The following is a 108,121-nucleotide window of genomic DNA, read 5'->3' as shown; positions in this document are numbered from 1 at the left end:
TTAATTTTTTATTATTTTCCCTTATTTGTGTAATACTAATTAACAGAAAAGTATTAATTAACAAATGAAAATATGTTACAAATCCCAAACAACTGTGCCAATCAGAATTTATTTTTTTATTATTTTCCATTATTTGTCTAATACTAAGTAACAAAAAAGTATTAATTAACAAATGAAAATATTTTTTTACAAATCCAAAACAACTGTGCCAATCAGAATTTATTTTTTTATTATTTTTCATTATTTGTCTAATACTAATTTACAAAAAAGTATTAATTAACAAATGAAAATATTATGAATGCACATTTCGAATTGATATTTTATTGACTGATTTGCGGAGACAATGAAATTGGGATTTAAAATTTAAAAAAAAAATTATATATTGATTTTTAATCACCTGGAAATTAATTTTGATAGACTTTTGCATTAAATAGGGCCCTCTAGTTGCAATACACTTCTTCTAGCACCCTATTGTAATGAAACTCTTTTGTGATCAAATGACGTATATACTGGGTAATCAAAATGGAATCTCTATGAACAGCTTTTGTTTCAATTATGTTACCACTAGAGGGCACTACTCATTGGGAAAGCATATTGAGTGGTTAATAGTCTTTACTCGCCAACAAATCACAATGAAATTGATCACATTGATATATTTTTGACTTCACTATACACTTGAGTAAATATCCAAAATACGAAAAGGGAACACCATAATTCTGTCAACAACATTACTGATGATGCCAGTGCTTTATAATTTTCGGAGACGTGGTAATGATTGAGTTCTCAGGCTGAAATTGAGTTGAGCAGGGACCAACTGTGAACCCTGAGAGGCCCTAGATTTGAAAAGAAAAGATACATGAGAATTAGCAAAGTTACATATAAAAATAAATAAGTCAAAAAGAAGCAGGAATAGATATACAAGAAGATATCCTATGATTGGCCAAGAAATATACAATAGTGACTTCCGACATATGCGCTAGGCATGTATGTGAAAGGTAATATGAGAGGTATGTGGTAAAGACCCCCCCCCCCTCCATTTTTTCTAGAAATTATAGAACTGGGAGTACAATTGTATTATGACTATGTAGACTACAGGGCTTTCTTTAGGTTCATATAGGAAGTACAATTAAATTTAGTGCCCTTTGTTTGTTTTTTGTTCCGTTCCTTTTTGACCGACTGGCAACCATTTTTATCCCATATCCCATTTTTATCAGCACCAAAACTGAGTTTTATACCTGTTTTTCACATACAAAATGTTTGACCTTTGATCGACTGAAATCACAGAATTTAATCATTAGGCCAAAAAAAAATTGTTTTGTTGCCCTCAGCGACCGACCGAAAAATATGAAATATCGGGTCACGTTTTTTTTTCCCATATACCTTGGCTATTTACGATACCCTTAGTTTTCACAAGTTTAAAAAAAAAAATCCGACCGACCAACCCAATTTTTCAATTTTCCGACTTGAGGGCAACATAAGTTTTTGTTTTTTTTTGGCCTTACACCAACATAGTTTGGTTTTTTTTTTTTATTCAAATTTGAAAACTTTTAGGTAATTACAGCCCTCAATTGGGTCATTAAAATAATTGTGTATATTGTGTATATGTATAATGCATAACTAAGTTATGTGATTCAATTTTGACTTTACCTTGGTTTATAGAACTCCTGTAGTGATTGGTTGTTAGATCCCTGGTGTACTTTGGAGTGATATTTGGATCCTACTTGTCTTGTACCTTCCATAGTAGTTGCTAAGAATCTTGCATTTCCACCATATCCTGTCGACATATAATTAGTGCAGTATGCTGCTTTAATTTTGAGGGAAACACATTGTCATAAGCAACTTTATATTACACAACTTTGTAACACTTGGTAGGACAGTGTCACATGACTTATTGAAGAGTCCAATTATTGAGTGTGTCACATGACTTGCTGTGACCCACATAAATTGCACATTCTCAAAAATTCACAATACAAAAGTTATTGATAAACTTATCTGACCTCCTAATGACATAACGCTTCTTGATAATTCCAGAAACGTAAAATTTCTTCTAGTTTGGAATACAGTAGACATATCACCTCCATAGCATGCATTATTTTTATATTGCACGCTCCGAGAGAAAAGTTGTCCAACCAAAGTTTCCAACCTGTATGGAACAAGGGAAATAAAAAAAGGATACATTTAAGATAATGTTGATGAAATTTCTATTTTATGTATTTTTGTTATCATAAGGCAATAAAACAATTCGCTACTGGTCTTTGCTCTGATCAAGAGTGGGCTCAAAATGCAGATCAACATTTCAACTGTACACATACAGTATATTTATCTAATCCTTTACCATAATCCTAAGACACATTAAATTAAATCTTACATCTCAAATTCTAAATCTGTACATTAATGAATAACAATGCCCAAATCTTTTTTAAAACTACTGTGTTTATTTGACTTCACTGGTGTGTTACATCATTTTCCTTAGGAAAAACGAAAACAAAATTAAGTGTACCGGTATAAACTAGGTGTCTTTTAACTTGAGAAAAGTTCACTATATGGTAAATTAAGGGACTTGATGCTAGTAAAACTGATTTGAATGGACCAGTACAGGAAAATGAAATTAAACAAGCCATCAGATTATTGAAAAACAACAAATCAACTGCAGAAGACCAAATCTGTAATGAGATGCTAAAATGCGGTGAATATTACCTCATCAAACCTATTAAAAAAATATTTAACTCTATTTACAATGCAAATATCTTCCCACATGCATGGAGTACAAGTTTAATAATACCCATACATAAAGCAGGATCTAAATTAAATCCCTCAAACTACAGGGGAATAGCAATCTCCAGTTGCCTTGGCAAACTATTTACAAGTATCCTTAACACAAGGCTAACCACTTCTATTGAGAAAAATAACATTTTGTCCCACCAACAGTTTGGTTTCAGAAAAGGTTGTCGTACAACTGACAACCTATTTATATTGAAAACAATTATTGAAAAACACATCAACAACAATCAGCATGAAAATACAGTGAATGAAAAAAAAAAAGAAGCTAAAGCAAACAAACAAAATTTATGCCTGTTTTGTAGACCTGAAAAAGGCTTTTGATAGTGTTTGGCATGATGGTCTATTCTGGAAACTATTAAACAGTGGGGTGACAGGTAAAATGTATCAAATTATAAAAAGTATGTACAGTAATATAAAATATAAATGAAAGATGGACTAACCAATCAATTTAATTCAACACTGGGTGTTAAGCAAGGGTGTAATCTGAGCCCTTCACTCTTTAACATTTTTATTAATGACATAACTAATACCCTGGACCATGAATCATGTGATCTACCAAATTTAAATAACACACCAATCAGCTGTCTAATGTATGCAGATGATATAGTTATTCTTTCTAAATCCAAAAGTGGCCTCCAGAATGCCCTTGATAATGTCTCAAAATACACATACCGGTAGAAATGGAAACTCGCTGTGAACACAGAAAAAACAAAAATTATGGTTTTTAATAAAAATAATAAACTCTATGACAGTGATTTATTCTTTTTTGAAGGGAATGAGATTAACATCATGAGAAATTATAATTATTTAGGTATTGTTCTCAGCCCTAATGGAAAATTTAAAGCTGCTGAAATACAAAGGAATGAAAGCATTATTCTCTTTGAAAGCCAAATTAGGTCATCATGAAAGTCTCAGTCCCTCATTATTGTTATCATTGTTTGATAAACTAATAAGACCAATTCTTATATATGGATGTGAAGTATGGGCTGAAGAAAGTTCATTCAACTCTACTATAGAAGATGTACACCTCAGCTTTTGTCGCTTCATCCTAGGCGTTTCAAAAAACACTCCGAAATTGGGAATTTATAGTGAGTTGGGTAGATATCCTATCGATTCATTCATTAAAAAAGCAGTTAATAAAATATACAAACCACCTAAACAAAATTTAAAACCCATTATTAAAGAAGCCTTCCTACTTAACAAGACTATAAAAAGTAAGTGGTACAATGAACTTAACTCAGTACTGAAATCTACAAATACAACACTATCAGATATTGACATAAATTAGCTAAAATCGTCACAAATGTCACGGATATATGATAAAATAAAAAATGTATTTATAAAGCATTAGATTAACTCAATTCCTGATTAATGATGATAACAGATAAAACACTAATACAAAAAACAAACTGAGGACTTACAATAAAATTTTAATCAAACTTCATTTTGGAAAACTACTTAATTAAGCTAAAAAATAAAGAACTGAAAAGTACCCTAACTAAATTCAGACTGAGCAATCACAGTTTAGAAATTGAAAAAGGAAGACACAACAGAATCAAAAATAGCGACAGAATCTGCAAATTGTGTAATAAAAATGATATTGAAGATGAACATCACTTCCTCATAATATGCCCAGTATATAGTAAAGAGAGGGTCATTTTATACAATGAAGCTGAAAAGATTATTCCTGACTTTACTAATCTCACACCTGAAAATAAATTCATAAAAATAATGTCAAATAATAACTTAGCAATTCCTCTGGCACAATATCTGAAATACAGCTTTGCTATTAGACAGCAGCACCTACTTAGTCATTGACTTTTTTTTTACACCTATTCATTGGGTTTTTGTTTTTATTTCAGTTTATAGTTTTTTGTTGGTGTTTCATTTTACTTTATTATATATTTTCGTTACTAACTTTAGTCTGTTTCTGGTTGTCTTTAAACTATTAGCCATTGTAATTTGATTAATTTTTATCTGTAATTTTTGTTGTTGTTGTAACCTTTAACCTCCTTCAGTAGGTTGTTATGAGTTAATAAATTGTTGTCGTGAAGCGGAAACGGCGATTGAGTTGCAGCTACGATTGAGTATATGCAGTTTTGTTTTATAACTTTTGTTTTCTAGCTCAACAGAAGTTAAGCTCTCTAAATAGTCCTCCGAATATTGGAATAGCTTCTTAACAACTGATCCTGTTCTTATAGTAATTGCTGCATTCTCACATTATACTTCGATGCTGCTACTTTTTCCCACTTGCGTTTTTTAACTTGTCCGTATCATCGTAGATATAGGTCAAGATATATGAAATGTCTGTCCTTGTTGTTGTTATTGTCATCGTCATCTTCGTCGTCATTGTTGACTACATCTTAAAACGGGAGGGTCGTCACCTGCGCACGCTCGGGAATCAAGCGACGATAACACACGCTAAAACGCAAAGGCTCATGGGTAGACGCTTGTTTGTAAACAATGACAGGCTATGGCCATCTGACGCATGCGCAGGTGACGACTTTAAAACTAGTTCTTATGGTTAGAAAGATTCAAACAGTTTTAATTCACGATTTCCAAATAATGCTATATAAGATAGATAACTCAACAACTAGAACTAGAGACTCAAACATCCAAAATCTATGTAACATGGCTAAAGTTTAGGATGCTCAAGAAGTGGTTAAAGCGGGGAAGTCGTCACCCGCGCATGCGTCAGATGGCCATAGCGTGTCGTTGTTTACAAACAAGTGTCTGCCCATGAGCCTTTGCGTTTTTAGCGTGTGTTGTTATCGCCGCTTGGGACTCAATTCCCGCGCGTGCACAGGAGACGATCCTCTCGCTTTAATATTGATTTAATCGTAAGCCAAAATGTGCAGATCTCCACCCCAAATGTACTTCATTGTAGATACCTAGCTCAATGAATCCCAAGTGCAAATCAATAGCAAAAATATACTCCCAGTGCAGATCCATAACCCAAATACATGTATAACCCTGGCCATGTGCAGATCTCTAGCCCAAATGTAACCCTCAGTGCAGATCCCTAGCCAAAATCTACTTCTATTTAAACCTCGCTTAAATTTACCCTGATGCAGATCCCTACCCCAATTTTATCCTTTGTAGATCTTTCACATGTAACCCAGGTGCAAATCGATACCATAAATAAATCCTATCCCTTGTACCTGTTTTCTTCTATCTCTGCACTGATTGGCTGCTCTCTGCCACTGCCTAATTCTTGCATTCTGTGAATAAACATTGCTTGCATTTCCTGATTTTTACTTCCAGAGACTGAATATGCACTGACGACTTCCGGCGTTCTTGATTCAAACTTGCAGTCAGATCACTGTTATTTTTTTCCAGGGTCCGTATCTAGGATTAGAAAACGTCATTTTGAATACAGGCATTATGAGAGAAAGCAGGTACCTGTGTATCTCGAATGTGATTCATAGAAATGAAACACATTAAGTATGTCATGGCGTTTCTAAAACTTAGAAAAATCTTGCCAATGCGTTGTTTACTTATTTATCCACATAGTCTCCAAAGCTTAAATAATGACTTATTTTTTTCCTCTTGTATTAACCTATTTTTTGTAATATCATTTAGCGCAGTTTGTTTTTCAGAATTGTTTTACCTAGTTTTGTATGCTGTTTTTAGTAAAACCAAACTAGTAGCCATGCTGTTTTAAGATGCTGACCGTAAGTGTGGTTGTCACATAAATGCAAATATTCAGTGCATTGTCATGAATATCACGTGACAACGAATGTATTCCTCAAACAATTTACATCTGTACAGCCATCCTAACATGGAGTAGGGGTTACAGATAAGGACCAAGTCATGGAAAGTCAACATTCGTGTCCAACATTTTCAATAGTTGAGAAAGAATTCTCAATTACCGAAAATTCCAAAACTTACGGCTAATCAAGCTCTATGTTCAGAAATGCCGGATAATATTAAGTGTGTGGATTACTTGATTTTCTTGTGTTATCAACTTTGGCGATCACTAATCTGGAGATTACAAAAATGTAGCTAATAACAAATCTACATAGAGACAAAAGCCCAGGTGTGGAGTACAGAATTGTCACGATCAGAACAGAAGAGGTGTATTATGTTTAAATATTCTATAATACAGTGATATCTGTAAAATTCAAACTCCAGAGGGTTGAGAACAGGATTATAAAATCTGCGGTGAAGAGAAGATCGTACAGATGCACAGGCATATTTCCATACCATACTTGGTACCTTTTATACACATCAACCTAGTATATTTGAAACTTTATTTTATTTTATACATGCTGTTACATGTTCATGTGTTACTAGTATGTTACTTTTACATACTACTAGTATGTTCATGTGTTATGTTACTTTTACATACTATATTATTTATCTGACAAATAAAAAAAAATGTTTAAAATGAAGCTAAGGTTAATTTCTGGTCCATTTTAAATCTATCATTTTTATTCACTCAATGTTGCCTGATCTCGTACTAGTATCCAACACTATGTTAATATATTGAAATTAAACTTATAACTTGAGGTGACTAAATAATTTATATTTTTGCAGCTTATAACTTATATATAATAATAAGGTACTGCGTTAAATGAGGTACATTTATTGGATAAAAATGTGCAGTAAATCAGAGAAGCCATGACTCCAATCTTATTAGTTCCCGGAGACTTATGTTTTGACCTCTGTGCGTCCGTGCGTGCGTCCGGACCTGTATCTTAGAAATGCCTGGACCAATCACAATCAAACTTCACACATACATCATATATGATATTATACATATGCACATCAATTTGTTTCACGATCTGATTCAAGATGGCCGAATCACCATATTTGTTCTAAAAATCATCAAAATCAAGCATTTCTGGGCTGTTTACAGATGGATTTTGTTCAAACTTGGTATATACATTGGATATTATAGGACATTGATGCACATCATTTTGTTTTTCAGATTATGTTCAAATTTTAAATACTCATTATACATCATGTCATAGATATACAGATATATTGGTTTGACGATCCTATTAAAAATGGCCGAATGGTGGTCATTTTTGTGCTAAAAAATCATCAAATATCAAGCATTTCTGGCATTTATGGCAGATTTTGTTTTAATTAATGCTGTTCCAGATACAAATGTCAATCATTTAAATGTTAAAAAAATCATATTCCTGACATGGTTATATTCCAGCTATATTACTATAAACAAAACTATATATCTTAAATTCGACAACTAACGGGGACTGTGCCATGCATGGCTTGTTTATAAGGGCGTGCAGTCAAAAAGATCCACGCTGTATATAGATGCTACTTAAGTCAACTAATTCAAACTTCATTATTGACAGCTTTCAAGGTTCAGATGAAGAAAAAAACATTACTTAGTATGCCAATTGGAAATGACGTCCAAACTAGTGAGAATGTCTGGACGAATAAGTATTATGATTACTGGAGAAAGTTAATAGCATACCAAACTCATTTATTCATAATATTGTCACGCAGACAAGAAGAACCGACAAATGTAATGTTCAATTGAGATACGAAATAAAGATGAAGTTAAGAAGAAAATTGAGTGTTTTGAAAAACGTGGAATGCCATGGTCATATATCATTGTTATTACTTTTAATTTGGCAGTTTGAACACATGATTAGAAAAAGTTAAAAATAACCCGATTTGTGGTATACTAATAAAATATGCGTCGATTTATATATTTAAATTTCGTTTAGAACTATGAAAGCAAAACAAAAAGAAACTCTTGGTTGGTTTGTTTATCGTGACGAGTCTGCGCTACTAGCAGTTCGCCTTTTTCAGTTTTGTAATGTGGATATTGATGATATTTCACAGATTTGTAAATGTCATGATGAAATCTTCAATTCTCCTTTCTTAATGAATGTTATTGTCATCCTTGTTAAACGATTCTAGTCTGACATTTCATCAAGACTACCTGTACGATTTCTCTGATACTTAACAAGGAGTTATCTATCACATTAGTTCATGTTGTGATAATAAATTCAATTATCTTTGTGATTTTTTAGAATGCTACACTCAAAATCTTGATTATTGGTATTCATGCCTGTGAGATATCCTACCTTACTCTGTAGTAATTGAATCTCTCTTGTGTAATCTTCAATTGCACCATTTAACGTTTTGTTCTCATTTACCATTCCTGCAATGTATCCAGTGTCTTGTTGCATCTGTATTTGTAACTCGTGTAACTTGATTAATAAAATTAAAAAAATAGGTCTCTTCTTTGGGATAGAGCACGGACAATTCCAATGACTGTAAGTCAAGGGGGTTAAGAAATGCATCGTGGGTAAATAATTTTTTTTTTAAATTATTAAACACTTACGTTTTTTGCGTATTGAGCCTCCGATTCCTTCTTATATTTCTTTAAGTCAGCATCGGCCGCCTCACGTACTCTAGCCAGTATTACTTGTAATGAGTTGTCACTATGACCCATCTGTTTTAATTTTCCTTCCAGCATCAGTATATGTTTAACTTTGTTGTCAAGGCGACTTTTCAATTCAGCAACTTCCTAAATCATCGAATACACAACACTGACATCAAATTATATACAAATAAATACACATTTATATTTTACAAGTAGACAAATGTTGCATACAATCGGGGATAATCCATGGTTTCCTTGCAGGAATTAGCCATGTGTGGTTGAAGCTGGAATATAGGACCTTGACATTTTTAGAGAAAGATATTCTATGATGGCTAACAATATAGTTATATTTCATCACCTCTGCATAGAGTCGCATCTGTAGTTCTATTTTTGTTTTTAGATTATTCAGAGCGTTCAGTGTTTCGTGTTTTGCTAGCGTCTCCTTCTCCAGTTTTCTGGTTACTTCCTCATACTTTATCAGAAGTCCATCATTCTCAAAACCGTTCATTTTGTTAGCGAGACTATCTCTCTTCCCAGTGAACTTCCCGATTTCAATCTCCATCTTCGCCACAAGTTGTTTCATACTACTCATTTCAGCAATGAATTCCCGATTTTGTTGCTGTTCATCAGATAGTCTGAAATAACCACAGAATTTGATATTGTGTTCATTAATATCCTCACTCAAACTGTTGGATCACAAGTGAAACGATAAACAAGGCTGTTGAAAGATTAAAATGGTACAAAATGGTTGCCTGAGTGGTAGTAGCTAAATATAAGTTCTCTGGAAATATGGTATAAATTTCTTGATATTTAGCTTCTCGACACTCTGGCAATATTACTATGTTATGCGAATAGATACAGAACATGGGGGTAGGTATTTTAATCAATTTGTGTCAATTGTAAATATGTGAAAAACATAATAGTTTTAGATTATGTAGCTATTGCAAACAGAATGAGGAAATGGCAAAGGTGCGTTGTGATCCAAATTTCAAAATAAGCATCAACAGCTTAGTCAAGCATTTTCTTCTATTTGTTCAAAAACATATCTTGGTCCACAATGGATCATGTTATTTTAGATGCAAATGGCCTATTAATATGTTTGAGTTTTGATCTTGGGGTCACATACTCCTACTAAACTAGAAGTCCAATGGACTCCCTCCCCTCTTCATGTCGCACGCATTGTTGCCTACAAGTAAGTGTACCTGACCCATATTGTGTTCAGATGAACAGTCATTTACCGTGCCCGTAGTTCCATTACCAGACTGGTTTGTTTCTTTTCCGACATTTCCGGTCGTTGTCCCTCACTCATGGCATGCTGCAGCTCTCCTCTCAAGCCATCAAGTTCACTTTCATAGAGCATTTTGATGGCAACGACCTCCCCTTCAAGGTTATGGATCGCAGTCAACAGAGCCAAGGAATCACTCTGTAGAGATGTACAGAATAAACCATTTTTTGAATTTTGGAATCAAGACATTTCATAAAACAATGAACAAGCGCAATAGTCACAATACAGAAGTTATTAAAACCATGTATTATAATTGTCGAACACGGTGCAGCACATCATTTGCAGGTTTGAAAGTAAAACGATTGTATTGGAGGCCTTTCTTATTTAGAAATCATCTATTCAAAATATAATTTCAAACAAAAATTATATAAATACACTTTGTGGCTCCAATTATTCAGAGAACATAAAAATGCTTAGCAAAACTGAGTAATATAGAGGGTTTGCTCAAGTTGACTACATTACTGATGTAACAATACTTTCATTCATTCATTGAAAACAATGTCCATAAAGAAATTACTTAATACAACTAAAATCGCACATTACAAACTATTGATAAAACAATATTATTAAAAATCCTGGTTTGAAATTATAACTTCACGCAACACGTGCGTTACTTTATAAGGTGTCTCGTTTGTATGATATAATCGCGTCTACAAGAATCACGTAAACTATTTCTGACGCGCATGTTAAATGTTCAGTGTTTCAAAAAGTTCAAACTAATCTAAAATGTTTTTAAAATAAACTTTTTGATGTTATTGATATGTAACTAAAACCTATATTTATATATCCATATTACTAGTAAACACTGTTACGGTGTTCAGATTGGCAACGTGTGAAAACAGGCCGTAGAGGGCAGCATTGGCACTGATTAGAGATACTAGTACATGTACATGCAATATAACCTTGACAACATTACAGTAAATAAACAACATGTTGTAATATAATCAACGGAACTTCATCTTTCAACGGTTGAATTAAAAATACCGTAAATTGTTTGTCCGACATCAAGTTTTGAAGTGCTCTTCTCGCTGTTTTTAGTTCTATGTAGTACATTTTGCAGTATGACATATAAAATAAAAACCGGACTGTATCGGTAATACTTGTATCCTGAAAACTGTTTTCATTCTTCAGTTGAACACTCCCATGAGGTCTCGTGATTAGAATTTGCAACTACAGGTAACCGATTTAATTTTGCAAAATACAAATGTTCGCCAGTTTCACGAGTCGATCATGAAATCACGAGATTTGTTACAGTGAATATTTTAACGTTTGTTCCACCAAGGAGGCTCTTTCATCTAGTATAATAGTCAGACAAACTTAGCTGCTTTGACACCCGATCGCATTTATGGCGGTAAATTTTACAATCACAGATAGCAAAACACTTCTATGTCGATGTGAGTCGTGTCGCGTCGTGCTCGATACGGAATTCATGGTAAGGTACACACAACACGTGTAAAATACATTGTTTTCAGAAAAAGCTGAAAGTAAAGCAATTTTAAATGTAGTAAAATATTCCAAAATATTAATATTTGAGGAGAAATGTTAGTTTGAAACGATTTTGCACATAGTAAATAAAAAAAATACCCTTCCTCGATACCTGGCGGGTCAGTTACAAAAACGGTAGCAGGTACAAAACATGCTTTTCTGTATATTTCGAAGTCAACATTTTCCAAGTGAAGTTGAATAGCCGACAAAGCGGTATGAGAATGATACCTATAGTGGGTGCTAGATGTTACAGTTTCGACCAAAAAGTAAATGTTCGTGTTGTGGACACTTCAATGTCGCTTTAGAGGTGATTATAAACATACCAATAAATAGAAGGTGTATATAGTTGCCATGGTTACAGTTCTCTGTACCTTCAATACAGCACGATGTCGCGCATGGTGTCTGTTTGACCATGAAGCTATTTTAGCTCCATGGTTAAATTCAATACTGATATGATATTGGTATTGCGCAATGCGCAAAACAATCATGCGGTCTCAAGTCGCTCATGTTGAACTTGAACTAATGAGAATTTAAATATGCCTACACGCTACTTTTACACCTGTTTTAAAACTTACTTTATTGCTTTATTTTTTAATAGACGTATAATAGTTTATGTGCCTGCAAATAAATTATGCGAGGTAATATAACTACATGTAGTCTACTCTTCCCAAGTCAAAGTGTGCGTAACGAAAGTTTAGGCGACCTCTATTGTGTATGAGATTCACGCCTGAATGGCCATGTATAGCCACAGTCAGCTGTCTCTTATTTAGTTTTATGCGTCATTCAAGATGGCGGCCCCATGTAGTAAATATTGTATTTATTTTATTATCACGTGTGCGCCAGCTGACTGTGTGTATAGCCACGATTCGAAGTCATTTCGTTCCAACTCACAATCGTCTCACAAGTCGATTCGTCCCAGTTCATATTTGGTTCCAATTCACATTCATCCCATTTCTTTTTTGGTCGGCATTACGATCTTGCGCAAGGTGATGTCGATTTCCATGTTTGTGTGCAAGGAGTTGATAACGATGTACAGTGTGTGCTATGTCTTGGGTCTTGTCGGTTTCTGTTGCGGGTTCGACTAACTGTAATTACATGTACTAGTAGTTACTGACACTCTTGCTATATAACACGAATTATGATTACCCAACACAATCATACTTACTTGTATAATGTAATGAAAGCGTATGTAGGTGCCCAGGTTGTCAAGTGTCCTTAATAAACGTACAGATAAATGAAATAATCTCAACCTACTGATCTACGGTTTTAATTGCGACTTGCTTATAAACATCGCCTTCATTTTTTAGGCATAGATTTTTTGTTTTGTTTAACAATGTATGTTTCCCGTAATTCGAAGTTCGGTTAAATGATAATTAAAATTCGAGTCACTAAATTTGAACGTTCAACAAAAATAAAATAATATGTTGTCCGTAACTCACGAAAGTTCGGTTAATTGTTAATTAAACGTCGAGTTATTAAATGTGGACGTTCAACACAAATGAAAATCGAGTTACAATTTGTGCGTGGTTTATTAAAAGTGGGCGTGGTTTCTGAAATATGGGCGTGGTCATTTTGTAGCTGGAGATGTTTTCGTAACTCGATGTATGTAACTCGAACAATTGAGCATCTCACTATTGTAGTGGGCTATCCTTACATTTCACGAATCCACTTGTGAGACGAATCGAGATTTGGATGAATCGTCTTGTGGGACGAATAATCTTGTGGGACGAATCGACTTGGGACAAATGTGATTTGAAACGAAAGGACCGCCCAGCCACCCATCCATGTCTGTGAAAACTTTGATTTAAAACAAATTTGATACACAGTTTATGACACAAATGTTTATATAAATTAGTTATAATCAATTAAATACGATTAATTCATGTCAAAGCTACAAACCTTAGACAGTGTATAACATAAAACGCACCCTAAAACGCGAAATGCTCGTTGGTAGACGCTTATTTTAAACAACGACATATCATTGCTGTCTACCGCTCGCACAATTACGACACTCCCGCTGTAATTGCATTTGGCGACAGTTGATGTCTTCAGGTCTCTGGTGATATTTTCACAGAAATTTACAGTATCCACTTACTATACAATAAATAGTATAAAAATAAACAACCTACAGTAACTGGGCACTAGCCCACCATTCTGTGAACTAGTCCGAAATAATTTCAACATTTCAAAGATAACTTAAAATTTGAATCAGATTTGTTTGGTTTTGTTTTTACAACAGAGGTTAACAAAAAAGTAGGCACAGCCGAATATTCAGAGTGTTGTCACGCTGCCACGAGCTAATCGCCATTTATTAATGATCATTATTTACAATACAATAATATAATGTATAAATAACTACACCAAGTGCCCTGTAACCGGCGCAAAAAACGGTGTAGAAAAAACCAAGGCTAAAAAACCCACGAAATGATGGGGAAAAATAAGCCTGGAAATCTACACCCGCCACATGCTGAATGCGCCTGAGGGAGGGTGGCGGGTTTCACCCTTATATATTCTAAGCGGAACAAAAGAAAAAATAATGCATGCTACCCAAGAGCTCTTGAAATGCTAGAAAATAATTAAAAAATAAATACACTTGACGAGCTGCTGGCTGTGACGTGGCAACGCCTAGACTGACCAACTCACACAATGCACTCCCACAAGCCAATGCGGTATGCCAAATGCGCCCTCTAACGGGTGCCACCAAAACATTTATTTCTGGCTTTACTTCGTACCGCAAGCGACGATAACAACAAAACGCAAAGGCTCATGGGTAGACGCTTGTTTATAAACAATGTAGCGCTATGGCCATCTGACGCATGCCCAGGTGACTACTCCTCCGCTTCAAGTTTCAAGTTTGTGGTTGTTTTGACGCATAGTAAAAATAACAGTAATGAGCGATCATTGTAAATACGCTGCATTGCATGCGTGGAATCGACGTAACCGTGACGATTTGTACGTGTCAAATGATTTATCTCCGCTTTTTTCAACAAATAATTCACTTTTTTTCTCTCGGAAAAACGTCGTCAATCTTATTTTATTAACTTGAACTTTGTCTTGACAGCGCAAATTACATCTAAATAAGCGCCTTTGGTTGATTTCTGGCACCCAAAATTGATTCTCGATTCAGTCCTATTTACGCGTTTAAGAACAGTGGCGGATCCAGAGGGGGGGCAGGGGGCCATGCCCCCCCCCCAAAACGCATGACGAATTATATTATCTGGATTACGCATACTCTGCGATTTACGCTCCGTATATCTTATGCGTAGCTTGGACCCCCCCCCCCCAATACATTTTGCTGATCCGCCACTGTTTAAGAATGACCTGGTCGATTCGAAATTGACCTTGCATGAAAATACTGCCTCCGACAGCGGGTCCCTGGATCGTTGCGTCTAGTCGCACTCAAAACTCTAGGTGGCGTAGTACAAACACTCTAAGTTTTAGTGACATGGAACATACTCAATGTGACAACCACTCTGGTATATGTGTAATAACGATTTTACTAGGGATGCGCGTTCCGTGTGCCCAACGCCAGATTTGGTAATCGTTTGGTAATTGTGTGACCCTCTTTTCGGATGCTTCTTTCTCACGTTGTAGAGTGCACACCGACACCGTCTTGCATTCTATCTTCGGTATAAGTACACGACAATCTGTACGCAAGTAAATCTGGGCAAATATGCATTGGCTTTTTACATAATTTTGGAAAATAATACTGCGGTGCTTGTTTCTAAAACGTTTTCATTTTCTTGATACATCATACTCCACAGTTCTTACCAAAACCAACTAAATTTATTCTAATATGGGTTAGACGTTAGCCGTTATTCCTTTAATAATAACCGCTCTCGCTCGGAACGGAAAGCAGCATCTCAACCGACTTCAGAGAGCATGACTGAGGTGGACGTACATTGACATAAACATATACTAATATACTGCGCTTAAAATTAGCAGCCGTTCATTGTATATAAACGTTGAAAATAAAGTCATAAAAGTGTCACACACACTGAAAATGGAAACTGGACGTGCTGAGAATAATTAACAATCACAAATTAGGGCAATTTTATAGGATCATATTGTGTGCTTGAAATGAAACATCGTCCATTGAATACGAGATTTATCTGGTCAGTTGTGAACGATATGGTCTATGTGACTCAACAACTTGTATTGTTCTATGTCACAGGTGTCGAAGGACTGTGTCTGTGTTATTACAACACAGACAACACACATGGCAACAGCAAACTTCGAACATGTAAAACGCAGTGCACAAAATGGTAAATATATATTGCGCTGTATTGAATACGGCGGGAAGATTAGGATATACGGCATTTTGTCAAATGTTCATTATTTATGTAAACGAACGAATCGGTTAAACTATTCGTATAAATTGCCTCTGAGATAAAAGAAATGTTTTCAGGCATCCAAAGACAGTACATGTACAATGCAAAAATCGAGAGCATGTTGTGTATATTTATTAACCGACAATACTGGGAATTGTCTGATTTACTACCAATGTATATTAATATGAAAAATAAATAATAATCTATTACCTTTACTATTTATATATATATACATACTATTTACTATGTTGTTGTCATAGTTTATGTTATTTACAACACAATGGTATATGCATGGACGATCAATTGGATCAATTAGGGCAATAGCTGCCCTCTATGGCCTGTTTTCACATGTAGTCAATGTAAACATCTTAGTATTGTTTACTAGCAACACGGCAATACAGATATGCTTTCTAGTTACATGTCATGGACATCAAAGAGTTTTGGGGATAACGTTTTCGAATAGTTTGAAATTGTTGAAATTATAAACTTTTAATTTGTGCAACAGAGACAGTTTTTTTTCGCATAATTTAGTGATCTGGGAGAAAAACTATTCGGTTTCAGAAATGTGTGAGTGTCATTTCTAATGACGAGAAACTATGAATAAAAAATGGTATGTCCATGCAGTGGGATATATAAGAAGTTTCTTGGAGTAGATAATCACAATTCTACAGTAACCAACTGAAGAATTTAACGTCTCCAAGTATCCATTATTATGAACCAGTAAGTAAAACCATTTCATTCATGTGTCCCAATCGTTTAGCTTGAATCAACAACTCTCACTTTTCTGTAATTGGTTTTCTTTTTGTTTCATCACTTCCAAGGCTAATAGCCAAGCAAACAAGTTCGTGGTCGTCAGGAACGATGACTCGACAGGAGGAGAAAAAGGAGCTTTCACAGCTGAATCTTAGATATGCTGAATATATTGAAAAAGTTCATAAACTTGTTTTACAAGCCAGTCAGGTAAGGAATTATTACTGAACTTACTTGACAAGACACTTAGCAATATTTTTCTGGAAACAAAACTGTGCTCCTTGCTGTGAAATCATGAATTGTTAAACACCGTAAACCGTTTTGCGAGAGACACATTTTCGCGAATCTCACTGTGACAGTCTAAGTGTTCATGGGTCCCTAAAGAGAGTCACATCAACATTCGTGTCGTTTACTGTCCCGTGTCGGTGTCCCAAAACTGTTTGTGCGCATTCTCTAATGTTAAATTGCGGATTTAACACATTTAATGTTGTATATATTTCTGGAAATCAACAAAAGGCGAGGTTAATGCATGAAAAAAGAAAAGAAACATTTTAAGGGAACAAAATGAATTTTAATAAGTTTTAATATTTTACTTCTAATAGGTATATCAGATTTTATAACTCAAAAACGCATGTAGAATGAGCTTGTGTTCACGCACTTGAAAGAAAGTGGCACATCCGAGACAATCATGTGCGCCTAGTGACTTTCTCAAAACTATCGTAACCATGGATATCGACTGTTTTTGTCAGAGTATGGATGGCTTTACGGGATCCCGAAACTTCAATGTAAAACTATAACACATTGCATGGAAGCCAAAAACCCGATGCTGTAACAACTTGGGCGCAATTACCGATGATTCGATTCGTCCAAAAATACGATACATTATTTCGTTAGCACTTGTCTGTTATGAAACTGGACCTGGTATCGCCGTGTATGATGCATTGGTAGGTGTTACGCATTGAAATTCAGGATGGCTGTAGCGGTATTACACTCGCCATTGTACTTTTATTACAATATATAAGTCACGAACCAAACGGGTATTTCAAAATATAATCCAATCAAATCAGACGTCTTATGTCCGCGTTAAGATTACGTAATTTACCTTATACAATAATTTGCACTTGAACACCAGACACACAACTTTAGTGCTTGGCTTCATTTGGATACTCACATTGTCGTGTTCTATGGACCAACGACTTTCAGTGTGAAAGTTTGTATTATATGCCATGTACTAGTATTCGTCTTATGAATCAGAGGAGGCTATATGCCATGTATTCGTCTTATGAATCAGAGGAGGCTATATGCCATGTATTCGTCTTATGAATCAGAGGCGGCTATATGCCATGTATTCGTCTTATGAATCAGAGGAGGTTATATGCCATGTATTCGTCTTATGAATCAGAGGCGGCTACATGCCATGTATTCGTCTTATGAATCAGAGGCGGCTATATGCCATGTATTCGTCTTATGAATCAGAGGCGGCTATATGCCATGTATTCGTCTTATGAATCAGAGGAGGCTATATGCCATGTATTCGTCTTATGAATCAGAGGCGGCTATATGCCATGTATTCGTCTTATGAATCAGAGGTGGCTATATGCCATGTATTCGTCTTATGAATCAGAGGAGGCTATATGCCATGTATTCGTCTTATGAATCAGAGGCGGCTATATGCCATGTATTCGCCTTATGAATCAGAGGCGGCTATATGCCATGTATTCGTCTTATGAATCAGAGGCGGCTATATGCCATGTATTCGTCTTATGAATCAGAGGCGGCTATATGCCATGTATTCGTCTTATGAATCAGAGGCGGCTATATGCCATGTATTTGTCTTATGAATCAGAGGCGGCTATATGCCATGTATTCGTCTTATGAATCAGAGGCGGTGCACATGGGCGAGATCTGGTCACCGAAGGCGCGACCTCACTAGGGAATCCGGGGCATGCTCCCCCTTAACAATGTTGAAATATAGACCCTCTGAAACGCTATTTCCTGCATTTTGAGGGGCACATTTTGCTGACACAAAGGTTTTCAGCTTTATTATGGAATGGCCCCCAACACTTTTTTTAGAGGGGGCGACCGCCCCCTCTGCCCTCTGCTGGCACAGCTTTGTAAAAGTTTCGCTAAACAGTTATTTACTGTTCTACGCAATGATGAGTTGAAGCACTGTATCACAGTCGTCTAGAGGGACTGTGACTGCATATGTACTTATATGGCGGTCAGAGAGACCAGTGCTATAGCAGCCATTGTGTCTAAATCATCAACACAATAATAAATAAACAATTATAGTATAGTAGTATAGTATATTTTATTTGGCACGAAATAATGCATTGAATTACATTATCTATGGTCAATAAACATACAACAACAACAACAACAACAACAACAACAACAACAACAACAAGTAACAAACATCAATAACAAATAAAACAATAAGTAAGCAAAGAAATATAAAATATTAGTAGTACATGTAATAAGAAACAAAAATAACATTTAGATATTGTTAGACATTATAATTTGATGAACAAATTTTCCGGGACTGTTAACAATGAAACTATCATTTGAGGTAAATAATTTATATAATCACAGTAAGTTGACAGTGGCACAGCGATCTACTTTGTTGCCAGAGCATAACATAAAAAGTTTCTGCTTAGTCATTATTACGATGGGTTCCTCGTGATTTATGCGAGCATATTTGTTGTTTGTTATTGATACCGGCAGCATTTTTGAACTATGATTTTTGTCAGTTTTTCCGTCATCCCCACCCCTCATAGGATAGACGCTTGTTTGTAAACAATGACACGCTATGGCCATCTGACGCATGCGCAGGTGACGACCCTCCCGCTGTAAGAAAAAAAAAACATTATTATATGGGATTTGAGCGCGGCAATTTGAGAACAGGGGAACAATGTTTTCTGTTTTGACTAGATAAAAACATTTGTATCAGAAAATTGTTTATTTTTTTTTCCTACAGAGTGATTCTTCGGCTCTGTTGACTGCGATTCATAACTTAGAGGGGGAAGTCGTTGCTATCAAGACTCTTTATGAAAGAGAACTTGAAAGCTTGAGATCAGAACTACAGCGTGCGATGAGTGAAGGACAACGACTGGAAATGTCCGAAAAGAAACAAACCAGTCTGCAAGGACGGTAAGAAAAGTTGCTAGGCGAGCTTGCGCATTACAGTGATATTCAACGTAACAGAAATGTAATTGTAATTAAAAGTTGGCAAAGAATACCGTGACTAGTAGTTTTAAATCACCATTGCTGACTGAAATATGACAGTAAATTTGCATAGATAATTTAATCTTTGGAATTCTTAGATTCAAATGTGGTCCGATGCAGTATACTGCCGATATTGTCATCAAGAAAGCCCTTCCCTTCATATTTATAAACATTTCATTGGTAGCTAAATCCAACTAGCCAATCAACGAGCACAGTGCACAATAACGTCATTTGATAAGGAAGTTATTCAATCGGCTAGACCTTTCGTTTCAATTTGACTTTGTTGTGTTGAGAGTAGCCCGCCACTAGAAAACAAAGTATCACAGACTGAATCGAGTCATTATTTACAATTAACCACGTCACGTCGGATAACTAGCAAGTCGATTTTCGCTCATTTTGTTGACGTGTCAATGGTGGGGTGCTGTCTGCCCGGTTTCTGCCATACAAAATGCATATTGTTAGCAACTTGTTGGGCGGGAAAGTTTAAACGGTGGTGGTCGTCGCGCCGCGTTCTGTTCGATATGGGACTCATAGCGACGTATACAACGCGTGTAAAATACATTGTTTATTTACATGAAATTCGAACACGCGCTGCGCGACGACCACCGCGCTTTAAAGCGTCAAAATGGTTTACTATACTTTACAGTCGACACAACAAAGCCCTTTTCTTGATTTTATAAATATTTATAAATTTTCCAATTCAACCTGAAAGAGAAGTTTCTATTAGGCCATGAATAACTTTATAATCTTTTCAAATGACGTTAACAATGTATAAATATTTATATAACTCAGGGAAATGAGTTCGTTGTGTCGAGCGTACTGTACAAATTATAATATCCAATATTAATAAAATTTCGTCATTTCAGACTCGCTTCTGAACAACAACAGAATCAGGCAATCGTTGCTGAAATGGGGAATATGAAACAACTCGTAACGAAGATGGAGCTGGAAATCAGGCTGATTACTGTAGAGAGAGATGGTCTTGCTAAAAAGATGAACGAATCACAGCGAGAAGGGCTTTCAAGTTTGCAAAAAATGGAATTGGTGAACAGAAAACTAGAGACAGAAACACTCGCAAAAAACGAAGCACTGAACGCTCTGAATAATCTACAGAAGAAAATAGAACTACAGATGCGACTCTATGCAGAGGTGATTACATTATTTACTTCTTTCCTTGATTGACAATTACTTCCTTTCATGGAGAGATTGATTTCAAATTAGCAAGGGAAATCGTGTGAGCAGACGATGAATTACTCAACTCACGTGACTTTCCGAGACCATATTTTGTAAACTTTATTTGTTTATTGAAAATGTTTCACCTTAAAACGCCCACGCCCACGTTCCAAGCGACGATAACAACACACGCTAAAAACGCAAAGGCTCATGGGCAAACGCTTGTTTGTAAACAATGCCACGCTATGGTCATCTGACGCATGCGCAGGTGACGAGTCCCTCGCTTTAACAGTGTCAATAATTTGGAGATAACGAAATGGTCCAAAGTACGTGACGTTTAAATGGCTAATACAACAAACAAACCATACGTGATCATCATATGCAATTATTGTAGATGTCAGTACGTGTTCTTTGAATAAATTTGCATGGCTAATAAAACAAATTGATTTAATGTCAGTACTTGATGATTTTATTTGATGATTTAGGAAGTTGCTGAATTGAAGAGTCGCCTTGATAACAAAGGTAAACAAATACTGATGCTGGAAGGAAAATTAAAACAGATGGGTCATAGTGACAACTCATTACAAGTAATACTGGCTAGAGTACGTGAGACGGCCGATGCTGACTTGCAGAAATATAAGAAGGAATCGGAGGCTCAATACGCAAAGAACGTAAGTGTTATATTTGAATGAATTCAATGAAGTAAACATTACTCTTCAAATTAATTGTTTTTAGATTTATTTTCTATTCCAAACGTGAGACGTTAATGTATTATTTTTTATGTGAATCTAGTTACAGGAGTTACAAATCCAGATGCGACAAGACACTGGATACACTTCGGGACTGGCCGATGAAAACAAAAAGTTAAATGGTGCCATTGAAGATTACAGAAGAGAGATTCAATTGTTACAAGGCAAGGTAGGATATTGTACAGGTGCAAAGGACAAATTAAAAAAAAATAGTCAAGGCAAGGCAGACATATGGCTCTGGAAAACGGTCGCATTTTTTTTTATCAAAAAACAAAACAAAATGATGTACTAGTATATCATGGATTTTGATTTTCAACATATGTACTGAATTCGAATTAAATCATTCCATGCACAGCTGTAATTTGCGTCCTTAGGATGGCCTTGATTTTGGGGATTTGTGGCCAACTTATGATAAGTTATGTGCATCAACGCACGTATCACTATGTAAATTAGTTTGACAGATTGTTCAGTCAACTAACTAGGTTCATTGTCAAAAATAGAAAATATTTAACCATGAGACAGGACAACGTGCAACAATAACAAGCAACGTATGATGCGCATACCAATCTTGCTAAAGTCTATTCGTGCATCTCTATCGATATATAGTTAAAGCGGGGGGGGTCGTCACCTGCGCACGCGCGGGAATTGAGTCCCAAGCAGCGATAACAACACACGCTAAAAACGCAAAGGCTCATGGGTAGACGCTTGTTTGTAAACAATGACACGCTATAGCCACCGTGACCCTCAGACTAGTAATTATTCTGAGGGCCACCTGACGCTTTAAAAGTTCTATTAAACTTCATTTAATTTATATGACTATCGGTTCAACACATAACAATTGGACACTGCATAAAGTAGCATCGGTTCACTGACTTCCCATTGATAAGTAACATTTTAAGACTTTGCATGAGAAACCAAAATTCTGTTCGTACTGCTCTATCCATTCTAAAACAGTTTCATGATTTTTCTGGTCTAGAAATCAATATGGGTAAAACAGAACTACTTGTGTTGGGTAAACTTAAACATAATTGGCAAAAGATGGATGTAATAGCCCCCACCCAAAAACCAATCCGTTACTTGGGAATTTATATAGGTCACGATGTTAAGAAAATTTAGAGCTTAACTTCCACCAAAAAATTGAAAAAATGAATATAAAACTTGGCATATGGAAGTCACGTGACTTGACTATTGGTGGCAGAGTTACACTTGCAAAGGTTTTTGGGGCTACTAATCTGCTCTTTGTAATGAACTCCATTTCTATTCCGCCAAAATATGTGTCCGAAGCCCGGGCTAGGTTATTTGATTTTCTGTGGAACGGGAAAAGACACCATATAAAAAACAACACTTTAATTGGGGATATTTATTATGGTGGTTTGCGCATGACTGATTTGGAGTTGTTAAACAAAGCATTCAAATTAGCTTGGGCTATAAGGATAATGGAAACAAATGCATCATGGGGAGTTATTCCAAGGAGCTATTTTAGTAGATATGGGGGCTTGAAATTTTTATTGAGCTGTAATTATGATCCTGACAAAATGCATTTTTCTTTACCAGCTTTTTATTCTGACATTTTAAGTTTTTGGTATGAACTATTCTGTCATGGCCCACCCATTAATTCAAATGAGGTCAAATCAGAAATACTGTGAAATAATAGATACATTTTAATTGGTGGAAAAACAGTGTGTTATTTACACTGGCTAAATAATGGGGTAAAGTGCATACAACATTTATTAAATACAGATGGTACTTTTATGTCATATGAACAATTTATAGAGAAAAACACAATTAAGACAGATTTTGTAACTTTTAATGGTATTCTGCACGCAATTCCAGTTTATTGGAAGTCCAAATTAGTTGCTGGAAATATCAATGCGAATTTAACTAAAAAAATAAATGATACAGTTGTTGGTGGTAAAACAAGAGATTTTTATAAGTTATTAGTTGAAAAACGTTTTGAAACGCCAACATCCATGTCTAAATATGAAGCAACTGTATATGTGAGTGATGCAATTGATTGGAGATGTATGAAATTGGCGTACGTTACCACAATGGAAGAAAAACTGCGCATTTTTCAGTTCAAAATATTGCATTGAATTTTGGCAACCAACAATTATCTTTTCGAAAATAAAATCCGAGTGGACAATTGTTGTAAATATTGTAAACAAAACGAAACAATTGAACATCTCTTCTGGGAATGTACAACCACAATTTCGTTTTGGAAATTATTTCAAAACTATTGGGGGGCTATACCAGGAAGTGATGATATTGTTCTAAGTTGTGAACGTATTCTCTTTGGATTTCCCCAAAAATGTATAGTATTAAACCATCTTATTTTAATAGGTAAATATGTTTTATATATCTGCCGGTTTACAAATGTAACGCCTTCTTTTGATTATTTTATAAAGATTGTCAAAGAAAAGAAATCTATTGAAAAAAATGTATTGAACAAAACAAATTACGTTTTAAAATGGGATGCGTTGGCATCGTTGTTGAAATGATCATCCCCTGTACTAAACTTTTTTGTAATGTTTTGTATGTCGTGTCTGTGACGTTTTTACTGTTATGTGAACATTATTAGAAAATAAAATTGTATTTGAAAAAAATATATATATATATTCTGAGGGCCACCTGACGCTTTAAAAGTTCTATTAAACTTCATTTAATTTATATGACCATCGGTTCAACACATAACAATTGGACACTGCATAAAGTAGCATCGGTTCACTGACTTCCCATTGATAAGTAACATTTTAAGACTTGGTTGCTGTATCTCATACAGCTCGCAGGTACATTGAGGGCTGCCGCCAAAATTCTTGGGACAGCGTAAAATGAGTGAAGACTTCATGTCAGCGTAAATATTTCGGATGTAGTGTACCTCCATGGTTCTAAATTTGTATTAAACTGGTAATATATATATATATATATCTTATTCGTTCATATTACAAATTAAAATACTTGTTACTGAACCTGTTTTATTCTTATAGATTTGATACGCTAAAACTGTACAGAAAATAGTTTACAGCGTCTTTTCTAATCTCAGATACACACTCTGGAACAAAACAACGGTGAATTGACTACGAGTCTTAATGGAGAACGTCAGAAGTCGTCTGTGCATATCCAGTCTTTGGAAGTTAAACTGCAGGAAATACAGGAGAAGTTTATCCACAAACTGCAAGAATTGGGAAGCGGCAAAGAACCGCCAATCAGAGCAGAGATAGAGGCACTGAAGGCAATGCTTGCACAAGAAGAAAAAAGGTAAGGTGGGGGAGGGGAACATCAGGTATCCTCCCTGGGGTTACAGTCATGGTAGGGACAGGGAATGCATTTGTGACAAGGATTACATCAGAGGTACATTGGGGTTGCACCAGGACAATACAGCATAACATTGACAAATGAGAGGAAACATGTTGAGCCATACATACAAATATTTCAAAATTTAATAAAAGTTGACAACAACACCATCACTGATGATTTTGAAAATAGTTGCGAAGATCGATTTTTTCTTTTACCTTCATTTCTTTCCTCCGGGATCGATCCTGGTGAGTGACCATAAAAACATAACTATTTTTGCCATACAATATTTTTGAGTTAATCAACATAAATTTTAATTGAACGTAAATATCTTCTCCTTGTTCAATGCAGGTTGGAGACTGTGATTGGACAGCAGACCTCTTGGAGCACACAGGGAAGGAGCAATGTAGGCTCAGTTGTAATCTATACAGGCAGCAAGTCTTCTACAGTGAATGATAGTGGAAATAACAATAACCCGTCAGTATTAACTAGGTACAATGTGTTTGCAGGTCAGTCACTATTATTTATATAAAATACTGTCAGCTATTAAAATATGGAATTAATGTTGAATAAATTTTCTGTAGATCGTTTTATTAAACCTCGAATTACAAACGTGGTTTTGCAAAAGTGGGCGTGGTTTCTAAAATATATGATTGATCATTTCTGTAACTCGTTCTTTTCGCAACTCAATGTTCGTAACTCGATTTCCGTAACTCGAACAATTCAGTATCTCAGCAAAATCACGATACAAGCGTACACATGGCGTTCGCGTGAAATTAACATAATATGCGCGCATTGATATATTGTATTGTTGTCAGAAACTCAAGATGGATTACAAAATTGTTTGAACAAATTATCAAATTACTGTAACCAATGGAATCTTGTTGTAAACATAAATAAAACAAAAGTAATGGCTTTTAAAACTGGTAAAAGAATGATAAAAAATCTTAAATTCACACTAGATGACAAAAACATAACAGCAGTAACAGAATTGTTCAACTTGGATATAATGATTACACCTAATGGGAAGTCTAAATTAGCACAATCAATGATAAAGAATAAAGCAATGAAGGCGTTATTTAGTGTCTGACATTCAATACTGAATCATAAAATGATATCAACTTCATTATGCTTGAAACTGTTTAACCAGTTAATAACACCAATCATAATGTATGGTGCTGAAATTTGGGCTGACGAGATATCTAATGACAACAATATGTTAGAGCAAGTGGGTAGTCAGTTTTATCGCTTTATACTTGGTGACAGTAAACTGAAACCAACTACTGGTGTAGAAGCAGAGTTAGGAAGATTTCCAATTAGAATAAAAATAACTCTAGCAAAAACTAAATATTGGTATAGACTTAGCATGTTTACTGACAATAATATTCTGAAATGTGCATTAAATGAAAACAAAGCAATTAAATCAAAGTGGATACAATATTATTGGTCACGAGGAACTGGAGGAAGCAAAGGAACAGCACAATGTAGATAATATTAGCCAATTATCAAACATCATGAAAGTGAAATTAAGAGACCAATACAAACAGTCTTGGAAGGAGCAGCTAAACTCGTTCACTAGTAGTAAAGATAAAAATGAAGGCAATAAACTTAGGACATATAAACAATTTAAAATAAACTATGAACTTGAAAGTTATCTGAATGAAATAAATAACTTTAGCTTACGTAGAATGTTCATGAATGAATCAAAATTCAGGCTTAGTGATCACATTTTGTAAATTGAACTGGGGAGAAGGGGAAAACCAAAACTACCAGCAACAGAAAGAGTCTGTAAAAATGTGATCAAGGCGATATTGAAGATGAAAAACATTTTGTTTTGAGCTGCTCACATTTTGAAAATGAAAGAAAAATCCTCCTGAAAACTTTGAAATTACCTCAAGTGAAAAGAACAAAGACATAATATCCTTAAAAATTATGAAAAATAACATTGCTCTGTCTCTATATCTTAAAAATACCATATACAAAGCACCGCCTGTGTAAACCCCTGGGTAGGGAGAACCTTTACTTTGTATTATTAGGGTTTCGAGCCCTATGGGTCGAAACCCTTTTGTAATTGCTATGTTTATTATTATTTTTCCGCCGTTTTTTGTAACCACTGTAACTTGAAAAATAATGCTGCGATTGACTTGCCATTTCGCATTCTGATAAAGGGCCATGAGTTGTGGTGCATATCCCAAAACCAGCCATGTAGGTCACATGACCTGGCAGCCATCTTAGGTAGAACACAAACCGGAAGTGCTCAATTGCACCACTTTCTGAGGGTCTAGGAACTTCGGGTTTTTTTGTGTGGCATCATTGGCTCATGTCTAACAAATATCAGCAATAAAATCTTTAGCGGTCATGTGACCTTGGCCGCCATATTGGATATCAAAAATGGCTCATTCATGTGATTATACATTTGCTTTGCAGCACCTATGGCCATAGCTCTACAAAGTGACTGAAGCAGATTTTTGAAAAATGGCTTCCTTTGGCAGCCATCTTGGATTTAATAAAAAGTGAAAGTACGCTATAACTCATGAACAATTTGCCAGATTTAAACCAAAGTTGGCATACTACATCCCTTCAATAAGATGATTATGTGGTCATAAAAATATTTCCCATGATTCAAGTGGTTTTGGCGGCCATGTTGAATTTATCACAAAAATGCCAAAAAACTCAAAAAATTATCTTCTTAAAAACTGCTTGCTTGTTTGAAAAACAATTCGGCATATAGTATCTCTGTTGATAGCTTCACAAAGTGACTGAAGCAGATTTTTGAAAAATGGCTTCCTTTGGCAGCCATCTTGGATTTAGTAAAAAGTGAAAGTACGCTATAACTCATGAACAATTTGCCAGATTTAAACCAAAGTTGGCATACAACATCCCTTCAATAAGATGATTATGTGTTCATAAAAATATTTCCCATGGTTCAAGTGGTTTTGGCGGCCATATTGAATTTATCACAAAAATGCCAAAAAACTCAAAAAATTATCTTCTTAAAAACTGCTTGCTTGTTTGAAAAACAATTCGGCATATAGTATCTCTGTTCATAGCTTCACAAAGTGACTGAAGCAGATTTTTGAAAAATGGCTTCCTTTGGCAGCCATCTTGGATTTAGTAAAAAGTGAAAGTACACTATAACTTATGAACGATTTGCCAGATTTAAACAAAACTTGGCATACAACATCCGCTCAATGAGATGATTATGTGTTCATAAAAATATTTCCCATGATTCAAGTGGTTTTGGCGGCCATGTTGAATTTATCACAAAAATTCAAAAAACCTCAAAAAATTATCTTGTTAAAAACTGCTTCCTTGTTTGAAAAGCATATTAGCATATAGTATCTCTGTCGATAGCTCTACAAAGTTACTAAAGCAGATTTTCGAAAAATGGCTTCCTTTGGCAGCCATCTTGGATTTAGTAAAAAGTGAAAGTACGCTATAACTTATGAACGATTTGCCAGATTTAAACAAAACTTGGCATACAACATCCGCTCAATGAGATGATTATGTGTTCATGGAAATATTTCCCATGATTCAAGTGGTTTTGGCGGCCATGTTGAATTTATCACAAAAATTCAAAAAACCTCAAAAAAATATCTTGTTAAAAACTGCTTGCTTGTTTGAAAAGCAATTTAGCATATAGTATCTCTGTTGATAGCTCTACAAAGTTACTGAAGTAGATTTTTAAAAATGGCTTCCTTTGGCAGCCATCTTGGATTTAGTAAAAGAGAAAAAGTTCTATAACTCATGAACTATTTGCCAGACTGATACAAAATTTGGTATGCGGAATCCTTGCATTAAGTTTATCATATTCCTGTGAAATCAAATCCATATATTGTGTAGTTTGTCTGCTATCTTGCATTCTAGACATGAAACGTTCGTCAAATAATCACATCGAGCAAGTGCAATTTGTCATGAGCCACGCAGGCTCGAAACCCGTCATCGCTGCTATGCAGCTATATTTATTATTATCATTATTATTTGGTGTTATTTCAGAAATAATCCCTGTTCAACACTCCTGATTTTTACATTACACGCTACATTTCACGTACTGGTCGGACTGATACAAAAGTTTGGCGATAATTTGCCGACTTCAACCTATACAAAGTAAAAAAATATTACGGGGTCATATAATTATCATGTAAATCCTTCAGTTCCTAACTCCCGCAAACATTTCCATCGTGCCCATCAACATTGACACTTACAAACGTGGAAATTTATATTAATAGTTCCCCTGAAAAAAATGTGTGCCTCAACCTATGGTCGGGTCGGCTCGTCTCGGATTTCACATTTATTTTAGAATTTCCTGGTCGTTTTCGCGTTGTAGGGTAGTGTGCTGCTGGGCTTTAGACAGACCGCTCGTTCCGTGTATGATAGTATGAGTTTATTACAATAATACAAATTATGCTCGCTTTCGCTTCTTGGTCACTACAAGACTCTGACATCTAAAAAGTCAACGGTAACACTTTAAGAATATATTTTTCACGTAAGAGTCTTCCCAATCATGTCACTCACTCTCATGACCGATGTTCTACCACCGTGACAGTCGTCTGCAAATATGTCACATGCTGGATGTTCTACAAGTAGTCGCTTCAGCTGACGAGGGAGGGTGTGTCATTATTGCTAGTTTTAGAATATGTAGTTCACAGCTAATTACTGATTAGCGAAAAAACGTGTAGTACGCGTCCCATAATCAGAATTATAACATTTATGGTTCATTTGGCTCAGCGATGAGAAGTGAGAAAAATTAACACAAAAATATTTATGCTTTCAATTTTGTGAGTACGCGATTTTTTGCTGTGGTTTCACAGCCAGCACAGCGTTCACAGCCGACTGCAATCCAACCGAGTGAAATCATTGATGGTACAGAATTTAATCATTTCAATTTCTCAGAAATCAAAAGCACTTTACTTTAATAATGTTATGCTTAATATATACAGGGTCCGGGGGAAGTACAGGATTTGGAGGAACTACGGGATCTCGGAGAAGTGCTACTTTTGGTGGAACTATTGGAGCTACAGTAACAGGACCACCAACAACAGCACAATCTATGAATTACACCTCCAGGTCTGTCTGTCTAACAATCAGCATATTATCATATACCCTGTCATTGTTAGCTACCCCTGCTATTGTTATATAACATATTATCATATACATTGTCATTGTTAGCTACCCCTGCTATTGTTACATAACATATTATCATATACCCTGTCATTGTTAGCTACCCCTGCTATTGTTATATAACATATTATCATATACATTGTCATTGTTAGCTACCCCTGCTATTGTTACATAACATATTATCATATACATTGTCATTGTTAGCTACCCCTGCTATTGTTATATAACATATTATGATATACATTGTAGCTACCCCTGCTATTGTTATATAACATTATTATATATCCTGTCATTGTTAGCTATCCCTGCTATTGTTATATAACATATTATGATAAACCCTGTCATTGTTAGCTACCCCTGCTATTGTTATATAACATTATTATATATTCTGTCATTGTTAGCTACCCCTGATATTGTTATATAACATTATTATATATCGTGTCATTGTTAGCTATCCCTTCTATTGTTATATAACATATTATGATATACCCTGTCATTGTTAGCTATCCCTGCTATTGTTATATAACATTATTATATATCCTGTCATTGTTAGCTACCCCTGCTATTGTTATATAACATTATTATATATCCTGTCATTGTTAGCTATCCCTCCTATTGTTATATAACATATTATGATATACCCTGTCATTATTAGCTATCCCTGCTATTGTCATATAACATTATTATATATCCTGTCATTGTTAGCTACCCCTGCTATTGTTATATAACATTATTATATATCCTGTCATTGTTAGCTATCCCTTCTATTGTTATATAACATATTATGATATACATTGTCATTGTTAGCTATCCCTGCTATTGTTATATAACATTATTATATATCCTGTCATTGTTAGCTACCCCTGCTATTGTTATATAACATTATTATATATCCTGTCATTGTTAGCTATCCCTTTTATTGTTATATAACATATTATGATATACCCTGTCATTGTTAACTACCCTCGCTATTGTTATATAACATTATTATATATCCTGTCATTGTTAGCTATCCCTGCTATTGTTATATAACATCTTATGATATACATTGTCATTGTTAGCTACCCCTGCTATTGTTATATAACATACTATGATATACATTGTCATTGTTAGCTACCCCTGCTATTGTTATATAACATATTATCATATACCCTGTCATTGTTAGCTATCCCTGCTATTGTTATATAACATATTATCATATACCCTGTCATTGTTAGCTATCCCTGCTATTGTTATATAACATATTATCATATATCCTGTCTTTGTTAGCTATCCCTGCTATTGTTATATAACATATTATCATATACCCTCTCATTGTTAGCTATCCCTGCTATTGTTATATAACATATTATCATATATCCTGTCATTGTTAGTTATCCCTGCTATTGTTATATAACATATTATCATATACCCTGTCATTGTTAGCTATCTCTGCTATTGTTATATAACATATTATCATATACCCTGTCATTGTTAGCTACCCCTTCTATTGTTATATAACATTATTATATATCCTGTCATTGTTAGCTATCCCTGCTATTGTTATATAACATATTATGATATACATTGTCATTGTTAGCTACCCCTGCTATTGTTATATAACATACTATGATAAACCATGTCATTGTTAGCTACCCCTACTATTGTTATATAACATAGTATGATATACCCTGTCATTGTTAGCTACCTCTGCTATTGTTATATAACATATTATGATATACATTGTCATTGTTAGCTACCCCTGCTATTGTTATATAACATATTATCATATACCCTGTCATTGTTAGCTATCCCTGCTATTGTTATATAACATATTATCATATACCCTGTCATTGTTAGCTACCCCTGCTATTGTTATATAACATATTATCATATACCCTGTCATTGTTAGCTACCCCTGCTATTGTTATATAACATATTATCATATACCCTGTCATTGTTAGCTACCCCTGTTGTTGTTATATAACATATTATCATATACCCTGTCATTGTTCGCTACCCCTGTTATTGTTATATAACATATTATCATATACCCTGTCATTGTTAGCTACCCCTGCTATTGTTATATAACATATTATGATATACATTGTCATTGTTAGCTACCCCTGCTATTGTTATATAACATAGTATGTTATGCATTGTCATTGTTAGCTACCCCTGCTATTGTTATATAACATATTATCATACACCCTGTCATTGTTAGCTACCCCTGCTATTGTTATATAACATATTATCATATACCCTGTCATTGTTAGCTACCCCTGCTATTGTTATATAACATAGTATGATAAACTCTGTCATTGTTAGCTACCCCTGCTATTGTTATATAACATATTATCATATACATTGTTAGCTACCCCTGCTATTGTCATATAACATATTATCATATACATTGTCATTGTTAGCTACTCCTGCTATTGTTATATAACATATTATCATATACCCTGTCATTGTTAGCTATCCCTGCTATTGTTATATAACATAGTATGATTAACTCTGTCATTGTTAGCTACCCCTGCTATTGTTATATAACATATTATGATAAACCCTGTTATTGTTAGCTATCCCTGCTATTGTTATATAACATATTATTATATACATTGTCATTGTTAGCAACCCCTGCTATTGTTATATAACATATTATGATAAACCCTGTCATTGTTAGCTACCCCTGGTATTGTTATATAACATATTATCATATACATTGTCATTGTTAGCTACCCCTGCTATTGTTATATAACATATTATGATAAACCCTGTCATTGTTAGCTACCCCTGCTATTGTTATATAACATATTATCATATACATTGTCATTGTTAGCTACCCCTGCTATTGTTATATAACATAGTATGTTATGCATTGTCATTGTTAGCTACCCCTGCTATTGTTATATAACATATTATCATACACCCTGTCATTGTTAGCTGCCCCTGCTATTGTTATATAACATATTATCATATACCCTGTCATTGTTAGCTACCCCTGCTATTGTTATATAACATAGTATGATAAACTCTGTCATTGTTAGCTACCCCTGCTATTGTTATATAACATATTATCATATACATTGTTAGCTACCCCTGCTATTGTCATATAACATATTATCATATACATTGTCATTGTTAGCTACTCCTGCTATTGTTATATAACATATTATCATATACACTGTCATTGTTAGCTATCCCTGCTATTGTTATATGACATAGTATGATTAACTCTGTCATTGTTAGCTACCCCTGCTATTGTTATATAACACATTATCGTATACATTGTCATTGTTAGCTACCCCTGCTATTGTTATATAACATATTATCATATACCCTGTCATTGTTAGCTACCCCTGCTATTGTTATATAACATATTATGATATGCATTGTCATTGTTAGCTACCCCTGCTATTGTTATATAACATATTATCATATACCCTGTCATTGTTAGCTACCCCTGCTATTGTTATATAACATATTATCATATACCCTGTCATTGTAAGCTACCCCTGCTATTGTTATATAACATATTATGATACACATTGTTATTGTTAGCTACCCCTGCTATTGTTATATAACATATTATGATATACCCCTGTTATTTAGATTAAAGATAATCATTTTAATAACACGTGCATGATAAATTGATAAAGAAATGGATAATAACTGTGCTATTACTTTTGTAACAAATCTAAAACATGTCACACAATCCATACTAGTAGTATTATTTCAATGCCATCGGTATAACAAACTGCTGCCAATCGCACGCCCTGTGCATCACCATTGTGTATTTAACAATTTTGTGATCAATCAATGCCACCGTATCATCTGTAGTTTACGTCATCAGATGTCTAACTCTATACAAATAGTGCAAGCAATTGGTTGTCACTGATAAAAAAAAATAGACTAGCTCTAGGAAACGGTCTTTATTTGTTATTTGCTAATTAGTATGCATATTTTCTTTCCAAACATAGGGCTACCCAGGGTTATCAAGAGTTCTCTCGATATGGTGCCAGTCAAGTACCACGTCTACGAAGGTTTTAAAGAATAAGATCGTCATCGTCATGTGTGATATATTTCAAACACATACATTCTGTTTTGTATTTATATATATTCAATTGAAATCTGTCGTGGATGCTTATCCACTTGTGTTTTTCCTCATTGATTCATATTTGTTCTTGTTTATTCAGTTTTATTCTTTCGTATTCGTAATTTAGTTATATTATTAGATCATGTTTTACTGTATCTTTTCGTCCTTATTTTATACAATTCCAGACTATATTAGCTGAGATACAACAATTGAAAGTTGTTACATGTCTGAAACTATACCGTAATGCATGTATCTCTATTGTAAAGAAACACAGATTCGGTTTACATAAGCCATTTAATAATAACAGACAGCACGAACGCAATAGGAATCAGTTGCAAGGTCGATTTTAAGCTGATGTGCCAATATTGAAATCCAATCACTGTGTCTCACTCCAATTTTAATCCATAGGTGTGAATCCTGCTCAACCCTATAAAAAGGGCATTCTATCGTGTATTTATCAGTTGCATCCTTGTTACATTGTAGTTCCTTTGTTGTAACACTGTACGAATAAATAGTGTATTGTTTAAATGTACATTACGCTTCCTTTATTGTAACTCTACGATCCAATGCATGCAGTTTGAACCTGATCGAATGTGAGCGAATATCACCCACAAAATCTATGTCTGTCAGCATCCTTTATTCTATGTTTTTGTCGTATTACCTCAAATCCTGTGAATGGGAGTGTGCATGGAATCATGGGAAGAAATGGTGTACATTGCCGTGTGGTAACTGTCATAAAGATGATTGACAGGTCATACTTGTTTTCAACGTCTTTGTCTCTCACTTTGCTTTGCATTGAATTAAACCATGATGATTTTAAACCCCACTTTACAAGTTTCTTCTTTTATGTGTACAAAACACATCAGTTGATATCAATTATTTAACCTTTTCCTTGATTCTCACTGTACATAATGTCATGGAAATTGTATCTTAAATTTGTCCCCATAATCTTGCAACCCAAGAGGATATCCATTTCAGTGAAGCTCTGTATTTCATAGCTTTATCATGGGGAATTTCCGTCTTGTCTCTATCACGTCTTTTTGAGGTACCGGACCGAGAAAGTCACTTAAACTTCACAGTCAAATAGACGCACACAACGAAATACGTTTCAATAGCTAGTCTTTAGCAACATCGAGAACGCCTCAAGGCAAACTGCCTCTTCGGAGACTCTGCCAAGGACTGACCAAGACTCTCTCGCCTCCTGGAGCTCTCTCTGGGACCAAGGACTTAGACCGTTTATTACGTATCAAAAGAAGTTTAAGGACATAAGGCGTCACCTTCACACATTCAACTTGCACATAGCCAATCACACTAAGTACTGAACACGTCATATCTACTGATTAATCGTTCACTATATTAATAACTACAAATACCAACTGTCAGAAATAGTAGTCCGGATGGCGACGGTTATATCGTAATTAGTTCCAAATCACTGAGTCAAGTTCCGTCCAGGACCTCGCATGAGCCTAAATGAAGACGGATCTAACACAGCCATTCACTAGTAACCAACTAATTAAGTCGGTCAACAGATACGTGAAAACTAATTATGACAGCTTTCCAAAAGTCACTCTCATTACTGTGTTGTCATTTCTATACCCAAACCATTTTCCAAAAACTATTATAAACTCGTCCAATTCTAAGTCGGTCATCAGCAGTTAAATTACTACATTTGTTCATATTACTATATTATATGAAATTTAATAAAGAAATAAACGTAACTACAAGTGTTTACATTATATAATGATGACAGGCTCGTCAGTTGTCACCACAACCAGTCTGATCCCCTACATGTTCAAAAAAATGTCACTGAGGTTAGTATACATATTAATGCCAGACTATATAGTACTGCATCTAGTTGAGAATAATTGATTATTACATAGTTATGATCACGTGACTGTATTCGTAATTTACCGTAATAATTCTAAAATTTGTGGAATAGTTTTTAGTTGAAATACCGAGGCTCGCAGCGCCGAGAATTTTTACCCAAAATACTTTTATTTCTGTTAATCTCCAAAAATTAGTATTTTTACTATGTTATACCTTGAATTTGGCGAGTTTCATCAGTTTTTTGCATAATTTTTTTTACAAACTCCATCATAGTTGCTGTATGTAAGGTAACTCCTTTTGTTTAGATATGAATAATGGGTATGTGATCAGATGAGTAAAATGACCCAGATGTATACGTCGCCGCTTATGCAATGCACGGGTAATCATGAGCCACTCTTTGAAACCCCCTATCAACCACCTGTCAGCACAGGTGAGTGGCTACTCCACATTTTAGCTGATCAGAATGAACTTGCTTCGAGTCGTCGATCTTACAACTAGCAAACAAATGTTTGTTTTAAAAAGTACAAAGTAAATTGCACCCTCGTTCACGTTCAACAACTTCTGTCGAACTGCCTGGATAACCAGTAAGCCAGACAATTTGCAACAAAGAAATTACATGTATCCAATTTACAAGTAAACCGTGTTCCACCGAAGGAACTTGTCAATTGTCGGTTACCAGAATGGCTTGCTTAGAACAATAATCGACGGTCAAAGGGTTCTATAATTGAAATAACCCACACTTTCGCGTGTGAGTTGCTTAATTATATAACGAAAATACGATAAAGTGATCACCTACAATCCTAGTGCACATCGCTATGTTAATTTACATAAATATTGGTAATATTGATGTACTACTGACAAACCACGTGACATGGATAATGATTGAAACCATGTAGTGTTAAATGAAATAATAATAGTAAACAAAAACCCAGTGTCTGCACAACACCTCACCATGTTTGAACTCCTAAATTGTCAGTAAAAAAGGTCTTTCATAGTTGCACTTCTATGGGATTGACGTACTAGCATGAATGGGTTCAATCATCAGTGACTGATCACGTCATTGACTGGCCCTCTAGAAGCAAAATAACGCCGTGTAAAGTGGGAGTTTGTAATCTATTTCACAGTCTGTTTTATACCTGATATTTAGGGCATTTCGTAGCATATAAAAATTGTTTTTGTCGCCAGAATTCATTCATAGATGTCAAATTTCAGACCAGACCTATGCTCCCCTTTAATTCGTTGGCGAGTAAAGACTATAAACCGCTCAATATGCCTTCCGAATGAGTGGCGCCCTCTAGTGGTTACATATTTGAAGCAAATTCCTCTTTGATCATATACATCATTTTTTTGTCACTCAAGTTTCATTATTAGACACATCTATACATCATTTTTACATCGTAGTGTAAATAGTTTAGTGTTTCACTACTAAAGGGTGCTATACATCAGTTATGTCTCAAACATTGTTTCAGAAGTGGGTCATTACTAGAGGGCGCTAAATATATATTTTTTATTAAATAGACTATTTGTTCCCTAGTCTGGTCCCCTGTCCCAATTTCAACGCTGAGGGCGGTTAAGAAAATAGTGGACCAGACTATTCCCAAGAAGGTCTAGGCACTAGAGAGCGCTACATATTCAAAATCAATTTCAGGTTAATTAATATATAACATTTTCTGTGTAAAATTAAAAATTGTATATGTAAGAATAAAGTAATTGTTGTTGAGAGTTCATGCAAATCACAGTCAATTTAATTGTGCGTGTATGTATATTTTCATTTGTTCATGAGTATTTAGTATTAAAACAAATATTGGAAAATAATAAAAAAATATAAAATTTGAATTCAACTTCTAATTTCTTATGTGTCAGCTGACATCATTTAAATGATAAATCTTGTCGTAGTATGGAGTACTTGATTTTGCTTTCACATACAACCATGAATATTTACAACATTTCAATGTTAGTTTACTAGCTAGGCAGGATTCAAAGCATTATAGTAAGAAAGAATGTTTCAAACCATTTGAAACCATGAAGGGTAGGCAGAAAATTCGTTTTGTAAGCTAGAAGATAAAAACCTTCATGTCAGGTGTTGCAGGAAAAAAATGTTGCCACATTTGCACAAAATAACAATGTTAAGACACCAAAAGGAAACAATTGCACTGGTAACAGTATTCCACCCCCTGACAAATGGCTTACCCTATGCAGTCATACTCATCTTCAAAATGGCTGTCAATCCAAAGTTTATTCAAATCAAGATGTTGATCTTAACAATACATCCTTTTATACCAGACAACGGTGTACATAAAATCAAAGCACAACAACTCAGATAAGTTTGCATATGTAAACTTCCCATAATGCACTGGTGCAATTCTGGGGATTGTGGAGCCACACTTTAATTACTAAATGTGACCAGTATTCAGAATTTATTGCAAACAAAGAAATCCACAAAATTATACTAAAGTAAACTAAGAAACATTTACATATTAGAATAACTTCATACATTTGTGATTCAATAAAACAACTTTAAGTTTTTTAGTACAAAATACTGTGGTTTCATTTTCCATGTCAGAAGAAGTTTTGAGTACCGATACATTCATTCAGATTACCCATGAATGTGGTTACAACTATTTTATCAATATTTAAAGCGAGGGAGTCATCACCTGTGCATGCGTCTGATGGCCATAGCATGTCATTGTTTACAAACAAGCGTCTACCCATGAGCCTTTGCATTTTCAGCATGTGTTGTTATCGTGCACAGGTGACAACCCTCCCGCTTTAACTAAAAAAACCACAAAAATTATAGTTGATCTCACTGGTACACTGTAGCAACCTAATGCATACAGCGATACAAAAAAATCCAAATATCAAATCATAATCTGATTTACATTTATGATTACCAATAATTTCATTTTTCTACTGCTGTCTTGAGACTGATGTGAATTACTTGATTAGCAGAAATGCAGTGAATCATGGGGAATATAATCTAAACATTTGAACTGCAATTATTTTCAGGATGTTTTAAAATGTTGTGATTATTTGTTTCTAATAAAACTTTTGAATAGTGTTGCAATTCACATGGACTCACATTTGCTGAATTGGGTCAATGGTGAATCTTTCAATGTATACCACAATTTGTGGACGTCCATATAATCAAATAACCCTTATAAAATAAAAACCCTCTGGAAAATTATGAATAACCACATACAATTAATAAATACCTATGCATAAAAATCAATTGTTTACCGATATATTTTATGCTACTGAAAAACTTTGATAAACTTTTTAATGAGTTATTTGATTTGTTTTTTTGACTTTGAAGCAGAGCACACAGAGCAATGAACTCAAAGCCCAACTTCAAAGGTTGATCATGATAGTGATCTTAATACAGCATATGACCCAATACATGTTTCTATGCAGAGTAAAATGCATGGGATTGTAACCAAAAACACCATCCTTTACAGGCACATCAAAGATGACATTGTTCTGTTAAAAAAATAAGTATTTTATATTTTTATTTTTTGAGACGTATATATGCTTCCTTTATACTTTACACAAACGATTGTTTCTCCTCAAACAATTGCAATTTCTGGAAATAAAATAGGTGATTTTCTGAACAATTGCGAGATCTCGCGAGATGCATGAAAGACGCGCGTCGAACATCTGCCGCAAAAATCGAACGATTTAATTTTGAACTAGAATTTCTTTATTTCGCAGCTTACATTGACCGGCCGATCTTTGACAGAGGAATATTGCTTCCGAATACCCTCACTTAATCGAAATTGCCTATCATCAAATGTGGACAGCACATTATTAAGCATGGAAATGTCCCCGAAATACTTTCGCGTTTGTCGAATCCCACGCGATGTTTGACGCGACTACAACACTATGACCTTTGTTTGTCCTGTTTTTACGTTTGATTTCACGCATAACGCGTGATTCTCGCAGTGAACGGAAAATGGTCTACTGGGCAGTGACACATAAGAGTGACATACAAACTTGAAATTATCGAGTGCTCAGTTGCCTAAGCAACCAGAGCACCAACAGTGATTATGATTGAAGGATCTACTCGTACTTACCAATATAGTATATACCGTATTTGTTCTATTGGAAGCTCATATCTAATAAAAGCTATTTTATGGTATACTGGATTATTCAAATATGACTTATTTTTTGACCAGAGAGTCTGCTATCATACATGTACAAAGTCACTGCGATAGAGCAATATAGTACATAGTACAACTATGGTATACAGAATTAATACCAACACACACAGAAAGTAAAATTGTACAATGAAACCACTCACTACAACTATATTTCATAAATTAAAATTTAATAAAGTAAAATTATTTTCATCATACCAAGCAGATTGGATTGCCTTTCATTCATAAGGCACTTCAATAAAAATAATGTTATTCACATTTAGATTGAGGCACTTTAAATATATATTAGGTCTTGAAATATTTCATTTCTGAAAAAATAATGAATTTTAACTTTTCTTTCAAGTATAAACTATATATATTCAAGAATAAATACATATTGCCAAAAAATACAAGAACAATTTTTTCTACATTAATTTTTATAATTGTGTGATAGCACACAATTGTCCAGACAAATGTAAGCAGTTATTTTATTAATTAGGAAACTTGAGCCTTTAACTACTGACATGAGCCTTTAACTACTTTAATAGCAACATTTTATGCCTTTAAACAGTATCTATCCAGTATGTTGTTAAATTAGACAATTTGATTTTATACTATCAAGTGTTGATGAATGGCATGGATAAGAAACTTATTACAACTTAATACACCCTATTTGTTGATTTTTTTTTACTGCTATTGTATATTTTTTTTGCATATTTATGGTTAAATTTTTGTGTAGAAAATCCAAAATTTGCGTAATTTTCACCATTCCAGGTGTATCAGACTTGCTAACACAAAACATAATTTGCAACTGTCTGGAAAACTGTGAATAACCAAACACAATTAATATACCCATGCATAAAATTAAATTGATTTATATTTTAAATATAAATGTTTTCAGTTCAACTTCCCTGGTTTTTTGAATTTGAATAATTTGCTATTATAAATAACAGAAGATACTACGAGAAGTAAAAAAATGCTCATGATCACATCGTTGATGTGTACTGATGATTGATTTAAGTCTAAACTGCATTGTGAATTTTACAGTCATTTTCAGTCGGCGATTTGTTTGATCAAACAGCTTTATAAAACTATGCATTATTACTGACAACATACAAACTTTAAGAATTAGCAGTATTTGCACAAAACTCAAAGACAGTGCCCTCTATGGCTGAACATTTATGCTACTAAAAAGCTTTGGAAAATCAAATATTTATTAAATTATGTGACTTGTTTTGTTTATCCATGACTTTAAAATGTAAATATATGAGATTGCTGTATTTTAAACTTAGTTTAAACTAAAATAATGCAACTGTTTGACAAATCAGTAATGCAACTGTTTGAAAAAATCAGTATGCCAGACACCCCCCCACCCCCACCCCACACACACACACTTGAATATTTCCAGGACATCTATTGGATTATCTTTTAATATAGTTGTGTTGAGTTTAGATTAAAAAACAAAACTATAAATTACAATTTATTTTGAGTTTAATTAAACTCAATTAAATCAGAACCCCATATAGGATTGTTTTTAATTGAAGTTTAATTAAATAAAATGTAACAAAGTAGAAACAAAATCATGTAAACTGCAATTTAACATAGAAAAGTTTGCGAAGTTTAGGGTTAGAGAGAAGGTATGGTACAGTTATATTAAATTTAATATTAAGTATACCATACCTTACCCCTTTACTAACCCTAAGCTATGCAATATAAAATATGTTCTCGGTAACTATGAAAAGAATCATTGGAAGTAGATATATATCTGTATTTCTGTCCTTGAAGCCTACTGGTAGTATAGTATTGCACACACACACACACACACACACACACACACACACACACCAATAAAATTTTCTCTTTTTTTGATAAAGTTTGTTTTTACAAAATGATTACGAAACTATAATGTTAACTGTTTCTATATTTAATTTGCATAAAGCTTAAAAAAAATCAAAAAATGAATATTGAATATAGTCAAATGCAAACAAAGAGTACAAGTTGAGGTTTTTGAAATAGTTAAATACAGTACTGCATGAAATTCTTGTTGTACAACAACTGTATCATGTTGTATTTGACCCGAGTGTTGGCATATTGGTGAGCATACTACATTAGTGTGGGTTCAATTCCAAGGTAGATTGTATGCTATATAAATCACAGTACAGTCTGCTCTGCCTGCCAAACATACAGTATTAGATATGGGAGACTAGGTTGTACATATCTGTAAAATCTGTATTGAAAGCCGCAGCTTCTAATAAAATAGTACAATGCAACAGAGGGGATGCAGCTTCTATTAGAGCATCTACACATATGAGAAATGGTGAATTTTTAGGTCTCAATTGTTCAAAAGAATGGATGCGGCTTCTATTAGGGATGTGGCTTCTAATACAGATTTTACGGTACTTGCAATTAGCACCCAAGACATACAAGAAATAAACATCAGTAGGTACAGCTGTGACTTCTATGTTTGGAAAGTTGCCAAATATTTAAAACAAAATCTTAAACTGAATAAATTTCTATGATAAGATATATTCATGATTTGATTATGATGAGACAATATAAATCATTTACAATTTCATTTTCAAAAAATTGAATTTCAAAACAGTCAAAGCACACAGCAATCCAATGAAGTACTCTGACATACATAAAAGGACACCCTCTAGAGGTAATAATTAACCATAGTAATACGCTTCATACCAAAGTTCTCCAGATTTTTTCAGAGATCTGAAATTAAAGGAAAAGAGAAATACTTAAATTCTTAACTAATGATCGTCTAAACATTAGACACAAACAAATCTGTCTTAACACAGTGCATTTTTCAGAAACTTGCCACAGATTTAATTGTTTCAAAAAAAACCACTGTTTTTGGTTGATATGATGTGATGTGGTGAGTACAGTGAGTAGGTTTTGATATGATGTACAGGTAGGTATAGGCTTGGGCTACTATGGGGTGTTGTAATGATCAATAACTAAATCATCCCAAGTCTGTTTGAATTGTCATCAACTTTTTGTTTCTCCTCCAGTTCAAATTATTTGTTTGGAGAAAAAAATGCCTTAAAAAATGCAAAAAATTGACATTATTTAAATGTTTGAAGAGCAATAATCAAAATTTATAATAACCAGCTATCACAAAAAATTGTCATCATACAAACTCAAATGATATTTTGAGATATGGTGGGAACTTTTTGGGTTTTGTGAACAACTAAAAATTAAACTATAAATCTAAAACATCAAGGAAATCTAATAATTAAAGATATAAATGTTTATTACACATAATGAGATTGATCACATACAAAAAATAGAAAGACAGCAAACAGGAATCATTCAACCTTTTAGTTTTTTTAAGGTGTTCATGGAGACAACATTTTACAAAAGCCAGTTTCTTGATTTTACAATTACTTGAAATTTCTCTTTTTAAACTAAAGCAACCATAGTAGATTCTATGTAAACTTACCTCACAATATCAACAAATGCTGTGCCCAAAGATTTGGATTCATACTTCAAGCCATGTTTCTGACATAATGATTTACATAGAGGTGCTATCTTGTGATAATTATGTCTCGGCATGGTTGGATAGAGACTGCAACAAATAAACAAATATTGTTTAATGTCATATAAATTATTAATTAAAAAGAAACTTAAATAAGTATATTTCATGAATACTGAAAATCAGTGTGTACATTTAATTTTACATATTGCTGATTTCAATATAATAATTTTACTTGCAAAATTTGTTTTAATTCCACACATAAAATTGAGTCACATCTAAACATATACAACTTTGTCACGAGATATCTTCTAATAAGTCAGCAAAGTTGCAAACCCCTGATATTATTTGCCTTTGATAACAAAGTTCAGTTATATGATTAACACTTACTGGTGTTCAATTTGAAAGTTTAAATGTCCAGTAAACCAGTCATTAAAAAAAGACTGATCAACATTACATGTGGCTTGGAGTTGTAAAGTTAACCAATCTTTGTGAGACTCTTTATCAATGTCCATTGGAATATGGTTCATCTGTGTCACCCATACAAACCAGTGACTTTCAATAAACCTACAGAAAATACAAGAAAAAAAATATACAACATTTCTTTTTTATATTTTACTAAACACAAAACATTACACAAAATGTCATATGCTTTGTCCGAGATGACCCAGGCAGGAATTTGCATTGGTTTTGTAAAAAAACATTTTAAAATTTACAGCAAATTTGACATTTGAATACTAGTAACTATGGAAACACCTCACATAAAACACTACACACCACAATACTTTAAAATTCTGGACATTCATCAACACAAATTCATACAACTCAATGGTTGCTTGGCAACTAAATTTTATAAGATTAACATCAGAGAAAATTGAGGTTTCAACAGAATGTTGTTTATATTTGCAGACAAGATTACCGTACTGAAAAATCAGGTGACATATCACATGACTACTAAACAGTCAGGTGACAGTTTATTGCTGGTTCTATTGTCTTTCTACCTACCTTACGAACATATAGAGTCCAAACGCTCCCCAACCACCAAGTAATGGAGTATACATCGCAAAGAATCGAATAAAGAAAAATACAGTCCATGCCAAATCCTAGGAAAAATAGATATTTTGAGAAAAAATGTTGGAAGTTGTTTATTTTATTTCATAATTATTGTAGAATATTTTATTTTCAGGTTGAAGTTATGTTTGTTGAAAAACAAATCAGTGAAAGTAGAATTCAGTGTAATTCATTTTTTTTTCTTTACTAGTTTGAATGTAATGGCATTTGAACATGCATTCTGACCAATAGTATGACAGCAGCAATCATTCTGACCAATAGCATGACAGCAGCAATCATTCTGACCAATAGCATGACAGCAGCAATCATTCTGACCAATAGCATGACAGCAGCAATCATTCTGACCAATAGCATGACAGCAGCAATCATTCTGACCAATAGTATGACAGCAGCAATCATTCTGACCAATAGTATGACAGCAGCAATCATTCTGACCAATAGTATGACAGCAGCAATCATTCTGACCAATAGTATGACAGCAGCAATCATTCTGACCAATAGTATGACAGCAGCAATCATTCTGACCAATAGTATGACAGCAGCAATCATTCTGACCAATAGTATGACAGCAGCAATCATTCTGACCAATAGTATGACAGCAGCAATCATTCTGACCAATAGTATGACAGCAGCAATCATTCTGACCAATAGTATGACAGCAGCAATCATTCTGACCAATAGTATGACAGCAGCAATCATTCTGACCAATAGCATGACAGCAGCAATCATTCTGACCAATAGTATGACAGCAGCAATCATTCTGACCAATAGTATGACAGCAGCAATCATTCTGACCAATAGTATGACAGCAGCAATCATTCTGACCAATAGTATGACAGCAGCAACCATTCTGACCAATAGTATGACAGCAGCAATCATTCTGACCAATAGTATGACAGCAGCAATCATTCTGACCAATAGTATGACAGCAGCAATCATTCTGACCAATAGTATGACAGCAGCAATCATTCTGACCAATAGTATGACAGCAGCAATCATTCTGACCAATAGTATGTTAGCAGCAATCATTCTGATAAATAGCATGACAGCAGCAATCATTCTGACCAATGGCATGACAGCAGCAATCATTCTGACCAATGGCATGACAGCAGCAATCATTCTGACCAATAGCATGACAGCAGCAATCATTCTGACCAATAGCATGACAGCAGCAATCATTCTGACCAATAGCATGACAGCATCCCTGACAAGCTGCATTTTGATATCATCAGCTACTAGCTGATATTAGGACAGGAATACCTGCTTTCTTTACCTTTTGAAATATACTGTGAGAAAGCTAGCCAGCCATGTTTTTATATCATTTGGCAATTAATGTATCAAATACAGAAAATAGCATGCAGATCAGTGCAAATTGTCTAACTTGCAATCTCATTCTAAATTAGAAAACATTTAATTGTCATAGTGTTTTCAGCAAAATTAATTCCAGGTAAAACAAGTCTCTGTTGTTCAATAGTAAACAAAACTGGACATTTTTAATCAGTACTTGACACATGGAAACATGGAAAATTTTACTTTATTTATGATGTGTTCTAAGTTAGTTTTGTAATTTCAGACATTGTTTGGATAAACACGAGTTGAACCCTGAGAGACTAGATCGGTTTCTGTAGCAACGCTATCTCAGAGCATTCACTACATTGTTTCCCATTGCGTTCTCATGATATTTTGTCTGCTTACCGCCAAAATTCCCACCAAAGTTCTGTCTCTTTTCAGTCATGTGACATTCCTAATATGGAACGACAGTGTTATGTTTCATTTGTATGCGCCAATCATTAGCGTTTTTTTTATTTTCGGAATGTTTTACCAACACGTGTTTGGCACTACTCTGATGAGTTGTCACCAAGACAAATGCCACTCTAACGTTAACAATTACATTAACCAGGCAAAGCCAGTCGTGAGAAGCCCGATTCAGGTCGTCGCTGTAATTGAACCTGATGCTCGTTATGCACACCCTCCTCTCTATGCTCTCTACGATGTCAGCTCCTCATGAAACTATTATTTAACAATCCATATTTTATATCAAGAAGTATTTACTGTACAACACAATATTAAATAAAGATACAAGTTTGAATTATACACAACGCTATCAATGTTCGATTCAATAACAATTCCGCATGTTTAGTCAGTTCGTTTATGTGACGAAAAGAACACCTCAATGCCTAGTTTTGCAATATAAACTTACCCACCACACTGACACAGAATTTGTAATACAAAATCTCTGAATTATATCAGAAAAAAAATACTATGGTCTCATTATGGCCAATGTATGTACCAATAGCTGTCCATGTAAGACTGAGTAATCCATTGCCTTTATTTTTATGTGATTTTTTAATTAAAAAAAAATATTGTGTGAGATGTTAATCCAATTAGATTGTGAAAACATTATTGTAGTTAGTTGACATGCCAGTTGGATTATGTTTTGTCTCTAGTTTTCTAGCATTCTATTCTATTTTTAATAAAAAGATAAGAAACATGAAACGGTTGAATATATGCATGTCTACACTTCATCCATCATGTTCACAGAGTGAAATAATAGTTGTAGCTCTTACAAGGACACCAAGTTACTTGCAATTGGATATTTTAAAAAGAAAAGACAGTAAAGCAAGTCTAATGGAGCACAAAACTGACGACGAAGACAGATGATTACTTGTACTGTTATTACGGTACTCACATTCCATAATCTCCATTTAAACACACATCGTAGGTTCTCTATGTGGAAATCAATTGGCAGCAGTAATGGTGGACCAACTGTAAACAGAAAATATACATAGAATGAAATAGCTTTCTTTGCATCTTAAAAAAACCTCAGAATACCAAGCTGTAAATAAGTTGAAGATTTATTGCAGGATCCAACATTACGCTCGAAATAACATGTAAAAACAGAACAAAGGTCATAGCATCTTAGTTACATCAAAACATTGTGTGGGATTCAAACAAGCAGCCTCTCAGCTAAGATAGTTCTGCTGTTAGCAATGTACAATTCAATTAAAGAATTGAACACCTAACAAGCAGCCTCTCAGCTAAGATAGTTCTGCTGTTAGCAATGTACAATTCAATTAAAGAATTGAACACCTAATTAAAAAATGAACAAAGAGAGAGGTCCACCTGTAGAACATTTATCTATGATATAAATTGCAGTTTTTAACAAGAAGTCGAAAATATCACTTTTTACCAAAAATTACAAAAATAATCATCACAATTAGAGAATTGAAGATATCATAAGGAAATGAATAAATCTTAGAGGTCTACCTGAGATACCTATATGTATTATATCAAAGCAATTGAACTTGCAGTTTTCAACAAGAAGTCGAAAATATCACTTTTCAGTACAATTAGAGAATTATCATCACAAAATGAACAAATCTAAGAGAGGTCTTCCCAAGTTACATATACACTAAGTATCGGTATATAGGCAATCATACTTGTAGTTTTCAAGAAAAAGTCAACAGTGGAGCTAAACACGGGAAATTATTTTAGGGATATTTTATTGCTTAATAATGTGCTACACAAATTTCATGACGGTAATTTTGATGAAGTTAAGGTATCTCAACATAATATTACCCTCTGAAAAATCAGCATTTCAACAATAAGCTATAAAAAAAGTTCAAAATTAAATTATACGATTTTGACGGCGACACTCAGCCCATGCAATTTGTACAATACATAGAATAGAATAGAATATACATTACTTCCACTGCAAAGAAGATAATACCCATGGACATTTCTTTTCAGGTTCAATATGCAAGGTGAATAAAAAATTCCATATTGCAAGCAACAACAAAAAAACACATTTCTAAATCCAACTGAGTGAGATTTCAAAGAAGTTGCTTTCTTCTAATGCCCTTATTTTAGTATTCCTTGTTTTGACTCAGGTGACAACCTTCCTCATTTTTTTATCAATATAATGTAACCTTTCTTTGTTTACACAGACAAGTGTTTACTGTGTTTTATGATGTTGAGAGACAGTGATGATGACAGTGAAATAAAAGCGTTTATTTGGATTCATGTCAATAAGCATTACTTGATGTAATTAATTATTTATGAAAACTTTTGATTTAAGCAATCAAACAAATGAGTATGCCAAATTTTTAAATCGAGAAAGACATGTATTAATAAGAATTGCGATATTGAACTAATTTTTCAAAGGCATGGGTAGGGCAATAAAGTTTATTATATATCCCCAAAAAATCACATCATTGTAACACAGTTTATTGTTAAAATTAAGATATATATGCATGTTGTCCTTATTTGATCTTCTTTAGACATCTTGCAGCATTCTATGATTAGATCTGTTATATAAACAAAAGCTTTCTTTGCCATTTTTTAGAGGGCGCTATTCTCCAAATTGGTAAAATATATTGTTAATTAAATAAAGGGATATTGAAAACAAGTAGCGCAAAAAAATACGCAAAATGTCGATAATATTTTAGCAGAAGGTGAAAAGCCTTTGAATCTCTGCATTTCAAAATTACTGTCTCAAATTCTACACCGAATAAACATTATTATACTTACGTAAAAAGAAGTAGTCTTGTTGCCAGTTATATGGCATGAACCCCTTTTTTCTCTTCCCCCATATTTGGGGCATTTTATCACCAAGTAGAAATAAATATGGTGCCTGAACATCGGGATCTTTGGTAACAATATTGGGCTTGGCGTGGTGTTGAAAATGTCGGAAATTCCACCAAGTTGCAGATGCGGCCTACGAAATGAATATTTAGATGAATGTAAAAATAGAAGAATACAAAGATTGAATAACATTTTAAGTAAAAAGTCAAAATTTTGAGTTTTGAGATTTCTAAGAAACATTTCTGATGCCAACAAATATATTACTGTAAATGACTTAATTATTCACTGGTTTAAATTTTGCTACTTTTACTTTAATAATTCACTAAATTTGAACATGTTGAATAACAATAGAACTCATTGCTTTCCTGCAAAGTTTGTGAACTCAAAACATGTTGAATATACTCGAAATATCCAAATAGTGAAATTAAATGTCAGTATAAAACATAAATGGTTTTGCAGTATAGGCACATAGCACATATAAACAAAAGTTTTATTTGCATCATTGTTAGAGGGCGCTATTCTTCAAATTACTCAGAATTTCTGATAGACCGAAATTGTGGAAGCAATGGCACATTATGTTGCCATCCAGCATGGGCAAGTCTGACAAAAAATGTAAAAAATTATGTTTTAATAACCTATGACACATTTGCTCTGTTCAATAGTAGCACAGAACTGACAACTGAGTTGCTATTAAAGTTGTTGGTTTTATTTACCTGATTGAAACATATTTGTCAAACCAACATCAAAAGGGAGCATAAAACTAATACCACATGACACATACTTAGTTAGTTCAAAACGTGTAACTCATTTAAATGTTTCACTGTAAGGGAAAATAAATTTATGATAAGCCTTATGCATGACCCCTAAAGGTCACACATCCTGGACATTCTGGAGGTATATTTTTATGACAACACCAATAACTTCCAATATTATAAATAATGTGCCATGTTACATTTTTGGTGAAACTAATCGACAAAAGTTGGTTAACTGGGAATCGGAGAGGGGGAGGAGGGTCATGGCTATTTATAGCACAGCTGTGGCATAAAACACAAAGGACATGTATTGAGGGATTTAGTTGGGGAGTATATAAGAGAATTATTGATGAAAATCATCTTAGACAACTCACTAACATGTGTGTCTGCCTACACAGTCTATGAATTGAACCAGTTCTCTGTAATCAGATGATATTATAAAGACAGATGCAATGTCTATTTGTAAAAGTGTTAAGGGGATTATTTTCAAAGCAATGTTTGTCTCAGATAAACAATCAGTGTTAACCAATAGCATAGTGATTGTAGCATTGCATTCATGATTGGTAGACCAGTGTTCAAATCATACATTAGGCTGAACATTAAAAGGCGGTAGTCACGTGTGCACAAGATATATGCGTCTCATATAAACAAAGATAGCGACTTTGACTGTTGCGTAGTACAAATTAAGACCTTACCAAGTTTTAATTAGGTGTTTTTTAGGTGATTGGAAGGTATCGAAGGAGTCACTGGCTGTAATTAGTGCAAGTCGCGCCCAGGTCAAACCGCATGTCAATGTTTATCAACACAAATGTTGCACATGCACAGCACGATGTCTGTCGTCCTTTAAATATATTCAACCTCCACCCCTGGAGAGTGTGTCACATTCTCAATAAAAAGCTTAACTCCAATGCACTATATGTCAGTGCTCATACATGTTAATTCATAATTGCACATTAAATACAAAATCAGGGAAGACAATAGTGACATTCAATGTTCAAATTGCATCCTGACACAAAAAATCTTAGAAAGAAACCCTGTGTGTGCGGAGTATTGGAGACATTCAAATTAGCCTTCCAAACAAAAAGCTTGACAACTAATAATTGTCTGGTATTTGAGATGTGCAACATAAAAACAATGTGATCCACATTATTGAAGTTTATAATACTTACAGAAAATACATTTGATTTTACATATGTAGTTTTCAGTCCAATTTATTCCAGAGCACCTCTATCACAAGTTCAATTTAAATCATATTTTTTGAGATACAAGAAATTGGCTAATGATAATAAAATAATCAGTATGCATGTTTTTCATTATTAAATTAATCACATCTGTGGATTACCAAAGAGCATCTATGAACCAGATTTCAATGTCATGTGATGATTATGCAATTAGTATGCTCGGATTTCAATAACTAATGCATTGTTCCCAGGCACTTATACACCAAGTCTTATTGAAATGCAATAATTGTTTTTTGAAAAAAATGGGGAATGATTATGCAAATTAAGTAATTATTATGCATAGTTTTCAATCCAAAACTAATTAGATCTGTGTATTGTTCCAGGGCACATATGTATCAAGTTTTATTATAATATGATGGTTAATTCTTAGGGAAATTAGGTAATCATTATGAATATATATAAACCCAAATGTAATTAGTTACATTGTCTTAGTGTATTTACGTACCAAGATTCATTAAAAAAAAGATGATAAGTATTTGAGATATTAATGAAAAAACTGAAAACTGACTAAATATTATGCAAATTGGGTAATTAAATATGCACAGACTTTAATGTAAAACTTATCAGGTCTTTGCATTGTCCTATGACATCTATGTACCAAGTTTCATTGTAATGTGATGATTACGTACTTGAGATATCAGTGGAAAAGCCAATAATTGACTAGTCATTATGCAAATTAGGTGATTAATATGCACAGATTTTTATTCAAAACTAATTAGGTATGTGCATAGTCCTAGAGCATCTATGTACCAAGTTACATTGAAATGTAATGATTAGCAAAGTGAAAAATTTGCTAATCATTATGCAAATTAATATGCATAGAGTTTTACACAAAACTAATTAGGTCTGCACATTATCCCAGAGAATCTATGTACCAAGTTTCATCAAAATCTAATGACTGATTCTTTAGATATCAGTGGAAGATAGAGTCATAGAACATCCAAAAATTAGCTAATTATTATGCAGATTAGGTAATTAATATGCAGATTTAACCCAAAACTCAATCAAATCTGCACATTAGCTCAGAGCATCTATGCATCAAATTTCATTAAAAACTATCATATGGTGCTTGAGATATCAGTGCACACGCACGCGCACACGCACACACGCACACACACACACACACACACACACATACACATACACATACACACACACACACACACACACACACACACATATTATATTAATATAAATTATTAAAATGTTACAGCCTTTGAAATGACAAAGTTGTATTAATAAATTTATAATGAGGGAATAAAATCATAAATAGAATGGGTCTTGTTGCCAATCTGATTTTTTATTTCTATCAGTTTCAGCCTCCATTGTTATCACACATGTGCATATTATCTCTATTCTTTGTATCTATGAAACGTGACAATTTATTGAATTAATCTATCATAAATATTTATTCAACAACACAACACAGACGAGTAATAGAGCATCCGTACAGTCACAACTATTATATTCAACACATTGCATGATAATGCTATTTTTTACCATTCATTTCAATGCTATTCAATAAATAATAATAAAAAAGAGCATACATTTTTTATCACCACCAATCACTATATAATTACATATATTATGCAGTAGCAGTAAAGCATATTACACCTCCGAGCGGGTTTTTGATTAGACCTGTTATTTGTAATTTTAATATCAACAACTATTCACTTGCTAAAATGGGGAAAACATAGCTTGTGTATTGACTTGACAATTGTTTTTGTGAAAACTGTTAAATATGATAAACCTGAATATTCTCGCTATATCCCATTATATGAATTTTTGTTTTCAATTGTATTTGAAGAATTTGGCGTTTTTAATTCCAACAACCATACAAGGGCAACTTACAGTATACGTTTTCACCAATACTGCTTGTTGATTTATTGTAAGATGTATGGAAACCGCTTATTAGAACTTTTTTTTTTTTTTTGGAACTTTGCTATCTGAAATATCCCAAATAATGTTCATTCTTACCAAATTTCATGATTTCTCGAATTCATGAAATTCAAGAAATTTTGTTCTCATAGTGATTATGTTTTCATAGCTGCAGAATTCTCTATAAAGTCAATATTAATTTTGCACCATTGTATAACATTTAGATAGATTTAATTTTATTTGGTTTCCAATCTCACAAACTAGGCAAAAATCAAGTTACCGTACCTCTGAAACTCTTATCAAAACAAATCTTAAGTAAAGATAGTATTTTTGGAAAGTCAGATATCAAATGTTTAAAGATTTAATTGAATATTTTGAAAATTTACCAACATTTATGGAAATGAGAACATTATGAACTACATTATTTTGTGGAATGATACAAAAGCTGACACTACATGTAATTTTTTCGCATAGATCACCAAACAAAAGATGAGATGGAATGTTTCTGCCATAGAAACCAATTGTAAACTACCCGGTACTCAAAACATGAATTTTTAATCAATTTTTGAGGGCGCTTTGTGGAAAACTGCGTTTGGTCAAGACATTTTTTTACATTACAGTAACCCAACCCCTCTTGCTGGATTTCGAGGATTTCTGAGTATGTTTTTAATGGTAGCAAACTACCTTAAAGGTAGGTAATTTCAACTCACCTTAAGTCCACCAATTACAAATTTATGAGCCCAGTGATTCAATGTTGATGTCTTGAAGACAGAAAGATGTCCAAGGTCATGCTGTAACCAACCTGCCTGTGCCTGCAATATTAAATAAAGCATGTTTTGAGAAAACCACTATAATCTGAAATAATATTAATGATATTATCACTGTACTACCTTTGCAAATATTTTGCAGTATTCTTGTAATAATTTTTTTATTATAAAATTATTTCCTACATGTAGTACTGTAAAATCTGTATTAGAAACCGCGGCTTCTACTAAAATGGTACAATGCAACAGAGGGGGGGGGTGCAGCTTCTATAAAAGCTTCTACACATATAAGAAATGATGAATTTTTGGTTCTCAATTATTCAAAAAAAATCTGTGCGACTTCTATCAGGGATGAGGCTTCTAATACAGATTTTAATTTAGTATTTTATTTTGGTATTAATTTAGTTAGAGAGAGAATTACGAGTGGACAGCATGCATTGATGAGATTTGTGTCTGCGTCATTGTGTGGTATGAACAACATTTCCATCACATGCTACAACAAGACAATAAAATCTTAACATGGAAATGACACTCTAATAATAATTAAAATATGCATATTGGAATTAATGATAATATTAGTCGCTATCTAAAAAAAAAAAGCGGGAAGGAAACTATTTTTTTTAGTGTTATTTTTATGCTTTTATAAAAATCTTACCAGTGCTAAAACAGCTCATTTTGTGCATAACAATGAAGAGCAAAGTTTCTGAAAGCGAAGAAAAGATGCTTGCCAGACATGATAGTAAGTTGTTAAATATACCAGTGTGTGTAACAACTAGCAAGAAAGAAGTTATCAAATAAACTCAGTGAGGTCATTTTATTTTGTTTTATCAAACTAAGACTCAGATGTCCACCAGATGAGATACTTTTTTGTTCAGTTGTCCACACAGAAGTAAATTCATGGAGAATACGTTGAGGGCGTTATATTTTTCTGTAAAAGTGAGGCTCAGTTGTCCACATAGAAGTGAATTTATGGAGAATACGTTGAGACGTCCTTTTTTGTTGTATTGAAAATAAAGCTCAGTTGTTCTCGTTGAGGTCGGTTTATGACAAGTATATTGAAGGCATCTTATTTTATTGTATTAAAGTGAAGTTCAGAACTGTATCATATCAAATCTACTAAATTTAGGTTCTGAAAAAGCTTCTCAAAAGACACTCTGTTTATTAAACTTTATGTTGAGGAGTGTATTTTACAGTGCCAGCAAAGATACAATATCATTCCCTGAAAATCAATAATTAATAATGCAGACTAAAATGCAATAATTATCCCAGTTACAGAGAGCACACGTGTAAATAGTAGATAGGGCAAGTGCATTTACTGTTATTTACTAACCTGCATAGTTGTGAGAATAAATGCCGTCACCATATAAGGAACCCAACCAGTACCAAAATACCATAAATTGAACCAACCTAAGAATTCCAGCAACAAAATATGTCCCAAATGAGCAGAAAAGAAGCACATGTTGGCTTCAAATAAACTCATTTCTTCAGCTTCCTTGCGAAGGTTTCTGAAATCTTCGACAATCTCTGGCTGAAAGTTGAAACATACCAATTTATACACAATGCCTTCTTAATTAAAAATGAAAAACATGATAAGTAATCTTATTCACAAATAATTTTTAATTTCATTTAATGGTTTTGTTTTTATTGCTATATACTGATAGAAAATTGTGTATTTCTAAAAATGCAATTAAAGTTATCAAAAATATATGTATAAATTATATAGATAGTGTTAGATTTACGAAATTAATATAAAAATTTGTATTTACTCAAAATTAGTTAAATTATGCAAATGACCTCATTAAATAAATTGAAATTTAATATCTGTTGGTTAATAAAATTTAAGGATTATAATTTTGTTATTAATCTCTCATTACCTGATTAATTTTGACTATGACAATTATTTGCGATTTGATGATTTTATGGCATGCAGTGAAAAAAAAATTTGGTAAAGTCAGATCGCTAAGAAATGTTCACAGCTACAAAATTGTGACTTTCATTTACTTCTTTAATGAATTATATCATGAATTTAAAGTGGTTTACAGAAGATATTTAGCAGTGTTGCATTCATTGGTAAATGACAGTCACCTTGTACCTAAACAAATTTGTCCCATATGGTCATTTTGTGCCATACGGTCCACTTCATACCACATGGTCATTTGTGACTTGTGGTCAATTCATACCACATGGTCATTTCTTACCATATGCTTACTTTGTACAACATGGTCATTTCACACCACAAGGTTATTTGTGCCATGTGGTCAATTCATACCACATGGTCATTTCTTACCATATGGTTACTTTGTACAACATGGTCATTTCACACCATAAGGTCATTTGTGCCATGTGGTCACTTCACACCACATGGTCACTTCTTACCACATGGTCATTTCATACCACATGGTCATTTGTGCCATGTGGTCACTTCATACCACATGGTCATTTCTAACCATATGCTTACTTTGTACAACATGGTCATTTCACACCACAAGGTCATTTGTGCCAAGTGGTCACTTCATACCACATAGTCATTTCTTACCACATGTTCATTTCATACCACATGGACATTTCGTATCATGTGGTGATTTCATATCACAGTCATTTTGCACCTCATGGTCATTTCATTCCATATGGTCACTTCATACCACATGGTAATTTCATACCATATGGCGATTTTCTACCACATCGTCATTTCACAGCATATGGCCATTTTGTACCACTTGGTCATTTCCTACCATATGGCTACTTTGCATGACATGGTCATTTCATACTATATGGTCATTTTGTACCACATGGTCATTTCCTGCCATATGGTTACTTTGCATGACATGGTCATTTCATACTATATGGCCATTTTGTACCACATGGTCATTTCTTACCATATGGTTACTTTGCATGACATGGTCATTTCATAATATATGGCCATTTTGTACCACATGGTCATTTCTTACCATATGGTTACTTTGCATGACATGGTCATTTCATACTATATGGCCATTTTGTACCACATGGTCATTTCCTACCATATGGTTACTTTGCATGACATGGTCATTTCATACTATATGGCCATTTTGTAACACATGGTCGCTTCATAACACATGGTCATTTCCTACCATATGGTTACTTTGCATGACATGGTCATTTCATAATATATGGCCATTTTGTACCACATGGTCATTTCATACTATATGGCCATTTTGTACCATATGGTTACTTTGCATGACATGGTCATTTCATACTATATGGCCATTTTGTACCACATGGTCATTTCTTACCATATGGTTACTTTGCATGACATGGTCATTTCATACTATATGGCCATTTTGTACCACATGGCCGACAAATGTACAAAATATGTTATACCGCTATGTCTTACACAATAATCAAACTTGTGAAACCACTGCATTCAAATGATGATTTAACTCGAGTCACAGCGACACACTGCATTAACTCACTTAAATTATCAGTGTCAAAAATCTAAATCTTGGCTTGAATAGTGATCTAAATAAAATCTAGTCATAGAAGTGATATACACGAGCAACCAGGGGCAATGTACACTAGCAACCAGTTATGTACACTAGCAACCAGCAGTGATGTACACAAGGAACCGGAAGTGACGTACACTAGCAACCAAAAGTGATGCACACTAGCAACCACAAATGATGTACACTAGCAACCAGAAGTGATGCATACAAGCACCTAGAAGTGACGTACACTAGCAACAAGTGGTGATTGACACTAGCAACCAGTGGTGATTGACACTAGCAACCAGTGGTGATGGACGCTAGCAACCAGTGGTGATGGACACTAGCAACCAGTGGTGATGGACACTAGCAACCAGTGGTGATGGACACTAGCAACCAGTGGTGATGGACACTAGCAACCAGTGGTGATGGACACTAGCAACCAATGGTGATGGACACTAGCAACCAGTGGTGGTGTAGTACACTAGCAACCAGTAGTGATGGACACTAGCAACCAGTGGTGATGAACACTAGCAACCAGTGGTGATGAACACTAGCAACCAGTGGTGGTGTAGTACACTAGCAACCAGTAGTGATGGACACTAGCAACCAGTGGTGATGGACACTAGCAACCAGTGGTGATGAACACTAGCAACCAGTGGTGGTGTAGTACACTAGCAACCAGTGGTGGTGTAGTACACTAGCAACCAGTGGTGGTGTAGTACACTAGCAACCAGTGGTGGTGTAGCACACTAGCAACCTGTGGTGGTGTAGTACACTAGCAACCAGTTGTGGTGTAGTACACTAACAACCAGTGGTGATGGACACTAGCAACCAGTGGTGATGGACACTAGCAACCAGTGGTGATGGGCACTAGCAACCAGTGGTGATGGACAGTAGCAACCAGTGGTGATGAACACTAGCAACCAGTAGTGATGGACACTAGCAACCAGTGGTGATGGACACTAGCAACCAGTGGTGATGGACACTAGCAACCAGTGGTGATGGACACTAGCAACCAGTGGTGGTGTAGTACACTAGCAACCAGTGGTGGTGTAGTACACTAGCAACCAGTGGTGATGGACACTAGCAACCAGTGGTGATGGACACTAGCAACCAGTGGTGATGAACACTAGCAACCAGTGGTGGTGTAGTACACTAGCAACCAGTGGTGGCGTAGTACACTAGCAACCAGTGGTGGTGTAGTACACTAGCAACCAGTAGTGATGGACACTAGCAACCAGTGGTGATGGACACTCGCAACCAGTGGTGATGAACATCAGCAATCAAAGGCTGTGCACTAGCAAACAGACATGATGCACGATGACCAGATGCTTTGTTCTCTGGTGATCAGAAGTGATGAACAAAAACGACTAGATGTAAATACACTAGCGACCAGAGGGGTGTGTGATATACACTAACCTATGGACACTAACAACCGGAGGCAATGTATACTAGCAACCAAAAGCAATGGACATTAGCAACCAGTCTGTGTCTGTACACTTACGACTGGAGGCACTTGTGATGAGAATTTAGGAGCAATTGAAGCCACCATTAGATTTAATCAGACGACTAAAATCAAAACCATACTCACCAATTTCTGGTCTTCTTCACAAAGATCCCCAAGGTAGAGTGGTTTTAAGAATTTACCAACAAGAACTTTATCAGGATGGAATGCTGTGAATGGCTCCTGAAAACGTTAGAAAAATCACATGATAAAATAATTCAAAAATATAAAATAAATAACCAAACATATAAATTAATTTAAAAAAAAAACACATTCAAATAATAGATAAATAAACCATAGCTCCATTTATTTTCACTCAAAATTATTCCATGTTGTGTAATATGAGGTTATTACGAGGATACCTCAAAGTATGCACAAAGACAGTAGAGCGTGACGCACATCATGAAATGCTAAAATCCAAAAGGATTAGAACAGAATCAGTGAACTTCTGTGGAGTGTGGACTCCTGTCAAACTCTGGTGTCAGCCATGTTTATTTCTATTATTCGAGGCCACTTACACGCGTAATCATTCCATATTTGGAATTCGCATTTCCTTATATGGTAGGATGAAAATACACCGTAAAATATCGCAAAATTACTGCACGCTGTAACTTAGGGCGTTACGATGACAGATGTATAATAATAACAATTATTTGCATATACCATGACAATAATACCCACAGAAAGTTGATTTTAAACATGCTCTAACATGATGCCTAATTAGCATAAAATAAGCAGATGATTCGTAAAGTACAGTTTTCCAAAATAGGGGTTTGTAATCCAAGTCTGTCATGTGACAAAATCCTCATCACCTGAAATCACTGATGTGTAGATAATTGGTTGATACATCATGGTTATACATGCATTTAATTGTTCTGCATTAGTTTGTGGATAATATTTGTCATCGTAGTTCAAACTCGCTCATACTCAGAGTAACAGAACTACCAGAATAGCAAAGTCTTAGTTCCAAGGAACTGTGATTTTGTAGTTTGACAGCAGACATAACGCTCAGGTCAATGATCTCACTGAAGAAGATAATCATCGCAATATGATAATTTATTAAAATTGCAAACAACTTGAGTGTGGATTTTAGTTTTGGTCTCATACAGCAAAGTAGCCACTTGTCTCAAAAAATAGTCAGTCAGTTTTGTGTTCCCAAATATTATTACTATTATTTCATATATACTATATTAAAAGTTATTTAATATTAAATTGCTGGTAGTTTCTTTTTTTAAGCATTTGTATAAATGGGGAAACCAAGAAAGACAGACTAAAAAAAAAAAAAGGAAACAATACTGTACAATACGCAACAGTGTAATGTGATTGGTAACAATGTCAAATCTAGTCATTACGGTATTGTGTGTGAATTAAAACTGACACATGTATGAGGAAATGTAATTCACATATCAAGGTTGAGGGTGTTCACACTGATATTAATCTGATTCATGCAATGTTACACTCCCACTGATATGTCATTAGATACACACATACGAGTGTCAATTCACGCAGAATTACGGGTTAAAAGGGAGAAAACTGACATGCACTCAAGCCATTTTTCCAATAATGTGACTTTGCAAAAAGTAACAATCTGTGGTTTAATAGAACATTTGAACAAAATATACTTCTAATTATTAACAAGAAAGTTTGGCTGATGTTTTTTTAAGCACACAATAAGAGCAATTTAAAAAATACAGACAGCAAATTGATAACAATGAACAATGACTCAAATCATAAGCTCTGCGGCAGCCGCCGTCAGCCGGGATACACTCTATAACAAAGTAAACATAATTTATTGATTGTTTTATATTTTATTGTCTTTTTAAGGTAGCGAGACTATTATTTGTGTTGAAAATTACGATTTTCACATTCATTTATTAATTGATGAAATGCACTATAAACTTTCACGTGATAAAGTCAACATAACATAGAATGTCATGTAAGTTGGTTAAAATGTAGATTTTCTGAAGGGAAGCAAGGCAGCCTCAGTAGTGTTTTCCAGAATCAACAACACAGGTTTAATCTGTGTGCCTATAAGTTTCAAAGATAAACTCAAGACAAAGCAATGTTAGGATGTGTTATCAGTAGCTATCTGACACACAATGAGTGTTTCCAAACATTTGAGTGGTTTGTCTCCGCCCCTGTTTATTTCACAGATTAGTCATTTGCATATGAATGTGTCAGACACAAGGTCACACAGCCACTGAAAAAAACATAGTTGAACTCTGGTGACCTTGCCCTTTGTTATATAATATAATTCCCTTTAACATAGTTTGTTTCAATATAAATATACATTGTCATAATTAATTTTGAATACAAAAAAGTTTTGGGGTTGAACTAACAGTGGGGAATCAGTCTACCGAATATCCTTTAAAGATGTAAATATCTTACAAAAACATTGGTGCCTTATTTGTTTAATTATTTTAAGGGACATAATTTCCAGCTTTATTCAAAGTAATTCAGATATTTTAGTATAAAAACATGCCTCATTGCAAAAAAAAAGTGCTGCATTTAGACGTGAATAGATTCATAAAACGTGCAAGATAACAGAAAATCTTAGCTGGCTTTTGTCCAAGTATTTTGTACAGGTGTCTGTCAAAAATTAATGATTCACTGAGACAAATATGAACTGCCTCATTGTGTGACTACTGTATTATATGAAAAGTCAAAAAAAAAAAACCCATTATGAATAGCTATCATGTTGCAAGCTCTGCTTTAAATAGTTAGTTGGTGTCCAGTGGAGGGAGAAGTTAACAGTACTGTTGCCTCCTGAGAACCTACATCTTCAAACACTGCAATCTTTGTTTGAAGTGAGTTTTTAAACTAGTATTATAAAAACTATCATTCTGTTCTAATAGCTGAAACATATTCCTGTGAGTTTTCATTTGTCGAATGAACTGTTTGTCAAATACAGAATACATATATTTTAGAACAATTTTCTATTTAAAATGTGGATGAAATGTTTTGCTTTTTATGTATTGTTTTTGATTTGATAACTTTGAACTAAACAGATTTTCTATTAGCTTCAGATCTTGATCAAAGTTTGGCACCCAGTTCATAGGAGTGCCTATATTGATTTTCTGACATCTTGTTTTCTGTAAAGATTTATTGGTAGGTTTGCAAATGTGTATCAGACTGTGCAATCTCTCCATGAGTTGGTTTTGAAACCCAGTAAGGGATTCTGAGATACATTACCAAGGATATTATTACAAGATAAATCATTTGCTTCATTGAACACATACAACAATGCATATTTCCACTGAGATCAGTGACCTTTGATGTGTATCACCAGTGATCAGTCAAGTAGAAACAGTCGAAATATTTTATCAGTTTTTCTCAATTTTTGCATGATATTTTCATACAGGACATCTGTTGTTCAAACTCAGGGAAGACTTTATACTGATGAACAAGGTGACCAAGTTTGATGAAGTTTGGAAAAGAATTAGTAAAGTTATCATGCACACAATAACAATTATTAACGACGACGACAACGACGACGGCGACGACAACGCCGGACAAAATCTTTCCCTTAATATACCTTTCCCTTCCATCTTTGATGGTACGGGCAAGGTAAAAATCATTTATTTTGGTGTTTTCATATGCCGAATTTATCCAATTATAACTATCCCATTCCTTTATTTTTTGGTTTCCAATAGCCTTACACATTTGGATGTCCCTACACATGTTAAAACAGACCTTGATGGGAAAACAAATTGATTGTGTTGATAAACAAGTTTGAAAATCTTTGCTGTTACTTCATGGACGTTTTCTAGGAGTTTATGTTTTTCAAAATACAAGGTCTTTAACAAAAAATAACGTATACTTATTGTCGTCGGATTAACACCAAATTTTCACAGCTTTAAGGTGACAGTGAGAGAAATTTGAATGTGTCCAGACAAACTATTTCATCGATTATTTACCAACGAGTTGTGGTTTGAGTTGGGGGCAATGCGACTAAAACAGTAATTGAAATTCAGCACACTATTTTTTAAAACGCGTTGCTTGAATAAAACTGACCAGACACATTCAATTTACCAGACTATTGAACAACTAGGAAAAGTGAAAAAAAATACTTCTTATCGCCAGCATAAATGTGTAATTATTTTTTTTACAGAAAAAGTCATTTTTCACCTTTGATTGATTAACGCATCGTAGAATGCAGATACGGGCATGCAAAATACACTTGTGAAAAGCTTGAAGTCTGGCGATTCTAAAAATATATACTTTCCTGGGACTATTTGTAGTCATTTAGTCACAATTAGAAGATGAAAACAAGTATGCAAATAACAGTCCCGCTAGTCTAAACCAAGATACCAATTCTAATATGGTTCTAATAAGTCACTAAAAATTGAATAAGTAAATATGGTGATAACACTTTGCTGTTAAAGAAACAATTTCCCATTTTAACTATCGGTAAATTAATCTACAAGACAAATATCTAGCTCATAACCTGATTAATAAAGACTTAAATACCAAGCGATTACTACCGGGGTACATGTAGTTTGTCAACTAGTTGTAACTTTGACCTGCATTGGACACAGGCCATAGACTGTTATAATGAGACAGGTTAGTTTTACTTTATTGATTATTGATTATTAATAATTCATTTATTGTAGCATTTGTCTTACCATACATTACCCACAGATGGTAATTGTTGAGTAATAAAGTTATTATCGATCGACTTGACAGTTCACGATTGACATCATTAAACATTTGAATGTCATCATTTAATTTTCTCACCAACTTTTGGATGAAACATTTTCCCCATCACTTTTTTTTAATAATTTCTTAAATTGTTAATTTTAGATTAATAGAATAAATTTTCCGAATTCTATAGATCCTAATAAATTTTCGGCAAAAAAAAAAAATGCGAACAAAAATCAACTTTGAGGATACCGTATTTGCTCTAATAAAGTGCTCACATAAATTACAAAGATTTTGGTAATATTTTAATAATTCAGGAAATACAAATGTGATTTTGGGTTTATATGTGCTTCTATGGGAAATGCACTTCTAATAAAATCATTTATAGGAGACATAATTTTGTTAATTAAGCATGCAAGTCTTATATAAAACAATATGAAATTCTATAGGAATCTTATAGAACATTTATTATACAGGAAGTATGCAGTTGAAATATGATCCTACGCATATCTAAAGATTCATTGAATCACATTTATTTTCAGGTGTCACAGAGCCTTGATTGGAACAACCACAAAATAGTTTTTATCATTATCGCACATATCACAAAGATCCAAGTCTGATCTTGGTTTTACTTGCAGCGAATGGTATAATGTTTTCTATTATGAGCAATTCAACAAGAATTCCCTGGCAGCATGTCATTAGATTTCCGTTACAATAAATACCTCGCGGGATTGTAAAGGGTATTATTCAAAAGAGAGAAAATAACGTTGATTTGAGGTCAAGAGGTAATCTATGAGGGTCATCGTAATTTGGCTTTATCCCCTTACCACATAATAGACTGGGAAATGAACTTTGTGTTCAGAATCAGATAAACTCTTGACCCAGGGGTCGTGGATTCCTGAGTGGCCCTTAACAACATGTTAACGCTAGGTTAATCTATAGAAACAGGTGCAATCTCATCAGACTTCCAGCATTTAACAATTCAAAATACCTACAAGCAAGAAATATAATCTAGTATTACCATGGCAACATCTATACCTTAACATTGCCAATTTTCAGAGCAGTTTTCCAAAATACATGTTTGAGGAATATAACTAAACACACACGCATACATAGCGACTAAAGTCCTCTTTTCAGACTGAAAGTTAGGGCAGAATAACTACTTTTAACATTTCAAAATTAGCTAATCGGCATCATTTTCACAGACGTTTTTAGCTTCTGTTGTTCTGGGAGTGATGTTTTACATATTTAATTAAAAGTAAGCATAAATAGATTAGGGAAAGTTTGGTGTACAAAATTGTATGGTGCATGTGATTGGAGAAGGGCTCATAATAGAGCAAATACCGTAATACAAATATTACACAAACAATACAATCTCTTGTTGATTTATGTACAAAGCATATCTAATGCAGATGAAAGTTACCATGGCAATACTCATCCCCCTTGTCAAATGATCTGTACTGATCCATGAAAAAGCCTTAAGGGAAAATGGCTACAAGTATGTAAATTATCACATAGTTGCTAGGAAACTGTCACAAGAGGAAGAATTCTATTTTTTCAGTCTGGAGGAAATGACACGTATCTGTTCAGAAACTGCATATATTCAGACGACATAAACTATTTTCTGCAAACTCACCAGAAATTAAAAAATTGCTCAACGGCTATTGTACAAAAGATTGGTGCTGTATATGACAAATACCCAAAAAGGCAGTGAGTGAGACAATAAAACATAATGCTAAAAGTGGAATTTTTTACAAAAATAACAGAAATATTCAATAAAATTAGAATCAAAGAGAGTTTAAAAAGAACTCCATTGTGTTGAGAGAATAACATAACATCATATTTGCAATTATTTGAATTCGTAATACTGTAGAATACTTTATTTTCGCTTGGAATTTATTTTCGCTATTTTCGCTGAAGGAATGATTCCGTGAAAATAAAATCCAGCGAATATACATTTTTCCCTATAATTTACATTAATCTCATCCAAAATCAGTGAAAATAAATTCCAAGCAAAACGCCCAAAAATGCTTTTCAGCGAAAATTAATTCCAGCGAAAATAAAGTATTCCACAGTACAATGTATATACCAAGTTTTGTTGAAATATGTAGAATGATTCTTGAAATAGCACCCAAATAGCTTGAATTTCACAAGCTGATATGCAAATTAGATCATTTAATTTGCATGAATATCCACCAAAACTAAATATATCTGGAAACATCTATGCACCAAGTTTTATTAAAACATATTAAATGGTTCTCAAGATATCACCAAAATAGCCTAAATATTGGTATGTAAATTAGGCAATTTGCATAATTTTCCACTAAAATCAATCATGTCTATACACATTTAAATATGTTGAGTGGTTATGTTTTCATTACATTCACAATAGACCAATAAAAAAAAACTTAGAACTCCCATGTGCTATGTGAGAATGAGAAACAGTTGACAGAACAAATGGGAAACATTACATATCTCCTTGTGAGCATATAATTTCAATATGGCATCATTGTATAATCTTCCAAAGTTTTGTCCATTTTCCGACAACAGTAGTGCATTAAGGAGAAGGTAATAAAAAAAATCATGAATTTCTGAAATTTTTGATAAATTACATATGAAAATTTGTGCTTACAACTCTTTCTAGGGGATTTGGATTATAACACGATCTAAATCCAACATTAAGCCTATAAACGTTCCATTGTTTTTAGTGCCAAACCCCTTTGTTATTATAAAGTACAACAACAAATATTTCGTTGGTGTTCGTGAGCTCTTGTGTGATTGGTCAATGCATGGACAGCTCTTCCACTTCTGTGTTTTACTCCCTTTAAATTTGGGCCCTGTTCAACCATAGACAGTATAGTAGTATAGTAACACCAAAGTCAAAAGCCATATGCCCAAACACAAGCTGGGCTGGAATATTATAATGAGCAAGTAAACAATGACGTCATATTTACTTCGATGCGATTTCACTACTTTCGTATTGAACTACAAGTATCTTTCCCCAAACGAGTCGTTTTCTTTCCGCAATACGCATCTTTTGAACACACAATAGTTGTCAGATGTTCTCATGAACGTGGTTCACTAGTAATTATTACTTTTAATATATATCATATGTTCTTGTTTAATGAATAAAATTAAAAGTTCGTTTCAGACGGCAGTAATGTTTCCGTATATGCTATATTCAGTTTGTACCCCGTTTTCGACAAAATAATTGAACATTATGTTATTGTTTACCGACTATGCTAGTTTTTTGTTGTTCTCTGTCTTGCATTTTTTTGAAATTGGCTTTCAATTTGTTCGTTTTCATGTCTGTCGTCATCTTGACTACCTTTTCACACTCTTTCAAACGGAATGCATGTGTAAGTTTGTACCCCGTATTCGAGAAAATACATGAATGTTATTGTTTTCATGATGCATGAATCTTCAAATTTTGTTATTTTCACCGACTACGCTTGTTTTTTGTTGTTCTCTGTCTTGCATTTTTTTTAATAGACTTTCATTCCGTCTTCCGTTTTCACGCCTGTCGCCATCTTGACTACACGTCCAGTCTTTCAGCCTGAATGTACGTCTACCTACGTTATACTCCCATTTCGCGAGAGTTCACGACTCTCGCCGCCTAAAAACAGACAGTTTTCAAGATGGCACTTTCTTCATAGTAAACAGATGTACCCGTAAACCAAATTTGACAGGAAACAGAAGCATGGTTTAGAAGCTATTTTTTTTCTAAATCACTTTTGACCAAAAATACACATGTCCATAAAAAAAAACTTACAAAATTTTAAAATTGATACAATAAGCTTTCCAAAAATATATAGTTTTGTGGACAAAGGAGGTCATCTTGGTTGCCTAATTAACTAATAAAAATACCTGTCAGGTAAACTGCATCTCTACCTTAACGAGACATCGAAATAAACATTTAGTTTATGTTAACGGTTAGTTGAAATCAGCTTAACTTTTTTCCAGCCTACCCTGCTACAATAGAATCGCTGGAGTTGCTTGTCCTTTCTACTATGGTTCAACCCAGGGGTTACGTCCAAACGCCACCCTCTTGTTGAAAAATAAACCTTTGTTGTTGCGGTGTACGCAAGAAGATGAACTACTTAAGTATTTAACATCACCTCACCTATTAACAATTCACCTCTAGACGTGATAATTTCATTTCAATAGTAAAAATCCGTTCTCAAAACAACTTCACCGAAATTCCACACCCAGACCATTCATCAAAACAAGTAATCTGGGGTACACTAGTACTCTAACCCATGCCGAGGACTTCCTGTTTGTAATGCTATATGATAAATTAGATTAACTATCTTGTGAAAATCATTCTAAAATAACGTACTTATACCCAATTGATTCTGGATTCATTGACCAGGGAGAAAGAAATGACATTTGCAATAATAATCGACGAGCAGGTCCGGGTAGTAACATTCGGTTGACGAAATAGACGATACAACAGTACTGATTGAACCTACATGAATGCTACTCTATTTCACATAACCAAATGTTGTTGTTTTTTTCCTGTTGTACATTATCTTTGGTAATAACTCCGAAAGTGAAATCTTATATCTTCAGCAGAACGTAGCCGTTAAAACTTGCAAAACGAGTCTGTTTCGATCCATCATCGCTTAAGCAGCATACAATTTATTTATTTTTTGACTCATTTAAAAAATACGAACGATGTCAATATTAAAAACTGCATTTTGTCTGTCTCTGGCGTGCTTCAGAATGATATAGATCTTGGCCGATCGTATTTTTACAAAGAACCTGAGTGTACAGCACTAATTTCACCCAAACTCCTGCTCGCTTCTGCTTTTCGATCATTATTTTTACTCGCTTTTGCAACCGCATGTTGAATAATTTCCGCTTAATTTTTCAAGCGCGCGACTTAGAAATATCGCCCGTCTGCACGCTCCCATTTTAAATACATGGCCGTGGCATCAATATGTTCCTGGTGTCTCTGCTCTCTGCCCTAAGGAGTTAGCATTGCCTGTATCACGTAATTGTCTCGATAATCATATTGTTGAAACGAGGTAGCAGCCCTGGATTCAAACGGAACACAGTCCCGCTCTATCAGCTTGTTGCGGAACGTCCACATAACAAGAGGTCATAGTTCAAGTTATGTTCGCGAACGAACCAAAGTATGATGGTTTGGAAGTGTCGTTCGAAATTAAATAATGCTTAATACTCGTTGAATCCTCAAACTTTAGCACTAAAACAACCATTTCGACAACTCATGTGCCAGTGTTCAGTGTTTGAACAAGCGGCCAGTGTTTTTAATAAGCGAGTGAGAAAAAAAAGAAATAAAAACATGATCGTTTTTCCGGTCGGAAATTAAGCGATATGCTGTTGATTAAAATGTTATAAAAACGAAATATTGGGCGAAATGAGCATTGATGCCCATTTATAGCTTACATGCGTCACCAAATGGGGACATGGTTAGAGTTGGTAGTACCAGTACTAGTATACGCGGGGAGGGAGTCCAGAGAGAGAACAGCCAGTATTCCTTTTACGGGGAAACATGAAATCTCAACGGATTTGTTTCATTCTCACATGTAATATTAGGTTTTGCGGGCTTCTGAGTTCAAAAACGATGACCAAATCAACCAAAAAGCAAGCTTTTAGAGACATACCTATGCAGAAGTTGGTTTGCCAGTACTTAATCCATTTTTAACACCTAGGCTACTCTATTGGCATTGGTTGTTTATTTCGTGGATTTGGCACTTGAGGTGGCTGATAAGCTGTGTGGAAAACGTGCACAAAATGACCATTCTGTGCACGTTTTTGACACGGATTAAAAACCAGTTGTAAGCACAAATTTTCATATGTTGGCCACTTTTAGTGACTGAGTGAAGTGCCATCCAAGCTACATGTGTACCAAGTATCAAAGAATTTGGAGTACTGGTTTTGAAGAACAAATCAAAAGTACGGTACTATTTTTGATGAAAAATGACAAAATATTTGCTAAAAATAGAGAATTAAAGATGTCAACACAAAATGAACAAATCTGATAGAGATCCACCCAACGTATATACCAAGCTGGTTTGAGAGCAATCGGACTACCAGTCGGAGAAGAAGTCGAAAATAGCATTTTTGACCAAAAATGACCATTTTAAAATATTCGCCAAAATTAGAAAATTGAAAATTTCCTTACGAAATTAACAAAACTGATAGAGGACAACCCAAGGCACATGCACTATCAATATCAGCAATGTAGACCACTCAGTGTTAGAGTAGCATAGAAGAAATTTTAGAGTTTTGGGGGACTAATTTGCATAATTTTTGGCAGATCGACTTCTCATGAACAAATTACCATCTACACTTATCAAGGCATCCACACACCAAAAATCGAGTCAAACGGTTTGGTGTTTTTTTAGAAGAAGTCGTGTACACACAGACAGACAGACAGATAGATAGACGGACGACAGACGCAGGACAGAAACCCATCCCATCCCATGGTCCGTTGAGCCAAAAATGTCTGCAGTTTTTTAATTAACTCTCTGATAAATAGTTTCCGGGACTGCAGGTATTTTTATAAACTAAATGGGAGTTTCTAAAATTTGTCTATAACGAACGATTTTTTTAATTAAGAACATGTACCTTGGGTGGTCACTATACAGTATCGGAACATTTCTTACCAGTTGAATCTGGGAGACATTCAGGGATTAAAAGAGAAGAAAGACTATGTAAAATCTATGATTGTAACAAGATTGGAGATGAAAAACATTTCAATGTCAATATAGCATTATCAAAGAATGTAGACAGAAATCTCTCTCAGCATTATTTATGCGCCACTTTTTCAAAAGTTTAGTATTGATGATTCATTCATTAAAAATCTCTCCAGTTGTGACAAGTTTATCTTTTCCAATTATGTTTTGTTCGTTTTTTGTATTTTAGATCGGTTTTAGTCTTGTATTAATGTCTTTTGCTATTTTGGACATTACCTTACTTTTGTTTGTGTACGTTCCAAATAAAATATATCATATCAGAGGTCTACTGCTATTATTTTATTATTGAGGCCTGAATGTTCCTGTTTTTAATTCGAAATGCATTTGTTTTATATGTATTGGTGTTTCATGTATAAAGGTTTAAGAATATTCAATTCTTCATTTTCAAAAGTACTAAGAACCGTAATTACTCAATTAGTAGCACATTCACAGATGAGTGTCTATTATAATGATCCACCTTATAAGACAAACATGAACAGTCAGGTCATGTCAGAGACATGGCTCTGGAACACGATTCATTAAAACATAATGTACACCAAATACATTTTGAAACAAGATGAGGTAGATCAATGTCTCCTAATTTTCAATATACATGTATGGACCAAGCAGTCTCTTGGCTGAGATAGCTCCACTGTTAGCAATGCACATTTCAATTAGAGAATTGAGGATATCATCAGAGAACAAATCTGAGAACAAAATCTGAGAGTGGTTCACCAGTAGTACTTATATGTATAATATCAAAGTAATCCGACTTCACCAAAATTCAAGAATTAAAGATATCATCACAAAATGAACAAATCTAAGAGAGGTTCATATACATAAAGTATCAAAGCAAACAGAATGGTAGTTTTCAAGAAAAAGAAGAAAAAGCCAAAAGTTGACATGGACGTTGACGGGCAATAACTCATATGATAAGCTCCACTTGACAAAGTCAACGGCAGAGCTAAATATGTCCATGCATGCCAGTGTGTGAGATCTAGTTTTTGAATGGCAATCATGAAATACTTAATTTTGATAAATGATTTTAATTTGGTCATCTTGAAACGAATGGATGTGTACACATATTCCAAGATGCCTGAATATGATCAGTTAAGGCATGTTTGAGATACAAGTGGTGATACACAGACAATTCACAACTTCAACTGAACAGGAACTAATGTTTGATTTATGTGTGCTTCTATTGAAGGTGTACTTCTTCTAATGAGGCAAATAAATGCAATGAAGAGACACCAACAACGGCCATGTGAAATTAGTAAACAATTGCAGCCATTACTGTGCCTGAAATGAAAGCATTTTTAGCAATACTACCGAGGTACTAGTACTAATATTTTTTAATCTTTATTGGGCAATATACATCAGGAACTAATGGTGATGAGATTGTGAGGAAAACATTCATTGCAATATATTTAACTAGAGTATTCAACACTTCCGTATGCCGGGAACATCAAAATATGCAAACCAGAGTTGTGACTAATTGAATTGCTATCCATGAAGAGATAATGCAATTCAGAAGCTGAAGATACATGTATAAACGTGCAATGCCTCACAAGTGTTGAAAGTTACATTTACATGCTGGCAGCATGCATTAACAATGAAGATGTTCAACAACAAAGTTCACAAGCTATGCGGAGATATACCCCCCTTGGATTATCATAATCCTGCTGAGCAATAAAGTAGTAAATCAAGTGATGGCACATTTCTCAGTATTGGGCACTATGTCATTATGAATTGTTTTTAATACACAAGTGTACTGTTAAACATGGTTACTTAGTAACCGTGTGTTAATCGACCATCGCTGTTATACAGATACAGGATGTTACTCTGCAAATTACTCAATAGAAATTGTGCATTTCATAACAACATCAGTAGATATAAAACATGCCAGACAAGGTAACAAGTTATGTATGAAAGACCCTACCAATGGCAACTATCAGAGAATGAACAATAGATGTTTGAAAGTAGGTATCATCTACAATGAATATTTCAGAGGTTGACTTGACCAAGTAAATGATGCTGTACTATCACCTTGGTAGATTTCCTTATCGGTATAGAGCTGTATATTACCACAGTCGTGTATAAAACACATGTCTGAACTGGGCAACTGTCGTCAATGTATTACGCGACAAACAAAGACATAAGACGACAATTTAATGCCTTAATTGCCAAGCAGTTGAAAACTACAACAGACAAAAACAAAATAAAGTTGAATGAATAAATAAATGAATGAACAAACGAACGAACGAATGATGCATGCAGAATGAAGGAAAGACAGATGTGACACATGCATGCAGAATGAAGGAAAGACAGATGTGACACATGCATGCAGAATGAAGGAAAGACAGATGTGACACATGCATGTAGAATGAAGGAAAGACAGATGTGACACATGCATGCAGAATGAAGGAAAGACAGATGTGACACATGCATGCAGAATGAAGGAAAGACAGATGTGACACATGCATGCAGAATGAAGGAAAGACAGATGTGACACATGCATGCAGAATGAAGGAAAGACAGATGTGACACATGCATGCAGAATGAAGGAAAGACAGATGTGACACATGCATGCAGAATGAAGGAAAGACAGATGTGACACATGCATGCAGAATGAAGGAAAGACAGATGTGACACATGCATGCAGAACGAAGGAAAGACAGATGTGACACATGCATGCAGAATGAAGGAAAGACAGATGTGACACATGCATGCAGAATGAAGGAAAGACAGATGTGACACATGCATGCAGAATGAAGGAAAGACAGATGTGACACATGCATGCAGAACGAAGGAAAGACAGATGTGACACATGCATGCAGAATGAAGGAAAGACAGATGTGACACATGCATGCAGAATGAAGGAAAGACAGATGTGACACATGCATGCAGAATGAAGGAAAGACAGATGTGACACATGCGTGCAGAATGAAGGAAAGACAGATGTGACACATGCGTGCAGAATGAAGGAAAGACAGATGTGACACATGCGTGCAGAATGAAGGAAAGACAGATGTGACACATGCGTGCAGAATGAAGGAAAGACAGATGTGACACATGCGTGCAGAATGAAGGAAAGACAGATGTGACACATGCGTGCAGAATGAAGGAAAGACAGATGTGACACATGCGTGCAGAATGAAGGAAAGACAGATGTGACACATGCATGCAGAATGAAGGAAAGACAGATGTGACACATGCATGCAGAATGAAGGAAAGACAGATGTGACACATGCATGCAGAATGAAGGGAAGACAGATGTGACACATGCATGCAGAATGAAGGGAAGACAGATGTGACACATGCATGCAGAATGAAGGAAAGACAGATGTGACACATGCATGCAGAATGAAGGGAAGACAGATGTGACACATGCATGCAGAATGAAGGAAAGACAGAAGTGACACATGCATGCAGAATGAAGGAAAGACAGATGTGACACATGCATGCAGAATGAAGGAAAGACAGATGTGACACATGCATGCAGAATGAAGGAAAGACAGATGTGACACATGCATGCAGAATGAAGGAAAGACAGATGTGACACATGCATGCAGAATGAAGGAAAGACGTACAGCAAGCAGATGTGACACATGCATGCAGAATGAAGGAAAGACAGATGTGACACATGCATGCAGAATGAAGGAAAGACGTACAGCAAGCAGATAAGACACATGCATGCAGAATGAAGGAAAGACAGATGTGACACATGCATGCAGAATGAAGGAAAGACGTACGGCAACTGGAAATATACTTGAAACCTCAATGATTTGTGTTACTTGTCATTATACTTATAATCGTAATAAAAGGTCTGTTTGTCGTGAAGAATATAACGTGACAACATGAACTGTTCATGTATATATGCAGGGTGTAACGTGATGATACAAGAGGGAGTAGAAGTAGAAGGAGATGCATTTAACGTAAAGATAGGAAAAATCTATTTTTTTTAGGTGTTCCCATGGCAACAGTGGTTCAGGAATTTTTTTCATATTTTCCATAAGCGTAGATGTGACCTGCCTGTCAAGTTCAAATGTAATTGACCCAACCAAAAAAAAGACTGAAGAATTAATACATACATACGAACAGACACACAGACGGGTGGACAATAGAAAAGATTTTAAAGGTAATTCTCGCTCAGGAAGGGGATTGCCAGTAAAGCACAGCGTTCTTGTGAAAATTTATTACTGTGAAGTGATTTATTATATGCTACATGAACTCATTAATATTGATAAGCAAATGAAACTCCCTGGTTTACTTATAAACAAACTCTTCTAATTCATTCATAATTTTTATTCCCAGTGCATGACCCATTTTCAACATCCAAATAAATAGTGTTCATGTTTGAGATAACAATTTGTGCAGAATTTCTGATGGCGATGAGTTCAGAAGAAAAAACCTTCATCTAAATTAAACATCAATCATACGCCTAATTATATTCATATTATTTTCACTTTAACAATGATTGGTTTACGCGAGGTCAATATGATGGAATAACAACTTCGCCTAATTATATTCATATTATTTTCACTTTAACAATGATTGGTTTACGCGAGGTCAATATGATGGAATAACAACTTCTTGACCTTCTTTGAACTTTAGTCCCTAAAGGCATTATATGTTAGACACAGACAAAACAAATACATTGATTGCTTAGTTAATTGTATTTAAGAGCCATCTATAGACAGCATGTTTTTCAATAAGTTCAGAGTAATTATCAGTACAGAGTAATTACCAGTACAGAGTAATTATCAGTACAGAGTAATTATCAGTACAGAGTAATTATCAGTACAGAGTAATAATTACCAGTACAGAGTAATTATCAGTACAGAGTAATAATTACCAGTACAGAGTAATTATCAGTACAGAGTAATTATCAGTACAGAGTAATTATCAGTACAGAGTAATAATTACCAGTACAGAGTAATTACCAGTACAGAGTAATAATTACCAGTACAGAGTAATAATTACCAGTACAGAGTAATAATTACCAGTACAGAGTAATAATTACCAGTACAGAGTAATTATCAGTACAGAGTAATTATCAGTACAGAGTAATAATTACCAGTACAGAGTAATAGTACAGAGTAATTATCAGTACAGAGTAATAATTACCAGTACAGAGTAATTATCAGTACAGAGTAATAATTACCAGTACAGAGTAATAGTACAGAGTAATTATCAGTACAGAGTAATAATTACCAGTACAGAGTAATTATCAGTACAGAGTAATTATCAGTACAGAGTAATAATTACCAGTACAGAGTAATAATTATCAGTACAGAGTAATTATCAGTACAGAGTAATAATTACCAGTACAGAGTAATTATCAGTACAGAGTAATTACCAGTACAGAGTAATTATCAGTACAGAGTAATTATCAGTACAGAGTAATAATTACCAGTACAGAGTAATTATCAGTACAGAGTAATTACCAGTACAGAGTAATTATCAGTACAGAGTAATTATCAGTACAGAGTAATAATTATCAGTACAGAGTAATTACCAGTACAGAGTAATTACCAGTACAGAGTAATTATCAGTAGAGTAATTACCAGTACAGAGTAATTATCAGTACAGAGTAATTATCAGTACAGAGTAATAATTACCAGTACAGAGTAATTATCAGTACAGAGTAATTATCAGTACAGAGTAATTATCAGTACAGAGTAATTATCAGTACAGAGTAATTACCAGTACAGAGTAATTATCAGTACAGAGTAATTATCAGTACAGAGTAATAATTATCAGTACAGAGTAATTACCAGTACAGAGTAATTATCAGTACAGAGTAATTATCAGTACAGAGTAATTACCAGTACAGAGTAATTACCAGTACAGAGTAATAATTAGCAGTACAGAGTAATTATCAGTAGAGAGTAATTATCAGTAGAGAGTAATTATCAGTACAGAGTAATTATCAGTAGAGTAATTATCAGTACAGAGTAATTATCAGTACAGAGTAATAATTAGCAGTACAGAGTAATTATGTCAGCAAAGCTATAATGAAGTACTTCCAGGAAGTAGTTAAAGAATTATACTTTTGCTATCAGTCTATTTATAGATGGAAATAACACAACATTTGTATTCAATAAATGATGTCAGGTGATAATATCAGCCATTAAACAACATAGATATATTGTTTCTAGTAGGAATTTATACAAGTCCAGCTTCTTTAGTTGTTGTGATACAGTACCAGAATTTAGAATTTAAACATGAGAGGTATTTGTGTATACCCATGTCTTAATCTGTTAATAACGTCTGATTGCTCAAAGCGACCAGAGAGTGAAGCGTTGGTATTAACATACTTGACTCGCAGAACTACACATGATGCAATGTTACATCATGTTACCATGGAGACAAGTCCCAACAGTGAAAAGAAGTAATGTGAGTTAATAGTCACTACAGATAACAGTGCTAAATCTAATTAGTATTTATGAATGAAATAGAATAATACATAAAACAGCATTCAGAATAATTGTGAGAAATTTACTAATGATTATAGTATTTTATGGTTTGATAGTGTATGTGCATTAATTAATTAATAAAGAAAGAAAAAACCTAATTGCTGAAAATAATTTGCATTGACATTATTAAAATATTGTGTCCCTTGTTCAGTTACCCCAGACCATTCGTCCCGGTGTTATCGCTATCGCCACACGAGACTCCAGCTTGTCTCCTATACAATTTGACTGCGCACATCCAGAAAGTAGATGTAGCTGTGATTGGTGGAATACTAATGAGTTGAGTGTCAATCAAACGCCCACGCTATCTTTAGTAAACAAAGTCACGTGACACGCGCCATTTTAGTTTTGATTAGTTCATCGGATCGGAGTGTCGGTGCTCGCCATCCATAAATCAAATCAAAATGATTTCTAAGGAAATTGTCGCGTCAGCAGTGGACAGTGTCTTAAAACACATCGATGGCATCAACTCTATCAAAGAAGAACAATTGTCCGCAACTGAAGCTATATGTAACAGGAAAGATACTGTCGCTTTTTTGCCGACTGGTTTCGGAAAATCGCTTATTTTCCAAATTCTTCCACTTGTCATCAAAGAACTAGGGTTAGATCCAAACCCTTACGTTCACAGGTTGGGAGATATTAGAATGACTGACAATTTCACGCCACTGTTTTACATTATTGGCGGATTTGTCTGCGCTATCAATCTTTCTTTTACAAACTAGACATAGATGAGACGACAGAGTCGCTCCTTTCACAACGTCGCACTGGATCAAATTGGAAAGACGATTTCCATAAATTATCCCTCCTGCTTTTCCTGGCTTGAATAAATTCACACACGACTTTAACTGTCCACAAACTCGAAGACTACACGAACACAGTCTACAATAGTCGTCCGCAACAATATGTATGTATTTCTTCGGTGTACTGATGCACGAATGCACCGTGACACGGTGTTTCTCGGGTGTCGCCATCGCTGAGAATGCCGCCGGCGCAATTTTTCACCCAACTCGCGATTCTGTTTTGCAACATTTTATCAATATTCCCTTTGACAAAATCGCCGACAAAAGCACCGCTTTGCTGATCTTTTGTTCTATAATTCTTAATGCAAACACCGACCCTAGTAGTAATTAGTAACATCGCCTAGTACATATGAACGGTCGTCATTGCAAATCGAACATCCTTTTGAAATTTGGGCGTCGGGCAGGCGATTTCAAGGCACCGCACTTAAATATTAGCAACATATTTTTCTGAGCGGTTGTTTATTCTCTTTCAAACGAGACATAAATGTGACGACATAGTCCATCCCTTATCCACCGCTAAGAATGCCACAATGTTTCGTTCGTTTTGCAACATGCCACAAATCGTTGAAAAAAACACCACTTCGACGGAAGCTTGCGTAATAAGGGGGTTAAAACAAGAAAACAAATGCCATGTTTAATACATATCGACCTGTTTTACTTGCGAAAGATAACGGAACATGAACTCGTTTCGTGCGACTTCGGAACCCGAAGGAACACACCAACAACGTTGAATTTACCTGCTATCTTCCAAATATGGTATATTAATTTATTCAGTTGTTTATTTAGAGTGACGTCCGTGGTCGAATGCGATTGGCTATCGATGTCAGTGCAAAGGTCATATGAATATTAAAATTAAGTGGGCGGAAGGAAAATTGTATAGGAGACAAGCTGGAGTCTCGTGTGGCGATAGCGATAACACCGGGACGAATGGTCTGGGGTATTGTTCAGTATATAATTTACAATTTAGTACATGATGTTTCTCATCTTCAATTTCATTACAATGAGAACATATCTGTTTTACACTGCTGTCTTTGGCAATGACAAGTTTATGGCAATTTAATCTAAATCACATAATTAATATATTACTTTTTTTTTCATTTTCTTGTACTTTTTCTGCTTACTATGTCCATATATTCAGGTCTCTGCACTACTTAGGTCACATGACTATACAGGTCTCGGCACTACTTAGGTCACATGACTATACAGGTCTCGGCACTACTTAGATCACATGACTACACAGGTCTCTGCACTACTTAGGTCACATGACTATACAGGTCTCGGCACTACTTAGGTCACATGACTTGATAAATACATGCATTTATAAGTAATAAATGTATCAATTTATTAAATTAGATTCAATTATCATATACTTATGGAAACTTTGCCCTCATATAATGTCAGCTCATGCAATATATATATTGAAAGTCTATCAAATATTAAATCAAAAACAGATACATAAAGTAATGTATTTATGAATATATTGCATTATTTTTAATGGGATGTATATCTTCGGGTGGTGTACCTAATACAGGAGAAGATATTTGTTTTAACAGGTAGATATCTTTTGCATAGGTTTAGAGAATTGGTGTTTTTCTTTATAGAGGACTATGTCTAGCATTTGAAAAGGGGTCTTGTCTAAAAAGGTTCTCGTACACGAGAGAGTGCCTTGTTAAAGGAGATTATGGTATATTGCCTCATATGTGTTGATATCTTAGTAGGGAGGTTGTATTGTCTTGAAAGAGAGCTTCTAGGGGGGAGGGTGGTTAACCTTTAAAGGGGGGGTAATATTTTGCCTGGGAGTGTATTGCCTCAGAGGGGTAGATGTCTTGCTTTATAATCAATGATAAATATTTGTGATGTTATTTTATCTATACACACAAATTAAATTATATTTATGGATAATATTTAATGCCTATGTTTAATTAGCAAAAAGTAAGTGAATGATGATGTCTTCCACAATGCATGAAAAATACAGCGCTGATTAATCCACCTTTGTGGCACTGAAATTAAACAAGCTAGTTGGGCTACCGGATTAAAATACAATGCCTATTGCAATACTGGGTAGTGCACTGAGTTTGTTGGCACTTGTAAAACACACATAGGTGTGAATACAAATATCCATTTCTCTAATTGTGTAGGACACATTTTAAGATAAGCATTGATGAAATAAACATATCAAATATAGTATAGTATATTAGCACATTTACCAAGGATTTGACATGAAACTACAGTTCACTGTGTTCAGGAAGTGTATGACTAACCCAAGGGTGCTGAGCTAATGTTGAATGGATATTAACTTTACGAATGGCGATGCATATAGCATAAAGACAAAGAACCTATCGCCAGGATGTTCAAGTGTTACTACCAACACAATGGTCTCAGTGTTGAGTGAAACCTCACAGTTAAATGAGGATATATAAAGCTGTGATTACTCTGAATACACAGATGACTGTGTCTGAATGCTGCATGACAAGATGGCTGGGCCTATTATTTGTTTTGACTAGTAGTACTGGTAGTTTCAAGATGCCATGTTTTGAAGAAATGTTGCATTTGAAATGAAACATTACAGCAATGCCAATGGAAGTTATTTCATGCAAGTCATTGTGAAACATTTACTCTTGAAGACATCTGCACTTCATTAACCTTTTCACCACCAGACTTTCTTGCTCAGATTTTTCTGTACTTTTTTTCTTATAATCGTCAATATTTCTGGAAATCAACCCAAATTTTGGAGCCAACAGACTTATATTTGAGTCAATTTTCAGTTTTGAATCTTCTGAAGGCGATTGAAAGAAAGTGCAGACTATAAACGGGACTATTTTGTTAGCAAAAGGAGTAATTTGAAAGTTAACATTGCAAGTTCCCTTCAATCCTTGGCCAATTTGCTGCCTTGCATCTATTTATGACACAAACACAAGAGCATGTACATGAACCAATAATTTATTTGGCAAATAGGGGGGCACACCACAAGACCATCGTACACAAAAGTGAGACAATGCATAACAGACTGATAAGATGGTCCCTGGTGCCGCCCCCAAAATGTAGAACAAAGCAGGTGTAAACTAGCTGGCTTACAGTTTCTAAACTAAAATACAAACTAGAATAAGACTGAAAACATGTTGGTTGGTGCAGCATAGCTGCATGATGTTAGTATGGAATGGCAGATTGCAGCATGACTGCAACTGTAAAGTATAGGCAGCGAGTGCTGCGGCTACACCGTGGTTATGCAGCGGGGGCTGCATGAAGTTAAGAGGTTATGGGTAGAGGCAGCGGGGGCTGCAACTACTGAGTTTAGACATTGACGCAGCGAGGGCTGCCTGTGAAGTTGTTAATAAGGTATTAGTAATTACAATAATAAAATTAACACTAATAATAAAACCCACGCAAAATATACCTAAGAAAATATGAATGATCTTGGGGGAATATGAGCTAATCCCATAAGCGAAGTCCCCGAAATGATGCAATTGTTTCAATTGCAGAATAACCCCCAAGATATAAAGGATGGTAGGAAAACATGAAAATGTAAACATAACTAGAAACTCCGTGAATTACAATGTATTAAACTTTGTTAACTAATGCTGACTGGGCTGCAAATAAGGACTTGTCAGAAACATGAATATAACGATTGTAACTGTCAGATGACCAGCGTCCCAAAGATTTAATTAAGTGGTCTTGAACACCAACCTGTGCTGCTGTGGTGGCAGCCCCAATTCGAAAGGAATGACCAGAATATTTCCTGGCATCGACTCCAATAATGTTAAGAAGGGAGCGAAGGTAATGTAAGAAACGCGAGCGTGACAATGGTAGGCCATCTCTAAAAATAAATAGGGGATCGCATGGTTTAACCAAAGGATTCCTGTGACGTCGTAAGTTGATATAAACCTGTAAAGCCTTAACTGGGCAGAGGCTATCATTACTACAGAGAGTGAGTGTAGTTCTCCTTCGGAACGGATCAGTCTTGGTCTTTTTCAAAGTTAAGTAGACCTGACTTGTATCCTTGAATTTTACATCCTCTACACATAAATGCACCTGGTGATCAAATTGAGTTGTGTCTATAGCAAACTCCCCACACCTGAGAAATCCAAAAAAAGCTACTAAAATGACTGCTTCTAATAAAACATCTGTGTAGGGGGTGAAAACTCCTTTCTTTAAAGCTTTGATCAATTGTGCCACAATGTTAGCTGTTAATGGAAGTCTCGCTCAACTTGGTTTTCCTTGCACACGCTTAATACTTTTAATTAGCAACTTTAATCTATCTAAAGGGCCGCCATGAAATGACCTTAAAGGGTTAGGAAGCCCTGCCTCAATATATTTAAATCTGATACCAGATAAATACAACTCAATAGTAGCAGCACTCAAATGCAAGTGTTCATAACAATAAGTGATAAAAAGTAAAAGTAAATTTTCAGAAATTGATGGCAGAAAAGGACTGGAAACAGGAACATTATTCATGGTTAAAAATCTGATAAACTGTGCATGACCACAATTGTACGCCTGCCTTGTTTTACTTGTTATTGCGAAACTCCATAAATGGTTGAATTGCTCATCTAAATTTGGGTTATTCTGTAAAACGATGGGCACGGAGTCTTGTGCTGTTGTGCTGCTGGTGCCAAGAGGCGAAATCTCTGAAATTGAAAGCGAGATAGTGAGTCTGCAATACTATTGTGAGCACCTGGGAGATGGTGGGCTAAGAAGACAAAGTTATATTGCATAGCCAATAAAGTTAGCCGTCTCATCAGCTTATTAATTATGCAACAGTGCCTGGAAGCTCTTCCCTTTCTAATAATATGCACTGTTGCAAGATTGTCACAATTGAAACTGATTCTGTGCTGTGACCACTGTGTACCCCAAAGCATTGCTGCCACTACAATGGGATACAGCTCAAGCAAAGCCATGGATAATTCATTATTATGTTGTGAATCTAACTCAACTGGCCACTTATCACAGAACCAGCTCCCTTTAAAATATCCCCCAAAGCCCACAGTGGATGAAGCATCTGTAAAGATATCAATGTCTGAGGCAAGTGTTACTGTACTGTGTAGAAAGAAATGGGCTCCATTCCAAGCTGCTAAGAAATGTTCCCACATAGCCAATTCCCTGCGACAATCTAAATTGAGAGAAATATGGTGATGTAATTTAGAAACCGAGGCTGCTAACTGTAATAAATGTGAAAGAAATGATCTCCCTGGTATGATTACTCTCGTTGCAAAATTAAGGTGCCCCAATAATGATAACAATTGTCGCTTTGTAACTGTATTCTTAGATGTAACCTCAGCAAACTTGGTCAATATTCGTGCTTTTTTATCAGCAGGTAAGAAAGCAGTCATGTCTTTAGAACTAAGCAAAATACCAAGATATTCAAGTTCCTGGGCTGGGCCTAGGGTTTTATGCTTAGCCAAAGGTATCCTAAGTAAATTAAAAATCATAGTCATAACTGCCATGGAACGCATAGCACTTTCTGCATGAACATCTATAGTTAGGAAGTCATCTAATAAATGCAGAATATACCTAATACCATATTTAAACTGCGCAATCCAACAGATCGCTGTGGACAGCATATCAAAAATTTTTGGACTGGATCTGCTGCCAAAAACCAGTCTAACGAAGAAATAGTAGTTACCCTGCCATTTAACACCATGCAGTTTCCAAATGGATGGATGCAAAGGAATGATTTTAAAAGCATCGGTGATGTCAAATTTGCACATGTGGGCAGTATTACCAACACACTTTAACTCTTTGATTGCGTCATCCACTGTAGAATAAGATAACGAGTATTTGTCTTTGTTAATAAGCTCATTGAGGCTAGGCACATGTGGCTTATCATGAGGGGAAGACAAGTCCACTATTAGCCTTTTCTTGCCTGAATATTTACCCACTGCTAACCCCAATGGGCTAATGCGATAAACATCAAAAGGGGGGGAACTGAAAGGGCCAATAAGGTAACCCTTGTCAATTTCAGCTTGAATAAGCTTGCTAATTACTGAGGGATTCTGTCTGGCAGTCAAATTATTAGGACACTCAAAAACAGATGTTGGGACAGCGTCAATGCCTGTAAGAAAACCCTCTCTAAGGCCTGTACATAATTCAGAAACAAAAATTTGATCAGGGTGTGCAGCTAAAGCTGTTTCTAAAAAGTCAATGTTAATTGGTGTGCTAGCTTGATGTGAGAGTCACTTTGAATCTTGAGACTTGTTAGGTGCTGGAGACTTAGTACATTTCCATACTGGATGATTCCCTTTACATGTTGAGCACAAATGTAGCAACGGACAAACCGCTCTGAGACATCCTTTATCGGTATTGAAATTATTGCATATTTCTTTTCCATTAAAGAATAACCTGAGTCTCCCTCTGATGTCATTGGTATTGGACTGTTGCTGCATATCACGACCCCGTTGTGATACAAATTGCCTGCGTGGGCAAAAATCATAAGAATGCAGAGTACTACTGCAAATAGCACATGTTGCTGCTTTACGGCCTGCAGTAACTCTGATAAAAATGTCATTGTCTCTAACTGACCAGTCAACCTTGACATTTTTCTGTTGGAGGTATGCTGCTGCCTTAGTTGTAAATTGGACATGGTAGTCATAAAATAGTGTACCCCCAAAGCTGTTAGCAATATCAATGATGTCTGATTCGTAGAGGTCCAACTCTTCACGTCTGCCAGGATATACCTCGCACATGATAGCTTTATATCTTCCAAAGGCAACTAAAAATTCGTTCAAAGTCAATGCTTTGTTTAAGCGTGCATCAGGATTGCCCTTAATTTTAATCTCATTACCCGCTAAGTCCATAATAGAACGACTTTCGTTAATTTCATGATCGGGGATTAACAACGCTGCTAAGTTAATGAATTTACCTTCCAAGATATTCTTTTTCAATGCTGGTGACACAGAAACTATCTTTGGCAAGTCATGTGATGCAACACCAAACTTCCTTCGTTCGTTAGTATTGCTATTGTCATTCCCATATAAGGATAAAACTTGAGCGGTGGCTGGTTGGTTGGTGTGCGATATGGGTCCAAGAGAATGCGACGACGCCATATTGTTAGAGTCTCGTCCGCAAAAAGTTTCAGTAAGATGTAAAACAGTTTGTCGCAAGTCCTCAATTTCTCGGCGAATAGTAGCCATATTATTGCCGTCACGATCCGTATTATTATTGCCAGATGACTCCCCACTCGGTGGTGACAGTAGGGGCGGGGTATTATTGTTAGCTGTGCCGACTGTGGTAGTAGCCGCGGTTTCAACACGATCATCGTCTACTCGGTTCAGTTCATAGACTTGGATTAAACTTTTTCTATTCATGCTCGGTGGCAGTTTCATTCCAAGTTGCCGCAACTTTTCGCGTAACACTGGTGTAGTCCAATTAACAGGGTTTTCGGGATCCAAAGTTGTTGTTCGTCGAGTTTTGCGTCCGGCAGTACCTTGGGTTGAACTCGTCGTAGGAATTTCTACCTCTTCTAGTGATACGGGATTGCTACCAACTTCGCTCGCCGTATTTGTGACTTCACGTCGCTTTCTGCCTCTACGGCGTGTAACCATACTGTGGCTGTCCATTTCACGATGAATTACTACTTCAGTTGCGGAAATTGAAGATGTGAGTGAATAAAACGAGAATGGCAGAAGCTCCGTAACACTTTCAGGCTACTTCCAATATGGCGCCAGAAACAAACTGATTGTGATGTTGAGCCACGCGAGAAAGTGCGAGATCTATGTAAATATCACGCGAGAGAGCATGAGATTTGAGTCATAAACATGGTTTAATATTACACATTAAACCTGTATTAACACATTCTGATTGGTCAAGTTTTCAACCATCATTTATAAACATAAACATCATACATAAACATTTAAAAAAGATTTCATAAGAAAAACATCCATGTCTTAATAAAATTGTTCAAAAATTGTAAATATGTTCAAACAAGAACAAATATATCCTTTGTTTAATATATTTCATAATCATCTGTGCGAGTGTAGTAGTAACTAATTAGAATAATACCACCAAGTCCATGATTTGAAACAAAATTAAACCTACTAAAGAGTTAGTTGTGGGAATGTTCTACCAAGGAAAAAAAGAAGAAGTGAAAATCAATTAATGTATTGTTGTGCTATATTTTCAGTGTGATTTAGTTGTTTATTGAAATGTATTATTGTATTGTAATAATAATAATAATCATCTTTATTGTTATCGTATCCTCTATGGGACTTTGATTGAAGAATACAATAAAGGTATAGCAATGAAAAAAAAAATTAAATGAGATTAAAAGAGTATAAAACAAAGGGATTAATAAAATATAATAAATGAAAGTAAATGTTTTTATTCATTTTGAGGCAGCTGGTAGTACTTTTTTCAGGTTGTTCTCCCTGATTTTAAAACAATCATCTATGTACTTAGCAATTTGAGGAGCTAATTTTTTACTACCATTGTTTAGTATTGCAACTATTTTTTCTTTGTCAGGAAGTTTTGGAGGTAGCATCAAATTTTTGAGAAGCTCATTTCTTTCTTTTTTATAGAGACCGCATTTAAGAAGGAAGTGCTCTTCATTTTCTATTTCGTTTAATTGACAAAACTGACATTGTATGTGTAGTTTAATTGTAGTTTATTTTAAAATGCTTTAATACAGCAAATACCAAAACTGAAATGTCAGATTTCATTAAGAATGTAATAAAGAATTATTCTATTCTATTCTATTCTATTCTATTCTATTCTATTCTATTCTATTCTATTCTATTCTATTCTATTCTATTCTATTCTATTCTAATACACTGCAACAAACTCGCATATTATAAACACTATTTATAAATAAATCAGAGGATCTATGAACTCTAATGCAGTTACAGATTGTATGAGCTTGCAAAGTGATAATAAAAATTTTGCAGATAAATGGGTGGTTCTCATTTCTGAGTGATATGGTATCAGGGCAAGCCAAGATAATTGTTTTAGAAATTGAATGGGACAGATTTCATGTGTATTTATAAATATATGCCAGGATCCATGACCTCTGATGATATAAGACATAATCTAAATCGCATTCAGATAGTTGTTGTTGGTTCAGGGTTACATAATTGAGTCAAGATGCCTGAACGACAATTCAATCGAATTCGTTTGATAAGAGGTTATATAGTTCGAGAGACGGTTGACATTCACTAGTGACAGGTATTAAATGTCAACATAGCCTGGTCCTACAACTGACCAAACGGCAGATTCTGCATAGTATGAAAGTCCAACAGGGGATACAATTCATTTCACTAGAATCAATCAGTTTAATATTCAGAAATTAATAAACACGTTCTTGTATTCTTCTGGGAATATTTTTATAATAAAGTACAGTACAGTACAGTCCAGACGTAACATAGCTTCCAATATGGCTATCAGTTGACTTTGTCTCTACATAAAAACTAACAATTTTGAAGATGTGAATTTTTGTCGTCAAAAATTTATATTTACTTTTATTTAGTATGTATATCTAAATTAGTATTTTGAGGCATTATTCAATTCAGCGGTGTCAACAAGTGGGGAAAATAGGGTTCTCCCTATCAGGGTGTGGAGTTTTTGATAATTCTAAGTTAAAATGGAACATTCTATGCTTCCTTGGGACCAAAATTACTATCAGACAGGTCACAGTTGAAAACTACAAGACATCTGACGAGCTTTCTGCAGCAATCTGTCAGTTATTTAGTGATAAATGTTACTTTTTCAAATGGGAAAAAAACACTATCCAATAGTGCTGTAAATATGAAACACATCTGACAATTGTGTAAACATCTCTGTAATTGAAACAGGTTTGAGTTGATGTACAATATATGTAGTATAGGTTACTGTGATTTGAATACCGAAAATGAAAAAGAACAACAAATTGGGGTCACCAGACAATTTTCCCCAAAGAACAAGCTTCTGGAATGTCACGAATTTGCATTTCTTGTTTCCATGGCGAAATTATTTATTCATAGCTCAAAATTTCTTCATGATGACATGGAGAAAAAAAAAAATGATATATTAATGTTGATTATTTTTGAATCCTAATAATGTTGAAACATTAAAAAAGTGAGCTTCCCATTTGTTCTTATATTTTATTTTTCACAATGCATTGCATATATCCATGCACACTCACACAGGGATTCATGATGTCTAAAAAGTAGCTCAGGAAATTTTGTCTAAAATGGCAACTAGTGTCATGGGACATTTCTAATTATTTGTCATGTTTTAGGTGTGGTGTAAAACAGTAAAATTAACAGAAAACACTTATGTTATGGCCTTTGTCTGAAATGATGGACAAATTTAGAACATTTTGAAAAAATACCTGCAAATTGCTAAATGTTCAGTGAGCATCTGAATCACGAGAACAAATTCAGAAGTACAACATTTGAACTGCCTTAAACCTTTGAGTGCTAAAATTATTTTGTGTCACTATTCAGAAAATAAAACAAGTTTTTCCCAAAATTTTGATCAAGATCTGTAGCAAAAGAAATTACATGTATGTTCACTTGGTTGAAAATTAGAAAGACTTAAAAAAAAAAAAAAAAAAAAAGCCATGCATGGCACAGTCCCTGTTAGTTATAAAATTTAAGATATATAATTTTGTTTATACATGTAGTAATATAGTTGGAACATAAACATGTCAGAGATTGGATCCAGAAGATGATGCTTGATTATGATGATTTTTTAACATTAAAATGATTGACACCTTGTATCTGATCATCCACATTTTGAAATATTGCTCTGGAACACCAGTCGGTCATTTTGAATACATGTATATATCTATAACATGATGTGAAACGAATATATAAAATTTGAACATAATTAGTTAGTCATGTCAGAGATATGGCTCTAGAAGCACATTCATTTAAACAAAATGGCCGCCAGTCAGCCATTTTAAACCGGATCTGAAAAATAAAATGACGTGCATCAAGGTCCCACAATGTCCAACGTATGTACCAAGTTTGAACAAAATCCATCCATAACTGCTTGATTTTGATTATTTTTAGCACAAAAAATGGGCATCATTCGGCCATCTTGAATCAGATCTTGAAACAAATTGATGTGCATATGTATAATACTATGGATGATGTATGTGTTAAGTTTGATTGTGGTTGGTCCAGGCATGTTTAAGATACAGGTCCGAATGCACACACAAATGCACAGACTCACGAAAGTCAATCCATAAGTCCCCGTTTTCGGACTACGTCCGAACGGGGACTAAAAAACAGGCAAATGGTAACCCATTCTGGGCGGGAAAGATTCTGGAACTCAAAAGGGTTAAACACACATTTGATTGTGAAAGCCATCTAATCATATTTGGCATGCCTGAATGACGGAAATCCATCTATAGAAGTGTTCACGCTACACGATGTGTGGGCTAAGATTTAAACCAATCTCGTATGTTTGCATATAGGATAGACCCAAATGCGTTCACGCACAGGAGGAAACAGTGGTTAGCTAAGGAACGCCTAATCATGTTGAAAATATACATTTAAGCTTCAGTCATTTTAACTATGATTATTCAGTACACGAACTTGGAAGGTATACTTGTTAGTTATACGGTTATAGAACAATACCAAAGCAAATTCAGAAAATGCAGATTTCTGAATAACAGGAAGTAGCACAGATTCTCATCGTCGGCTCATTTTTTTCTCAAGAACAATATTTCTAGATGTGCTTGCGTTGATTGTCATGTCAGAAATGGCACACTGAAATGAATAGTTATGAATATAATAGTAAATCTTCCAAATGAACATTGAATACAATAGTGCTTTTGGCGCTTAGCCCAAGCTAAGAGTTCACCCATACTTCATTAGCCCATTCTAAGGATCAGAACCAGGTCTTAAAAACTGGTCTGATTTAATCCGTACCTAGCATTTCTTAGCCAGTGCTAAGCGTTCACACACATTTTCTTAGCACAGGCTAAGGTACTTGATCTCTTAACCATGATAGGGAGCTACATGTATGTGTGTAAACGCTACTTATATCGACTCAAAATTAAACAGCCTTACTCACTGCCATAAAAGCTATAAGTGAATCAATGTCCATAGACATTTATCATCATGATGATTGTTCAGGGTACAAAAATAAATAGTGTTTCCTCTTAAAATAATATTTTCAATTTTCTGCAAATTGAGCATCTGATCCAATACAACAGGTTTCATACTGTAAATCAGGTGGAACCAAAATTTAATAAAGGAGTGAGGAACTAAGAAATATGTATCACGTTAACATTTGTTTTTTATATCCCTTAAATATGGCAGGGTTTATAACCTCTTTGAATGGTTAACTGCAGTAAAATCAGTAGGGTAAAATAGTCTTAAATATTTTAGCAAAAATATTTACTCACAATATTTGTTGAATTTTCATGCATTTTCGGTTGTTACTTTGATATGAATATATTTAAGTTGTAGACAAAATACACTGTTCAGTTTGCTTAATTGTATGTTTATTGTTATGATATTAAATTTTCAGGCCATGTATTGACAACTGTTATTGAAAACGTATACAAACAAGCAGCCTCTCGGCTGAGATAGCTCCGCTGTTAGCAATGCACATTTCAATTAAAGAACAGAAGGTATCATTAGAAAATGAACAATATGCATAGTATCAATGCAATGGGACTTGCTGTTTTCAACAAGAATTCAAAAATATCATTTTTCACCATAAATGATTGTGGTTTTTAACAAGAAGAAAATATCACTTTTTACCAAAAATGACAAAAATATTCACCAAAATTAGAGAATTAAAGATATCATTACAAAATGAATAAATCTGAGAGAGGTCCACATGTAGTACCTATATATGTAATATCAAAGCAATTGGACTTGCGGTTTTTAACAAAAAGTTGAAAATATCACTTTTTACCAAAAATGACAAAAATATTCATTAAAATTAGAGAACTAAAGATATCATTACAAAATGAACAAATCTGAGAGCGATCCACATGTAGTACCTATATATGTAATATAAAAGCAATTGGACTTGCGGTTTTTAACAAAAAGTTGAAAATATCACTTTTTACCAAAAATGACAAAAATATTCATTAAAATTAGAGAACTAAAGATATCATTACAAAATGAACAAATCTGAGAGAGATCCACATGTAGTACCTATATATGTAATATCAAAGCAATTGGACTTGCGGTTTTTAACAAGAAGTCGAAAATATCACTTTTTACCAAAAATGACAAAAATATTCACCAAAATTAGAGAACTAAAGATATCATTACAACATGAACAAATCTGAGAGAGATCCACATGTAGTACCTATATATGTAATATCAAAGCAATTGGACTTGCGGTTTTTAACAAGAAGTCGAAAATATCACTTTTTACCAAAAATGACAAAAATATTCACCAAAATTAGAGAACTAAAGATATCATTACAAAATGAACAAATCTGAGAGAGATCCACATGTAGTACCTATATATGTAATATCAAAGCAATTAGACTTGCGGTTTTTAACAAAAAGTTGAAAATATCACTTTTTACCAAAAATGACAAAAATATTCATCAAAATTAGAGAATTGAAGATATGATCATGAAATGAACAAATCTGAGAGAGGTCTACCCAAGGTATATATACACCAAGTATCAAAGCATTCAGGCTTGTAGTTTTCAAGAAGAAGTCGAAAAAGTAAAACATTGACACGGACGACGGACAATCACTCATATGATAAGCTCCGCTCGACAAAGTTGACAGCGGAGCTAAAAACAGAAATATCTAGCCAGACCAAACATTGCCTATCTGCAAGTCAGTGCCACTGTGCACAATATCCAGTGGTAGTCATATTTACGTCTCTTGTAAGAAACATTTGTGTGAACGCTAGATTATGGGATTTTTCATTCGTAATCACCAGGCGCATTTCAGGTCTATGTAAATTTTTGAAATTTTCTTTTTATTCTCCCATAATACATGTACTTTGACAAACACTTAATTTACTGTTTCCCCCAAAAAGGCAATTCATCTATTCAAAAGTACGGTTCATTTTGTGATGATATCTTCAATTCTCGAATTGAAATGCATGTTGCTGACAGCAGAGCTATCTCAGCGGAGAAGCTGCTTGTCTATTTATGAGGTTTAAGTGCAAAGGCTCCTCAAATCTTAGAACTTTACATTGTAAATCTGAGAGAGGTACACCTGAGGTAAAATATATGTAAAAAATTTATGCGTACGCCGTTCGACATCAGACACCGACAGACAATGGACACCGAGACACTGACAGACAATCAGTAATATGATCAGATCTGCTTGAAGAAGTCAACAGCGGAGTTAAAAACAAAATGAAATGTCAAATAAAAATTAGTAACTATTTGATGATAAATCTAAATTAGAACAGATACATTTTAGGTGTTCACAAACAAACAAACAGCAATTATCCTATCATTATTGATGTCTGTACGTAAATGCTGAAATTCTGGAAAAAAGAAAAAAGTGAATGTAGACATCTACAGTGTGCTTCCAAATAAGATGAAAAATAAAAAATACTACATGGGCGACATTTATCAATAAATTGCATGGTCTAACTGAAATTGGTGATACATAGAAAAATGAAAAATCTTTATTTTGTTAGGACTCTGTTGCCAACAATTCAAAAATAAAAAAAAACAATACTGTAAAATGACTAATTTTCACTGGGTTTAAATTTCACTGATTTACCATTTCAGACATATTCAGTGGGTTTTAAATTCACGATTTTATCATTTAGATAATGTGTTCTATGCACAATTTTGCATATTCACTGGGTTTTAATTTAGCGCATTTTTCCAGTCAGCGAAATAAACCAAATTAAAACCCAGTGAATAATTAACCCCTTTACAGTAAATTCAACTTGTTTATCATAAAATAAATAGCAACAAGTTAGAAATCTCAGCATGTACATTACCAATTGAAAATTTAAAAAAAAATGATGCATGGTTGCAATCTCTAAACATTTTTTCCACATATGATGAGATTATTCTTTTCTTATCAAAAAAAGAAATATTTCCCCATCTGCTATTAAAGTACAAATGATAGTTTGATTATCAAAAATCTCAAGCAAGTGTGTTAAGGATATTTTAAATAATAAACTATGAATTGTTTATTTAATTTACATGTTGTACATCTTAATAATGTGCTTGTGTTATGTTGAACATAAATTATGTATTAACCAGGGATTTTTTTTAAACAAGGGAACAGGGGCGCAGCGCCCTCATGCCATGGCCATGCGCCCCCTTACCCTGGGGTGCAGATTCTCTGGCAACCATGAAATTCTGATTGACCAGAGGTCACATGTGGCCAGTCTTCAACTGTGACCTGTCTGATAGTAATTTTGGTCCTAAGGAAGCCATAGAATGCTCCATTGTAACTTAGAATTATCAAAAACTCCACACCCTGGTAGGGAGAATCTTATCTCCCCCACTTGGTGGTGCCGCTGAATAGCAGTGCTCTCTCTTGCATTTTTTTTTTTAGAAAAAACCCTGATTAACTGCATGATGTTGTGTCAAATAAAATGTACAGCTGTACTATACTGTATCATAATAAACAATTGTGTTTGGCCGTGATCATCTACAATCACAGCTTGTATACTGTATTATTATATTTTGTACTTTCACTAGGCATTGATTAATAATAACCGGCATTATTTCCTTTATTGAATCATAAAATGAACTATGTCAGGGTGGCAGCAGTGAATTGAAAATGCAACATACTTTCATTTCATTGGCAAACAGTGCAGGTTCAATACAAATATTGACACAAAAAACAAAGCTGTGCAATTTCTATTTGAAAGCACAGCATATCAGTTCAATGCAACATGTATACACAATGTAAATAGCTTAAATATGACAAAGTGTAACATGAATGCTGTAACAGTGAACATTTCACTAGAGGTTTTACACAGACACAGGAAGTTAAGAATACTTTCACAATTTCACAATTACTCCTTTTTTCATGAAAGTTATTGGCAATAAAAATATAACCACATGCAACAAATAATTTCAGTACATTTAGGCATAGTCCATTAAAACATAGGGAGGAAAGGAGGGCATTTTAAGGGGCACATAATTTTAACAATGTTCATCAGATTATCAGTGTTATGGCATTATGACAGAAGTTAAAACAGTTGCATGTGCAATAAATCACTGAACATGCTGATCTCAAATAACCTTTGCGAATGTCAGCACGTTAAGCTTTTTTCACCTTCATCACAAAATCAACCTGTATAATTTTTCATATTTTGTCACAAATTTCACTCAAAATCTGTTGCCATGGGAACTATGTCTTAGGTCTGAAAATTAAGAAATTTCAGGAAACAGACATGAAAATATCAAACATTTTACAAGAAAATGTTAAACACACATAAAAAGATTGTTTAAAAAATTTACCAATTTAGCAATTAATTCTTACGGTTTTATGGAGTATAGTTTACGTCAATTGATAGACAAAATATATAGCGTGAACAAGGACCAAAATGAAGGCCCGTCCACCTGTCTAGACGGGCACATTTTAACTGGGACAGGTAAATGTACAAATTGCCTCCCCCGTGAACAGGTGATTAAAGATATCAAGTTTTTAATAACTGACTAAATGGAATAGTTCCTGTATTGCTAAAATGCTTTTAGAGTTTTAAATCTTATTTCTGTACAGGAAGCTTTACGGGTGCGTTTGAATGTCTACCTTATTTGGAAAATGTCAAATTAATGTCACATTCAAACAATTACAATGGACACAGTCACTTTGTGACTGAAATAGAATCATATCACTGCATGAATGAATGAATACTATTTGTTGGAATTTTGGGTTGTTGTATTTTACTAAATTAGTAGTACATTGTACCTTGGAAGGTAGTAGAAGTAAAGAGGATGCTATTGTTCTCTGTTCCACGATCAATTTGATTTATTTACTTTGTGAACATTCCCATAATGCAATTACATGAATAATTAGCATTCAGGTCATCTCAGAAATCACACAACGTGACCAAATCACAGATCCTTGTAAAGATATTCTATCCCAATAACACGTTTCTATGATCCTATCAGTGTCCTAGCACCATATCTCACACACACAACATATTTACAAGTCAGTTTGTCATGAATAGACAGGAAACAAAATGGCAATACTATTTCATTAATCACATCAGTGCACATGTAAACAACTGAACTTATCTGAATGTGTTAAATACATGGACAGTATGGGATTTTATCAAACTCCAAGTACCTGTCAATTATTACGATTTATTGTACTGTATCTTTGCATACTCCTTTCAAAGTAACTTCACAAAGTCTGATATGGAGCCCATGAAGTGTTCTATATATTATCCAACTTGTTTATTTTATTTGTCATGAAAACAATAAAATTTACTGCTTCATAGAAATCTATATATACTTGCATTTATTCCAAAACATATCTGTACTCAGATGACACAGAAGGGAAGTCAATGTGTTTATGTCTAAACTCTATTAACACACAAAAGAGCATCTCAACTACAATGTAACTGTTTAATTTGTTCTACGAAAGAAAAAAATGAAATGTAATTTGTTTTGCTTGAAAAGGATTACTAAAATGATAATAAATGATATAATATTATATAGTAATTATCAGTCATAACATAAGTGAAGTTGTTTCTGCATTTCTGTGTAAAACAGCTTCATAATGTATAAACACTGAGAATGTCACAACATTATGTATTCAAGACAAGTGTGGGTAGTTCAACGAAACCAGTCAGAGTTAAAGATGCCATATGGATGAAAGCTTTGGATTTTTAATACTACTGCTTTATGTTGCATGTTGATAAATACATTGGATTATGTTTTGTCATGAACTAAAACATTCCTGAAGCTCATATCCTTATATGAAACAATGCATGAGTGCATAATGGTTTGTTGAATACAATAACAATCATCACACATGTGAATTAAACGTTTTTCATTTCTTATTAAATGAATATTATACAGTACGCTTCAAAAACAAAATTGTTGTGTACAAAAGTGTACAATAAATCATAATCAAATTTGGTCCCACATCAAACAACAATTTTAGAAAATACATGTTTTCGTCCCTATTGCATCTTTAATCAACCATGATGGTACATTGTAAACAATGCTGGCGCAGTCAAGGTAATTCCTTCAATTGGCCGATTCCAACACAAGTCTATATTTTATCATTGTCATGCACATTCTGACAGTGTCACCATGCACAGTCACTTAGAAGCAGTGCGTGTTAACGATATACTCCACCTTCAGACCCTAGCTACCACTTCCTAGACAAAAATGCAAAAAAAGAATACCCCTTTTTTGACAATTTGCTAAAAATGTGTTTCCCTTCTCAGATTATTTCCCTTTTTGAGATAAGTGATGAATTATGTGAGCCATTTTTATTGCCAGAATTAAAGATTTGTATGGCATAAACAAAGTCCCTCTGGACTGTGGCATAAACAAAGCTTTTAAGGGGTTTATGAGCTTTATATCTATAAATTGTAAAGCCTTTCCCAGACACGAGAAGGAACCCAATTCCAGAAACTTGGGACTCTACATCTAGCATCTGGTAGCACATACTAATACCTCCACACCACTGCACCAATACCCTTCCCATCGAGAGAATTAATAACATCTGTAATGCTTTGAGTGAGGATAAAAATCACCAGCTAAATATGTACATTCACATTTTATGATGGTTAGTGAAAACAGATGTTATATTTTTATTCTTCCTCATACTGATTACAAATAAGCTAAATATACTTTGGGTTAGTGAGTGTCTAGTTTATGATCTGCAATACAGCCAAATTTATTGTACCATAAAATGCTGATAACAAGATATAAATTTAAAACAGGTGTTGAAGTCAATACCAAGCAATCAAACACTGAAGGCATACAATAAATATGTATTTTTTCATTTTTGATGGTTGAGTGAGTGAATGAATTTATTCTATTTTATTTTTTGTTTTGTAGGAATAAATACCATATGCAAACAAAGCCATGACAATGATATACAATTTGATTTATTCTCTCCAAAAAACAAAAGATTTATTTCACATCAGCATTTCATCAGTTTTCAAATTTGTCACTAGAATACTGAAAGAAAAGAACAAGATTTTACGAGTACAAATATTTTGCACATATCAATTGATTTTACTGAAACCAGATTGTTACAAATGTACGGCATATGAAAAAGGTTACCATATCACAAAAAATAAAAATGCTGGTTGAGTATTACTGCCATTTACAAAAATCCAATTTAAATATGTTTGCAATTACTGACTGTAAAGTATATGTACCATATCCAATGCATTGTTACAAATTTGACAGCAAATACAATAGAATTTGCTGAGTTCAAAGGTATTTACATTACATTCAAACACTTTCCTTTGTTTACATTAAACATGGCAACAATGTAGCACCATTAATTGGCGAGCAATTGCAAATAACATTAATCTTGTAAAATGATTTACGCTGGCACTTTGCACTATTATATCTCAATAAATTACGATGACAAACAAGAAAAGATTTATCACAAGAAAACTGCAAAGTAGGTACCGGTATTCAGGCAGCATAGAATCACATTCACTGGTTCCCGGCATCCCTTGCGAATGGCAAGTTGCGCACAGGTAACTAGTAATCGTCATATTGTTCCACTGGGATTCTGGCCCAAAAGCATGTGACTGAGTGACGTAATTTGAAAACATTCTACGTAAATGTGTCTGTAACTCTGTAATACTGCAATAAAGCCACATCCATTCATTTGTCTTCTAAGACTTCATATTTGAGGTTGTTCTAACATTTCTCGCGATTTTTGTGCAAAGTGATAATAAACAAAACAGTTTTATATTTGTGTAACTTTTGAGAGCTTAAGGAAAACCTTCTTTATATAAGGAACGACCACAAGGGTAAGCACTGACGTCAGGTAACCAAGGGAAATAGAATAAAGAACAAGAACGTGATGGACCAATCAGAATGCCAAAATCATTACTAGTTACAGGCCTCTTGTGGCTTGGAATGCTATAACACTTGAGGTGGGAACCAGCCAAAGAATCACATTTACCACTCCCACTGATATGATCACTGTGTGCACACATGATTAGACAATAACTCCATAGAATCACATTTACCACTCCCACTGATATGATCACTGTGTGCATACATAATTACACAATAATAACTCCATAGAATCACATTTACCACTCCCACTGATATGATCACTGTGTGCATACATAATTAGACAATAATAACTCCATAGAATCACATTTACCACTCCCACTGATATGATCACTGTGTGCATACATAATTACTCAATAATAACTCCATAGAATCACATTTACCACTCCCACTGATATGATCACTGTGTGCATACATAATTAGACAATAATAACTCCATAGAATCACATTTACCACTCCCACTGATATGATCACTGTGTGCATACATAATTAGACAATAATAACTCCATAGAATCACATTTACCACTCCCACTGATATGATCACTGTGTGCATACATAATTACTCAATAATAACACCATAGAATCACATTTTACCACTCCCACTGATATGATCACTGTGTGCATACATAATTAGACAATAACTCCATAGAATCACATTTACCACTCCCACTGATATGATCACTGTGTGCATACATAATTAGACAATAATAACTCCATAGAATCACATTTTACCACTCCCACTGATATGATCACTGTGTGCATACATAATTAGACAATAATAACTCCATAGAATCACATTTACCACTCCCACTGATATGATCACTGTGTGCATACATAATTACTCAATAATAACTCCATAGAATCACATTTTACCACTCCCACTGATATGATCACTGTGTGCATACATAATTAGACAATAATAACTCCATAGAATCACATTTTACCACTCCCACTGATATGATCACTGTATGCATACATAATTACACAATAATAACTCCATAGAATCACATTTTACCACTCCCACTGATATGATCACTGTGTGCATACCGTACATAATTACACAATAATAACTCCATAGAATCACATTTACCACTCCCACTGATATGATCACTGTGTGCATACATAATTACACAATAATAACTCCATAGAATCACATTTACCACTCCCACTGATATGATCACTGTGTGCATACATAATTACACAGTAATAACTCTATAGAATCAGATTTACCACTCCCACTGATATGATCACTGTGTGCATACATAATTACACAATAATAACTCCATAGAATCACATTTTACCACTCCCACTGATATGATCACTGTATGCATACATAATTACACAATAATAACTCCATAGAATCACATTTTACCACTCCCACTGATATGATCACTGTGTGCATACATAATTACACAATAATAACACCATAGAATCACATTTTACCACTCCCACTGATATGATCACTGTATGCATACATAATTACTCAATAATAACTCCATAGAATCACATTTTACCACTCCCACTGATATGATCACTGTGTGCATACATAATTACACAATAACACCATAGAATCACATTTTACCACTCCCACTGATATGATCACTGTATGCATACATAATTACTCAATAATAACTCCATAGAATCACATTTTACCACTCCCACTGATATGATCACTGTGTGCATACATAATTACACAATAATAACACCATAGAATCACATTTTACCACTCCCACTGATATGATCACTGTATGCATACATAATTAGACAATAATAACTCCATAGAATCACATTTACCACTCCCACTGATATGATCACTGTGTGCATACATAATTACACAATAATAACTCCATAGAATCACATTTACCACTCCCACTGATATGATCACTGTGTGCATACATAATTACACAATAATAACTCTATAGAATCACATTTACCACTCCCACTGATATGATCACTGTGTGCATACATAATTACACAATAATAACTCCATAGAATCACATTTACCACTCCCACTGATATGATCACTGTGTGCATACATAATTACACAATAATAACTCCATAGAATCACATTTACCACTCCCACTGATATGATCACTGTGTGCATACATAATTACACAATAATAACTCTATAGAATCAGATTTACCACTCCCACTGATATGATCACTGTGTGCATACATAATTACACAATAATAACTCCATAGAATCACATTTACCACTCCCACTGATATGATCACTGTGTGCATACATAATTACACAATAATAACTCCATAGAATCACATTTACCACTCCCACTGATATGATCACTGTGTGCATACATAATTACACAATAATAACTCCATAGAATCACATTTACCACTCCCACTGATATGATCACTGTGTGCATACATAATTACACAATAATAACTCTATAGAATCACATTTACCACTCCCACTGATATGATCACTGTGTGCATACATAATTACACAATAATAACTCCATAGAATCACATTTACCACTCCCACTGATATGATCACTGTGTGTATACATAATTACACAATAATAACTCCATAGAATCACATTTACCACTCCCACTGATATGATCACTGTGTGCATACATAATTACACAATAATAACTCTATAGAATCAGATTTACCACTTCCACTGATATGATCACTGTGTGCATACATAATTACACAATAATAACTCCATAGAATCACATTTACCACTCCCACTGATATGATCACTGTGTGCATACATAATTACACAATGATAACTCCATAGAATCAGATTTCCATCACTCTGGTAAAATATTTTCAGATTGGATGCTCGCTAAATTAAAGACTGTACATAATATGAGGTTATTACGATGATACCTCAAAGTATGCATGAAGACAGTACAGCGGCAGTATCGACCGACGCGCAGGTCGATGCGACAGCGTACTGTCTGAGTGCATATTTTGAGGTATCTTCGTAATAACCTTATTATTATACATCTTTTCCTACATCTTGGGAATGCAGAAATCTAAAAAGTTTAAACAGAATCAGCTAACTTCTTTGTATCGAGTCCATTCAACCCTGGTGGCAGCCATGTTTGTTTTTATTATTAGAGGACACTTACGTGCGTAATCAATCCATATTTGAAATTCGCATTTCCTAATATGGTAGGATGAAAATACCCCATAAAATACCGCAAAATTACGGCACGCTGCAACTTATGGCGTTACGATGACAGATGTATAATAATAAATATTATTTTTCATAACTACTTTAAACATGCATGTCACTTTGAAAATGTATAGTTATAATGAAATCATTTTACCATAGCAACTAAGGTAATAACAAAAACAAAATGAGTATAAATTGCAATTTTATCTGAAAACTCCATTATTGTTTCTTTTTCGGAATCCTAATCAGTGCTAAAAATTAACATTTAATTTTCAATTTGAACTGTCTGCTGAAATCATATTTACAAAAGATCAATTTACTAAAGCATGGAAATATTTGACTTCCTAAAATATTTAACCAATTAATCAACAATTTGTAGTCATTCCAAAAGAGAAAATAAACTTAATTTAGAAATATTAAAATGAAAATAATGTAAACAGACGTTATCTAAACATGTCTGGACAAATATAGTATGAATAATATATTGTTTATTAAAGTAGACAACTGTACAAGCTTATTAGCAGAATTATTCTCACAAATACTGCCTAGAGCTTTTATACCAACACTACAGCCCTCTAAGTTTAAAATGTTCCCTAGTATGTCTAAGAAGTCTGGATTGTAAATATAAAAAGCAAATTACGTACATAATGGGTTTATTATTTATTTATAATAACAATAAAAATGATAGGAGTTCATATTGAAAGGTAGGATTTGTAGCCTAAAGATAGACACATTTAACACTACACATACTAACATAGGTCTGATTTTAAGGTGTGTGACCTGCACCAGATGTCAATCATAATGGCAAACTAAACTTCCCACTCGATGAATGTACAGGTGTTGTAAACCAATCAAGAATTGCCACAATAAACTGTATGACATTTGCTATGTTCACACGATAGCATTCCATCGGAGCCGAACTACTGCTCCTCCACGGATTAACAGGAGATTATCTCCAATGTGTTCATACAGTCAGGAGCCGAACGAGAGCCGAGATCTGCCAGAGTTCGATTCAGTTTGACTAGAGCCGAACGGAACAGTGCCCTTGAATAATTAGTGACAGAAAACGATTTTAGTGTCGTCCTTGTGTTTTTTCTTTACATGGCATGATGCTGTTGAGCTAAGAGAAAAAAGAACCTGAGCATGGAGGTAGAAAAGACAATGACTGGTATTACGATTTAGGTACTAGTATCTTGAATAAACAGGAAACAAGGCAGCTAAAATGCGTTTAATACAGCCTATTCGCTCAAGTTATTGTCATGCAAAATTACCATTTTGTAACTATTCAACTGTAGTGATATCTAAACTACTAGGAAGAATCACAGATTCTCTCTATCTATCATAGAGGGACTATGGAAGAATCTAAACCTAACAGGAACACGTCACCGTACCGCGATCGGTTCTACGATTTTTATCTTTAGTGTTTTTAAAAAGCTTCCGTTCAGTTGCTCTTTCAAGTTTTTGTCGCATAATTTCGTACGCCATTTTTTGTTTCCCGTTGAGCTATTAATCTATCGCAATAATTTGTTACTATATATTAGGACGCGTACCTCTTATTCAAGCCGGAAATTGCATGAAATTATGAAAGATGTTGTCTTGAAATGAGAGGTTACTCGAAGAAGACGATTGAGGGCGTGATTTCGGCTCTGATAGTTGGGCCCCGATGCGCTGACACGATCGGAGCCATGTCAGGACTCAACCCTATTGGAGTTCAACTCCAAGGGTTTAGTGGAACAGAACTTGGCTCACGTTCACACGGGCATTTTTGCTGGCTCGAGCCGGCTCGAGCCATTGGGCTCCGATAAAATGCTGTCATGTGAACGTAACAATCATAGTTGTTGCTTAACCTTGTCACTACCATTTCCCTCTTTTCATCACATATTCACAAAATATTCCCATTAATAATCTGCATTTGCCTTCAGAAGATTGGGACAAAAATAGACACATTTTTCATAGGGTTTCTGCTCAGAATTATGACTAGCGAGAAAAGTCAATGATTCAAGGGACCCAGATATCTGGTGAGCCGATCAAGCCAAATCTGACATGTAACATCGTCTGATGTCCATCGAGAAAAAGAACCTCGTGATACAGTTGTGAAGGTGGATTTTCGATATACCAACGTGTGAACTCCAGTTACTTGTTACATGCAATTCCCTCTGGCAACAAATAACAATGGCTGCTGTATTTTGCTAACACGCATCACAACATGACACTCGTCAAGAAATTCAGACATTCATACACTCACAGTAGTCAGTCCTGGGCTTTTAATTATTATACCATGCTTGTTAATTTATGGAATCTATTATTTTCCTGGCCAGTTTATTTGTGTAATATTTTACAACTATATATTTGAAGAGTATTCTCTTTCTTCCTCTTGTTATATCGTTACCGACCTTGCTGTGGTGTGTAAGTTTTTGTCCTCTTCTCCTCTTACTGTAAAATCTGTATTAGAAGCTGCGGTTTCTATTAAAATGGTACAATGCAACAGAGGAGATGCAGCTTCTATTTTCTCATCTACACATATGAGAAAATGTGATTTTCAATTGTTCAAAAAGAATGGTGCGATTTCTATTAGGGATGCGGCTCCTAATACAGATTTTATGGTACTAACCGTGTATCTGCATTGGTGCATTCAGAAGGTCATGTTTAGCACTGAACCATTGCTGATGAGTGCCTGTACCAAGCATTATTTTTGTTGTATCTAAAACTATGATTTCACTTAGTTCATGTGTGAAGTCATAAGATATGTAAGATTGTTGGATGACATTGCATTGAACTATATGTGTCCATCTATCTAAACTATCCCTGTGTTACAGAAATTGTGCACATTAGGTGATGAAAAAACCTGCACACAAGGTCATAAAAGTTAGAGAAAATTTGTTACATTTAGTTTAGGTCGGCAATTGTTGACCCACATTTTTATTCGCTTTCATTGAATTCAATTGTCATTACAATCAAAATGAATGCCCAGTTTCAGAGTCTGATATGTGTCCTTAGTTTGGACACAACATGGTTCAAGTTAAACAAAATGTGTTTCTAAGATATAAACCCTAAAGGCATATTTATAGATTAGACAGTTTTGATTTTGGGCATGTAACCAGACTGAGCTAAGTACTGAAGAAAAGACGACCAATGGCGAGGTTTGAACTTTACAGTGTTTGAATACACCCACAGCTAACAGATTTTGATGTCAGTTATCAGCTGACATACCATTCATACCAGCTATCTTTGGAGACTTTCAGCAAAAGAAAGACGCCGAGTGGAAATTCTGGCTGGGCAAGAAATGCTAAATGCACTTATAGATAAGTTTGTGACTCTCAATCTGTAGATTGCTTGTTTGATTGGGCAGCTCATATGTGGAATTTTATGGAATATAAATTCTTTCTCTAGATAAAGATTTTATTTTAGGCAGCACTTTATATTCAAGAGGAGCCTGCTAACTCTGGTTGTATCCTATATCAAGGATTTATAAAAGAAGAGTATGTTTGTATGTTAACGAAATGTATTTATTTCACATCACAAGATTTTATTACAGACTTAAAAATAATAACATTAAGTGATGATAAAAAGCTACATTTTTGATAGAATTCTAAAAAAAATCTATAAAGATTTATCAAAGGTCAAAGGTCACAGGGATTCTACTACCCTTTCAAAATTATATAACATGGTGTCGTGTTTATATTATTTTTTTTAAATGAGAAGTGCTAATATTCAGAGTTTTGCAAGTGGATATCCTTGTTATGTATATTATTTCTGGAGGTCAGTCCAATCACAGTTACTAGAAAAACAGTTAGGAAACTCTTGGTTCGTTTGTCAGAATGCGTGTCTAGGTAAACAATGGGGAATTAGTGATCATAATATGCATACAATTGCATATTTGTTCGAAGACGATTCCATCGATTGGGGTTTTCTGTAATGTTTTTTTTTCCTAACAAATTTTCTAGATTTATTCAGCACTATCAGGATTTGGTATGAATAAATAAATACACTAAAGGTCAAAAGTCACTGGGATTCTACTGCCATTTCAAAATTATATAACATGCAACACTTAGAGAACTGAAGATATCATTAGAAAATGAACAATATGTATAGTATCAAAGCAACAGACCTTGCTGTTTTCAACAAGAATTCAAAAATATCACTTTTCACCAAAAATGACAAAAATAATCATCAAAATTAAGTAATTGAAGATATCACCACAAAATTAACAAGGTCCACATGTAATACCTATATATGTAATATAAAAGCAATCAGACTTGCGGTTTTCAACAAGAAGTCGAAAATATCACTTTTTACCAAAAATGACAAAAATATTCACCAAAATTAGAGAATTAAAAATATCATTACAAAATGAACAAATCTGAGAGAGGTCCACATGTAGTACCTATATATGTAATATCAAAGCAATTGGACTTGCTGTTTTTAACAAGAGGTTGAAAATATCACTTTTTACCAAAAATATTCACCCAAATTAGAGAATTGAAGATATCATTACAAAATGAACAAATCTGAGAGAGGTCCATATGTAGTACCTATGTATGTAATATCAAAGCAATTGGACTTGCGGTTTTGAACAAGAAGTTGAAAATATCAGTTTTTACCAAAAATGACAAAAATATTCACCAAAATTAGGGAATTATAGATATCGTTACAAAATGAACGAATCTGAGACAGGTTCACTTGTAGTACCTATGTATGTAATATCAAAGCAATTGGACTTGCGGTTTTTAACAAGAAGTTGAAAATATCACTTTTTATCAAAAATGACAAAAATATTCACCAAAATTAGAGAATTAAAAATATCATTACAAAATGAACAAATCTGAGAGAGGTCCACATGTAGTACCTATATATGTAATATCAAAGCAATTGGACTTGCTGTTTTTAACAAGAGGTTGAAAATATCACTTTTTACCAAAAATGACAAAAATATTCACCCAAATTAGAGAATTGAAGATATCATTACAAAATGAACAAATCTGAGAGAGGTCCACATGTAGTACCTATATATGTAATATCAAAGCAATTGGACTTGCGTTTTTTAACAAGAAGTCGAAAATATCACTTTTTACCAAAAATGACAAAAATATTCACCAAAATTAGAGAATTAAAGACATCATTACAAAATGAACAAATCTGAAAGAGTTCCACATGTAGTACCTATATATGTAATATCAAAGCAATTGGACTTGCGGTTTTTAACAAGAAGTCGAAAATATCACTTTTTACTAAAAATGACAAAAATATTCACCAAAATTAGAGAATTGAAGATATGATCATGAAATGAACAAATCTGAGAGAGATCTACCCAAGGTACATATACACCAAGTATCAAAGCATTCAGGCTTATAGTTTTCAAGAAGAAGTCGAAAAAGTAAAACATTGACACGGATGCCGGACGACGCCGGACAATCACTCATATGATAAGCTCCGCTCGACAAAGTCGACAGCGGAGCTAAAAAGTGCAATATTAAATAGAGTTAATACGCAACTGACAGGGTGTTAGCCAGCCACCAGTACATCAACTAAACGGACTGGCAACTTTGATTTTGGACTGGCAACTTTTTCCCATTTTTCTGCTTTTTCGTATTTTTCTTTGATAATTTTACCAAAATATATCACAAACCATCTACATTTTTCATGAAGTTGAATTGTTATGGACTGACACAAGTGTTTGTGTACTAGAATAAATTCACTTGACAACAGTATTATTATAGATTTTATATTGGTTCAAATTGATTATTATCAGTCAATCATTATAATCACAAACTCTGAAGCAATGTTATGCTTTAAAACTATCATATACTGGAGATAATAAATTGCTCCAGCTACGCGGATTGAGTTACGAAAACATAAGTTACAACGTTCAACAAAAACAAAATCTATAGTATCCATGACTCAAAATTCGATTAACTGTTAATTAAAGTTTCGATTACACTTTGAGCATGGGCGTGATCGTTTTAGTAACTCGATGTCCGTAAGTCGAACTCAATTCTGCATCTCCACATATTGCTCACTTTATTCACTCAATGTATTCGTTACTAAAATTATAAAAAACATTCAACCAAACGTGACTGAGAACTGCGTTGCCACGCTGTTGGGTTGGTGTTGTTGCTGTGTTATGGCGTCGTTCGCAACGTATTCGCCGTATCGTGGTGGACCGCTGCGCTGATTCACGAGTTGTCTCGTGTTTTACTCCTACAAACTACGATCGGATGTGTGAATGAGCTCGTTATCCAAGAGTTGGACGATAATGCGTTATAATTAGAGGTAATTAATATTTATTTAACGGTGACAGGTGTACTTACCGTTGCATCCTCTCCGGCATAGTGGCTGATGACACGCCGTCCACCCGGGTGCCGGTGGCACCATTCCGTGATGTCGTACACTTTGTGGTTAACAACGACCCATTGATCGCTACGTTGGTTGTGTTGTTCCAGCTCTTTTCTGGTAAATGTTCTCGTCACGCCGTTCCTGACATCGTCTCCGCCTTTCCCCATATTTCTAGCGAGTACTATCCCTGTTTCAGCAACTGTCGCGTCTGACACGAAGCACACTTACCGCCTATCGGCCAGGGTTCAAAATGGGGTGATGCGATTCGGACTAGACCATTGTAGAAAAGGGGTGATTCAATTTGCTTGTCTGTCACGTCTAGAGGGCGTTTTGAAATTGAAACAACAAACAGTCCCGAGCCAACTTTAAGAAAAATCTCACTGAGATGTCGTGTTTATGTTATTATTTTCATTTAATGAGAAGTGATAATATTCAGAGTTTTGGAAGTGGATATCTTTGTTATTTATATTATTTCTGGAGGCCGGAGAAGAAGACAGGGGACAAGAATGTGCTAATAGATCATATGTGTTCTTTTGAAAATATTCTCGTAAAGTTTTACTATTTTTACATCTCCTTTCTTCGCTTCAGACATTGATAATGTTAAAATATTTGATGTTTTTTATATAATAAAAGAGCGACAGTACTATCAACAAAAAAACTACTACCAACAAATTTACTACTGTAAATAATTTCTTTTTAGCTAACATGTAATTTTAGCTAATTTCCGCAATTTTTCTAATTGAAAATATAATATATCCTCACAATGAATATGTTAGAACTTTAGCTAAATTA

The 108,121-nt window shown here is 34.5% G+C and overlaps 3 protein-coding genes across 3 annotated transcripts; 1 reads left to right on the top strand and 2 right to left on the bottom strand.

The window, feature by feature from the left end:
- Window positions 1-8,768: 8,768 nt before the first annotated feature.
- On the bottom strand, window positions 8,769-12,271 carry LOC144361190 (uncharacterized). Its single transcript, XM_085495867.1, has 5 exons — window positions 12,242-12,271; window positions 10,387-10,571; window positions 9,507-9,783; window positions 9,107-9,292; window positions 8,769-8,972 (listed from the first exon to the last, which is right to left on the bottom strand). Exons 1-5 carry the CDS (start codon window positions 12,269-12,271, stop codon window positions 8,769-8,771), a joined length of 882 nt encoding a protein of 293 aa, XP_085351993.1.
- A 3,778-nt stretch (window positions 12,272-16,049) lies between these two features.
- LOC102808932 (lamin-B2-like) lies at window positions 16,050-34,698 on the top strand. Its single transcript, XM_006822614.3, has 10 exons — window positions 16,050-16,183; window positions 17,071-17,209; window positions 19,977-20,149; window positions 21,091-21,373; window positions 21,883-22,068; window positions 22,190-22,315; window positions 25,187-25,401; window positions 25,789-25,946; window positions 30,378-30,504; window positions 34,521-34,698. Exons 1-10 carry the CDS (start codon window positions 16,050-16,052, stop codon window positions 34,588-34,590), a joined length of 1,611 nt encoding a protein of 536 aa, XP_006822677.3. The 3' UTR covers window positions 34,591-34,698.
- Window positions 34,699-41,792: 7,094 nt separating this feature from the next.
- LOC100373185 (acyl-CoA 6-desaturase-like) lies at window positions 41,793-107,578 on the bottom strand. Its single transcript, XM_006822611.3, has 10 exons — window positions 107,305-107,578; window positions 59,426-59,521; window positions 55,701-55,898; window positions 54,317-54,418; window positions 49,682-49,868; window positions 47,841-47,917; window positions 45,086-45,183; window positions 44,471-44,647; window positions 44,048-44,173; window positions 41,793-43,317 (listed from the first exon to the last, which is right to left on the bottom strand). Exons 1-10 carry the CDS (start codon window positions 107,494-107,496, stop codon window positions 43,266-43,268), a joined length of 1,305 nt encoding a protein of 434 aa, XP_006822674.2. The 5' UTR covers window positions 107,497-107,578; the 3' UTR covers window positions 41,793-43,265.
- Window positions 107,579-108,121: the final 543 nt, after the last annotated feature.

The sequence above is a fragment of the Saccoglossus kowalevskii genome, chromosome 22, assembly GCF_978046115.1.
Source record: "Saccoglossus kowalevskii chromosome 22, keSacKowa6.1, whole genome shotgun sequence".
NCBI lineage: Eukaryota > Metazoa > Hemichordata > Enteropneusta > Harrimaniidae > Saccoglossus > Saccoglossus kowalevskii.
The sequence above is the reverse complement of the archived record's forward strand: the minus strand, read 5'-3'. Positions and strand labels throughout refer to the sequence as shown.

Excerpts from the sequence above, each read along its gene's own strand:
- LOC144361190 (XM_085495867.1), bottom strand. The coding sequence starts at position 12,271 with ATGGCAACTATATACACCTTCTATTTATTG. Across the intron at positions 9,784-10,386 it reads GTAATGGAACTACGGGCACG|ACTATCTGATGAACAGCAAC; the intron begins GTAAATGACTGT and ends TGGTTATTTCAG. Across the intron at positions 8,973-9,106 it reads AGGCTCAATACGCAAAAAAC|TTACACGAGTTACAAATACA; the intron begins GTAAGTGTTTAA and ends TTATTAATCAAG.
- LOC100373185 (XM_006822611.3), bottom strand. The coding sequence starts at position 107,496 with ATGGGGAAAGGCGGAGACGATGTCAGGAACGGCGTGACGAGAACATTT. Across the intron at positions 47,918-49,681 it reads ACAAGACTACTTCTTTTTAC|TTGGTCCACCATTACTGCTG; the intron begins GTAAGTATAATA and ends TTCTGTTTACAG. Across the intron at positions 44,648-45,085 it reads GGACTCTATATGTTCGTAAG|GTTTATTGAAAGTCACTGGT; the intron begins GTAGGTAGAAAG and ends TATTTTCTGTAG.
- LOC102808932 (XM_006822614.3), top strand. The coding sequence starts at position 16,050 with ATGGTCTATGTGACTCAACAACTTGTATTGTTCTATGTCACAGGTGTC. Across the intron at positions 20,150-21,090 it reads CAAACCAGTCTGCAAGGACG|ACTCGCTTCTGAACAACAAC; the intron begins GTAAGAAAAGTT and ends TCGTCATTTCAG. Across the intron at positions 22,069-22,189 it reads AGGCTCAATACGCAAAGAAC|TTACAGGAGTTACAAATCCA; the intron begins GTAAGTGTTATA and ends ATGTGAATCTAG.